The following is a 129,767-nucleotide window of genomic DNA, read 5'->3' on the forward strand; positions in this document are numbered from 1 at the left end:
TTGAGCTATAGCACAGTGGGTAGGGTGTTTGCCTTGCATGTGGTCAACCCGGGTTCGATTCCCAGAATCCCATATGAGCACCGCCAGGAATTAATTCTTGAGTGCACAAGCCAGGAGTAACCCCTGTGCATCACCAGGTGAGACCCAAAAAGCAAAAATAAATAAATAAATAAATAAATAAATAAAAGCATGCATTTAGTCTTTTGAGTTTTCTCCCTGACCCAATCTTAATTTTTTTTTTTTTTTGCTTTTTGGGTCACACCCGGCAATGCACAGGGGTCATTCCTGGCTCATGCACTCAGGAACTACCCCTGGCGGTGCTCAGGGGACCATATGGGATGCTGGGATCCGAACCCGGGTCGGCCCCGTGCAAGGCAAACGCCCTACCCGCTGTGCTATCACTCCAGCCCCCCAATCTTAATTTCAAGTGCATGGACAGGAGGGCAGTTAGAGTTAGTGAGCAGGAGAGAAAGGCAGAAAGGGACTTTAATAAGATGACTGAAATAAGGTGTGGGACAGGGCAGGCTATATAGTACAGCGGATAGGGCGTTTGCCTTGCATGCAGCCAACCTGGATTCAATTCCCAGCACCCTATATGGTTTCTCAAGACCACCAGGAGTAAGCTCAGAGCACTGCCAAATGTGACCCCAAAATGACAACAACAAAAAAGAATAAGGTAAGGAGGACCTGAATTATTCACAAGTAACACAAAATAAATTACTTAGGATCTGCCTTTGGAGCAGGCTTGGGTGGTAGTAGGAAAATTTGAAATAATGGTGGTGGGAAGATGTAATGGTGGTGGGATTGATGTTGGAATATTGAATGTAATAAATTATTGTGAACAATTTTATAAAAATAAAATTTAAAAAATAAGGGGGACCTGAGAATTAGTACAATGGGTAAGACCATTGCCTTGCATGCAGATGACCCAGATTTACTCCCTAGCTCCCCATATGGTCCACTGAGCACATCAGAATGATCCTTCAGCACAGAACTAGGAATAATCCCCAAGCACAGCTGAGCATAGTGATCCGAGTATAGCTTAAAGAATAAAAATAAAATAAAATGGTGGTAAAGAGAGCTTAGCTGGATAGTAACTTATTTGGTGTGTAGCATTGTAGCACTGTCATCCCATTGTTCATTGATTTGCACAAGCGGGCACCAGTAACATCTCCATTGTGACACTTGTTACTGTTTTTGGCATATTGAATATGCCACAGGGAGCTTGCCAGGGTCTGCCATGCGGGTGAGATACTCTTGGTAGTTCGCTGGGCTCTCCGAGAGGGACGGAGGAATTGAACCCAGGTTGATTGCATGCAAGGCAAACACCCTACCCGCTGTACTATTGCTTCAGCCCAACTTATTTGGTCTACTCCCTTTTTTTCAGGAAAAAAAAATCCTTCAGTGCCTCCTCCTATCCACCTTCTGGAAATCTACCCTCTTAAGTAGCAAACAGAAAGCAACCCTCAATGTCACCAAAGGCTGCTACAGCCCTGCCCGGATTGTCTTAACATCCAGGGTTGGGAGTGTTGGGGTTATTGAGTGTTTTAAAATCTATTCTATTGAATACTTGGAGGTATTTATTAAGTTTAGATTCTTGTTTTTGTGTGTGTGGGTGTTAGGGAGAGGAGCACAGCTGGAAGAGCTCAGGGGCCACATCTGGTGGTGCTTGGGGGACCATAAGCAGTGGTGGGATTTGAACCATTGTGGTAGCCCCAGCTGCCTGCAAGACAAATGATTTCACTTCTGCACTATCTCTCTGACCTAAAAGTTAGATTCTTGAGCCCCAACCCAGCTCTATAAAGTCACTCAATACTGGATACCAGTGTTCAAAAATGTTCTAGGGTCTTCCAATCGTCTGATTCTCCTTCCTCATCTCACCTGAGTAGTCCTCTCTATCCTCCTCTTTTTTTAATTTTATTTTGCTTTTTGGGTCACACCTGGCGATGCACAGGGGTTGCTCCTGGCTCTGCACTCAGGAATCACTCCTGGCGGTGCTCAGGGGACCATATAGGATGTTGGGAGTCGAACCCGGGTCGGCCGCATGCAAGGCAAATGCCCTACCTGTTGTGCTATTGCTCCAGCCTCTCTATCCTCCTCTTTGAAGAGAGCTATTTATCTCTTCCAGCATGCAGTTCAGGTCCGTAGTGCCTCCTAGCCCACCTAGAATGGCCTTCTGTGCCACTCATGCCAGGGCTCGGGCATGCTCACGGCATAGTGGCAGGCAGCTGCCTGGGCCAGACTTTTTTTCCTGACAAAAAGACAACAACTGGCTGGTTTATCATCCTCAGGATCAGGACCAAAATGTGTGGATCTGGACAAGGCCCCTTTGGACCTCAGTTTCTCTTTTCATAATATGAAGAACAATCAACTTTGTTTCTGTCTCTTCCTCCTTCCCAGGAAGTCTATGGGACACAAAGTAGATGTTATCAGTAAAAATTCTAGGCTCCAGAGAGAGGCACAAACAGAATGATCAACCCCCCCCCCCACCAAATCACAATAATCAGAATAATGAGGACAGAAGATTAATTTAGGAAAGTGGAAGAGGGACTCTGCTACAGGCTGTAAAGACTTTAGCTGTTGATGTTCATCTGCTTGTTTTGGGGTCACATGCAGCAGTGATCAAATCTTTTTTTATTTTGTTGAATCACCGTGAGATAGTTACAAGCTTTCATGTTTGGGTTACAATCACACAATGATCAAACACCCATCCCTCCACCACTGCACATTCCCCACCACCGATATCTCCAGTATACCCCCCCGCCTTTCCCACCCTCCCCCTGCCTCCATGGCAGAGAATATTCCCCATACCCTCTCTCTACTTTCTGGCATTATGGCTTGCAACACAGACACTGAGAGGTCATCAAGTTTGGTCCATTATCTACTTTCGGCATGCATCTCCCATCCTGACTGATTCCTCCAGCCAGCATTTTCTTAGTGATCCCTTCTCTATTCCATCTGCATTTTCCCCTCCGCTCATGAAGCAGTCTTCCAGCTATGGGACAATCCTCCTGGCCCTTGTATCTACTTTCCTTGCATGTCACAGTGCTCAAATCTTACTCCTGACTCTGTGCTCAGAGATCACTCCTAGTGGTGTTCAGGGGGCCATATGTGGTTACAAGGATAAAACCCAGATCAGCCTCTTGCAAAGAAAGTTCCCTGCCTGCTGTATCTGTATCTCTCTGGCCTGGGTTCATTGTTCACTAGAACCTCTGTGTGGTTTTAACTGCGATTCAGTTCTAGAATTCCTGACTGTCTTATTAATCACTTTGAGAATAGGCCTCTGTTTAACCAATGTGAATGTGGTCTCATCATTTGGGTCTCATATGCAAGTCTATTTACCATCTACCTTCCAATATGCATGTACACACATACGTGAGACTGGGAAAAGAAATTCACAGCAGTTTGAATTTTGACTTTTTATACTCTGTTGGCCCTTTTCCAGTCAATTTATTTCTCTGAGCATCTGCCTCAACATAAAACTGGGAAAACAGTAATTCCAGTCATTTCTACTAGCCCGATTTGGTGAGCATGCTATATACAATATCTGTTAAGTCCTGGCAAGATGCAGACACAGGTGTATGCCCAGGCATTCTTTGTGCAGGTTTGGATTCAAGGATGCTTTCAGACAACGCACGACTAGTCCAGGACAATCACTCGAGACCTCAACAGGCCACTCTTCTGGCTCAGAGCAGCTCCATCTCCCGCAAGCCTCATCAAACCTCACCTCAAATCCTCAAATTGCAGGGCAGTAGCCTCTTCTGGTTTGTTTTTTACTCACACCAAGCCCAGGGGACTTGCAAGGAGTACAATAAAAGCTTGGCCAATTTGGCACTGTGCCCCACTTCCCTTCCACATAAAGGCTGTCTAACCGCCAGGCATCTGGCCCAAAAGGCTGGGCCAGGACCTGCTCAGCATCTGCTGCTTTGCTTAAAAAACCTGCTAACAGGAAAGTGTCTGGTTCCTTTCCACCCCAAACAGGAAGTGCCTGCCACTGTCTGGAGCAAGGGGCAGCCTGGTCAGTTACCAGGCTCTGTCCCCCTCCTCCCCTTCCCTACCTCATAGGAGTCTGGGGGACTCTTTAAGGAGGCTTGCTCTCTAGGAAAGCTGGCATAGCAGGGTGCCAGGAACTCTTGGGATGGGTGCAGGTGATGATGGCCACTACTACCTGTCGCCTTGACATTCTTGCACTTACTCTAAGCCTCAAGCCTAGGAAAGTTCTAAATAGAACTTTGGCTCTTGCCTTTACAGAAAAGTGAGAAAGACAAGTCATGCTCTTTCCCCATTTATTTATTCATTCATTGTGTACTAGCTTCTTTTCAAGTGCTTCCTGTTCCAAGGCACTGTGGGGTGCATGAAGGGCTTATGAGTGAACTACGTGGGCTGGGAAATGACTCAAAGGGTTGCAGAGCATGTTTAGTTTGCTGGAATTCCAGGTTTTATCCCTGGAACCACGTGGTCTCTAAGTACTGCCAGGAACAATTCCTGGAGCACTGGGCAGAGAGTAGCCTCCAACTAGCAACCAACTGGGCTGTGTGGCTTTGAGAAAAGAAACAAAATAGGGAGTATAGAGTTAGGGTGCATGACCTTGATTTGATCCCAGGTACATGACCCCCTGAGCATCACAGCTGCTGTAGCTCTGGAGGCCTGGAGCACTGCTGTGTGTGGTCTTGGAGGTCTCAGACCATGCGGACCTCATGCAACGCTACATCCTCAGGTATGGTTGGCTGAGAATTGCAATATGTGGCCCTGGGGCTCCTTAAGTACCACTTGTGTCTACTCCCAAAACAAACACAAAAACAACACACACACACACACAAAAACCAACCCAATAAATGGCAGTGCTCCTACATTATAAAAACAAAACACAAAACAAAACAAAACAAAAATCAACAAAACCCAAACAGGGCCACAGTGATAGTACAGTGGGCAGGGCACTTGACTTGCACTGGCTGACCTGGGTTCATTCATTATGGTCCCCTGAGCATGCCAGGAATGACCCCTGCATACAGCCAGGAGTAAGCCCATGGCACCACTGGGTGTGGGCACCGTGCTCTCCCCCCCCCCCCGCAAAATAAAACCCAACCAGAGATGATTTATGCAACCCAGGTTGAGAGCAAATCAGCCTCTAATCAGATAGGCGAGTCTTGAATTATGGGGTCCAACTTCGAGGACCATGAGAATTCAAAAAGGGAGGTACCCTGACTTCTAGTTGACAACCTCTTCCTCTCCTGCCCCCTACAGGCCATTCTTGAGATGGCAGTCAGAGTAATCCTGGTGATGCAGGTGAGTGTGCTGGGCTTTGGCTCTGTTGACTCCCTCTAATGCTTTTCCTCTCACTCCATGGAAATTAGTTCAGTCCCCAGAGGCTCTTACAAGGCCATTAGAAAATAGGTGGAGGAATGGAAGCCAACCAGGGGTCAGAGGCAGCTGAGAGCAGCTGTACAAAGACTCTAGGTTGGAGGGCCTCTTGGAGCATAGGAGTTGGCATCACTGGTAGAGCCTGGAGCTCTGGATCACATAGCTACACCCCCTATTGCAAAGAGGAAGGTGGAGACATAACCCTTGCTGCTCCCTTTCCCCTTTCCTCTGATGGGGCTTCACTCTTGGATTGGTCCAGCTGGAAGCGGCTGCTGGAGGGAACTGCAGCCAGTGGGACTCAGTATGAGAAATGGGCCAGAGACCAATAAGCTGAGTACTGACACCTTCCAGATACATGATATGTCACAGGTTCTTGATGCCTTCCAGAAATATGGAGAGAGATCAAAGTACTGGACACACACGGAGCAGGGTCTTGTTGCATGCTCTATCATATTGAGATGAAGGTTAATATTGGTGGCAGATAAATGTCCTTAGGAAAAATCCTGGAGGCACGAGGATGCAAGAAGAAGTCCCTCTGTGAGTCAGTTTGTAGTAGGCTGAGACACTTGAAAGGGGCAGAGCAACACAGATCTGGGAGTCTTTTGTTTAGGAAAACCAACAGAAGACTGGTGTAAGCTCGGCTTCTGCCCCTAATTTGAGGTATTCTGGGTCACTCATAAATCCTTGGAAAATAATTTCACCTTCTGGGGTCAGAGAACTAGTACAGGGAATAGGGCATTTGCCTTCCATATGGCCAACCCAGGCTTAGTTCCTGGCATCCCATATGGCCTCCAAATACCGCCAGGAGCTCAACAGTAACCCCTGTTGAGCACAGAGCACAGAACACAGAGCCTACTGTGACCCCTGAGCATCGCTGAGTGTGGTCCCCAAACAAAAACAATTAAAAAAAAAGAATTTTACCTAGAGATAGTATAGCAAGTTGGGTGCGTACTTTGCACTCAGCTGGCCCAGGTTTGATCCCAAGCATCCAGTTGTCCCTAGCACTGCCAGGAGTAATATCCTGAGTTCAGAGGAAGGAGTAAGGAGTAACCTCTGAGCAAAGCTGTGTGTCGCCCCTAAATTAAAAAAAAAAAAATCCGGGCTAGAGCAATAGCACAGTGGGTAGGGCGTTTGCCTTGCACTCGGCCGACCCAGGTTCGATTCCCAGCATCCCATATGGTCCCCTGAGCACTGCCAGGGGTAATTCCTGAGTGCAAAGCCAGGAGTAACCCCTGTGCATCGCCGGGTGTGACTCAAAAAGAAAAAAAAATCCAAGAAAAGAATGTTGCCTTTCTGGGCTTCAGTGTTCTCATCTACAGAAAGCAGATAACATAGAGGGCTGTCCAAAAAATGAAGTTATGGAGACAGAAAATGAAAGTCATTCCTTTTATAAGCTTCCTTAGAAGTTCCCCATTGTTTTTCATTTACTATCTAAAACTCCTCCTTAAGGAACACAAGGCACTTCAAGATGTGGTTTCTGCCTACTTTTTTCACTCCAGAAACAGCCAATTACCCACCCCTGAAGTTCACAGAACAGCTAGACAGAACTATTTGAAAATGCCAGAATTTTGCTCTTCCTTTGTCTTTGTGAAGAAGACCCTTTCTGCCCAGCACACTTTGTTCCTGATATTGACACCCTGGTTACTATGTTTTTTTTTTTTTCTTTCAAGCTCAGTTTCCAAGATATCTCCTGCAGGAAGCCTTTAAGACTGCCCTATGCAGCCTTCCTGTGGGTGAGGTATTCTTCTTGTTTTCAGATTCCCTAGGTATCCTCCATTTGTTTTGGTCAGTGCTTGATTGGAACCCCAGGTTTGTACTCGCCCTATTAGGAAACCGTAGTTTCTGGAGCGCACACTTATTTCTCTATCAGTCCTTCCAGGATTTTATACCTAGATCTCAGATGTTAGTTGAGTGAAGAATGCCTGTCTACCTGAGTAAATAAATGGATGATGGTACAAACCAAAGAAGTCCATGATGAGCAATAAATCACTCCCATATCCAACAGAGGAAATGCTCTAAAACATAGAGAACCTGATTTATTTTAATAAAAACATTTTTTCCTTGGGGCTGGAGTGATAATACAGCTGGTAGGGGGTTTGCCTTGCACGGGGCCAATCTAGGTTCGGTCCCTGACATCCTATGTGTTCCCCCAGCACTGCCAGCTGTTAATTTGAGTGCAGAGCCAGGAGTAACCCTGGAGCATTGCTAAATGTGACAAAAAAAATCCCCCCCTTTCATTCTATTGTTTCTGCAATGATGGAGGACTGGATGGGGGAGGTCACATACACTTGATTGTGACTCTGGATCCCACATACCAGGGTTTGCACTCAAACATGGGATGGTGGAAGTTTGAATTACCACCCTCAGGCTTGCAAGGCAGGTGGCTTTGAGATGGGATATAAGAAACTATCCCAAAGCTCTGAGCAATATTTTTTATATTTTCATATTAAATTCTAATATTTGGGGGAGGTGTTTGAGTCACACCTGGAAGGCCAGGACTTACTCCTGGTTCTGTGGTCAGGAGTCACTCCTGGATATATTTATGGGGATACAAAGCACTGGAAATTGAACTGGGATCAGCTACATACAAGGCAAGTGACTTAACCCATGTGCTACTTTTCTAGCTTTCATCAATCCTAATTTTAAGAAAACAAAACAAAAAGCAATTTAGAAGTTTTCCCACCCTCCAAAGAATCCAGTTCCCTTCCTCTTTCCATTGCACAGGTCCATCTTCTCTGATTTACGTTTCTTTTTTTTTTTCTTTTTGGGTCACACCCGGCGATGCACAGGGGTTACTCCTGGCTCTGCACTCAGGAATTACCCCTGGCGGTGCTCAGGGGACCATGTGGGATGCTGGGAATTGAACCTGGGTCGGCCGCGTGCAAGGCAAACGCCCTACCCGCTGTGCTATCACTCCAGCTCCCTGATTTATGTTTCATAATAAATGTGTTGAATGGCTAAATCACTGTTAGTCATGAAATAAGTTTTTGGTTTGCTTTTGGGCCACACCTAGTGGTGCTTGGAAGCTACTCATGGCTTAGTGTTTGGGACTTAGTTAGTCCAGGTGGTGATCAGGGGACATGAGGTACCAGGAACCAAACCCAGAGGCTCATGTATATAAGACAATTGCTCTACCACTGAGCTTTATGAAAGTTTTTATTCCTTTTACTATGTTTGGATGTGTCTAAGGGCTGTCACCCTTTATGTAAAGACCTGAGGGCAATTATTGTACTATCTCTACCAGAACTGGCTATAGTCTGTATTCTATAACAGTGAATGACAACACGACCTGTCCACCTATGACTCAGAATTCACTCAAAATTCTCTGATTCTGCTAGTGCCTGCTACCCTAATAGCTCATCAGCTCTTGTTCAATCTACTCACTAAGTATCTCCATCTTCACAGATGCAACCAAGTTCATTTGCTTCCTCACCAGCATGATGGCGTTGGCTACCTAACTGGTTTCCTTGTTTTGTTGCCATGTCCGGCAGTGTTCAGAGGCTATTCCTGACTCTATGATCAGGAGTGACCATCACTGTAAGCGCTGGATGGAAATGGAATCCTTACACAAGCTCTGTGAATTATCTCCCACCCTGGCCTCCCGGCCTCCCTCTTTTTTTTTTTAATTTTAAAATATTTTCTTTATTATTAAGATTTCTTTTTTTAAAATTTTTTTTTATTAATGAGTCACCGTGAGGCTGCAGTTATAGAGTTTTGTGCCCATGTTACAGTCATACAATACTCGAGTACCCATCCCTCCACCAGTGCCTATTTTCCTCCATCTATGGCCCCAGGGGTCCTTCCCTCCCCACCCCCCACCCCGTACTGTCTGGGGCGGGGGGGGGGGGGCACCCGCCCGTGACAGGGAATTACTTAATGTTCTCTCTCTCCTTTTGGGTGTCATAGTTTGAATGGAGATACTTGGTAGCTATCATGTTCAATCTATAGTCTGCTTTCAACCCGCCTCTCCCATCCTGAGTGGATCCTCCACTGTACTTTGGTTGGTGTTCCCTTCTCTGTCTGAGCTGCTCTCTCCCCCTCTCCCCCAGCATGTGAGGTCAGCTTCCAAGCCGTGGAGCAGGCCTCCTGGTATTAATTGCTACTATTCTATGTTATGTTCCGCAAATGAGTGCGATTTTTCTGTGTCTGTCTCTTTCTTTCTGACTCATTTCACTTAGCATGATACTTTCCATGTTGATCCACTTACATGCAAAGTTCATGACTTCATCCTTTCTGACAGCTGCATAGTATTCCATTGTGTAGCTGTACCAAAGTTTCTTTAGCCAGTCATCTGTTCTCGGGCATTCAGGTTTTTTCCAAATTCTGTATTACTAAGATTTCTAAAGGATATTGTTTGTTACCACTTCCCAAACAGATAGTTAGCCAATCCATGGATGTTATAGGGAAAATACTAATTATTAACATTTGTGTTCATTATTTTTATTTATTTAATTTTTTATTTTATTAGTGAATCGTAAGACAAAGTTACAGACTTACAGGTTTTCATGCTTACGTTTCAGTCATACAATGATTTAGTGCCCATCCCTCCACCAGTGCCCATTCTCCACCACCAATGGTCCCAGCATCCCTCTCACCACCCCCACCCTGTCCCCTTCACTCCACCTGTCTCTGTGGCAGGGCATTCCCATTTGCTCACTCTCTCTTTTTGGGTCTTGTGGTTTGCTACAGAGGTATTAAGTAGGTATCTTGTTTGGTCTATAAGTCTATTTTCAGCCTGTATCTCCCATCCCTAGTGGGCCCGCCTAGCACCCTTTGCTTGGTGATCCCTTCTCTATCAGAGGTACTTCTTCATCTAGCATGTGAGGTCAGCTTCCAAGCTGTGGAGTACTCCTCTTGATACTTATCTCTACTACTCTTGGGTGTTAGTCTCCCATTCTGTTACTTTATATTCCACAAATGAGTGCAATCTTTCTATGTCTGGCCCTCTCTTTCTGACTTATTTCACTTAACACGATACTTTCCATGTTGATCCACCTATACGCAAATTTCATGACTTCATTTTTTCTAACAGCTGCATAGTATTCCATTGTGTAGCTGTACCAAAGTTTCTTTAGCCAGTTATCTGTTTTTCGGCACTCGGGTTTTTCCAGATTCTGGCTATTCTGAACAGTGCTGCAATGAACATATAGGTGCAGATGTCACTTTTACTATACTTTTTTGCATCTGTGGGATATATTCCCAGAAGTGGTATTGCTGGATCAAATGGGAGCTCAATTTCTAATTTTTTTTTTTTTTTTTTGCTTTTTGGGTCACACCCAGCGATGCACAAGGGTTACTCCTGGCTCTGCACTCAGGAATTACCCCTGGCAGTGCTCAGGGGACCATATGGGATGCTAGGATTCGATGCTGGGTCGGCTGCATGCAAGGCAAACACCCTACCTGCTGTGCTATCGCTCCAGCCCCTCAATTTCTAATTTTTTGAGAAGCGTCCATACGGTTTTCCAAAAGGGCTGAACCAGTCGGCATTCTCACCAGCAGTTAAGGAGAGTCCCTTTCTCCCCACACCCACACCGGTCATTTTTTTTTTTTTTTTTTTGCTTTTTGGGTCACACCTGGCAATGCACAGGGGTTACTCCTGGTTCTGCACTCAGGAATTACTCCTGGCAGTGCTCAGGGAACCATATGGGATGCTGGGAATTGAACCCAGGTCGGCTGCGTGCAAGGCAAACGCCCTACCTGCTGTGCTATTGCTCCAGCCCCCAACACCGGTCGCTTTTGTTCTTTTGGATGTGACTCCCTCCCTTAAGCTCCTCTCACCTCTATCCGTTCTTCATACTGCCGCTTGAAAACGCAAATGAGCTTTTTACATCTGTCCTTTTTTTTTTTTTCTTTTTGGGTCACACCTGGCGATGCACAGAGGTTACTCCTGGCTCTGCACTCAGGAACCACCCCTGGCGGTGCTCAGGGGACCATATGGGATGCTGGAATTTGAACCGGGGTCGGCCGCGTGCAAGGCAAACGCCCTACCTGCTGTGCTATCACTCCAGCCCCTTACATCTGTCCTTTAAAATCCTCTGGCCAAGGGCTTCCCACTCCTCCAGAAAAAACAAACAAAAAAACCAAAAACCAAAAACCACTCACAACTCCATTTAACAAGATCCCAACTATTTAGCTTCCCTAAATCTTTTTCCTCTGGCCAGCCCCTCTGGGGCCACCCCAGGCGGTGCTCAGGGCTTGACTCCCGGCGGGGCTCAGGGGACCGACCGTAAGTGATACCTACATGTAAGTGATACCTACATCGGACTTGGGGCCGGCCACGGGTAAGGCAACCGCCAAACCCGCGGTTCCCATCTCTGCAGCCCCTTACCTACTTTCCCGGCCTCATCGCCTACCATTCTCCCCCCAGGGGTAAATTCCAAGTAGATTGAATTACTTGTACAGCTCCTTAGCACTTTTCCCACTTCCGCTCATCAGCCCCGATTTAGCTCAGAAGTCACGTTGGCCTGGGGGAGGGGGAAATCCTTGCGTGTTCTCTGAGCTCACACAGCTTCGTCTCTTTCTCGAACCCCGCCTCCCACCTCCCCCCAATCCCCCACCGCTGGACAGCCGCAGCGGCGAGTTAATAAAATCCCAACGCAGGGGCGTCTGGTTACTAGGATACGAATTCCGCGTTGGCCACTGACGAGCAGCGCGACCTGTCTTCTGCTTTCTCGCCTGTACTATTTCATCAGAGCGCTGCGGTGAGAATTAATTGAGGTGATGTAAGGTGTCTGACCAGAAGGGTTAGCGTCGAGGAGAGCGCCGACCCTCTCGCCCGCCCGCGGGCTCAGAGGCTGTCAGTCCTGGGAGTTCAGTCTTCAGCCTTAGGTAGCCTCGGGAATCATCGTTTTTTTTGTTTTTCTTTTTAAATTTAAACTCGGCGAGTTAATTCGGTGCCGCGAGGCGATGGGATCTCCCCGCTCGTCACGACTTTCCTCTGCCGGAGCTCAGCGATTCCGAACGCCCCCAGGTGGCTCTGAGGCTTCAAGCCCGGAGCCCCGAGCGCCCTCGGGCGTACCATTCGGAACCTCAGGGGAACACAGGGCTCCCCTCAGCCCGCCGTGGGGGGGTCGGGCGCCAGGCCTCCGCTCTTCTGCTTTCCCACCTCGAATTCTAGCCAGGAAACGAGAAAGAAGAACTGCCCTTTGGACGGCGCCAGGGCACTTGCGGGTCGTGTCCTCCCCCCCACCCCGATCGCCGCCTTGGTACTTTCTCGCCTCAGTTCCCTCTCAATAATGGTACGGCTCGCAGAGGGGGGAACGGAGAGGGATTCCGGAATCTCCGCGCTGAGGCGGCCGCGGAGCGCCCGGAACCACCCCTTCCGGCGCGCGCTGTGGTACCGCCCCCTGCGCCCTGATTGGCTGCCGCGGCCCCGCAGTCGGGCTCAGCCCGCCGCGCCGCCCTCAGTACAAGCTCCGGCCGCCGCGCCGCCTGCATCGCGTAGTCCTTGTTCTTGGCGGGCCGTGGGGGCTCCGCGCCGCGGCCGTTAGTCATGTCGGGTAGGTGATTCTTTCAGCGCGCCGCGGCAGCAAGCGAGGAGACACCTGACGGGGTGGGGCCGTTTTCCCGCCCGCTAGCGGGTCCTGAGGGAAAGCCTCCGGCCCTGAGGGAGACTTGAGGTGGGGGGGCGGCCCCGGCCGCCGCCATGTTGGACCGGAGGGACGCACGCTCCCGGCTCCCCAACGCTCTCCGGCTGCCAATTCCGGCGGGAGCCCCTCGGGCCCCCAGTGTCTCAGCCCTGTCTTTGGAACCCGAGGAGGTGTGCCGCTCTGGGGGGGGGCAAGAGGGGATTGAAATTGGGGGGCGGAGGGGGGCACCCGGCTACGCCATCGCAGGGTCGCGGGAGGGAGCGAGTGGCCGAGGGTAGAGCACCCGCGGGAGAATCGGTCTCCTGGGTCTCTGCTCCGAATCTTCCAGCGAGGCTTCCGACCGGTCCGTCTTGGCCAGGCTTGTCCCTCAGTTTCCCGGCCGCGAAGTGCCGCCGGGCCGCCTCGCCCATTCATCAGGTGGGGGCCCGGACGAGCCCGTTTCAAAGGACGTTGCCTGCCCGCCCGCCCGCCCGCCTGCCTGCCGCGGAACACCGACGTAGCACAGTAGCCCCGGTTGGCGGGAATCACCTTGCCGGGGGCGGGGGGCGTTTGCATATGTCACCCCCGCTTCCCCTCGAGCCTTTGTCACGCTGCTTCTCTCCGCCGAGGGCGAGAGAGCGAGCCTTGTGCCATTGTTGCCGCGCACCTTACCCGACTGACACTCGTGCGTGGCGTCCTCAAGTTGGTAGCGGCCCGGTGGGGCGGAAGCTCTCGGAAAGGGCCCTTGACTTGGATGGTCAGCCCGCGGAGAGTCTGCAAAACCAGCCCAGAACGCCTGGAACCTGGCCACTGTCTTGGTTTAGCGGTCCAGACCCAGCACACGGGGTTCTCTTTTGTTACACCGCATCACCCGTGGCCGAAACCCGGCGGTCTGCTTGCGGGTTGGGCAGCGCTTTTCAGAGGTGGAAAAACGCAACGTTCCCCCCCCCCCCCAAAAAAAAAACAAAACATATGGTGGGTTCGAAGACGATTCTTGACCAAGATTTGCGTCGGGGGGAACCAGTTGGCTTTTAACAGTGTCTGTGTCTTCCCCCCCCCTCCCGTAATGTAGTGTTGGAAAAGGCTGGGGCTGTGGGGGACAAAAAGGGATGCATGCCCAAGGCAGCAGGGAAGACAGCAAGAAAAAGCAGCACACGAGATAAACATTCTCTCGATTGATTGATGGAGAATGATAGGGGAATGATAAGCATTCCTTAGATTAACACTAACGTTAAGCCAGAATATCAATCTTGTAGGGAGTTTTTCTTACCTGGTCTTAGTTAGACTAGGAATTGCATAGAATTTCTCTCTTAAAATTTTTCTGTAATCCTTTCTCTAGAATTTCTTAGCTCAAAGTAGACGTGCAGCATACCTGGTTTGGTGCGAAATTGGATTAAAGTATGAGAAAGCTCCATGAGAATACATAGAAGGTGTTATCGGGAGAATGTGGCACGGTTTTCCAGTTTAAAAAAAAAAATGACACAAGTACATTTCTCTTACTCATGAGAAGTTGATCGAGTTTCGAGGAAGACAGAACTTAAAAGTAAAGCCCTGGGGCGGGGAGAGCAGTGGGGGACTGAGGTCTGGAGCACGTGCTTTGCTTGATTCAGGTGTGAGTTTATCATCTGGACTACCCCCAGCGATAAATTGGTAGTGGCTCCCCCGACACTATTGGGAGGGACCCCAAAACAAAAAACACCCCAAACTTAAGGATCTGGTTCCTCAAGGGTTGGCATGTGTGCTTGCAGTTGCCCTTCCCACACGGCTTCTGTAGCATTGTGCTAGGAGTAGTCCCAGAAGCAACCCTTAAGAATACAAGTTAATGACCTGTTTCTGTATTTATTATAAATATTGGTATATTTATAGGACAAATAGCTTCTGTGGAAAAATTAATTTTAGATCTTTACTGTTTGTGAAATTTGAGATTTTTCATGTTTAGGTTTTTTTTTTTTTTCTAAATCTGGCACTGCATTTAGGGATATCCCTCTCCAGTGGGGCTTAGGGGACCACATGTGATGCCAGGGATCAAATCCAGGTGAGCAGCATGCAAGGCAAGCGCCCTACCCTCTGTACTATTGCACGAGTCCCATAACTACATTTATAAATTAATTTTTTTGTGTGTGTGTATTTTTGGGCCACACTCTGGTACCCAGGTGTTTCCTGGCTCTATGCTTAGGGGTCACTCGTGGTAGGCTTTTGGGACCATGGGATGCAGGTGATTCAACCCTGGTGGGCTGTGTGTAAAGCAACTGTACCCACTGTACTATAGCCCTGACCCCACATTTTTAAAATTAATCTATCAAATTGACTCAGTCAGTCCAGATGCCTTATAAAGATAATAGAATGAAAATACTAAGTAATATAGAAATTAATTATGAATATTGTTTCCTGCCTTCCTTCAGTTTTCTTTTCTTTTTTTTTTCCTGTATCCTGTAGTGCTCAAGGCTTAGTCCTCATTCTGCACCCAGGTATTAGTCCTGGCCTTGCTGAGGGAATTTACGGGATGCTGGGGATTAAACCCAGGTCTTTTATGTTGCAAGGCAAGCACTCTGTGTACTGTATTATTGCTCTGTCCAACAGCTTTCAATTTAGAATCACAAACCTAATATAAATTTACACATAAGAGCTAAGATATTTCTCATTGTTGCAAAATATTAGACTGAGGTAACTTAGGTATTAAACACTGAAAAATGCAAGAACATAAGAAAGGGCAAGCCTCAAATGAAGCAGAGCCTTGGGTTTGATTGAACAGCTGAAAGGAGGAAGATTTTGAAGTCTTGAGGCCTTTGTTTTTTTGTTTTTGGGCCACATCTCGCAATGCTCAGGGGGTTGCTTCTGGCTCTGTACTCAGTTACTCCTGGTAGTCCCGTCCTGTCCCATCCCATTCCCTCCTGCCTACCCCCCCCACCCCCCAATCATGGAATGCAGGGGTTGAATCTGGATCTACTGTATGCAAAAGCAGGTGCCCTTTGTGTTGTGCTGCATTACTCTGTCTCCAGTCTTGAGGCGAGACCTTCAGAGCCAATTATGGTTGCTCTGAATTACATAGGTCTGGATGTGTGAAGAATGCATCTTCAGTGTAAGTGATATAGAAAAAGCTTTTATACAAACTTGAGGGAATAAGGAAGCGGGGCCTTTTGAGTGAAGTCTCATACAATTTGAAGCCAGGGACATATACTTCATAAAATTTGGTATTTTGTTTAGGCTACTTCAAGGAGTTTAGGGAACCGAAATAGGCCCCCCAAAAATTAAAACTCTCTTATAGGTTGTGATAACCTTAGAGTTTTCTGTCAGAAATAAATGAAAATTCTTTCAAGCAGAAAATTTTACAACCTAGGTGGCAAGGAATCTGGGGGTGGAATGACACAAGCCTTGCAAAGATGAGTTTACAGTAAAATAAAGTAACTCTAGAACTTTTTACCCAGATATGAGCTAGTGACATGAGTTAGTCCAAGGGCCTTTGGCTATTGCTCAGTGATAGAGCACTTGCTATCCCTGTGAGGCATCGAATCCAATTCTTGGCTCTAAAACATACTCAGGGCTAGAGTGATAACACAGCAGGTAGGGCATTTACCTTACATGCGGCCAACTTGGGTTTGATTTCCAGCATCCCATATGGTCCCCCGAGCACTGCCAGGAGTAATTCCTGGATGCAGAGAAAAAAACATACTCAATAGATATAATATTTATCTTAAAGATGGTATCAGTTTTAATATTATGTTAGTTTTTTTGTTTTGTTTTTAAGCCACATCCAACTGTGTTGGTCTGTCTTCTGGTTCTGTTCTCAGGGATCACTCCTGGCGGGGTTCAGGGAACCATATTCAGTGTCGGGGATGGAACCAAATTTTCCTGTGTGCAAAGCAAAGACCTTGCTTGCTGTACTCTTATGACCTATGATGTTACTAATTTTTTAGTTTATTTTTGGGGCCACACCTGGGGTTCTCAGGACTTACTCTTGGCTGTGCATTCAGAGATCACTCCTGGTAAGACCATATATTTTGGGGGTGAGGGAGTTTGAACTTGGGTTGACCACATGTCTTGTATTCTGTATCCCTCAGGCCTCAAGATGATATATATTTTTTAAAAGACCATTGTTTTGAAAAGAATGTAACTTCTAGAAATGGAAAAAGTAGATACATTTTTTTTTTCAAATCCTGCATAGATTGGTATAAAATAGATTATGGGGCCACCTTGACTGGAATCCCTGGCATTACATGGTTCCCAAGCACCACCAGGGGTCATTCCTGTGCTCTGAGCCAGGAAAAGCAGCTGAGCAGCATTGGGGGTGGCCAGCCCACCCACTTCCACTCAAGGGAAAAAGAAAAATTTATCTCGAAAGAGGAGGCTGCAAAAGCAAAGTAGAAGAAGAAGCAAGCACGTAAATAAAAATAAAAAGCAAATACTAAGGAACATTGAAGATTAAAGTGTTTATGTTCAGAGATTTTAAAAAGATGGAAGGGACCTGGAGATGACTCAATGGTCAGTGGCACATTCCTGACACTAGCTCGAATTAATTTGAATCCTGGTGCCACATGGCCCCCCTGTCTCCCTCCTCCCACCCTCCCCCATTCCCCAGCACCATAGGGTTGCTCTGGAGTCACCCAGCTCTGCTGGCTCAGGCAGTTCTGCGACACCGAGATACAGCGTTGAACATTCAGTTGGTGTAACATAGCTGGGAGTGGCCCCTGTTCTCCCAGAGGTCAAGGTCTGCATTTCCCTCTCATTCTCCTTTCAGAAAAGTGGAAACAAAAGTAATAGGTGAATGCTGGATTTGCATTAGAATACTAAATTTCTATTTCCCATTGTTAGTGGGCCCCTCTGGCAGTGCTCAGAGGCTACTCCTGACTTTGCTGGGGTGGGGGTGGGGTCAATGAGCATTGCTGGGGATTGAACTTTGTATGCCTCCTGCATGCTCAATCTACTGAGCTACCTCTTTGATCCCAGAGGTGGTTTTTTTTTTTTTGCTTTTTGCTTTTTGGGTCACACCCGGCGGTGCACAGGGGTTACTCCTGGCTCTGCACTCAGGAACTACCTCTGGTGGTGCTCAAGGGACTATATGGGATGCTGGGAATTGAACCTGGGTTGGCTGTGTGCAAGGCAAATGCCCTACCTGCTGTGCTATTGCTCCAGCCCTATCTGATCCCAGAGTATTAAAGTTATTGTGGAGGTTGGAAATAATTTTGAGCTTTGTCAAGAATGCATATTAAAAATGAAATGGAAGGGCCAGAGAGATAGTACACTGGGAAGGGCTATTGCCTTGCATGTGACAGACTTGGGTTTGATCCCAGTCCCGGCATCCAGTGTGGTCTCTGAGTACTGCCAGGAGTGATTCCTGAACATACAGCCAGGAGTAAGCCCTGAGTACCGAAAGAGTAAGCATTGGGTATGATCTAAAGGCCATTAAAAACAAAAAAATGGAATAGAGGGGGTAGCACCTTACCTAATAAGGCCCCAAATGTGTACTTTCAATCGCCTGAAAGATAAATATCTATTTAAATATGTGTAACAATATAATCTCAATACAGAAAGCAAAATCTTGTAATTATAAGAAATTGACAAATCTGCAGTTAAACAAGATGTTTTTATTTTACAGTATTTTTGGGGAGGAACAATACCCAGTTTACTCCTGGCTCTGCTTAGGTATCACTCCTGGCAGTGCTCAGGGGATCAAACCAGGGTTGCCTGCATACAAGGCAAGTGCTTTCAAACCTGTACTATCTCATCTGTCTTGCCCTTGGGATTTTAAAAACCATTTTGCTATGTAATTAATAGGCAGACCAGCAATGAGAATATGAGTGATTTAACTAATATGCTTAATCTTTTTTTTAAATTTAATTTTATAAAGTTGTTCACAATAATTTATTGCATTCAGTTTTCCAGTACCAATCCGAAATGTAATCTATCATTATCCAAGTCTGTCCCAATTAATATGCTTAATCTTTGTGATGCTCAGAGGTTACTCCTGGGCTCTGCACTGGGATGCCGGGGATTGAACCCAGATTGGCTACATGCAAGGCAACTGCTCTACCCACTGTACTATTACCGTGGCCCAATTTGCTTAATCTTAACAGAAGTCATTGAACAGTTAGAAAATAGTTTTTTCAAGCACACAGGGTCATTTACACAAGTAGAAATATTTGTCAAGGGGGAGAAGCAAAAAACCCTAAGAAATAGCAGGAATAGTATAGAAATTCCACTTTCTGACTGCGGTGGAATGCAATTAGAAGACAAACACAATCTATACTTCACTTGGCAAGAAAAACCACTTCTAAATAATTTGTGGGTTTAGACACAAGACTCAAGTGTCAAGTACTGATAATAAACAGTTTGAAGTTCAGTAAAGAGGTTTTATAAAACAACTATATTCATTTTTTAAAAACAATATAAAATGTTTTATATCACTTAACATATTAAGGGTCACACTTTGGTCAGGATACTTTTTAGATCTTCTGGAAGTTTAAAGTTGACTAATGGGGTCAGAGTTAGAGTTTTGAAGTTCTGAAGCAACTATTAGGACTCTAATATTTAATAGATTCAAGGCAAGTTCACGTGATTTAGATGCTCAGTACTGAACATAATTTCATCTGAGATAAAGAAATATGCTCAGACCAAATCTGCCACTGCCACAGAATATAGTTTAAAGCTTCATGTATCCCCAGGATATCTTAAATTTCATCCCTGTATTTCATAACTTTACGAGTTCTGATTTGGGCGAAATTAGTTTTCTTTTGATTTGATAAGTGCATCTAATTTCTTCATGGTCCAATTAGAATATATTTGTATGATTTGGATGTTAGCTATAAATCTATAGTCATAATGTTTGGGGCAGTGATGATTAATTCTTTTCATTTCAGGTTTCTTTGTTTCTCACAATCAAGAAGTAGTTTATGTCAGGATTTCGTTAAATATTTTTATTTTTATTTTTATTTTTATTTTTTTTGCTTTTTGGGTCACACCCAGCGATGCTCAGGGGTTACTCCTGGCTTTGCACTCAGGAACTACTCCTGGCGGTGCTTGGGGGACCATATGGGATGCCGGGGATCGAACCCGGGTCGGCCGCGTGCAAGGCAAACGCCCTACCCGCTGTGCTATCGCTCCGGCCCCTCGTTAAATATTTTTAAAATTTTAAGACCTAAAACACCAATATGATCAGAGGAACTTTTATATTTATCAAAATTGGGAAAGTAATGTCAGCCTCTGATACAACCAGTGGCAATGTTGATGTGTTGCAGTTGTATATGAATTAATATGAAAGTAACTGATTATGTTTTTGGTTGGTTTTCAGAAATGTCTGATAGGAAATGTTTCTTCCAGCTTGGATAATCACCCTAATGGTTAACAGTTTGAGAAATGTCAGAAGTGGCTTTTCAAAGCACTTGTTTCTGTTTTCTAACTTACTAATAACATTAGGTCATTCATTTTACTCTGAGTAGAAAAACCCTGAATGATAGAACTTACATTTTTAATTTAATTTAAATTTAGTTTTTGTTTTTGGACTACACCTGGCTGTGCTTAGTGCTTATTCCTGGCTCTGTGCTCAGGGGTCACTCCTGGTGGTGCTTAGGGGGGATCATATGCAGTGCTAGGGATTGAATTGGGGTCTGCTGTGTATAAGGCAAGAGCCATACTATCTCTCAGGTCCCAAACTGTAAATTTTTGGTACAGCATTTTGAAGTATTAGGGGAAAAATCATGGTCCTTTTAAAAAATTATTTAATATATTTAATATATTTTTTAATGGAGGCTCTCCAACTCCTAGGGAACATGGGGAGGGGGGAGCATTCTTTTTTTTTTTTTTTTTTGCTTTTTTTGGTCACACCCGGTGATGCACAGGGGTCACTCCTGGCTTATGCACTCAGGAATTACTCCTGGCGGTGCTCTGGGGACCACATGGGATGCTGGGAATCAAACCGGGTCGGCCTCGTGCAAGGCAAACGCCCTACCCGCTGTGCTATCGCTCCAGCCCCAGACGGGGGAGCATTCTTGAATGTGGTTGACCTGGCACTTTAGGCGGATGGGTGGCTTGATTGATGTGACTGGAGGTCAGCTAGGGCTCCCTATTGTTGGGTTGGTCAGTTTTTGCCCGGATCTAGACATGTGCTCTACCACTTGAGCTGTCTCCCTGGCTCCCCAAAGTTTTCTTTGATGTATTTTCAGTTCATGGCTCTCTTGATTTTATTGGTAAAAAGAAATAGATATTGCTAAATTTATGTATTAGTTGACCAAGACTTACTGTGAAAGCTTAATATAAGAATGGGATTCTACAATTAACTTATCTTTTAAAAAACTTTTATAGCTCCTGGTCTCATGCATGTGAGGACATTTGCATTATTGCTGAGCCACCTCCCCAGCCCCAAACTTTTTTTTTCCTTTTTGGGTCACACCCAGTGATGCACAGGGGTCACTCCTAGCTCTGCACTCAGGAACCACCCCTGGTGATACTCAGGGGAATCATATGGGATGCTGGGAATCAACCTGGGTCGGCGGCGTGCAAGGCAAACGCCCTACCTGCTGTGCTATTGCTCTACCCCCCAAACTTTTCTTTTTTATCAAGTTTCTAGAGGCTTTTTTGTTGCTCTTTACAGCCAAAGCAATCCAGTAAGGGGAAGTGATGAGTCTTTGGCTGGCAAAGATAATGCAAGTAAATGTAATCCTGTGGATTTATCTTATGCCTGTAGTGTGTGTGGCTCTCCTTCTCTCCCTTCCTCTCTCTCTCCTCTCTCTCCCCGCTTTCTCTCTCCCTCCTTCTCTAGTCCTTCTCTCATCCTTCTCTCATCCTTCTCTCGTCCTTCTCTTGTCCTTCTCTCTCCCCCTCCCTCCCCCTTTCTTTCTCCCTCCCCTTTGCCCCTTCCCTTCCCATCCCTCTCAACTCCACCTCTCCTCCTTCCCTCCTCCCCCCTACTGATTGGTTCCTTTTTTGTTTTTGGTGTGTTTTTGTTTTTGGACCACACCTAGCAATGCTGAGGCTCTGCACTCAGGAACCGATATTTGACAGTGCTCAGGGGACCTTATGTGATACTGGGGATTGAATTCAGGCTGGCCATATGCAAAGCAAGCACCTTACTCCCTGTACTATCTGTCTGCCCCCCCATTAGTTCTTTTTGTTTATATATATTTTTTAATTTTTTTGCTTTTGATCCACATCCAGTGGTGCTCAGGTCTTACTCCTGGCTCTGCACTCGGGGATCACTCCAGGTGCAGAACCTTCCAGGCTGGGGGACCACATGGGAGTGCAGGGGATGGAATCTGGGTTAGCTGTGTGCAAAGCAAGCCCTTGTTTTACTATTCCTCCAGCTCAGATCTTGATTTGTTTAGCTTTTGCTTATAAAGATAGTACAGTTTGAGTTTTGAGTTACAGTTTCATTGCTCACTTTCAGAGAGGAGTTTTCAAAGACACTACTCTCTAGTGTTTGTCACTTTCTCTATGCACAGTATTTTTGACTTGTTTTTCTTTCTGTAGCTATTTTTAATGGTCTTTTTTTCCACATTTTATCTGTAAGAGCTAAAATCAGATTTTGAGAGAGCATAATTTAAATAGGATTTAAAATTCTTTTTATGTGTTTTAGATACTGGAAGTTACGGTCAGTCTGGGGGTGAGCAACAAAGGTAAAGTATATGTATATCTGGATAACCTAATCAAAGTAGAACTGATGAAAAGAGAGTTATTTTAGATTTTCCTCTTGAGATTTTATATCTGGGTGTGTTAAGAGTTAAATATTAACCTGCCAGAGAGGAATAGAATCAGCCCCTATACATAGGTGCTATAAAATACTTCTTCCTTTAGGAAAAAAAAAAAAAGGTTGTTTGAATCCATAAACGTATATTCTCCCTAGGGATTAAAATAAATTCCATAAGTATTGGAGATTGTTTTCTGTAAAAGAAACAATTATTAAAAGGATTTAAGCAATTGAATTATAAAAGGTATTTGAAAAAGGCATTTTACTTTTTGGTTGTATATAATATACTAATGTGTTTTTCTCAGCATAATTTCTTGAAGCTGTAAGTTTCAGGTATTCATCATTGAGAATAAATGTGAATGTACTGCATTTTGTTGACTGAAATTTAACTTTTGAAATTCCTGTGCTCATAATGAAGTGTTTTATTTTTATAATGAGGTGTTTTTAATCTTAATGTATACATGCATTCAACTTTCTTTATTAGAATTGCAGCCTTCACAATTTTATAAAAGTTGTGAAGTTTACTGTGAAATACAGCTCAGACTCTCCTTCCCTCTTCTCTCCTCTGCTTTACCCATTGTAGCTCAGGAATTGACTCCTGATTGGGTGCTAGGAACAGGGATTGAAATTCGGGTTGGCTGGCCTCAATGTAGTGCCTTTTCTCCTGGCCCTGCCATCAGCTTCATGAAAACAAAACTAACCTTGTTTTTCTCATAAGATAGTAATAATCCCATAGTAAGCATCTAGCAAATGTTTATTCAGTTGAATGTATTTTTAAAAGTTAAGAAATTATGTTAGGGACTAAGCTGAAAGAAATGGAGTTTGCACTCTGCCTTTGGAGCCTCTTGAGTTTGATCCATGGTACCTCATGGCTTCCCAGTACCATTGGGTAAAGATCCCTGGTAGCCCTCAGTACTTCTAGGTTCAAGAAGCATCACATTGCCAGGCCCGAACACTGAACTGTCAGGCTTATAGAGTAGGACTGAGGGTCAAGTATTGTTAGGCCTCCCTGTTCCCCATGCATGGGAGGCCCAGAAAACAAAATAGCATTTTACAACTCTAAAATACGAAAGTGATATATAGTAAGTGTTGGTATGGGGCCATATCCTACAGTATTGGATGTGGGCTGGACTGTATACCGGCCATCAAACCCAAGACCTTACACTTGGAAGGTATGTAGCGCTATCACTTAAGCCACAGTCCCTAGCCCCTCTACCAAGAAATTTTTTGCAGATACTTCTTTTGGTGTATGTTCAAAAACTTGGAACTTACAGGCTATAATTGCTAAAAGAAAATTCAGGTTTGAGGAAGATGCAACTTAAATTTTCATCCAGCCTGCCAGCTACATTCCAGGCTTTGCTAAGATATTAGTGATATGATTTTGTTCTGTGATACTACTTTGAAGATAATACATACATTTGATTGTTGAAGCATTAAACTGGTGCTATTGTTAGAGCACATGTCTTGCATTCTGAAGGCCCTAGGTGTTATCCTTTGCACAGCATGCTTCCCCCTGCCCCACACACACTGGGTGTGACCCCTTGAACACTGCTGGGAGTAGTTCCCACAGCATGGAAAAATTGGCCTTTCAGTGCCACATTGTGCATTTTCCAGAAAGAAAGACAGTTTGACAGATATAAGACAAAATATCTTAAGAAAGGAATGTTAAAATGTGGTGATGTCCATTAAAGTACTAACTTAAAAGCACATCATTTTTCTTCTTCAGGTATGGATCTGGTGTAGTTAGCCTTATTTGCCCTTTTCTCTTGCTCTTGCCCTTCCCCTGCACACCCTGTCTTTCTCCAAGGATAATTCTTGGACTTTTCTAGCTCTGGTGAAGTTTTATCTTTGGGGGATTGTCAAAGCAAACCATTATAGCAAAATTTTTATCTTTAACAGTCTATGGTTATCACCTTCCAATTTATACTCTTTAAAAAAAGTGTATTTTGACAATTAGAGAAGAAGCTTGTATTTGATTTGAAAGTTGATGATAGTTTCTTTTAAGAATGCTTTTAAATTCTAGCATGTTTCTTTCAAGTAGTACATTTTTCTTTTACAGTTATTCTTCCTATGGAAATCAAGGCAACCAAGGTTATGGACAAGCACAAGTAAGTTAAAATATAGATTGTGTTCTTAAATAATTTTATCTTTGTTCTTATTAAATTGTCATTTTTATCTTAAGTTGATGAAACTTGTTTCTACTTAAATTTCAGAACTATTCTGGCTATGGGCAAACAGCTGATTCCTCATATGGTCAGAACTATAGTGGCTACTCCAGTTATGGACAAAGCCAATCAGGTTGGACTGCTTTCTTGTATTTGCTGTCTTAGAAATTAAAATCATTGGAACCTTTACTAATGATATACCCATTCAATTTATTTAGGTTATTCACAGTCTTATAGTGGCTATGAGAATCAAAAACAGAGCTCATATGGCCAGCAGTCTTACAATAACCAGGGACAACAAAACACGGAATCATCAGGAGGGTAAGGAAAGAGAAAAGTACTGGGATTATGTTGGTCTTTATAATAATACTTTGTGTATAAAACCCGTTTCACCAACAAACTTATAGCTTTATTTACTTATTTTTAAAATATTTTATTTATTGCTTTTTGGGTCACACCTGGCGATGCACAGGGGTTACTCCTCGCTCTACACTCAGGAATTACTCCTGGCTGTGCTCGGGGGACCATATGGGATACTGGGAATTGAACCCGGGTCGGCCGCATGCAAGGCAAATGCCCTACCCGCTGTACTATTGCTCCAGTCCCCAAACTTACAGCTTTAATAGAACATTTTTCTGTCCAGAAAAGTATATGTGTATAATCTAAAAAATATATTTATTTCATATATATGTGAAATATATATATATAATCCTATATATATGCATATATATAGGCTTTTGGGGTCACATCTGGCAATGCTCAGGGTTAGTTCTGGTTCTGCACTTGAGAATCACTCCTAAAGGCGCTCAGGGACCATTTGGGATGCTGGGGATTGAATCTGGGTTGGCCACATGCAAGGCAAATGCCTTACCTGCTGTACTATCAGCTGTACTATCACTCTGGCCCCCTCAGAAAGGTTTTAAACTCAATATATTTGTTTCAGAAAATGTGGAAATTGACAACACTGTCTTATTTTTGGTCACACCCAGTGACTCTTAGGGGTTAATCCTAGCTCTGCACTCAGGTTTTACTTCTGGCAATGCTTGGGGCAGCTCCTGGCTCTGTACTCAGGAATTAACTCTTGGTGGTGCTCAGGGGATAAGAGATGCTGTGGCTTGAACGTGGGTTGGCTTCATGCAAATCAAATATCCTATCGGTCTAGCCTCCATCATGATTAAATAGTAAAAAAGAAAAATTTCGCTCTAGACCTGAAATTAGACTTAGTAGTAGAGTGTAATTCTGGCAACACTGCTCTTTGTGATCCTTGGTGGCTCAGTAAAGTGTGCCATCTCTGGAGCACCAAAACCAAGCCTGTGCGGGCACTGCAGCAAAAGTGTGTCACCCCTGGTGAGCACCATGACTAAATACTGGAACATTGCAACCAAGTGTGTGAGAGCCATAGTCATTGACAATAATAACAACAGGGAAGAGGGGATGGAAATTGCCCTATCTACAGGACGTGTCAACATTTTATTTATTTATTTATTTATTTATTTATTTATTTATTTATTTATTTATTTATTTATTGCTTTTTGGGTCACTCCTGGCAATGCACAGGGGTTCCTCCTGGCTCTGCACTCAGGAATTACCCCTGGCGGTGCTCAGGGGACCATATGGGATGCTGGGAATTGAACCCCGGGTCGGCCGCGTGCAAGGCAAACGCCCTACCCGCTGTGCTATCGCTCCAGCCCCACGTGTCAACATTTTTTATTTTACAGGTTTTTAGCGACACCCGGTTATGCTCAGGGGCTATTCCCTGCCCAGTGCACTGGTGGTCAGGGAACTTGGGGTACTGGTGATCAAATCTAGCTATAAATAGCTGTTTCTCAGCCTAGAAGAGGACCTTTTTATTGTTTTGGTGTCACACCCAGCAGTGCTTAGGGCTTCCTGGCTCTGCTCAGGGATCACTCTGGCAGAGCTTGTGGTCCTGTTGCCGGGGATCCAGCTTATGTGCAGAGCAGGTCCTCTATCTGCTGTACTATTGTTCTGACCCCACTGTTTTTTAAAAATGTATTTGTAGTTTTTGAGAGGATTTTGCATTTCCAAACTTACTGTTCAAACATGGTGGCATTACTTCATTTTCTAGGATAATTAAGTTTTATATTTATTTGTTAGGGTGTGTTAAGTTTGAGCTTTCCTTGACAGTTTCAGGGTTTACTTCTGGCTCTGCCCAGGAATCATTCCTGGTGGGACTCAGGGACCACATGTGCTGGTTGACTACTGAATGCAGGTTGCAAGGCAAACACTTTACCTTCATTGCTGTGTCTCTGGCCCTGAAATCCTGATTTTAATAGCAATAAAGATTGAGAGGCAAAAACTGTTAAGATTATTTATCCTTTCAAGTTACACAGGTAGAAAATGAGGTCACTAGTATTTCCTTGCCTTTTTCCCCTTTTTTTTTCATTCTCATTGTCCCCTCCCTTGTTGATGTTGAGATGAACAGGGATTGCACATATGTCAGGCTGTGAGATTTAAATGTTTCGGTTGTGTTTCTTGCTGGGGGTTGTGTGTCAGGTTTTGATGCTGTAACACTTGCCTCCAATGTTGGCTGAAGATTGCACTCCTTTAGTTGTACTTGCATACAAGGTCACCAGGGTCACACTGTAGTGATGGTGTTTGCCCAAGTTACTGCCATGTTTAGCCACTATGGCTGTGGTATTGACATGTGATATTTAATTGTGCCTACTAGGGGTTGTACCTTTGTCTTGGTGCTCACACATACAGCTGTTGTATGGCTGGAACAGCAGAAGTGTCAGAACCATGTATGACACCAGGGGCCAGGGTTTGAATGTGATAGTATGCTTGCAAGACAGACATTCTTAGGAACTAAGCTCTCAGCCTTTCACTAGTGCATTCTTTCTCCAGCAAAGGAAATTATTCTTGATGATATTCAATAAAATAAGAGCATGAGGAAAGGTTGGTGAGGTCAAATTATCAGTTTTAAAGATATGATAGTTAAAAAGTAGCAGGAAATAAAGGGAATAGTGATGAAAGCATGTTATATTAGAAGGAATGGCTTTCAAAGCCCTGCTTGGTTATTTTATTTTTGTGTGGTTTAGGGGCCATATCCATCAGTTCTCAGGGCTTACTCCTGGCTCTGTTCAGGGATCACTTCATCACATCTGATGTTGCTTGTGGGACTATGTGTGGTACTGGTAATGGAATCTGTTGTTTACTCACTGTGCTATTTCTCCTGACCCAATTTTGGCCTATCTTAAAAACAAAGAACTAGTTTTTTAAGGATGCATGTTTGTGGGTTTTATTTTTCCATTTGTTTTTGTTTTTTGTTTGGGGCACACTGATGGTCGGGGCTTACTGGTGCTGGGAATAAAACGAGCATTGACTCGGGCTAGAGCGATAGCACTGTGGGTAGGGCATTTGCCTTGCGCGGCCAGCCTGGGTTTGATTCCCAGCATCCCATATGGTCCCCTGAGCACCATGAGGGGTAATTCCTGAGTGCAGAGCCAGGAGTAACCCCTGTGCATTGGCAGGTGTGACCGGCCCCCTCCCCGCCCCCCAAAAAAAAGACAAACAAACAAGCGTTGACTATTTGCAGGGCAAGCGCATTTACCCCTTGTTCTGTTTCTCCAGCCCCCAAGATGCATCTTTGGAAGATTGACATAATAATGTAGGACAAGAAAAAGAAAGCATTACATTTTGTTTAATAACATTTTACTGCAAAATATTAGTGTTCTGACCATGTAGTGTTGTGCTTTCAGTAGGATTTTTTTTTTCTCTTTTTGGGTCACACCTGACGGTGCACTCAGGAATCACCCCTGGTGGTGCTCAGGGGACCATATGGGATGCTGGGAATCGAACCCGGGTCAGCCATGTGCAAGGCAAACGCCCTACCCGCTGTGCTATCGCTCCACCCCTCCCCCCCTTTTTTTTTTGCCAGTTGGAAATTTTAAATCTTTAAAATAAAAATAAATTTTAGGTGCCATTGAGATAGTACAGTGAGTATAAGATGCTTGCCTTGCATGTGGCTGGCCTGGGTTTGATCCCTGGCACCCCATATGGCCCCATGAACCTGTCATAAGTGATCCTTAAGTGTAGAACCAGGAGTAAGCTCTGAGCACTGCAGGGTGTGGCCCCAAACCAAAAAACAGCCCTCTCCCCCACAAATGGATTTCCAGGGAGGTTTTAGCACTTTTTTCTGAAAGGGGGATGATAACGCCAAATAAATTTGGGAACCTCTTGTTTAACTGTTCATGCCTCTTATTTAGTCTTATCACTACTGAGTGATAAATCTTACCTTTGTATAGAACTTTTTTTTTTTTTATTGAATCACCATGTGGCAACTTACAAAATTCTCAGGCTTATGTCTCAGTTATACAATGCTCAAACACCCGTCCCTTCACCAGTGCCCATATTCCACCACCAAAAACCCCAGTATACCTCCCACCCCCCACCCCCACCTGCATAACTGATAAATTTCACTTCATTTTCTCTTTACCTTGATTACATTCCATATTTCAACACAAAATTCACTATTGTTGTTGGAGTTTTCCCCCCAAAAAAAACAGCCCTACTGACCAGGAAGCATTTGATAATTAGTTTTCCATTGCTGAGAATGAAGAGATGTGAAGTCACCGCGGCGCTCGGTTTAGGATTTCTGTATTTTTGTAATTAAGTCTAGGGAGATTTATGTTTGTATAGAACTCTTATGTTCTTGATTTCTGTTTAGCCAAGGTGGAAGAGCGCCTTCATATGACCAATCAGATTATGGTCAGCAAGATTCATATAACCAGCAGTCAGGCTATGATCAGCATCAAGGCTCATATGATGATCAGTCAAATTATGACCAGCAGCATGATTCCTATAACCAAAACCAGCAATCCTACCATTCACAAAGGGATAATTATAGCCACCACACACAAGGTAAAGTATACTGACTTTTTCCCCCTCTTTTCTCATAGAATGTTTTACATATTATGTTTTGTTGTTTGCTTAATTTATGATTGGTGGCTCCAACCTGGTACTGTATTCCAACTGGGGTCAACTGCATGTGATAAAAGCCTTCTAACTCCTGTACTATCTTGACCCATGTTTCTTGTTTTGGAGTAAAAAGCCCACAGAGGATTGTAGCTGTAAAAATTTGAAGTGATGAGTTATTTTTGTGTGTTTGGAGGATGGGGCATGTCCCAAGTAGTATTTAGGGATTGGGGGACACACTCCTAGTGATTTATGGCTGCTCAAGCCTAGCAGTGCTGGGCGCCACCAGTTACCTAAGTGGGGCTTAGGGGAATCCCAAAATGCCAGGAATTGAACCTGGGACCTCTGCATGCCAGTCTGAAGCCGCAGCCCTTTAAACTATCTCACTGGCCCCTACATGAATTTCTTTAATTGTCTGAATCAGGCTTGCTCCTTCAAGTCCATGTTGTATCTTTCTGTCTCTTTGCTTGCTTGCAATTTCTAGTTTATCTTTCCTTAACACGTTTTCCTTTCTTTTCTTTCCCTGCTCGCGCCTCAATTCAAACTATCTTGCTTTAAAAAATTTGTCTAAATCAACTATGATCAAGGGCTGAGGATGTAGAGCCCTTGTATTTGGGAGACCCTGGGTTAGATCCCTAGTACTACCAAAAATTAAAAAAAAAAAAAACCACTTCTGATTATTTGATAATGCTGTTGCTACTGGTATAGTGATAATATACTTGGGTTGGAGAAATTAGGAACTTGTATAATAGCCTGTTAACCTTGGTTTAACCTTCGTTTGGTATAGTGATAATATACTTGGGTTGGAGAAATTAGGAACTTGTATAATAGCCTGTTAACCTTGTCTTGAGAAGGACTAGTTCGTCTTGCCTGTTGTTTCTTATAGCACTTTGTACATTCCACTGATAATTAGTAGTATTTCCGTGCTGTGAAAATGTATTAATTAAGAGCAAATGTTCTTTTTTTTTTTTTTTTTTTTGCTTTGAAGGTAAGCGTTCTTTTTTGGTTTGCTTTTGTACCATGGTAGTTGGAGCTTGGGCTATCCAGGCACTGTCTCTGCTGGGGGACCATGCCATGCTGGGGATTGTACCAGGTCTCCCTCATGCAAAGAATGCAGTCTGGCCTTTTGAGCTCTCTCCCCAGTTTCAATGTCCTGTCTTACGGATTTTCTTACCTTACTGATTTTTACAGGGTTTGGTTTCTGGTGGTCAGTAATACTTATTGAATAATGAATGGCTGCGTGAACAAGTAAAAGTAGAAGCTTATTTACTGAATATGTAAAATATTTCTCAGCTCGAAAATCTGCTTATTCCTTGTCAGTGCTTGGTTTATGTTAAAAACATTTTCTCTTTTTTAGGGACCACATTTGATAGTGTTTGGGGATTACTCTGGGCGTGGTGCTCAGGGAACTCCAGTTAAATATTTTTTTGTGCCAAAAGCTTTATTTCATTTTTGGTTTTGGACTATTCCTGGCTGTGCTTAGGGTCTATTCCTGGCTCTGTGCTCAGGGTACTGTATCTGGTGCAAAAGGTTGAACCCAGTTCTGCATACAAGGCAAGCACCTTGTACTGTTTCTCTGGTCCCTCTGAAGAAACTTTTTAAATTATAGTTATTTTTATCTCTTAAGTGTACTTGATCCTAATATATTTGAACTATTCTACAACACTGTCATATCAAATGCTAAACCCTTATTTTAACTACCAGAGTAGAATTTGACACAGATAAAGTTTTGAAACACATTTAATTCCAGATATCTTACGTATATATGTATCATTTTTTAAAGGACAAAATGTGTGACCTTGAGTGGTTTTAAGACTGTTACAGGAAATCTTTATATGTCAGAAATGACTGGTTGTGGTTTTCCTTTTTTTGTAGATGACCGTCGTGATGTGAGTAGGTATGGAGAAGATAATAGAGGATATGGCGGGTCACAGGGAGGAGGTAGAGGGCGTGGGGGATATGACAAGGATGGAAGAGGTCCTATGACAGGATCAAGGTAAGTATTTAGGTATAGATACCTTAATTTCTTCTTTCTCTTTTTTACTGTTACTTAGCTGTTTGGATATCAGCATTAGTTTAAAAGAGGCTTTTATAATTATATTAAGAGGAAAAATATTTTTTTAATAATTTCTTAAATTAGCTTAAGAAGAGAACAGATATCTCATAAATCACCTTAAAATAGCTATGTTAAGCATATTCGTGGTATATATCAAACGCCAATGGAGGAGACTTTCATACTATCCTTGTGGTTAAACCACTTAACTCTTCTACCAGAGCTTGTAGAATCTAAATTCCTTTAAAAGATGACTCTGGTAAATCAAGTGCTTGTAAAATAAACAAATAAATAAATAAACGGTAAGTTAACACTAAATTGAAGGGCAGAGTCTATTCCCAGATTTTGAATCCCTTTGGGAAGGAAACTGTTAGATAAAGATACGGGATTAAGGTGGGTTTGATGGTGAGTGAAAGCTTTTACGTAACTAAACTATTTGGTCTCCCTTCTTAAGTAAATAATTACTGAAGGTAACTAGTGAAACATCACATTGTAATTTGTTTAGATTAAACTGGAAAAGGAATGACTTTAATTCAGTTTTTCTTTTTCCCATTGTTAATGTTACTGGGTTTTGGTATTTTGAAAACTGATTTTAAAATTACTTTAAAATATATCAGTAGGGCCAGAGAGATACTATAGTGGTAAGGCACTTGCCTTGCATGCATCTGGCTCTGGTGTAATCTCTGACACCACATACTGTGCCCCGAACCCTGCTGGAATGATCCCCGAGTACAGTCAGGAGTACATCCTGAGCGCATTGTGACCCAATCCCGCCACTCCAAGAAACCCTCAAATAAGTAAAATGTATCCGTAAATTTACACTTGTTCTGAAAAACTAAGATTAAAAAGTAGTTTATTGTCCTCAGATGAGGCCTGTAGCTGACACATTATTGTGTAAAATATTCAAGCTTAAAGGACATTATTTCTTAGAAATAGAAATTGTCAGTGACCTGTTAATAACATTAATACTGATTCACTTATCTGCTGAGGTGACTCAAGAAACACAGTTGCATACAGCATTGTTTCAAGTGAGCCATATATTTGATCTCACCTAAGTTTAATAACATTAATACTGATTCACTTATCTGCTGAGGTGACTCAAGAAACACAGTTGCATACAGCATTGTTTCAAGTGAGCCATATATTTGATCTCACCTAAGTTTCTCTGTGTTTATAATGCTTTGATAATGTGTCAAAAGTAAAGTCTGGAACATATCTGAACTTCCATGAAGTCTTAATGTTAAAAGTTTTTGATAGCCCAGGTAAATTTTTTAAGGTCAAACAAAACATATTTTATTCATATTCACTATCAGAGATACCAGTCTATCATCATGGAGATGTAAATAAATGATTTGTAAAGTGACTTGTTGCTGACTTTTCACCTGATTCTACCTCAGAGTCCCAAATAAAGTATATCATTTTTCAGTCGATGTTTTTGATAACAATGCTTTAGAATGCTGTATTTTATTGAACATCTTACGTTTAATTTTTCCCCCCCTTTTTTGGGCCGTATATGTAGTACTCTGGGCTTACTCCTTGACTCTACGATTAAGAAACCACTCCTAGTGGTATAGGGGACCATATAAGGATTGAGCCCAGGTTGGCTACGTGTAAGGCCAGCGCCCCACTATTGTACTATTATTCAGGCCCCATGGTTTAATATTTTTTTTTGGGGGGGAGCACACCTGGCATTTGCCAGGAGTTAGTCCTGGCTCTGCATTCAGGAATTAATCCTGGCAGTGCTCCGGGCACCATTTGGGATGCTGGGGATAAGATTGGGCTGGCTGTGTTCAAGGCAAGCACTCTGCCTGCAGTATTATCTCTCTAGCCCCATGGTTTGATTTTTAAATTATAATTGTATTCTAATAGATTGTCAAACTGCAACAATTTAAGAATAGAATATTCCCATTTTTCAGGTGGAGGAGGAGGATTTGGAAATTTTCAAAAAGATTTTTTAATATTCAAGAGATGATTCATCTTAGAATTAGGAAGTTGAAAGGACCTCGAATGATCCTCCTGTTTTAAAAAACATAGTAGTGTTCCTGAGTCCCATATTTTGTGTTAACCTGTTAACAGATTTCCATATAAGTGACTCAAATGACAAATCGAACTAAATTTTTTATTTTTCTGTTTTAGTCTTTGAATCTTTTCAGACACATTCTTACACAGAAGCTCACAATCTATGAGATCAAAATGATGATGGTATGGTTCAGTCAGAGTAGGGGTAGGACTCTTAGCCAGTGGCTGTTTATGTCTAATCACTTTGGCACCCTCCCTGAAACCCAATAAATAGAATATTTCTGAAAGGGCATTTTTAGAAATTTATATGGATGATAATGATTACATTTTATATTGGCCTGGCAAAATGTGAAAGGGTACACAGTAACTAATTTGGGCTTTGGAAATCCTAGATTTCAAGCTTCAGTTGAAACTGTTCAGCTCTGCCTTTGAAGAGTCAAAGCATTCATAGACAAAATATAAATGAATTGTGGGAATTTGAAGTTTATGTAATTTTCATATGTTGAAATACCTTCCTCATGGTGTGCTTTTTAGCTTGTTAGGGATAAACTATCTTGTGTTTGAATATAAACATTTCAGAATTTTTCTTTCATTACTTGGTTTTGCATTTAAGCATCAAAATACCCAAACATTTTATGTTTGTCTTCATCAACACTCATATTTGTGTTTCTAATCATCTTTAAAAGACTGGGGTTTAAAATTCCCTTTGGGACTTTTTGAAGACTACATGGCAATAATTGATTTTATATATAAAGAAAAAAAGGGTATACTTTGTGAGTTGCCTGGTAAAAGATGGCATAATTTTAAACTTACAGGCTGTCTAATTGATAGAGGGAATAAATGAGACAAATAAAACTCAGCTTAATAAGAAAATATGAATATTGTACTGGAGTGATAATACGAGCAGGTAGGGTATTTGCCTTGCATGCGGCTGAACCATGTTTGAACACCAGCACATAAAATTTCTGGAGTCGGCCAGGAGTAATCCCTGAGCGCAGAGCCAAGAGTTTAGGCCTGAGCTGGATGTGATCCCCAAAATCAAAAAAGTAAAAGAGAATGTGAATTTTACAGGGACTATAGGAAACTTTCTTTGGAAAGTATTGGTAGCAAAGATCAATTACTTTTCTAATTATCATTTAAAATTAATCCCTGATCTTTTTAAACTTAATAAAAGACCATGAATTCTTAGTATTTTATATTGCAGCATTATGGTAACAACATTGAACAAATGCCATAACCTTATAGAAAGTATTTTGATTTTTAATCTGTCACTGTCACTGTTGTCCCATTGCTCATTGATTTGCTGAGTGGGCACCAGTAACATCTCCATTCGTCCCTGTCACATTCAGGGTAAGGGGAATGAAGCCCATTATTGTTAACTGTTTTTGGCATATCGAATATGCCACGGGTAGCTTGCCAGGCTCTGCTGGTAGTTGTAGACTGAGAGTTAGTATGGTGGGTAAGGCATTTATCTTCGTATGGTTGACCCTGTGTTTATTGCCTTTGATCACATATGGTCCCCTTTGCACCGCCAGGATTAATTCCTAAACACTGGCAGCACAAAATTAGCTTTTTTAGGCTTTACTATTTAAGTCTTAAAAAAAAAAATCATCTTGAATTTTGAATGTCTTATAAAACTTTGGAAGTTGCATATATGTTCTAGTGATAGCCAAGAACTGTGCTGTCTAGTGAATAAATAATGTAGGTCACAGATGTGAGCCATACATAATTAAAACTTTGTTAGAAAATAACAAACAGGTACAATTAATTTTACCTGTACATTTATAATACCATTTGTATACTTTAGTCTTACGTATCTGTCTAATCAGGATGAAATTCTTTGTGATAACTATATACTACTTTTTTTAATATTAAAATTTTGAAATACATTTTGTGTCTTACATTTAGAGTATTTCTCAGTGTAGATTATCCACATTTTAAGTGGTCAGCAGTCACTTGGCTAGTGAACTTTGTTTTGAACAGTCCAACTATGGAATGATAGCATCTTGACTCTTGAAAAGTTGGTAAATGTTAACTCTACCTTTAAAACCTTTTACCACACATATGAGATTTGGGAGGAAATGAAAGACAAATGCATCTGTTGTTGAGAATGGTATTTAAATCTATTAAATCATTTATGTTTTGGAATTAATGTTTTTTCACATCGAAAGAAGTATCTTCTAGATTTGCTACTATAAAATCTCAAACATAAGCACAATTAAAACTTAAAAAAGTACTACCTTTTTTTTTTTCCTGTGACGCCAAGGATTGCATCCCAAGTGTACAGCCAGCACATGTGCTTTATTATTGAGTTGCCGTCCCAACTACCCCATCCTATCCTGCTCATATTGGAAAAAAACCCTAAATTTTCCTTTTTCTTTTGTGTTTTGGTTTGGGGCCACACCTGATTTTTATTTTATTTTATTTTATTTTATTTTTTGCTTTTTGGGTCACACCCGGTGATGCACAGGGGTTGCTCCTGGCTTTGCACTCAGGAATTACTCCTGGCTGTGCTCAGGGGACCATATGGGATGCTGGGATTCGAACCCGGGTCGGCTGCGTGCAAGGCAAACACCCTACCCGCTATGCTATCGCTCCAGCCCCAATATTTTATATATATTTACTTTCTTGTAAAGTGTCTGAGATTAAATCTTTTTCTAAATAATGTACTGCTGTAGCAGTGAGAGACGCATTAGACTGCAATAGAATAGACTGCTTTCTGTGCTTTTGAACTTTGGACAACTATTTCTGTAGTTTAGTCAAGAATATACAGGGCTCGGGCACTTCCCTTGCACATGGCAAATCTGGGATTAGCTCCCTAGCACCACATAGATTCCCTGAGCTGGCCAGGAGAGATCCCTGAATGCATTTAGGAGTAAGCCCTGAGCACTGCCAATTGTTGTCCAAAAACTAAAATGAAAAGAAGAAAATACTTTGAACTGGTTTTCTTTTGCAGCGTATTTGCTTATGTTTTGTCTCCACTGTATTAAATATCTTAGTTAAAACGTCCTGTAGGAATTATTTTTGTGTGCAGGTATGCTTCTTCTAGGAGAAAAATTTGTGAGGTAACATTTCCGTTTGTTTTTGAGCCACACCTGTTTCACACCTGTGTTCAGGAAACTATAAGGGGTACCAGGGATTGAACCCAGGTTGGCAGCATGCAAGGCAAGTGCCCTACCTGCTATCCTGTCTCTTTCCAGCCCCTGTGGTAACATCTTAAGTGAGATATTCAGGAGTTCATGTCTCAATTTTCTAATGAGACACAGTATATGGAATGTGGACTGAAATTTGTTATTTTATTTTATTTTATTTTATTTTTTGCTTTTTGGGTCACACCTGGCAATGCACAGGGGCCACTCCTGGCTCTGTACTCAGGAACTACCTCTGGTGGTGCTCAGGGGACCATATGGGATGCTGGGAATCGAACCCTGGTCGGCCGCGTGCAAGGCAAAACACTCTACCTGCTGTGCTATTGCTCCAGCTCAGAGTGGGCTGAAATTTGTGTATTTGAAAGGAAGATTTTAAACTACAGAACCATCATCTGCTTTTGTTTATTTACTTATTTTTTATTTTTGTGCCTTGCCCAGAGGTGCTCTGGGTTATGCCTCCCCTTTGTTCCTGAGTGATCACTGGCAATACTCCAGAGACAATATGCAGTGTTGGAAATTGATTTGGGGTCAGTCACTTGCAGGGCAGGCATCTTAACGTTCTATCTCTGGCTCTTCTGTTAACTATACTAAAGACTGCTACTTGAGTTCAGTTACAGGGTATTATAGTACATCTATAGCAGTAATCATGTCCTAAGTTATAACAAATGCGATATATATATATAACAGTATTTTTCAGTAAGATTATAATGTATCTAAAATTGAATTTCCCAATAAGGCTAAAATATTAAAATTGAGCTTTAAAGAAAACTTCATAAAATTACAGGTCATTTAGACCAGAGGTTCTCAGATTGTTTTGGCCTGCTGCCCTATTTTCAAAACAGCAACAACAAAAACGATGTCACATCTTCTTGGAATCTTACTTCTTTAAGCAGACAAACAGCAGCCTCCTAGTTTTCACGAGTTTTTTGGATTGTTGCAGTGCCTTTTGGGGATCTGTATCTCCCACTTTGGGAAATACTGATGTGGACCAGAGATTCTCTGACCTGAATGTGCGTATGAATTCCCTGGGGATATTATTAAAATCCAGATTTTTTATTAAATATGGCTGAGGTGAGCCCTGAGAGACTTTTTTGAGTTGCTCTAGGGCAGAGTTGCTCTAGGGCTCTGTTTCACTATTTTAGGAACTATGTGATTTGTCCAAATTTTTAAAATAGATTAGTGATAGTGAAGACTGTACTAGGGGTTTTTTAGTTGGGAGGCTGATACTTTATTAGAATAGGGAAGTATGAACCTATTCAAATGTAGTTATTTTATATCTAATTTGCATTCCCATTTATGATGGTCAAAGTTATTAAAGGTTAGAAAAATATAGGAAGTAGCTGATATGTGAAATTTCCTTTTGTTTTTTTAATCGTTGCCAGATAAATTGTTTTGATAATTGAGATGGAAACAAAATAAGAGGTATCCCTTCTAGCAACTGTGAAAGTTCCTTAACAAAAGTTGGTAGGGCATTTGCCTTGGACACAGCTGACCCAATTCGATCCTCAGTGCCTCAGATGGTTCCCTGAGTACTGGCAGAAGTAATTCTTGAGAGCAGAGCCAGTAATAATCCCTGAATATTGCCAGGTGTGGCCTCCAAACATCCATTAAACAAAATAAAACAGCATTACTCTGGCAACTTTAACTGGTTGACATTTTGAAATATGGGTTTAATATTTTCTTCAGTTTTTTTTTTCATGTTTTTTGAATTCTAATTATCATTGCTGAACAAAAGCTTAAGATGCCTTAGTTCCTAGTAGATTTTTAACTTTTTAATTTTAAATTTCTTATCGCCCTTTAGAGTTAAATAGTGATATACTAGATCCTTTAGAGATGAGATTGTAGAGATAGTAATACAGGTAATGTGTTTGCCTTGCATGCTGCTAGTGTTCAATCCCTGGCACCCCATATAATCCCTGAGCATAGCCAGATGTGACCCCAAAACCAAAAGAAGTAGTAGTGTGATGGAGAGGAAGGGTTCTATGAAGGACCTGCAGTTTATTTTGTCTTTCTTGCCTTTTAAATAGTCCTTTTTCAAAATTATTAGGTTTCCTGGAAATAAAGATTAATAACTACTTAAGATGCATGTGACTAAGCTGGTTGCAAGGGAGAATATTTCATATCAAGGTAAAAGAATAAACCAAACTGAGAATGCTATCTTAAATAGGTATTTCCACTGGAACAATAGTCCAGTGGGGAGGGCGTTTGCCTTGCACTCAGCCAACCTGGATTTAATCCCCAGCATCCCATATGGTTCCTGAGTGCACTGCCAGGTGTGACCTCCCCCCCTCCAAGAAAAAAGAAAGAAAGAAAAATAAGTTTTAAATAGGTGTTTCTCAGGATGGATCAGAAAAGTCATTTAGAGGAGTAGTACAACTTTTTTACATCTGAGAAATAATATCTGTCGGAGCAATAGTGCAAGGAATAGGTGTTAATAATCATTCTAGCAAACCAGTGATTTTCTGTCTTTTTATGCCTCTGGTCTAGCGCTGTTCCTGGTTTAAAACCACTTTCTCAACTCTTTACACTGTAGCCCCTTTCCGACTTTGTTTCCTTCTTGTGTTGTCTGTCCCTCTGCCCTCCCCCACCCCCCACTCTCCCATTCTTAACCTGTTTTTCCTCTCAAATGTGTGGCCCATTGGAATATCTTAGAGGTTTAATGGGCCAGATACACCCCCACAGGCACTCCCATTGAGAAAACTGATATTGAAGTAAGGTAATCAGTAAAGCATAGGTTTTTAAGAAGTGAAAAAATTACTAGTATATTGAATTAGTTTGAATTTTAGTAGAAGATTGGCATTTAAAGGTTCTTGATGTACTGTGAAGTAACTCAAGGGCTAGAGCACAATTATTTTCTGAGTTATAGTAGAAGATTGGTATTTAATGTCTCTTGATGGATTGGAGCAGTAACTTAAGGGTAGAGCACAGGCCTGACATGTATGATCCTAAGTTTGACCCTCTCATGCCCAACATTGCCAGGTTTGGCTCTGAAGTGACCTGAAGTAACCCCTGTTTTAAAATGACTTCTAGATAAGAGAGATCTTAGGTTTCTTAAATAAACTTATATACATAAAGACCATGAATTTACCTGGCAGTGCAAGTTTGTCATTTTTGTAGGTAACTGCAGTAATAGACCATTTTGTGTTTTGTTTCTACTGATACAAAGCATTTGGCAGTGTGAATCCCTTGTGGTTCTGATGTGAACATATCTAGTTGTCTTGTAGTGGCTATGAAGCAGAAAGACAATTTGAAGTTCTGCTTTCTGCTGTTTATTTTTCTCAGCTTTCTGAATGATTTGGAATTCAAAACTAACGTCATTCAGGCTTATTTTTGTGTATATTTGTAATACATTTTTTTTCTTCATCTCATAAAACCTCTATTTGGTATCACAGTAGAAATTAGTACTCAAGGTTTTATCCTGTTGTGCTAACAGAACCTCAAGGTTGCTTTATATTCATATATTTTTTTTGTTTTTTTCTCATACTAAAGAAAATCCTGTTGGAGAGGTTTGCGGTAGCGAGATTTTTTTCATGCCTTCAGCTTTAAGTTAGCATTTGAATAGTATCTCTTTGGCTTGGGACTGGGAAGATTTTCAAATAAGTATGTTAGCTGTATTCTTTAATAAGCTTAAAAAGGCATCCTTGTGGAAGGTGGATCCTTGGGAAAACAGTTTTTGACGTCTGTGAAATGGAATTTACTGGAAAGTTAGAGGTGCTACTATTTTCCTAGGCGCTCTACTAGTGAGTTAAGTGTAGATTGAGCCCAGGGCTCAGCACTTTAGAGACTTAAGGAAGAAATCATTTCTTCAATTTTTCCTCTGCAGTGGTGGTGACCGCGGTGGCTTCAAAAATTTTGGTGGTAAGTGCTGAGTATCCCAAAATGTTTCAGTGGAAATGCTGTATAAATCTAAAAGCCACCAATGTTCCGCAGACACAGTCTAAGCCATTTCTTACTCTGTTGAGGCTGGTGTGTTGTGTGCGTTAAAAAGATTACAGATTTATTTGTATGTACATATATATACCATATAAAACATTAAAAGGCTAAAGTTGATTTCAAATAGTCCAATGGGTTTCTATGCAGTGAATTTGCATGAGTCTTTGGTGACCAATGAATGAGACCTTCACTGGATTTTGACAATAAACTTTAATAAAGGTAACTGACATAGTGTTTGAAAATTAATAGGATTTTCCAGTCAGCTTTTTCAGCCAGAGCTTATAAAAAGTGATACTAGAATAATACCAAAGTGGCAGGTGCCGTCTGGGACAAGTTTAAGGAAATATTGACATGCAACTTGATTCTTAAGCTTTTAATACAATTTAATTATATAATTTATAAATCTGTGATGATTGACTTTCAAGGATTTTTGGAAGTGTTGACTTTATATCTGGTTTCATTTTTAAATTATTTCTAGTTGCCTTAAATAGCTATTTTTCTTTCTCTTTACAGGTCACAGGGATTATGGACCCAGACCAGATGCTGGTAAGGTTTATGATAGTTTCTGATTTGATCATTAAGAGAATGTTAAGTTTTCCTTTTTTTTTTTTTTTCAAGGGAAAACTTATGTGCTTGGAAGAGTTAGTACAGGAACGAGATTTAAGTTGGGTAATGCTGCCAGAACTGGGAGTTTCATTTTGAAAAACATACTAGGAAAAAAAGTGGGGGATAATGACAAGTTTCCTATAGATGACTATTTTATACTTTCCCATGTCTATGTTTTCTTCTATAAAAAAGTACTTGATCTTGTACTAATAGCTTTATTATATGTCAGTTTAATGAGATCATTGGTATCTTTTGGGGAATTAGATGTAGAAAACTTTTAAGAAAATATTGGATTGGTAGTCTGCTTAGTGGATCTAAATAAAATACCATAATTCATATCTGAAATAATTGTCTTATTCTGGGTGGAGGTTACTAGAGCACTAATTTCCTGTCACTTTTTAAAATGCAGTTCAAGGCTGCATGGAGCCTTACAAAAGTTAGGACTTAGAGATTAAAGATCTATTTGAGACAAAAATTTTAATATATATTGAAATCAGAACTTTTGTTTTTATTAAGATGTCAAAGTATTCTATATGGATGGCAATTTCTGAATTATCCCTTGATGGACTGAATTTTTGTACATCTTTCTTACTTTGTTGTACTAATCCAAAAGTGTGCGTGTAAGGTAAGGTGTGTGTCAAGGTGCCTCTACCCTATGGTATATATACATATATATACACACAAAGCTTGTTGCAATGAATGGGAAACCAGCAGTTCTGCTTGGCTTTCTTGGAAGTCCAGAGTGTCAGGCTTGGGGAATTTTCTACTAGAGAGCCTTAAGAGTATTAATCATAAAGAATTAAGCTCTCCAAAGAAAGGAATGCTAATTTAACTATTAATGCTAGTTTTTAAACTTTTTTCATCTCTTCATGAGCGTTGGTCCTGTGAACCTATGTGAGATTCATAAGATCTCCCTTGATGTGAACTTGTTCCACTTTATCTGAAGTTTAATTGTAAGAAATGATCCACTACCAAATAACTATTGTGACCACTTTGCATGTTTATATATAATTTTTATTGGTCCTTTTTCATTTTGGCCATAGAAACAGTTGAACATTAATAATTCTTGATCTAAACAGGATGCAGTAAGATCAAGGAATATGTAAAATTAACTATACTTTTTTTTTCCCTCTTAGATTCAGAGTCTGATAATTCAGATAACAACACAATCTTTGTTCAAGGACTTGGGGAGGGTGTATCTACAGACCAAGTAGGGGAGTTCTTTAAACAAATAGGAATTATTAAGGTGAGTAAAAAAAATAGCTTACATGGAAAATCTCAAAGTATTTTGGTTAAAATATAGAATATATAATTACTGTATTCCATTAGAAAGTTACTAAAACTCCTCAATGGACATAAAACATTTTATTATATTCCTTGCTTATGTCTATTCATAGAATTTCATGGTTTTAGTTTTCAGTCTTAGGGTTCTAAAAGTAGACTGCCCAGCTTCTAAAATTTTAATAAATGAGATTTTGGGAACATTTGTAGTTTTGTAACTTGTATTCTATTTCATGGATTTTCATCTTAACTAGAAATCAGGACAGTGGAGAGGATTGTAGCATTTATCTGAAACCAGTTTACAGTAGTCCTTTTTTTTTAAATTATTTTTTTGTTTTTTTTTTGTTTTTGGGTCACACCCGGCGATGCACAGGGGTTACTCCTGGCTCTTCACTCAGGAATTACTCCTGGCGGTGCTCAGGGGACCATATGGGATGCTGGGATTAGAACCCGGGTTGGCCGCGTGCAAAGCAAACGCCCTACCCGCTGTGCTATTGCTCCAGCCCCTACAGTAGTCCTTATTTAGGTACCTGGAATTACATTTTCCATTGGGGGAGTTAAATTTTTATTTGGAATTTAATTACTCAAGCTGTGGAGCTAGCTCAGTATGCTAAATGCATGCTTTGCATGTTGGAGGCTCAGATTTGATCACTGGCAGCACATGGTTTCCCAAACAATGTCAGAAGTAGCCCTTGAACACTGCTCAGAATGAAAAATTAAATACATGTGAAATATTTTAAACACTCGTGTAGTTTTTTTATTGTTGTCTTTTGGATCACATCTGATGATACTCAGGTTTCTTCTGGCTCTGTACTTAGGAAATCACTCCTGGTGGTGCTTGAAAGACCATAAACGATGCTAGGTATTGAACCCAGGTCAACTGTGTACAAAACAAGCGTCTTGCCTGCTGTACTATTTTCCTGGTCTTTCATATATACTTCAAAAGTGAAATTTTTTTCTGGGCTGGAGAGATGATACAGCGGTTAAAGCTGTTGCTTTATATGTGACTGGTCCCATTTTGATCCTTAGCTGCACATTGAGAGTGCCCTGAATATACCACCAGGACCAACACCAGGAGCCAGGAGTAGCCTCCAGTGCTTATAGCCTCCACTGGTTGTGGCCAAAAAAGAAAATTTTTTCCTTTGTCTTATATTCCCATTCCAGCCAGTGTTACTTTACTTTAATTTGATTGTTTTACAGTTTTCAATCGCTTTTATAAAGTATTTTCCAGGGTATATATTTTCATCAAACATCTACTATTTGTTGTATTTTCAAAGAATAAAGTATGGGGCTGGATATTGTGTGTGCAGCTGACCTGGGTTTGATTCCTGACATCGATAAGATCTCCCAAGCCCGCCCAGGATTGATTCCTGTGTGCAGAGCCAGGATTAAGCCCTAGGCACTGCCTGGTTTGGCCCAAAAACTAGAAAGAAAGAAGAAAATAAAGTATGTCTAGGGCTGGAGCAATAGCACATCGGGGAGGGCATTTGCCTTGCACGAGGCTGACCCGGGTTCAATTCCCAGCATTCCATATGGTCCCCTGAGCACCGCCAAGAGTAATTCCTGAGTGCAGAGCCAGGAGCAACCCCTGTGCATCACCAGGTGTGACCCAAAAAGCAAAAAAGCAAAACCAAAAAAAAAGTATGTCTAATATTCTGAGGGGGTGGGCTACTCTCAGCGGTCCTTGACTTCTATACCAAACTCTGTGCTTGGGGTTGTTCTGGTGGTGCTGGGGGCACATGTTAGAGAATGAACCCAAGTCTCCTGCACGGGAAGCATGATTAACTCACCCTATCATTGGACTGTATCTTTGACCCTGTGTATTTATAGCTTGATTTTCACTTAACATATCTTGTTTTGTGTTTTCAGAAATTACAGATAACATTTTTTATTAGGTGCATGTGATTCTATGGTTTTGATGTGTAACTTCCTTTTAAAAAATAATTCTTCAGGGCCAGAGCAGTAAAACAGTGGGTAGATGCTTTTGCCTTGCACATAGCCGACCTGGGTTTGGTCCCTGACTTCCCATATGGTCCGCTGAGAACTACTAGGACTGATTGCTGAATGCAGAACCAGGAATAACCCCTGAGCATTGCCAGGTTTGGCCCAAATATAAAAACATAAAAGAATAAAAATTAAAAATAGATCTTCTGGGATTGGAGATAATAGTACAGCAGTCAGGATGCTTGCTTTGCACATGACGATCCTGGGTTTAATTCCTGGCACCCCTTATTGGTTCCCAGGCCAGGCCCAGCCAGGCCAGGCATGATCCTAGCACAGGCCAGAACCCTGAGCACTGTAGGTGTGGTCCCCAAACAAAATGATCCTTGAACTGGGGAGATAACTCTTTGAAAGGGCTAGAGCCACATCCCTGACAGGTGGATGCCTCAGCTCTGCTATAACCCAAGTACTGCTAGCTATAGTCTTGATGATCCTGTTGTCCCCCAGCACTCACTTTGCCAGAGTACTGACCTTCTGACCTGTACAGATGGATTGAATTTTTTTGTTTGTTTTATGCACAGGGGTTATTCCTGGCTCATGCACACAGGAATTACTCCCGGTGATGCTTGGGGGACCATAGGGGATGCTGGGAATCAAACCGGGGTCGGCCACATGCAAGTCAAATGCCCTACCCGCTGTGCTATCGCTCCAGTCCCTAGATGGATTGAGATTTGCCAGGAGTGGCTCCCAGGTCCCCTGAGCATTGTGTGTGAGGCCCCCACCCCTCCACTGCCCCAGTGAAAAGTGTTATCTCCTTATATCTTCCCCTTCTAAGAAGCAGAGATTTTAATTTATGTTTCATGATTATTTTTTCTTAAAATTCTAACACCAGTTGTTTGTTCCTCAGACAAATAAGAAGACTGGAAAACCAATGATAAATCTGTATACAGACAAGGACACTGGGAAGCCCAAAGGGGAAGCCACAGTGTCATTTGATGACCCTCCTTCAGCTAAGGCAGCCATTGACTGGTTTGATGGTATACCTCATTTTCTTTGAACATGCAGCTTGGATAAATGCTTTCTAGTTTTGATATCAATAGATGTTTTTGTATACTGGTTATTTTCCCGACTTCTTGCAGCTGTTATCATTTGCGGCTAGAGTTATTGCATATCTTTAGAAATGATATGCACTTTTTAATTACTTTTCAAGAATACTTCCTGCCTCATGCTTTATGTTGGAGACCACTCTGATAGAAAGGAAGGTTGACTATTAATCTTTTTAACATTTATCTAAAGTTAATATATGTCTAAAAGAAATAGTTAGGCTTCGTTTTCTCTGAGCATCAGAAAACGTAAAAGGTAGGAGAAAGAAGATAGAAGAAAGAAGATAGATGAAGCAGGACTTAAACTTTTTCCACTTGTGACACTTGTTTGTCTGAGAAGTGTAACACTGCTGAGCACTACTAGAAACAGCTTGGATCATTATGTATTTGAGTTTGTTGATTTTTGTTCCTTGTACCTCCAGAAACCTTTGACTGTTGCCAGATTCTTTTGTAGCCCCTTCCACCAAAAACTATTTTTGCATTTCTTCTAAAAAGATGAGGCTGTACTATTCATCATCTACTTAATGTTCACTTTGTTTACCTCCTGTAATCTTTCAGGTCCTATCAGTTTGCTCCTGACGGCTATTATTATTTGGGTTTTTTCATAGTTTTTGTGAGTCTCAAAGCAGTTTCTTTCCATCGTCTCATTGCTGGGGATCAATCTCAGGGTTTCACACATGCCATGCCCTGGTATAACTCCTGGTTGACTCAAGGGACCACATAGGGTGCTGGGAAATCTAATTCAGATCAGCCAGCCTGCAAGGCAAATGCCCTACCCACTGTACTATAGTTCTGGCTTCTGTTGTGCCTTTTATTTTTTTTATTTTTTATTTTGGGTTATATCTGGCTGTGCTCAGGGTTTATTCATTCTGCCCTCAGGGATCAAACCCAGGTCGGCCATGTACAGGGCAGGTGCCCTGCTGCTCTCCTAGCGTTTTGGCTCCTATTGTACCTTTAAACTTAATCTTCATTGTAACAGTTCTTTCTAGCTTTTAAAATACTGGTTATGTGTTGCTGCCTTTGTCTTATGCTTGTGTTCTGCAGGCTATCTGATATTACCAGAATTACCTGTCAAAGATTAATTCCTGTCTCTAAGACCCAGAAGTGGCAGAACATTTACGTGTGTTTGTAAATAATCATGTGTACACTTTTCCCCTCTCCTTCCCTTCCCTTTTGTTGTTACTTGACCAAATGTTGCACATGGTTATGGTGCTTATGAGGAGTCATACCTCTGGTACCAGCACATTTGGCAGTGTTTATGCAAACATACTTGTGCCTATACTTGTTTCCTTGCACATGCATGCTCAGATACACTCATTAACTTTATTTTTTTATTTTAAATTTTTTAAATTATTATTATTTTGGCTTCGGGCCGTATTCACTTACAGTCAAAACTTACTCCTGGCTCTGCATTCAGGGGTCATTTTGGGTGAGGCTTGGGTGACCATATGGGATGCCGGGGATCAAACTCAGATCAGCTGTGTGTATGGCAAGCTCTTGACCCACTCTACTAGCTCTCCAGCCCCATAGATTCAAATTAAAAAACACATAGTAGGGTGATAAAACTCAGCAGCACAGCATGAACACATACTTTACATGTAGAATGCCCGAATTCACTCCTTGGTACTACCCGTTTCCCCCAAGGTGAATTCCAAATAGTAACATAAAGCTCACTTTTTTCAGCACCTACTCCCCCACCGCCCAAAAAATGTTAGATGTGTTTCCCCCCATCCCACTTGGTAGGAAGTGCTTATCTTCTAGTGAACTGCTATATTCAATGCTTTGTTAATTTTAGTACTTTACCTTGACTGTTTGGAATAGCATGTTTGAATGCCTGTGAAAAACATGTCAGAAACCCTGACAGCAAAATTTGAATAAAAGTAGAGTAGCATTTATTTATTGTCATTTTTTTCTCCTTAGGAAAAGAATTCCATGGCAATATCATTAAAGTGTCCTTTGCCACCAGAAGACCTGAATTCATGAGAGGAGGTGGAAGTGGAGGAGGACGGCGAGGTAGGAGATTCATTCACAGGCCTGGATAATTATACTAAGGGTTTCAGTTTGAATTCATGTTTTCCTCTATTCTGTGAATTTGTTCCTACTGTCTTTTCTTCCTAGGTTTTGTCACCTTTCTAAAAGTGAGGGTTGGGTACAGAATCATTTGGTAAATTAAGGTGTTGTGATGGATTTAAGGAAAGTAATAGGAGAAAGTTCTAGAAATCTCTTTGGAGACGCTTATAGAAGAGTTTTCTTGGTTATTTGAGAATTGGAAGTAATTGTTTAAATGATTCTTTTTAAAAATTTTGTTTTATAAAGCAGTTCACAATATCGCATTACATTTAATATTCAAACACCAATCCCACACCCATTACACCTTTCCACCACCATATTTCGGATGTTTCCATCCCGAACCCCAACCCTTGCCCCAAAGCAGAACTGACATAATATATTTGTATTGTTTGTTATGAAAGACCACTGAAAATGCTACAAAAAAGTATCCTTAGAGGAAAGAGTGTGGAGATTGTTGTATTTCACCCAGGGGCCACTAAGCCCTTCTATAAGAGATCACCAACATGTTAATGATGGAGCCTTGTGTGCTTTTTATATATATCTGTTAAAAAAATGTATATTTTCTTCTAAGATTGGTTATTTCCTCCTTTGAACCCTATCAAATGTGGTACGGTAATCTTGGAGTATGAGTAGGGTGTGTGGTTGGAAGTATGGCCTGGCCTCAAGGCCCAGAAACAGATTCACTCGTGGGTGGTGCTCTGCCCGAGCATGTGGAGAGTGGTCGTGCACATGGTGATGACTGAGTCCTGGGGTTTTTCAGCTGCCAGGGCTGGGTCCCTTGGGGTGGGGAGGGGGTCTCTCCTGCCCCTCTCCGGGGCACCCCCCAGTGAAACAGCCTGGTGCAGGGTCCAGTGTCATGGTTATGGCGAGCGTCATGTTATTCTCCCTTCTGGGAGAGAAGTACATACGGTCTGGATGGTGGCCAATGATGAGATTATCTGGCGCCAGCCAGAGGTGGCTTATGGGCGTGTCTGCTGAGTTGCCAAAATGATTCTTAATAAGGTCATCTGACCAATTTTATAAGTTCCTGTACCTAGTTATTGTCAGCTTGTACTTTACTGTTAGGTCAGATTTTAAATGTGGAATATCTTCTTAGCCTTTTTTTACTGAGTTTCTCAAACTAAGACGATTATATAGTGATTTTGAACTTTATTACTGCATTGTTTTTACTATAACATGGGGTCTTTTTGCACATTTTTTAAGACTTGATAGAGACCCAAACCAAAAGATTGCATGAGATTAACTAGTGGGAGAGAAATGGCTGCCTGGTTATGCTGGATACTTGCTTTTAGTTCTTACATTTGGTTCTTCTGTTTTTTTTTTTTTTTTTCGTGGGGGGGCACACCTTTTGATGCTCAGGTTTTATTCTTGGCTTTATACTCAGAATTAGTCCTGGAGGTGCTCAGGACCATATGGAGTACTGGGTAAAGAACCCTGGTTGACCACGTGCAAGGCAAATGCCTTACTCACTGTACTATTGCTCCAGCTTGTTTTTTCTGCTTTTTTTTTTTTTCTTGGCTTTTTGGGTCACACCTGGCGATGCACAGGGGTTACTCCTGCTTTTGCACTCAGGAATTACTCCTGGCAGTGCTCAGGGGACCATATGGGATGCTGGGAATCGAACCCGGGTTGGCTGAGTACAACGCAAATGTCCTGTCTGCTGTACTATCGCTCTAGCCCCTTGTCTGCTTTTTTTTTTTTTTTAAGGAAATAAAGGTTTTTATTCATATAATATATAGCAATGCAGATAAATTCAGAATAATGCATTGTTTTATAAAAATTTCTCAAGTTTTTTTATTTAGACTTGTCTGCTTTTTTAATGGCTTTTTAAAAATTTCTCCTCTTCCCTAGGCCGTGGAGGATATAGAGGAAGAGGAGGCTTTCCTGGGAGAGGTGGAGACCCTAAAAGTGGGGACTGGGTTTGCCCTAATCCGTAAGTATCCCATTTTGCTGGGTAAGGAAGGGTGGAAGGGTGTCTGAATCTATTAGAGACCGTTGATGAGCATTTCATTTTCTTTCTCAGGTCATGTGGAAATATGAACTTTGCTCGAAGGAATTCCTGCAATCAGTGCAATGAGCCCAGACCAGAGGATTCTCGTCCTATGGGAGGAGGTAGGCCAGCCTTTGGGTTCACTTGAAGCAACATTTAGATGTTATATATTCTGCTGGCCTGATGGTTTGTATTTCTACCTTTCAGATTTCCGGGGAAGAGGCTACGGTGGAGAGAGGGGCTACAGAGGTCGCGGGGGTAGAGGTGGAGACCGAGGCGGCTATGGCGGAGATCGAAGTGGGGGTGGCTATGGTGGAGACAGAAGTGGCGGTGGTGGCTATGGAGGAGATAGAAGTGGAGGTGGTTATGGTGGGGACAGAAGTGGGGGTGGCTATGGTGGGGACAGAAGTGGGGGTGGCTATGGTGGGGACCGAGGAGGCGGCTATGGTGGGGACCGAGGAGGCGGCTATGGAGGAGACAGAGGCGGCGGCTATGGAGGAGACAGAGGAGGCGGCTATGGAGGAGACCGAGGTAGTGGCTATGGAGGCGACCGCGGAGGCTATGGTGGAGATCGAGGAGGCTATGGAGGAGACCGTGGAGGCTATGGTGGAGACCGAGGTGGCTATGGTGGAGACCGAGGTGGCTATGGAGGAGACCGAAGTGGGGGGGGCTACGGAGGAGACCGTGGTGGCGGTGGCTACGGTGGAGACAGAAGTGGAGGCTACGGGGGAGACAGGAGTGGTTATGGAGGAGACCGAGGCGGGGGCTACGGAGGAGACCGAGGTGGCTATGGAGGCAAGATGGGAGGAAGGTGAGTATTAGAGTGTATTTGTGAAATGCTTTATTTTACTGCTCTTCTACCATTTAGGATCTGAGACCTTATATCACATTTTTGTGTTCTTTTTTTAATTTGAATTTCCTGTTGGCAACACTGTCTTAACAGGTTGGAAAAGATTAATTTTTCCTGTTGAGCAGTTTCTGAAATTACTGGTTTTGCCATTTCTTACTCATAAATTTAAAGTGTATGCAGTATATTTTCTTACAGCTAAGGCTAATTGAGAGCTACTTTGAAATAATTGAATCAGTCATACTTAATCTAAATGGAGAGGGGAGAGAAAGTGCATCTTTCTTTAGGAGTAGTCTTGTTCAAATCCATGTGCTAGTATGCGTTTTTTTTTTCTGTGGAGATTCTGGAAATTCTTTCTAGTTGAAAATCATAGATGGGAGGGGTGAAGAGAGTGTAGGGGTCAAGGTCTTTGCCTTTCTGATCCCCAGCACTGCATAGTGTCGTAAGATCACCAGGAATGACTCCCTAATCATAGAGGCAGGAGTAGCCCCTAGCACTGCTGGATGTGGCCCAAACCTTTCCAAACCTCAAAATAATAATTTTTTAAAAACAACAAAAATCACAAATGAGGGGCCGGAGTGATAGTACAGCGGGTAGGATGTTTGCCTTGCACATGGCCGACTTGGGTTCAATCCCCGGCATCCCATGTGGTCCCCCGAGCACCTCCAGGAGTGATTCCTGAGTGCAGAGCCAGAAGTAACCCTTGAACATCGCCAGGTGTGACCCAAAAAGCACCCCCCCAAAAAAAATCACAAGTAATATTTAATGGAAATCTATTGCACATATCAGTGCCACAGAGGTAGAAAGGTTGAAGATAAATGTCAAACAACTTCACCAATTACAGTGAGTATACTAGAGGCAGTATAGGGTTGTGAGAATTAGTATAGCATGTGTTGTTGAGACAAAACTGAAGACCCTGGTGGTGACTCATTGGTAGAGCACAGCACTTGCCTTGTATGTGTGAGACCTTGGGTTTGATCCCATACATTACACATACATTAAGAAATTGTTTTCCATTCTTTTGTTTTGAGGCTAAACCCAGCTGTGCTCAGGACTCTTGGGTCTGTGCTCAACACCATCACTCCTGGTGGTGGTCAAGGGACCGTAAATAGTGCTGAGGATGGAACCAGGGTTTTCTTTTTTTTAATTAAGTTTAATTTTTTAAATAACGTTGACAGTAATTTGTTATGTTCAGTATTCCAACACCAGTCCTACCACCATTATATCTTCCCACCACCATATTTTGAATCCCCCACTCCCACCCCATGCCTGCCCCCAAAGCAGGACCTTATTTTATTTTGTATTGCTTGTTATGAATAATATGCTAAAAATAATCAAAAATGTTCCCTTAGAGGAAAGTGCGTGAAGATTGTTGTATCTCACCTTGGAGCCATTAAGCCCTTGTACAAGGGATTACTAACATGTTGTTATAGGTTGAGCCTTTACAGCATGAGACTTGTATGCTTTTTTAATTGAGATTGGTTGCCTTCTACTTTACACCCCATCAGATGTTCTGTGCTACTCTTGTACTCTTGGTACATCGGGGTGTAGAGTATGAGATGTTGCTCCAGGAATCCTACAATTTTAAGTAGGGTGATAGAGCTGGGATTAATTTTTTAACTGAATGGTGACTTTGGGGGTCTGGAGGCATCTCTGCAACTTGTTACTCTGTTCCAAGATTATTTGTGAGTCTCTGGATCATGGCCATTAATAGGCTTATTGGCACCAGAGTCAGTTTGTGGGCATGACTGCCAGGCTCCCGGAAGAACTGGGAGGTGGGGGCAGGTCGCTCATTCCCAACTGCATGTGAGCCTGAAGATGTTGGTCACAAAACCCTCATACCTGAGTTTTCAGCAGATTCATTCATGCGTGAGGCTTGTCTAAGCCTGTGGAGATTGGCCGTGAATTCTGGAGGTTTTCGGTTGCTGGGGCTCTGTTAGGGCGGGGAGAGAGTCATCTGCCCCCCTCCAAGTTGCCATGGATGAGACAGCCTTTAGAACCAGGGTTTCTTGTGTACCAGGCAAGCACTGTATTTGCTGAACTGAAAAGAAATTGTTTTTTAAAAAGCACAGTTTGTAGACAGACTGGGTTTTACATAGTTTCACCACATACTTTCTTTTTTACTTAACCATTTGGAGCATGATTTTTTTTTTTCTTTTTGGGTCACACCTGGCAGTGCACAGAGGTTACTCCTGGCTCATGCAATCACGAATTACTCCTGGCAGTGCTCGGGATACTGGGAATCGAACCTGGGTCAGCCGCATGCAAGGCAAACGCCCTTCCACTGTGCTATCGCTTCAGTCCCGCTTGATAATTTTTTATTTGGTTTGGTTTTGGTCCAGAATCAGAGTGTCAGAATTTTTAAAAAAATTTTTTTAAATATAAGTTTTTTTGTTTGGTTTAAATTTGGCAATGCTCAGGTCACATTCCTGACTGTGCACTCAGGGATCACTTCTGGCATGCTTGGGGAACTATATGGGATACCAGAGATTGAACCTGAGTCGGGTACAAGGCAAATGCCCTGACTGCTGTACTATTGCTCTGGTTCCACGTAAAAATTGTCATGCTTTTGTTCTGCTATGCCATTCCTTTGTTTTATATAGTGGTAGAGTTGGCACAGTGTCTGAGCTCCTGAAATGCTAAATGGTCTAGTTTCTATTCTTGGTGGAAAATTTTTAAAAGCAAGGCTTCTAGGAGCTCTCCCCTCTTTCCCTCCTCCTCCCCTCCTCCCCTGCCCCACAATGCATGCCCAGGACTCACTCCTAGCTCTGAGATTAAGGATTACTCCTTAGAGGGACTGGGTACCTAGGAATTGAACCTGGGTTGCCTTACACAAAGTCGGTGCTTTATTGGCTGTACTATCCTTCTGACCTCATTTTGTGAGTCTTACAGCACCTTTTAAGACACATAGGACATAGTGTCCTTAAATTGTCAAGGGGGGGGGCTAGAACAATAGCACAGCAGGTAGGGCATTTGCCTTGCACAGGGCCGACACCTGGGTTTGATCCTGGGCATTCCATATCATCCCCCGAGCACTGCCAGGAATAATTTCTGAGTGCAGAGCCAGGAGTAACCCCCTGAGCATTGCCAGGTGTGACCCAAAATGCAAAAAAAAAAAAAAATCGTGTCAACTGGGATAGTCATCAGCACCCTAAAGAAGTATCTTGTGTCCTTTCATAGACAGTTAGAATTTACTCTTACTCTATTTTTTTTTTAATTTATTTATTTTTAATTAGAGAATCACCGTGAGGGTACAGTTACAGATTTATACACTTTTGTGCTTATACTTCCCTCATACAAAGTTCGGGAACCCATCCCTTCACCAGTGCCCATTCTCCACCACCCATAAACCCGGCGTCCCTCCCACCCTCCCCAATCCCATCTCCCCCCCACCCCACCCTGCCACTGTGGCAGGGCATTCCCTTCTGTTCTCTCTCTCTAATTAGCTGTTGTGGTTTGCAATAAAGGTGTTGAGTGGCCGCTGTGCTCAGTCTCTAGCCCTCATTCAGCCCGCAACTCCCTTCCCCCACATGGCCTTCAACTACAATGTAGTTGGTGATCGCTTCTCTGAGTTGCCCTTTCCCCGGAACGTGTCTTACTCTATTTTTTATTCCTAGAAATGACTACAGAAATGATCAGCGCAACCGACCATACTGATGACTGTTTTGGATGTTCCTTTGTCTCTGGCAAGATCCATAGTGAGATTGCCAGAGTTTCGCCTGCTGCTTTCCTCGTGGCCTCTTCTTGGGTAGTGAAATTAAGTGACATTGGATTTTTATTTGGCTTGGGAGGGCTGGGTCTGTTTTTCTTTTTAAAATGTCCACTGTAATTTCCCACTTCAGTTTCTAACCACGTTTTCCCCCAATCCTTGAAACTTAAGTGCGTTGTAAAATATTGCCAAAATGGAAAGTGTTTTGTAATACTGCAATAAAGGCTGCTCGTTTTGTGGATTTTTGTACATTAATGTATTGTTCTGTCATATTCAGTTTGATTATAGCAGACTCTAATCATATTTTACCATTTTTGTTGAAGTACTGAGATCTACTGTACTGTTGATTATACTTTTCATGCATACGTCATTTTTTTTTTAATCACTGTGAGATACAGTTACAAAATTTCATGTTTTGAGTTTCAATCATACAATGATTGAACACCCATCTCTCCACTAGTGCACATTTTCCACCACCAATGTCCCCAGTATTAACCCTTTGAATCTCCCCTCTGCCTCTGTGGTAGACAATTTTCCCCATACTCTGGCTCTACCTTTGGGCATTATGGTTTGCAATGTAGGTACTGAGAGGCTATCACATTTGATCCTTAATCTACTTTCAGCACACACCTCCCATCCCAAACGATTCCTCTATCTGTCATTGACTTAGTGATCCCCTCTCTATTCCAGCTGCCTACTTCCCCAGCTCTTGAGACAGGCTTCCAACTTTGGAGTAATATTCCTGGCCCTTGTATCTACTGTCCTTGGGTGTCAGTCTTATGTTATTTTATATTCCACAAATGAGTGCAGTCCTTCTGTCTCTCTCTGACTCATTTTGTTCAGCATGATACTCTCCATGACATCCACTTATAAGCAAATTTCATAACTTCATCTTTCCTGACAGCTGCACAGTATTCCATTCTGTAGATGTACCAGAGTTTCTTTAATCATTCATCTGTTCTCAGGCACTCGGGTTGTTTCCAGTTTCTGGCTATTGTGAACAGTGCTGCAATGAACATACAGGTGCAGACGTCATTTCTACTGTGCGTTTTTGCACCCTTGGGATATATTTCCAAAAGTGGTATTGTGGGGCCATATGGAAGCCCAATTTCTAGTCTTTGAAGGAATGTCCAGATTGTTTTCCAAAAAGGCTGGACCAGTTGGCATTCCCACCAATAGTAAAAGAGTGTCCCTCCCTACATCCATGCCAACACTGGTTGCTTTTGTTCTTTTTGAATGTATGCCAGTCTTTGTAGTGTGAGATGATATCTCATTGTTGTTTTGATTTGCATCTCCCTGATGGATTAGCTATGTAGAGCATTTTTTAATGCTCTACATGGCATGCCTTTTGGCCATTTGTATTTCTATTTCTTTTTTTTTTTTCTTTTTGGGTCAGACCCGGCAGTGCTCAGGGGTTACTCCTGGCTCTGCACTCAGGAATTACTCGTGGCGGTGCTCAGGGGACCATATGGGATGCTGGGGATCGAACCTAGATTGGCTGCAAGGCAAACACCCTCTCCACTGTGAGGAAGCTTCTGTTCATTTCTTCTCGTTTTTTGATGGGGTTGGAGGTTTTTTCTTGTACAAGTCTGCTAATGTCTTGTTGTACATCATTTGAACACTCACCACCAGACTGCCCACTTCACCATTGTCCCAAGGACCTCCCCAGACAATTCCCTCCCCCATGTAAGTTCAGTTCTATAGACAAAATCCCCATTTCTGATGACTTTTTGGGTATTTGTTGGACCCTTGCCATTTGGTTATATCCCACATGAGAGATCTTTTTTGTTGTTGTTGTGGAGGTGGGGACACCTGTGTATGTAAATGATTAATCTGAAATTCCATGAAATTCTAAATGTAAATTGAAAAGTTTTTTTTTTTAAAGGTGTCTTTCAAAACTTATTTTTTTTCTTTTTGTAGGTATATGAATTTTAAAGATCAGTGTGAATTCTATGCTAATACTGCTTGTTTTGTTTTTGGGTCACACCTGGTGGTGCTCAGGGATTACTGCTGGTGATTTTGGTTCATTCCAGTCTACAGTTGAGAACCCAAGTTTATTTAAGGTAGTGTTTTAGCAGCAATTTTATTCTTTCAGTTTTTAGACCATACCTGACCGTGCTAAGGGGTTACTTCTGAGGCTGCACTCAGATATCACTCCTGGCTGTGCTCGGAGGGCCGTATGGGATGTTGGGATCAAACCAAGGTTAGCTGCATGTAATGCAAGCAAGCACCCTACTTGCTGTCCTATCACCCTGTAAATTTTACTTTTTAACCATATTGTTTTTGTTTTTGTTTTTGTGGTGGGGGCCATGCTTTGTCTCACACATGCTTGGCAAGTATTCTATCACTGAGCTACGCATCCTTTTCCAGATGTATCACTGCAGCAGATAACAATTGCTCACCAAGCAGACAGACAATATACAGTCTTTTTAGTCTTAGAGATCAGTACAAGGTGTTTTGAGGACTGACTAAAAGGGCACTTAGGAAATGAGTCAGAAAGAGAGGGACAGATATAAAAAGATTGCACTCATCTGTGGAATATAAAGTAACAGAATGGGAGAATAACACCCAAGAATAGTAGAGATAAGTACCAGGAGGATTGCTCCACGGCTTGGAAGCCAGCCTCATGCTGGAGGAAAAGGCAGCTCATATAGAGAAGAGAATACCAAGTAAAGGGTGTTTGGAGGACCCGCTCGGGATGGGAGATGTGTGCTGAAAGACTATAGACCAAGCATGATGGCCACTCAGTACCTCTATATTGCAAGCCACAGCACCCAAAAGGAGAAAGAGAACAAAAGGGAATTCCCTGCCACAGAGATGGGAGAGTGGTGGTGGGGGATATGATATAAGGGGGGTGGGAGGGATACGGGGATCATTGGTGAAGAATGGACACTGGTGGAGGGATGGGTACCCGATCATTTTGTGACTGGAATGCAAGCACGGAAGTTTATAAAAGCTCTGTAATTGTACCTCACAATGATTCACTAATAAAAAATTAAAAAAAATAAAAGGGCACTTAGTCCAGTCAAGAGTTGAGTCTTTTGGGAAAGAGTAGTTTAGTTACTAGACAAGAAGCTGAGATTAGGAAATGGTATTCTCAGAACAAGACAAATGACATGAAAAATAAGACAAATGCCATGAACAAATCAGGGGTTAAAAGAAAAGAGTAAAGGGGCCAGAGAGGTAGCAACTATCTCTTAAATATGATAGACCTGAGTTCAATCCCCAGCATCTCATTTGGTCCCTAGAACACTACCAGAAATGATCCCTGAGCACTGACCCTTTGAGTATCTGGTTTATTTAACCTCATTGGATATTACTATATTAATTATAATTATATAATTGGTCATAATTTTGTTTGGGGACCACACCATCCAACACTTGGGGCTTAGTCCTGGCTCTGTACTCAGGAATCAATCTTGGCAGTGCTTAGTATGTGGTACTGGGGATTGAATCCAGGATTGACCACATGCAAGGCCAATACCCTAACACTTATATTCTCTCATCCTTGTTTTTAGCAGGACTTATTTTGGTGATGTATGATGGGGAGTGGAGTACCTGCATTTGTCCAGAGGACCACAATTGGGCATGTATTCCAGTCCCCAGCCACCTGAGATGAGTTTTTCTGCTATCGTATCTTTAAACTTATCCACATGAAACAAGGTTAAGTCCTACTTCTTGGAAATGTGGATCTTTTGACAGCCAGGAAACTTGAAATTAGCTTGTGGTGCCTGAGTCACTTGCTCTGCAGCTTGTTACAAGTGGACATCATGACCAATGTGAACCCTCTCTACTCACTGCACCTTGGGCTTTTCCAAAGGCACCACACAGCTGCTTAGAGCCTAAGGTTGGAGACAACACACGGGCAGATAGGAATATTGACTTCAAAGGGCTGTCTCCAAGGTCCCCTGATGGTAACTATTTGAGCAAACAGTCTGCAGACACTTCCAAGGCAGCTGTTGCTCACAGCATTGGACCTCACAGGAATGGTATTGATTGTAATGGCCCTTACTTTGGTAGTTTTGCATACTTCAAAAAAATTCATTTTTATAAAATAGTTCACAATATTTGATTACATTTAATATTCAGATACCAATCCTACCACCATATTTTGTATGTTTCCATCCCGGACCCCAACCTCTTCCCCAAAGCAGAACCAAAATAATTTATTTTGTATTGTTTGTTATGAATAATCTGCTGAAAATGATCCAAAAAAGCTTTCTTAGAGGAAAGTGTGTGAAGATTGTTGTATTTCACCCAGGAGCCATTAAAGCCTTCTATTAGAGATTACTAACATGTTGTTAAAGGTTATTTTTATTTTTTTTTTTTGCTTTTTGGGTCACATCAGCGATGCTCAGGGGTTACTCCTGACTTTGCACTCAGGAATTACTCCTGGCGGTGCTTGGGGGACCATATGGGATGCCAGGAATCGAACCGGGTCGGCCGAGTGCAAGGCAAACGCCCTACCCACTGTGCTATCGCTCTGGCCCCAAAGGTTAATTCTTGTTTGCTTTTATATGTGTGTGTGTGTGTGTGTGTGTGTGTGTGTGTGTATCTGTAAAAATATATTTCTCCCTAAGATTGGTTGCCTTCTGCTTTAAATCCCATCAAATGTGGTGTGCTACTCTTGGAACATTAGTGGTGTGAGGTATGAGATGTTGCATTTGCGGCTGCACAATCCAGGAATAGGTTCACTCATGGGTGAGGCTTGACCCGAGCGTGTGGAAAGTGGCTGTGAGCATGGTGGCGGTTAAGTTCTGGGGGTTTTTGGCTGCCAGGGCTGGCTCTGTTGGGGCGGGGAGGGGCTTCACCTGCCCCACTCCGGGTTGCCCCGAATGAAAGCCTGGCGTGGGCTCTGGAGGCATGGCTGCTCTCTTCCGAGAGATTTATAATGAGAATCTATGATTCTCTTCAGATATTTCTCAGAGTCCTTTCTCTTTCAAGAGGTAGAGAATGTATAAGGCTCAGGAAATTCTGTGGTCTGCCCTTCATACTAGATGGGATAGACACGATGCTTTTTCATTGACTGCCCAATGGGCCTGTCTGCTTGCTATATAGTCTGTGAATGACACTGGGTCAAATCCTCCCTTACTGACACTCTTGCTCTTATTCCAGGTCTTAGATCTTGTACCTAAAATGCTGCCTCTCTGTCACTTTCACATCATATCACGTCATTAGACAATGTGCAACAAAAGAAGACTCTAGAACAGAATCCTGAAAAAATACTGAAGATGTAAGAGACAATAGAATAGGATCATAATAAGCCAGAAATGGCCAATAATAGGTTCAGGGAAGAGTATTTTTTATTGTTTGCTTTGGGGTGTGCCACACCCAGCAGTGCTCAGGACTTACTCCTAGCTCTTTGCTCAGGTATCACTCCTGGTGGGACTTGGAGGACCATATGAGACATTGGGAATTAAACCCAGGTCAGCTGTGTACAAAGCAAATGGCTTACCTGCTGTACTCTCTCTGGCTCAGGGATGAGTAGATTACTGAGGGCAAAACTAATGGCATCAAAGAGCTCAAGACAGGTCAAGTACTATCAAGACAGCATAATTGTATTTGGCAAAATGGAGGCTGTAGTTATCTTAGGACAATGTTTTAAAGCCTGGATACTATGTTGGATAATTCTGTGTTGATGGTGTGTGTGCTCTGCATTAGAGAGTGTTTAGTAGCATTCATGACCATGAGATGCCAAGCAGCACCCCCTAGTGTGACAACCAAAAAATGTTTCTCCTGGTAATGCCAGATGGTTTGTGAGAGGTGGGTACCAGTCGTTGCCTTGGTAGAGAATTGAAATGGAGTAGTGAAGTAAACAGAAATTGTAAAAATGGATATGGTAGCAACTGGTTTAGAATCTTGATTATGAAGGGTGGTTAGAGGTTGGATAAGGTAATTAAACAGGCATCTGGGTTTGTGAAAGTTCCTTTTTTAAAAAATTTATTTTATTGAATCACCATGTGGAAGGTTACAAAGTTCTCAGACTTATGTCTCAGTTATACAATACTCAAACACCCTTCCCTTCAGTGCCCATATTCCACCACCAAAAACTCCAGTATACCTCCCGCCCCCCCGGCGCCCCTGCCCGCGTAACTGATAAATTTCACTTAGTTTTCTCTTTACCTTGATTACATTCCATATTTCAACACAAAACTCACTATTGTTGTTGGAGTTTCCCCCAAAAAAGACGGTCCTACTGCCAAGGAAGCATTTGATAATTAGTTTTCCATTGCTGAGAATGAAGAGATATTAAGTCCCGCTGTTACAAGTACATAACTTTTTTTTCCCCCCTTCCCGCGCCACCGAGTTCGTGCCTGCTTAGTAATCCTCATAATATGATTGACGCCACGCCACCCGACAAAGGGAAAAAAAACCGAGAAAGAGGGATATTTCCTGTCCTCAGCTGGCGTGGGGCTATGGCTTAGTTGACAGTCTAGCAGCATGTCTGTAAGCAGTTTCTGGGACCAAAAGTAGTCTAGTTGGTTTCTGAATTCTGTTAGATCAACAGCTAAGTGGCCGCACAAAAGTGTGGCTACCTGGGTGGAATTTCAGTGTAGCGTGCTCTGGTATCGGCCCCGGCCCGAGACTGCCCAAGTGTCCCACTGTTCCAAGTACATAATTTTTCCCATTCCCGCGCCACCAAGTTTGTGCCTGCTTAATAGACACCATAATATGGCTGATGCCACGCCGCGTTTCTACCCGAGAAAGGAAGAGATCTGAGAAAGAAGGATATTTCCTCAACTCGGCCGGCGTGGGGTTATGGCTTAGTTCACAGACTAGAGAAACGGCTGCTACTTTGATTACCTTCAATATTTCAATAAAAGACCATTATTGTTTGGATTTTTCCCCCAAAGTCCGACCTGCTAAAAAAGAACCATTTCATATTGCTGACAATTAGGAGATATTAGGTTTTGGATTTCTGTATAAAGTCCAGGGAAAATTCTGCCAGAAATTACATCACTGCAAGTTTTTACTCCCCTTTGTGGTGATGGAAAAGCCTGGAGAGAGAAACCCTTCCCCGCTGTCGCAGCCTGGGGTAGAGGCTCGTTCCCAGTCTGGAGGCATTTCAGTGGGCTGCTGGTGTCCAAAATAGTTCATTTGGCCTCCTCGATCCTGCTCGTGCGGCAGCAGCGGCGGAAAGGTTTGTGGAAAGTTCTTAATAAGCTGAATAATATCTGGAGAGATAGCCCACAGTAGGTATTTGCCTTGTATATGGCCAATTTGGATTTGATCCCTGGCATCCCATATGGTCTTCCAGGAGTAATTCTGGAGAACAGAGCCAGGAGTAACCCCTGAATGTTGCCAGTAATGGATAAGAATTGAGCATGTTTATTTACTGGTTAAGAAATGGGGATGGAGGGACCAGAGGTAGGATGCTTGCCTTGTATGTGGTTGACATGGATTCAGTTCTTGGCACTACACATGGTTTCCCAAGCCCTGCCAGGAGTGATCCCTGATCTCAGAGCTAAAAGTGAACCTTAAGTACTGCAGATGTGATCCTAAGCAAAACAAAAGGTTAAAAAAAAAATGAAACGTGGAACTAATCTTGAATAGATGTTGCCTCTGAGTTGTCCATGGTGACCCAGTTTCCAGGCTGAGATCTCTGGAGCCTTCTAAGGATGGGGGAAGGCTGAGTCTCCACCTTGCCAAGAGACCGAGCACCCCACCCACACCTAACCCTCCAGCATGAAAGCGGCCTAGCTTCACAATTCGATTAATCTCCGAAGAGATGCCAAACTGCTAAATGATCCCAGTTCCACAGCTCCTGGAGTGTGAGACTGTAACATCTCCAAACTTCACAGTACTGACTGGAGCCCAGAAGATTAGATGGAAAAGTTGTGCAGAATGCCCAGTAAGCTCAGTGACTGAAAGTGGTACCACGTATGACTCAGCTAGCACTAAACAGCTTACTAAACAGTAAATACAAAATTTGACTTTAGTAACACCATTGTGAGATAATATTTTATAACAAGCAATATAAAGTCAATTATTTTGTGCCTGCTCAGGGAGCAGACTTGGGGGGATAAGTGGGGAACTGGGGACATTGGTGAAGGAAAGGTGGTGGAATTGGTATTGGGACATTGAATACTTGAAACAACTGTATTATGAACAACTTTGTAAATTGTGCTATTTAAAGTTTCAACAACAAAAAGGAATAAATGCTATTGTAACCATAGTACCTTAGCTACAATTTTTTTTTTTTAAATTCTGAGTGTCTGAAGATAGTACAGCCTGACATGCTCCCCAGCCTGTGTTTGAATTCTAGCAGAGTCCTCTAAGTGTTACCAAAGACATGAGGATGAGGGGAAGGAGCACATACCTATGAATGAGGAGACAGAGACGCCTCAGCGGATTAGCTAGTGTGGCACTCATTTATTCACACAAGTATAGATTGTTGTCTCAGTGGGGCCTGAGAAAGCCACCTCCGGGAGAAAATGTAGGCAAAGTACCAAACTTTCTGGAAGTTCAGCAAGGTCCAGAGCTATCTGGTGGTCTTTGGCTCCCAGGTTGTGGTGGCCGATGTTGACTTTTGTCTTGGAGTCATAACACCATTAAATGAGGAGGTTGAGAAGTCGAAGGTAGATTCTTTCTCGACACTCAGCCTTTCCTGTTGGTCCTCTGTGGCACTGGACTTGGCAATAAAGATGGGATTCAGCTTTGCATGTGTTAACTTGATGATAATTGACTCCTCCAGCAACTTGGTCTCATCTAGGATCTTTTGCCTCCTGTGATGTCCATATACTTTGGGCTTAGGTGTCACGTCATGTTCAAAGAAAACCTTGTTTTTCAGCTTGTTTTGGACCCAGGGATCAACGGAGGCCAACAGAATTAATGTTTCTTGTAGCTGCATTGAAATAAAGGGCCTGTGACAGGCTCACTCCAACCAAGGCTGAGAGATGAGGGGGCCCTCAGAGAAGGGGAGTTTTAGCTACAGTCCACTATGTCTCCAAGGATTAAGCCAAAGAACACTCCTCCCTCCTGACAGGGAGCAAGTGGTGAGGGTAGGCGGGGAGCGGTTGGGACTTGGAGGAAGGGTGGAGGAGAGGAAGAGGGGGAGGCCTTACATGCTTCTTCACGGTTTGGTTTGTTTCCGTATCTAACAGGTCCAGAAGCAAGTAGAAGACATGCTGACTGCGGATCCCCAGGACACCCTGGCAGAGGCAGAGAGAGAGTTCCCGAGTAGCCACAGCCTAGAAAGAGGCTCTGTCCGGCGCATTCTCACGTGGTGCCCGCTAGCCTAACGAGAGGGGAGATAGGACTTCCTAGCTGAGATACCCCTTTCCTTTACCTTTTGAGGTCATTGCATGAAATGCCCATAAACAGGATTCACCAGCAAGAGGCAAGACAGTTTCTCTGCTATCTTTTGTGTTTGTTTTTTGTTTGGGCCACACCCAGCAGTGCTCAGATCACTCCTGGTGTGGCTGAGACCATATGGGTACTTTACCAGCTGTACTACCTCTTGGTCCCAGTTTCTGTGCTGTCTTAAACGACCTCTATTTACCCATCTGTCCTTTAGCCCTTTCCTGTATAATCTGATGTTAAAGGTTGCTTTGAATTCTTGGACTGGAATTCTAAAATAAGCAAACAAAATGTATCCCCAAACTTTACAGTTGTTTTTCTTCCCTCCTGTTTCTCTTTCCTACAGTCGTTCCTCCTTTCTGTAGCACTTCCTTCTCCTTCCACCAGTTCCATCTGGTGAGGGAAGCAGAGCTGACCTTACCAAAGAGATGATTGCTTCCAAGCGGATAGCAGGGTCTTTGTTCTGCAGTTGCCTGAGGAGAGGAGAGTGTGTAGTGGTTCAGTGAAGGGGGAGGTAAAGGATGGCTGATGTTTTCTTAGCAGCTCAGTGAATTTCTTAGCTGATGTCTGGTGCTAACACTTTATTCATTTCCCTGCCTGGCTTTTAGTCTGCAAAGGGACTTGGAGGTACCCATTGATGATTGTCTCTCCCAAACTTTCATCAGTCCCTTCCATGGCTCATTTTTTTTTGGGGGGGGGACTGGGAGGGTGGGTGGCACACCTGGTGTTGCTCAGAGGTTACTCCTGGCTGTACTCAGAAGTCACTCCTGGTGTTGTTCAGGGGACTACTATTGCTCTGGCCTCTCACAGCTCATCTTAAATTGAACTTCAGAGCAACCTTGAGAGGTAGGTAATATGAACTCCTTTTTATGAATAAAGAAAAGCCTGGGTTTTTTTCTTTGCCCCCCCCCGCACACACACACACACATATACACTATATATACACACACACACATGTGCTTGTGTACTCGGGAGACCATATGGGATGGATGCTGGGGATCAAACCTGGGTCAGCTGCATGCAAGGCAAATGCTGTAGACCCACCGTACTATTGTTCCAGGCCCCCATGTACCCGTACTCTTAAGATTTGAGTTTGGGGGAGAGTGGGGGTTGGAGGTTACATTTGGCAATACTTGGGACTTACTCCTGGTTGTGCTCAGGGATAACTCTTGGTAGGTTCAGAGGACAATATTGGGTGCTGGGGATTGAACCCCGGGCAGGTTGTATGCAAGGTGAGCACCCTACCCTATCTTGAGCCCCTGGCCCTGCCGAGGATCAGAAAGCTGGGAACTCCAAGGCACTCACGGCTCCATCAAGTTCAGCATTGCTGGCCTCATCTTTAAGTCTTGTGCTGTTTCAGCTGCAGTTTGTCTCATAATCTAAAGAGAGAACAAGGTGTGAACATAGGAATGTTGGGATGCCTCCTTAAGTGCTTCATCTTTACCGAGTATTTATGAGAGGTACATAAGTTCATTGCCTTGAGAACTCATGGTTTGGTAGGGGGGTACACAAGGGAATAAGCCACAGAACTTTGCTAAGTTGCCCAGAAAGTCAGTGTGGGTGCACATGGGAGAGGTACCTGGACCATGGCCTGGAGGAAATGATGCCACTTATGAAATCTAAGATGTTAGGTGAGGCTGACCTAGCAGAGGGCTGGGGGTGGTGGTGGGGGAACTGTATCATAGTCTGGAAGCAAAAGAGGCCAGAAAGACTGGGCAGCAGAGTTCTGTTTTGCTTGGTGATCAAAATGGCACTCTTGCAAGTGGGGCCCTGAGTGATTACCAGGGACATGTGTCAGTCAGGACAGGCTTGTGTTAAGCACAGCTGGTGGGGGCTCAGGAGGGGAGTGGGGAGAGATGAAGTCAGAGAGGTGAGGAATGGACCTTGTGAGGCCTTGGGGGCACCTCTGTAAAGTTTTACACAGAGTCCTTGGAGAGATACAACGTGTTTGTCATAGAAAAATATCTCTGGTTAAGGAAAATATCGGTGGCTAGTTCTGTGACAAACTATAATACAGAACAAAGTAGTGGGGCACAGGAATTTGTGCTGCATTGTACTTTCAGTGATTTGGGAAAGCTCCTCATAGAAGGTGTTCTTTGGACTGGTCTCGAGGGTGCAGTGACGTTTCTCGTTGTGGTTGTTTGCCATGTGGGCAATTGATCTCAGCTCCTGGAGCACTCTGCCATGGAGCCATCATGCTTGATCGACTGGAGAAGGGGAAGCTACTTAGGGGCTGTTTTCCCCTGCAGAGATGGGAACAGCATCGAGAGACCTTTTGGTGCCAAGGCAAAGGGAGCTAAAAAATACTGGCTGCCTGGGGCTGGAGGATAGCACAGTGGGTAGAGTGTTTGCCTTGCACGCGGCCGACCCGGGTTCAATTTCTAGCATCCTTTATGGTCCCCTGAGCACCGCCAAGGGTAATTCCTGAGTACAGAACCAGGAGTAACCTCTGTGTATTGCCGGGTGTGACCCAAAAAGCAAAAACAAAAACAAAACCAGGAAAAACCCGGCTGCGTGAGGGGAATAGAAAATGGGTTAGGGTGAAGGTGGTACTTTGGGAGACAGGGTGTGGGGAGCCATGTCAGGGAGGTCCTCTGACAGGGAGAGGAATTTGGAATTTCTGGGCTATCACTTACCAGAAATGGTTCATCATGTGTCTTCTTCAAGAGCATGTTAAATGTGAGTCTTTCTAGGCCCTGGGCCTGGATCTGTTCCAGCCCAATTGTCTTGAGCATGTGGGCAGCTTCGATGCGGTGCTGAGGACCAGAGAGGTGAGCCCTGGAAGGTAGACTTGTCTTTCTCATCCCCCAGTCTACCCCAGTGCTGGAGAATGTAGCCCTAGAACATACCTTGAGGACAGCAGAATGGTTCATCTGGTCTAGGATGGCCCTGGTGACCACTTCTGACTTCACCTTCAGTCTCTGCACCAGCATCTGGAGTGCCTGTGGGGGCAGGTCAGCAGGCAGGGAGTCCACGACTGAGAGACAGTGCATGTCCAGGCCAACCTGAGGGCCAAACTTAGCTTTCCTAGGCACTAGGCGGAGACCTTCCTTCTGCCTCTCGGTCTGCACGTGAGAGCACGGGTTCATATTTGCACATTGGTGCACCCAGACCAATCTCATTCCCAGACTAATGTCTTCTCAGTGTCCACATGACCTCAGGCATCTGTATCCTCATGAGCACTCAGGGCCCCTCAGTACTCCCCGAGGATGCTGCTGCTCTCAGGGAGGAGAAAAACAGGTCCAGACCCCACCCGCATCAGCCCTGGCCTTTGCTTCCCCTTTTCTCCACAGGGACCCGTTTCCCAGTCTGCCCACCTTCATCTTGGTCTTGGGGTCCTGCTGTAGACACTCCAGCAGGAACTCTCGCACCCGGCTGCTGCAGGGCCTCAAGAACCCCAGGCACAAGCCGGCCTCCAAGGCTTCCTCGCCTGAAAGCTTCTTGACCAACTTCTGTAGCACAGACACCAGCTTGTCTTCATTCCACACTTGTTGCCTCTGGGAGGAGTTGGGAGAAGAAACTGCTGGGGAATAATCTTGAGTGGAGCTTGGTGGGGCAATTCATGGCTGCTTCCAGACTCCTCATGCCAAATTATTCCAGTTCCTCTTATTTTTGCTGCCACTTTGACTTTCTCCTATTCATATCCCCTTATTTCTCTGAATTTATTTTTTGGACAGGTTATTGTCACTCGAGCACTACTGATATTTATTATTATTATTATTATTATTATTACTACTACTATTATTATTTTGGTAAAGTCATTTATTTGAATTCATGATTTTACAAAGGTAATTTTCCCTCATACTGTATTAATATCATATTGCTATAGTTAACTCAGATTTTCATAGGGAAAGTTGTTTAAACATATAGTATATGACTTTAAAGTACTGTAAAGATACCCACCTCCCCCCTAAAAAGTAACCTATCATTCTAACTTTCTCCCATCGTTCCTGGATTCAGATTTGTCTTACTGCTCAAACTGATGTGTGAAATATGTCTCAAGGGACTGAGGAAGATCATATAGCCAAGAGATAAAAACACACCCAAAGGGCAAGGGAGGTAGCTTAAAGGGCTAGTGCCTGTTCTTTTCATGCATAAAGCCTAATTGGAATCCTAGAACTATATGATCCCCAGAACTTTGCTAGGAGCAACCTCTAAGCAACAAAGTGGGAATATCCCCTCGTACCCCCATGTGTGGCATAAAAACAAAACACCTGTCAGAAGCAATGTCTTCCAGGTATTTATTTGAAAGAACAAAAATGGCTCTAGGCAAGCTGAGTGATGCTCCTCAGTGGAGAGATTTTGGGCCTACCTATGGTCCCTACCTGTGATGAAAGGAATTTACCAGCCATCCATTCTTTTTTCCCATGAAAGGCATCATGTCAATCGTTGTTTCCACTAGTGCCACAGCCTTAGTTGCCACAAATAAAATGCTCAATAATGACAGCTCCACTGCTATGCCTTCCTTCCCAGTCACACCAAAATATTTCCCTCTCTCAGTTGTACCAGATGAATTCACAACCCGATCTTCCTACAGACATTCAGATACAGTGCCTGATAATGTGAATGCCTCCAGAATCCTGGGTAAAAAGCAAATGGGGCTGAAGGCTTACATGCATCGCCCTATCTTGGTGCTTAGCCCGAGGGCTATTAGAAAACTGTTCTAAATGTTGATTCCAGTTCTTGGTGACCTCTTGGGAAGGAGATATAGAGTTGTGAGCAATGACCTGTACCAGATTGTTGTAGTTAGCTCAGACTTTTATAGGGAGAGCTGTTTAAAAGTATAGAATATGACTTAGAAGTACTATAAAGATACCACAAAAATACACGTTCCCTCAAAAAAAAGGTGTTTTCTCCATTCTAGGAATCCCTGTATGGGTTTCTTTCTTTCTTTTCTTTTTTCTTTTTTTCGCTTTTTGGGTCACATCCAGTAATGCTCAGGGGTTACTTCTGGCTCTGCACTCAGGAATCACTCCTGGCGGTGCTCAGGGGACCATATGGGATGCTGGGAACTCCGGTTGGCTGTGCAAGGCAAATGCCCTACCCTCTGTGCTATCACTCCAGCCCCTCCCTGTATGTTTGAAGGATAGGAGCCTGCCTATTTTCTTTAGCAGACAATCTTTCCAAGTTAGTCTTGTCCAAAGGCTGTTGGCTCTTACCTCCAAGAGGTTTCATGTGTCTCTCAACACGCTGACAGTTATTTTTCTGTCAAAAAAGGAAGCCATTTCCTTTTCCAGGAAGAATCCTCTTCCTCCTCTTGGTTCAGTGAGCAAGAACTTTCCAAATCACGAATGAATGGATAAGCCAGTGAGGCTTGACTCTCTCCATCAGAGACTAAGGTGTCAGGCAATGCAGATGGTAGTCAAAACTGGGTTCCTGTTCTATGACAGCCAGCCTGGAAGCAGTGAGAAAGTCCAACTTCCTGGGTGTCTGCAGGGATTGAAGTGGCCAAAGGGGGTGTAATGCAGTCATCCTCCGTGACCTGGACGGTCTAGTAGGTGACATCTTCTTTAGACTCTCAGTCTGATTCTCTGTAAGAGGCGAAACACTTCTCTTGTCACCACTACTTGTCTTTCCTGGATTTCCTGCAACGTGAAGAAGGAAGCGATGCTGGTCTGCCGAATACCTGCAGGTGGAGTTTTCCTTTGAGTAAAAGGAATTTTAGTTTTCCTTTCCAGCAGAGTGTTAGCAGTTTGGTGTTGTGATGAAATGCATCTGCACTTTCTGCCTCTTTAGCGCTGCTGTGCCCAGCCACAATCCTCCAGACCTCCTCCTCATGGTCTCTTATGTTTTGTGGCTTCTGAGGGGCCCGAGCCAGCTACATACAGGTGAGCGCACCTGGCACCTCAGGTAAAGGCCACAGCGCCAGCACCAATGTTCATTCCTACTATTTTAACCCCTGTCATTAAAAATACATGGGACCAGATTAAAAATACATAGGGCCAAATTGAAAAAATATAGGCTCGGTGTGACCTACAGAAGGAAAAAGTAAAAAAGTTCCAGACTAATAACTGATAGTCTCTGGCTTTCACCCAAGATTCCTTTTTATTTGTTGCTGTTTCTATGTTATCTGTGCTTTGTTTTTATTTGTTCTGGGTCCACACCCAGTAGTACTTAGAGCTTAAGGATCACTCCTGGGGGTGCTCAGGGAACCATATGTGGTGCCAGGGATTGAACCTGGGTCAGCTGCATGGAAGGCAAGCAACCTGTCTCCCTACTTGCAGGTTTGTGTGGCTCTTCCTGCTCTCTTCAATACGGTTTTCCTAACCACTAGATTCTTGCTCCTCAGTACAGAAACATGTTGTTGTTGTTGTTTTTTCTCTAGAATCTACCCATGATGCCAAATATAATCCTTTACAGCAAAACCTGGGAATTGCACATACTGACCAGTTCTAATTTTTTGCTCAGTCAAAGGAGGGGCCAGAGCATAATACAGTAGGTAGGGCACTTGCCTTGCACACAGTCAACCTGGGTTTGATTGTTGTACCCCATATGGTCCCCAGATGCCACCAGGATTGATCCCTGAATGCAGAGCCAGGATTAAGTTCTGAGCACTGCTGGGTGTGGCCCCAAAACAAAAACAGACAAATGACAGTCAAAGGTTTCACATTGTTAAGTCCATATATCAATTTCAGTCCTTGATTGTCTTCTTAAGTATTACTTCTCCATAGCACTGTAACACTGTAGCACTGTCATCCCGTTGTTCATCAATTTGCTTGAGCGGGCACTAGTAATGTCTCCATTGTGACACTTCTTGTTACTGTTTTTGGCATATCGAATACACCACAGGTAGCTTGCCAGGCTCTGTTGTCCTGGTGGGATACCCTCGGTAGTTTGCCGGGTTCACCGAGAGGGACAGAGGAATCGAACCCAGGTTGGCCGTGTGCAAGGCAAACACCCTACCCGCTGGTGCTATTGCTCCAGTCCTACTTCTCCACATTTATAGGTTATTTCTCTTCTCCCTGACCTCTGGATATTGGGATGTCCCAAGTCTTGATTCTTGGTTCCTAGTGTTCTCATCCAGTTCAATGACACTAAATTCTCTCTCTATGCTGAATCTCATACATTTATATGTACATTTATAGTCCATACTTCTAAATCCCAAATTGTATGTTCTACCACTTGTTTGTTTTTTTTTTTTTTGCTTTTTGGGTCACACCCAGCGATGCTCAGGGGTTACTCCTGGCTTTGCACTCAGGAATTGCTCCTGGCAGAGCTTGGGGGACCATATGGGATGCTGGGGATCGAACCCGGGTCGGCCGCATGCAAGGCAAACGCCCTACCCGCTGTGCTATCGCTCCGGCCCCAGTTCTACCACTTGTTTGTTGACTCTCTTAGAGGTCTAGTAGAAATCTCCAATAGAACTTGTTTAAAAGTTGGACTTCCAAACTTGTTCCACCTGCAGCTCCTTCCTCTTCCTTGACAACCTTTTCAGTTGTCAAGTATCATCCTTTTCAGCTACTAGACAAGAAACCGGGACTACCGTGAGAGCTGGAGTGAAAGTACAGCAGGAAGTGTGTTTGCCTTGCATGTGGTCCCAGATGATCTTCCAAGCACCGACAGGAATGATTCCTGAGTACAGAGCCAGGAATCAGCCCTGAGCACTGCTGGGTATGACTACATAAAACAAAACAAAACAACCCTTGATTTTAGGACTAAGGATATGGCTTAAAGGGCTGGAACATATGCGTTGTCTGAAAGGTCCGAGAATTCAATACCTTGCATCACATGGTCCCAAGCATTTCCAGGTGCGGCCTGGGTGGCCCCCAGTACCACCAGTCCAAGTAACACTGCATCACCAGGTCTTAGCATTAAACCATCCAGCCCAGAGAGCCAGGCATCGTACTGCCAGGAGTGGCCTCTAGACTCTCAGGCACTGCTTTAGAGGCAAAAACAAATAAAAAAAACTCCAAACTGAGAAGACTTGGATTCATCGTCTTTCCTCTCTTTTATAGCTCACGTTCAGCTGATCAGAATCTTACTGTGCAAATATTCCCAGTTGGAGAAAGAGTTCAGGGGTTAAGGTGCTTGTCCTGCACATGGCTGACCCAGTTCTATTCCCTATTCCCAAGGAACTTGGACAGTGTCAGGCCCCTGTCTGACACTGCCCAAGATGTTTCTACTGGTTGAAGACATGAACACATAAGGGCATCTTCATGTAGGACAGTGGTGGGGTCAACATAAAAAGACCCTAAAAGGAATGGAACTCCAAAAGCAATGTCAGCACACTCAGTTCTGGTCCCCTCTTAACAAGCATATTTTAGGGCTGTTAATGTTCCCATTTGCAGAGCAGGGGTACAAGCCGGGTACCAGGGGTGCATGATATTTGACCTCTGCCATGCTCTGTGATCATTATTTCCTTTGTACAGAGGGTCAGACTGCCACTCTAACAGCTGTCTTTCCTGCACTCATTTGTGGAGTATAAAATAACATCACATGAGGCTGACACCCAAGGACAGTAGATACAAGGGCCAGGAGGATTGCCCCATAGCTGGAAGACTGCTTCATGAGTGGAGGGGAGAAGGCAGATGGAATAGAGAAGGGATCACTAAGAAAATGATGGCTGGAGGAACCAGTTGGGATGGGAGATGCATGCCGAAAGTAGATAACGGACCAAACGTGATGACCTCTCAGTGTCTGTGTTGCAAGCTATAATGCCCAAAAGTAGAGAGAGAGTATGGGGAATACTGGCTGCCATAGAGGCAGGGGGAGGGTGGGAAAGGGGGTTATACCCGGCATATTGGTGGTGGGGAATGTGCACTGGTGGAGGGATGGGTGTTTAATCATTGTGAGATTGTAACCCAAACATGAAAGCTTGTAACTATCTCACGGTGATTCAATAAAATTAAAAAAATTAAAAAAAATAACAGCTGTCTTTCAGAGCTGGCTGACAGTAAGTGGCAGCAAAAGTGTTGCTTCTACTTAGGGCTACCCCCTCCCCCAAGGGACCCTCAGATCTTTCTCCATCAAGGCTGAGAGCTTTGGTTACCTTGGTCCTGACCTAACATGCCCCCACTCATCCCACACACACTGTCAGTTCTTCATCCTCGAATGCCCCAATTCCTGACTCCAAATTACCTTGTCTTTGGGGACAGCGCTCCAGAAGTTGAGTGCCACGCGTAACCCTCTGAGTGTGTCCAGCCTTCGCAACTCATTTTGCCCTTTGAGCTGCTTGATGAGCATGTGGACCACAGTCTCATTCAGGCAACCTGGATGGAGAAAGCGCTCTAGTTAGAGCAGAACTGCTGGAACCACTTTTCTCTGCCAGATCCACTGTGCCCAGCTGTGTCCACAAGAAACAAGTCCCAAGGAGCCAGAGATATAGGACCGATTAGGGCAGGTGGCCGGCATACAGTCAAGCCAACTTTGATCCTTGGAAACTGAGTATAGTCCCCAGGACATTGCCAAGGGTCACTCCCGGAATGAAGCCAGGAATAGCCCTTGAGCACTCCAAGATATGGCCCAACTTCTCCCTTAGCCCCTCCCCCTCCAAAGGTACCAATTCCTAGGTTCCAAGTGTGTGGCCCAACGTTCCAGGACCCCAGAGCAGTCCCAGCAGCTCTGCTCTAAGCCAGGTTCTCCATCCAGGTTGCCTGAGTGAGACTGCCCACACGCTCATCAAGCTGCTCAAAGACAAAATGAGTTGCAAAGGCTGTACACACTCAGAGGGTTACGTGTGGAGTAGAGCGTGGCCACTGTTTTTGGGAATGTTTCTCTATGTCCTTCTGCCCTTTGCTCCTTTCCCATCTCTCCTTCCTGTCTCTGCCTAAAGATGACTGAGATCTCTGCAGGAGGATGCTCTGCTCCTCGGTCCTTCCTCTTCCCCATCCTAGGTAGAGGATGAACTTACCCAGGATGGCCAGGCTTCGACATGACTCGAACTTCACTCTCTCTGGGCCGATGTGGGCCTGAGATATGAGTAGATGGTGGAATAAGGTCAAAACATGAAGGATGGTCAGTGCGTTCAGAAACAGCTCAGCATGACTTTTTGTTTTACAAAGAGGAAACAAGGGCCTAGTGAGGACTGGCCTGTGCTCAAACACGGGAGACAGGCAGACGCTGAGTGAAGGAACAGCAGTGAGAGTCAGACTTTGACTCAAGCCCTGGGGTAAGTCTTCTCTTGAGAAGCAGACACCCATACCTAGTCCCCGTTGTGAGATTGAGTTGGAATGTGCCTGGCGTGGACGTGTGTGGATTAGGTCATGGATTTGGAGACTGTAGGGCAGGAATTATAGGACCTCCTCTTTATTACTGGCTTTCAGCCCAGTGTATTCCCAGTGTATTTCTTTTTCTTTCTTTCTCTCTCTCTCTCTTTTTTTTTTGGCTTTTTGGGTCACACCCGGCAGTGCACAAGGGTTACTCCTGGCTCATGCACTCAGGAATTACTCCTGGCGGTGCTCAGGGGACCATATGAGATGCTGGGAATCAAACCCAGGTTGGCCGCGTGCAAGGCAAATGCACTACCGGCTGTGCTATTGCTCCAGCCCCAAAGCCCAGTGTATTTCTTAAGCCACAGATATCTTTAGATTTTTGTTTTGGGCCACACCCGATGGTGCTCAGGCTTACTCCTGGCTCTGAGTTCAGGGATCACTCCTGGAAGTGCTTGGGGGACCATATAGGATGCCAAGGATTGAACTCAGGTAGGCCCCATGGAAGGCAAGTGCCCTACCCGCTATACTATAGCTCCAACACCAGGCCACAGATATCTTTAGGTTCTCTCTTCCCTACCCTTTGGATCCGGTGGTCTTTTTCTGGTTGTGTTTATTTGGGAGCTTGTTCCCTGCAGTGCTCAGGGGCTATTCCTGAACACCGTATGTGGGATTGAATTAACATGGGCAGCAATGCAAGGCAAGTGTCTTAACCCCTGTACAATCTCACTAGTCTGGATTCAGCAGCCCTCTAAAAGGTGCCAAGGGTCTGAAAAGGGATTCTCTTCTCACTGGATCTGATCCTTTGTCCTTGAACCCCAGGGACCTGTGTGGGCCCAGGTGCCAGGCTCTCCACCCCTCTAATCCTATTCTCTCTTGGACTCTGGGCTGCCCAGACTCACCGCCCAAAGCAGAGCCTCTATGATGAACTGGTCTCTGATGCCCAGGCACCCCAGAGCCTGTAGGAACGGAGGGGGTGGGAGGTGGGGAGAGAGAAGAAGGGAGAGACTGCTTACTCCTGCCAGGAGTGACCCTCTGGGGACAGTGGGGGTGGAATTCTCCCCTCCTGCAGCCCAGCTCCCTCACCTGCCCTCACTCCTCACCTGGGCTGCATAGTACTGCTCATCCTCAAGGGGTGAGGTCAGGCTTTGGGTGAGTTCCTGCCCAGGAGGCAGCCAGCAGGAGGGAAGAAAGGGGACAAAGTAGTTGGGGAACAATCAGGAAGGAGCTTCCCTCATTCCCTCTCATTCCCCATGGCAGGCAGGGGCAGAGATGGGCTATGGCAGGCCGAAGTATCACAGGAACAGACTCCCCCGACCCTCCCTGCACCCCTGACAATGTTTAGGGGTTACTCCTGGATCCGCACTCAGCAATTACTCCTGCTCAGGGGACCATATGGGATGCCGGGGGTTGAACCTGGGCCAGCCGTGTGTAAGGCAAATGCCCTCCCGCTGTCCTATTGCTCCAGCCCCTGACCTTTAATCTTTTCTGCTTCAGGGAATCCTCAGCTCCTGAGAGCCTGTATCTCATGACGGGCAACTTTCTATGTGGAGATAAAATTTATAGGAGGGGGGAATCCTCTGTGAGGAACCTGTATGAGAAATGACATGGGCAGCCTTAATCCCCTTGTCCCCTTCCCTCCTCATTCCACAAACTCTCCCCTGTCCCTGGTTCTCCACCCAACTCAGAGAAGGGAGCAGAGAAAAACAGATGAGGGTTCAGAAGTATTTTCTCTGCCTCCCCCCTCCCACCTCCCAGTTGTACCCCCTTGGGCCCAGGGTCCCCTCTGAGATCCATAGCTGACAGGTTCCCCTCAACCTTTTCCCCTTCCTCTCTGCCAGGGCACAGAAGAATGGTTGGGGCACAGAGCACACCTGGGGTAATCTCTCATTTTCCAAAGCATCTTGCTGGCCTTTTGGTCCTTGGCGTACATATTGTACCAATCGATGTAGCGCTCCTGTGTGTGGGCATAGCAGTGAGGCACCGCTCCAGGCATGTTGGGGAGTTTCCGCCAGCGCTCAGGACTTGGGGGGAACTCTTCCATTTTCGGCTGTTGGGGGTGTGAGAGGCTACAGTCAGTACTATCAGAAAAAGGACTGGGGTGAAGGGGCCATGTGATTGCAGAAGAGAGGCCCTTTGTCTTCTCATCTGGGCTCTGTTCCCGCTCCCTGTCATCCCCTGCATGGCCTGGCCTGGGTGTGGGAGTCACTCGCACATATGGAAAAGATAATGGCCCTTTGTCTTTACTCCTGCCAAGGTGGCTGTAAGGAACCAACTCCATGAAGTACTTGGTGATCTGTAAGTGGATCTGAGTTCACTTTGGTGGGTGGATCTCAAAGCCCTTTGAAAATGTCCTCTAGGCATCTGAAGGAGATGTAAGATCAGGGGTAAGGCCACTGGCAATACTCACCAACTCCCCCAGCAATGCAGAGGCAAGTATGGAAATGTTCATTCAATCCAGCCTTCTATAGGTACACAGAGGGTACCTATTATGTCCTAAGCACCATGCTAGGTACTGTGGATGCTGTTATGGCCCTGCTCTTTGGAACTGAAGAGGTTTTGTTGGATAACTCTTTTTCAAGTAACCTTTTATTTATTTATAATTAATTTCGGGGGGAGTCACTCCTGGCAGTACTCAGGGCTTACTCCTGTCTTTGCACTCTTTGTGATGCCTGGGGGACCACATGTGGTGCCAGGGATTGAACCCTGGTTGGTGATGCACAAGAAAAATGCCCTACCTGCTGTATTTGCACTCTCCTCCAAGTAACCTTTTATTTTTAAAAAATTATTTAATTTATTATTATTAATATATATTTTTTGTTTTGGGGTCACCCACCTGGCAATACTCAGAGGTTATTTCTGGCTCTATACTTAGGAATTCCTCTTGGCAGTGCTTGGGGGGCACCTTACGGGATGTCTGGGATTGAACCTGGGTTGACCACATGCAATGTAAGTGCCCTACCAGCTGTAGGATCTCTTCAGCTGAAGCAATCATTTAAATCTTAAACTTTTTCCACTCACGGTCCCTTTTTGTTCAAGAAAATTTTATATAATTTCAAGTCTATAAAAATAGGAATCCAACTCAAACATTTACTGATAATCAGACATTTATTTTCAAACAGATTATAGCCCACAGTTGAAGCAGCTTCAATAATTGTAAAACTGAAGCTCTGACTAGTAGAGAGGGCCAGGGGCTCTCATTAAAGATCTTACTTGGCATTTGCCCTGTCTTTTCAGTCCAGCCATCCTCTATTTACACATTTTTCTCTGGGCCACAAGAAAGAGGCACTTAGGGACAGGAGAGATAGTATAGCAAGTAGTTCATTTGACTTGTATACAGTCGATCCCAGTTCAATCCTGAGACCACATACTGTCCCCCAACTATAGCCAGAAGTGACCCTTGAGCACAGTGACAGGAATAAGTCCTGAACACTACCAGGTATGGCCCAATACATTCCCCTCCAACCCCCTCCGAAAAAAAAGAGGCACTTTAAACTGTGATCCCTAAGTCGGTGACTGAGAAGGTCATCACAAGAATTTTCAAGTGATTATCATGATTTCAGGAAACAGAGCACAGACTTACAATGAGTAGGACCATCAGATATGGCCCACAACAAACAAAAATTAGGATGTCCAGTTAAATGTAGATAGCAGACAATAAATGTAATGTTTGAGATGTATGTATATTAAAATAATTCATCATTGGAAATTCAGATTTAACTAGGCAGCCTGTATGTTATGTGACAATTTTCACTATTGGAGCCCCGTACCAAAGCAAAATAATGGTTCTCATTATTGGGCACCGCCAGCCCAGCCAAGGTCTGCCTAGTGTTAGAGTCATGCGGGGCAGGGTTGGCTGTGGCACTGGAAACTCCCGAGACTCAGAAAGGGCAAGTTCATTTTTGTCTTGCATCTGGCCAACCCAAGTTCAATCCTCGGCATCCCATATGATCCAACAAGCATTGCCAGGAGTAAACCTGAGTGGAGATCCAGGAGTAACCCCTGAGCATCGCTGGGTGTGACCCAAAAAGAAAAAAAAAGGAGGGGGCAAGTGGCTTGTCTAGGTCACACAGCCTTTTTTTGGGGGGGGGATTCTTTTTTTTTTCCCTCTAACTTGTTAATTTGTTCTTTTTTTTAAAATTTTATTCTTTTATTGAATCACCATGTGGAAAGTTACAAAGCTTTCAGGTTTAAGTCTCAGTTATACAATACTTGAACACCCATCCCTTCACCAGTGCACATATTCTACCACCAAGAATCACGGTATACCTCCCCCCTTCCCTCCACCTCCCCAGCCCCCCACCCCGCATGTATAACTGGTAAATTTCACTTTACTTTCACTTTACTTTGATTACATTCAATATTTCAACAAAAAATTCACTATTATTGATTTGGAGTTTCTCCCCCCTAAAGTCGACCTGCTGAAAAGAAAGCATTTGGTAATTTGTTTTCCATTGCTGAGAATGAAGAGATATGAGGTCAGGAGGCCACACTAGCAGCCGCACAGTTTTGGATTTCTGTATCTTAGTATTTTAGTAACTAAGTCCAGAGAAATATCTGCCAGAAATCGCAACATTGTAAGCTTGTACCTCTCAGCTACTTTATATTCCACATATGAAAGCAATCTTTCTATGTCTGTCTCTTTCTTTCTGACTCATTTCACTCAGCACCAGGTCACACAGTCTTAATGGTGACCCCAGGGGTAGGGGGGGGCATGTAAGGATTCTTAATGCAGCAGGGTGGTTTGTGGCCCCCCTTCCTTTAACAGATCTCCCAGGGCGACCAAAGTCAGGGATCTTACCTGGTAGTGGGAACAGTGTAGGTGAACTGGCGCCATGGCTTTCCTGAGCTCTGCAGTACAAAGGAAACAAAGGTCGGACAGGAGGCTTGAAGGATCATGCATGCTGGCTTTTATTTGTTCAGCATTTATTGAAGCCTTGTCCTGGGGGCTAAGGAAAGCCTCACTCCATGGAATAGGGAGAGGTCTGTGGCGTCCTGGTCTGGGGCACAGCAGCAGTGCCAGAGCCTGGGAGAGTCTCAGAAATGCAGGCTCTCAGGTGCCACCCGGGAACTCCTGAGTTGGGGTCTTCATTAGAAGACTTGTGTTATGCAGACTGAAGTTTGAGAAACACGCTCTCACAGAGTTTGCTTCCGAACCACGGCTGCATATTAGGATGATTTGGGAGGAGATTTTGGTATGCCGAGGTCCTTCATTAGACGAATGGAATCGGATTATTCAGGGTCTAGGCTTTAAAAAAACACTCCCAAGAGGTTGCTAATATGCAGCTTCTGGTGAAAACTGTGGGTCAAGCTCGGTGCTTCTAAAACGTGCACCTTCAGCTTCAAATTCCTCGGAGAACCTGTTAAAGCGTTCATTTCCTAACAGGCATGGGAAACAGATGGCTGTTAGGCAGAGATGGGACAGACGAGGGACCCTATCGTGGTTGGAGGCTCAGGGAAGACTTCCTGGGGCAGACGGTGTCCAGTGGGGGGATGGCTGGAGGAATAGCACAGCGGGTAGGGCATTTGCCTTGCACGCGGCCGACCCGGGTTCGATTCCCAGCATCCCATATGGTCCCCTGAGCACCGCCAGGGGTGATTCCTGAGTGCAGAGCCAGGAGTAACCCCTGTGCATCGCCGGGTGTGACCCAAAAAGCAAAAAAAAAAAAAAAAAAAAATCCAGCAGGGAAACGGGCACTGGGCCCTATGGCAGAGCCAGGCGCCTCGCGGGAGCAGAGGCAGGGGCGTTATGCCTAAGTCGCACCCTAGAGGGCGCTGGAGACTTACTTTGAGGGGCCGTGGCCAGCCGCGGAGGGTCACGTGGCGGCCCTGCCCTGTCACGGACTTACTGATCGCGCTTTTCTGGGACCAGGAATCTTGTAGCTTTCCTTTTTGACCCCTCCCTGTCCATTCCCGCCTCACCTTTAGTCCTTTCTGGGTAGTCCAGCCACGGATAATCGACCATTGACCTGGAGAAGTCAAAAGCCCCAACTCTTGTTTCAAACGCCATGGTCGGGAACCAGGGAGAGAGCACAGGGGTGCAGGGGTGCGGGGGCGGCCCTGGGGGCTACCTTTCCTGGGCAGTACAGGTGGAACCAGACGCCCCGAAGCGCGGAGCAACCAGATCTCCTAGGAAACAGAACCCCTCAGTCCCAGCCTGCACCGGGGTCAGGCCTCTGTGAGCCTGTGGTCTTTCATAGTTTTATTTTGGGGGGAACCTCCAAAAGTGGTGGTCACGGGGCCGGATAGTGCAATGGGTAAGGCATTGCACACAGCTGACCTGGGTTCGATCTTTGGCATCCTCTCTGATCCGCCTTCTGGGCACCCCTGAGTGCAGAGCCAGGGGTAACCCCTGAACATCCCCCCCAGGGTGTGGCCCCAAACTAAAAGAAGTGGTGGTCAGGAAGTCCCCTGGTGCCACTCCTGGTGATACTCAACCAGCTGAATTGTCCCTTAGGTTCTTGGGCTCTGCAGGGCAGGGCCATCGCGTGAAACTGAGGAACCTCCAGGGCTGGGACCAGGTGCGGCTGTGGCCGTTAATGAGTCACTTTCTCTTTATGAGCTTGAGTGTCTTTATGGGAAAGTCCTGCCCGCCCAAGCCTTGTTCTACCAGAGTGGATAAGCCACTTGCTGGGGAGGCTAAATTAGTAAAGAAAATTAAGCCTTAGATAAAGAAGTGGTTTTCAGGATTCCTCAGGAAAATGATTTATCAGTCGGGAAAGTCTCTTTAATGTGAAAGACTGACCAGGGCAAAACAATTCCTGGGTGGGAAGAAACTGCCCTGCGGACCTACTGTGGCAGACACGGACAAGTCTTTCCTTTAATACAGGTTTCTCAATTTCTTTTTTTCCGGGGCTATACCTAATGGTTCTCAGGACTTACTCCTGGGTCTGTACTCAGGATCATTCTTGTTCAGGGGACCATATGTGTTATGGGGGAATGAATCTAGGTCGGCTACATGCAAGGCAAGTGCCTTACCCACTGTTATATTTCTCTGGCTCCTTTCTAATTTTTCAAACATCTTTTAAAAGTTATCTTTGGGATCTAGAGAGAGTACAGCGGGTAAGGCTTTTGCCTTGCATGAAACTCACTTGGGTTTAAAGGTTTGGGGTGTACGAAGTGGTATCACATGGTCAACGTATTCAAGTGCAGGAAAAAATATGCCAAACGTATGTACACACATGTACATGCATGGGCACATAAAACAAATGCGGTGAAATGTTAACTTTATTATTGTTGGGGTTTTTTTGGCCACACCTGGCTGTGTTCAGGACCTACTCTTGATTATGTTTCTAGGATCACTCCTGGCAAGGCTCTGGGGACCAGATGTAGTTCTGGGGATCGAGCCCAGGTTGGCTGTGTGCAATGCAAATTCCCTGCTTGCTGTGCATCTCTGTGGCCCCAAATGTTGACTATTTGAATCTAAATGAAGGGTATCATTGTATCTGTATCACTGTCATCCCATTGCTCATTGATTTGCTCAAGTGGGCACCAGTAATGTCTCCATTGTGAGACTTGTTACTGTTTTTGGCATATTGAATACGCCATGGGTAGCTTGCCAGGCTCTGCTGTCCCGGTGGGATACACTCAGTAGCTTGCTGGGCTCTCTGAGAGGGATGGAGGAATCAAACCCTGGTCAGCCACGTGCAAAGCAAATGCCCTACCCGCTGTGCTTTCGATCCAGCCCAGGTGAAGGGTAATAGACTATTTTCAAATAGTCTTTGAAAATTTGCAAATAAATGCCGTGTGTGTGTATGTGTGTGAAGACTTTGAATCTGGTGGATCTGAATCTTAATTGTCAACTGTACCCTCTGCCTTCCCCAACTTTTTTTTCCCCCCACCCGGCAGTGCTCAGTGCTTACTCCTGGCTCTGAACTCAGGGATCACTCCTGGAGGGCTCAAAACACCATATGTGATGCTAGAGAGTGAACCAGGCTTGGATGAATGCAAGGCAAGCACTCCACCTGCTGCACTCTCTCTGACCCTTCCCCAACTTCTTTTCTATAGGATTTTGGGAAAACTGTTTTTCACTTTTGCCAAGGGTTTCCCAATTGTAAGTGGGGTTAAAAATACTACCTATAGGATGTACTCAAGAGTAAAGTGCATGCCTTATTGCCTGTGACCTGGATTTAAGCCCTGGCACTGCAAAAAAAAAAAATAAAAATAAAAACAGAACCTAATATTCCTCCTAAGCATGTGAGGATGAAGGATGATGAGTGTAGAGTTATGGCAAGTGCTCAGTTAATGCTAGTTAGTTATGACCAATTATATATCGCCATGCAGGGACATATAGATGGAAAAGTTGGAATGTTTCCACTTCAGGGATGCTGGGACTTGAAGCTGGAGTGATAGTACAGTGGGCAGGCACTTGCCTTGCATGTGCTTACCTGGGTTCAATTCCTGATATCCCGTAGGTCCCCCTACATCTAGGAGTAATTCCTGAGTGCAGAGCCAGGAGAACCCCCTGAGCATAGTTAGGTGTGACCCAAAAACTGAAAAATAAAAACATTTAAAAAAGAATGCTGGGGTAGTCCTGGAAAACCACAAAAGGGCCGGCAGGAAAGGTACTTATCCTGCATGTGGTCAACCCAGGTTCATTCCCTCACACTCCATATGATCCCCTGAGCCCCACAAGGAGTGATCCCTGAGAACAGAGCCAGGAATAATCCCTGAACACCATCGGGTGTGGCCCTCAAAACAAAAAACAAAGCGAAACAAGAAAATATTTCTGAAGCTCTATTGTCAACAACTTTGTAAATCATGGAATCTAAATAAAAAAGGAAAGATCTTGTTCTGTTGGAAAGAACTAAGATCATTTGGGGATTGTCATAAAAATCCCACTTCAGTGATATTGAAGAAACCTGTGAAAATACAGAACAGTGTATTTATGTGTTTGCGGGTGATTACAAAGTGGGTAGAAGGGCCCTTGAAGGTCTGAGGAAGCAGTGGGTGGTGCTGTGGCAGGGAGAGAGAAACTTTTGGGGCCTTGGGGTGGGGTGACTTGTCCCCCAGAGCGGATAATCTACCTGCCTCCTTGCCTGCTCTGTCCTGCCCTGGCCCCTTCTCAGAGCCCCTCCCTACAGCTGTGCTCATGTGTGTCAGTGGCTGCCCAGGCTTGGGTGGGCGCCGGTGAGGTGCAAGCTCTGGCCCTGTGAGTTTAATGCTTGTGCAGGAGGAGGGGGCTTCATCACACCAGGAGCCAGCACGGTAATTAATTGTGTTGAATTTTATTGGCAAGCAAGTGCTCACATTTTCCAATCAGCCTTGACCAACCAGCGAGGGTTCCCAGTGAGAGCTTTGGTTCTACTGCTTTAACATAATGGCCCAGTTTTCTCTCTTTGCCTCAAGAGGCAAGAGATATGCTGAGGGCAGGGTCTAGGCCACGTAGAGGGCCTGGAGCCAGGGTCTTATATTCACAGGCAGAGCATGGGGCCTCCTAGAGCGTTTCCTAGCTGCTGCTTAGGGTGAAAGCTGCGCCCATCAGGAAGAAGTATTGCTGGTGGGGTGGTGGTGGTGGTTGCTGCTGCTGCAGGGGAAGCCTCTCAAACTCTTCAGGAGAAAGAAGCATGGAAAGATGCGTCCAAGTTCAGGTTCCTGGCTTCCTTTGTCCTAGTTCATCTCCATAGAGTTGATGTACTTCTTCACCCATCTGTCCTCTGGGTTGGCACACACCTGGCGTTTCTTTCGCGTGACAAAGCTATGGGAGAAGAGTAGCGGGTGAGCATTGGGACAGATATGGGGAGGTTTTATGGGGAAATGGTGAGGGTGTTTTGGGGAGCTCTAAGGATTGTATTTGTGCCTCTTAAGGGAAGGATTCAGGGAAAGGACGAATGGAGAGGTTACTGAGCCCGCTCGAGAAATCGATGACTAACGGGATTTCGTGATTCGTGATTCGTGAAGGGAAGGATGCTGCCTCTTCTGGAGGACCCAAGGGCTCTGAACCAGAACAGACTTGTGTGCACTTCAAGAAACACATGAAACTTGGGGAATGGAGAGAAGATGGACCTGAAAGTCCCAAGAGCCTGGTGATCCCCAGGAGCACAGGGTGGAGCAGGTCAACGCTTAGCTTTTATCAGCCCTTGTATTCCAGACCCTGTGCTCACCATGCAGAGAACAGGAGGTGTCATTCAAGAACTGAGTCACGACTAAGAGGGAGACAGAAGTGGCCACACAGACACAAGGAAATGTGACTTCAGGTCACACAGTGCCTAGTGCAGAGTGTACCAGCCAGAGGGTACATATTCAGCATGTGCGGGTCAACTTGAGTCTTATTTTTTGTACCACACTGGTGGTGCTCGGGGCTTACTCCTGATTCTGTGCTCCAAGTCCCTCCTGGAGAGGCTCAGAATAAGATGGGATCAAACTTGGGTCAACTGTGTGCAAGACAAGTGCCCTACTCACTGTACTATCTCCCCAACCCTGGAACTTGAGTTTTTATTCCACCACTGAACCCCCCGTTGAATCACGTGAGTTTCTGAGCATATTGGCTGAGTGCTCAAACGTGGGTGGAAATAAGGCTACAAGTATTTTGAGCTTCAAATGAGAGCCTCTCTGGGTGGTAGTTTGGAAAAATAGAGCTGTGGGTGGCTATTGGGATGTGGTAGCCCTTCTACTTTAGGGTGGACCAGAACAACTTTAGACCCAAGACTCTGGTAGTAGATGCCATGGCTTAGAGAGCTTGAGAGTCCTCAGAACCTGGCAATACCAAGACACTTTTTCCATGAACTGGTGAGAGTGAGAGGTCCTCATCTCAAGCTGTTGACTGTGAAAGTTGGGACTGTAAAAGATTGGGGCTGCTGGGCTCAGCCCAGCTGCCTTCCTCACCTGTGTGTGAAGACTGATTCTCTCTGGAGGAGGCCTTGGCCTGGAGAGCAACATTGCCAGCTCTCTCATGGGTAAGCTCTGTCCTCATTTCAAATATTTTTAAAAGTCAATTAATTAATTTATTTTAATTGAATCACAGTGAGATGCACAATTACAAATTGGTTTATGATTGGGTTTCATTCATAAAATGTTCCAACACATGACCCTTCACCAGTGTACATTTCCCACCAGCAATTTCCCCAGTTTTCTCATTTTGTCCTTTTGGGGGGTGGGGGAGGTGGGGACACCCAGCATTTTTCTGGCTCTGCACTCAGGAGTGACTCCTGGACATTTTGGGGAATTGTAAGTGGTTCTGGAGTTCAAATCAGACTATCTCTCTGATCTCCCTTACTTGACTTTTTTAACCCCAGACTTTTCGCACAATGTGAAGGCTTCATTTGGTGAAGATGGGGATTTCTTTGTCCTCTTTAGAGATTTATCAGGAATAACTATTCCTCGGCCCCTCTTTCTTTCTTTCTTTCTCTCTTTCTTTCTTTCTCTCTTTCTTTCTTTCTTTCTTTCTTTCTTTCTTTCTTTCTTTCTTTCTTTCTTTCTTTCTTTCTTTCTTTCTTTCTTTCTTTCTTTCTTTCTTCTTCTCTCTCTCTCTCTCTTTCTTTCTTTCTTTCTTTCTTTCTCTCTCTTTCTTTCTCTTTCTTTCTTTCTTTCTTTCTTTCTTTCTTTCTTTCTTTCTTTCTTTCTTTCTTTCTTTCTTTCTTTCTTCTTTCTTTCTTTCTTTCTTTCTCTCTCTCTCTTTTTTCTTTCTTTTTTTTGTGCCACACATGGCAGTGCTCAGGGCTTAATTCTGGTTCTGAACTCAGGGATCACTCCTGGTGGGACTCTGAAGACCATATGTGGTGCCAGGGAACCTGGGTTAGCTGCATTCAAGGCCAATGCCCTTCCCACACTACTATTGCCAGGAGCCCTCCTATGGGTAATGGTCACTTGCAGGAAGTTGCAGCCTTTTCTGAGCCTCACCCTGAGCCACTAGACATTTCTCTTCCACTTGCAGATGAGTCTTCTGAAGTTAGTTTCAAAGCTAGCCTTCCTCTGTTCACAAAACAAACACAGGAAATCCTGCGACTCTCACTATTCTCTCTCCCTGCTGGTGGCCAGGAAGTGAAAAGGTCAGGAAACTGACATTGGGATGCGGTTGCTCAGTCCAGCCCCACTTCTGCATCCCTGCAGAAGGCAATGCCGTAAAATGGCCCCACCTTGCTAAGTCATCTCTTCCTTCCAGCGCTTTGTAGACCCTCTCCTGACTTATTCTGCTCAGGGTCATGAGGAACATACCCCAAGAAAGCACATGCGTCAAAACTTGCTGGGGTTTTCCTCTGACTTCCCTGTGGTCTGGGCTCCTGTGGGCACACAGTGGGCACTTAACTGATGCTTACTGAATGCATTGCATCCACGCAGCAAGTTTTACTTGTCACTTTTGGCGGAGGGTTTGGGTCACACTCAGCAGTGTCCAGGGGCTTGTGCTCAGGGCCCACTCCAGGCAGTGCTTAGGGACTATACGTAGTGCTGGGGATCACATCAAAGTCAGCTACATACAAGGCAAATGCCTGACCCTCTTGTGCCATCTTTGCCCCATCACTTGTCCTGGCAAGGTCCCTGTCCAGCTCATGCCACACTTCACAGCACCATGTCACAGCACTAATATTTCCCCTTCCTTGCACTCACTCCAGCCTCCCAGTGCCTTCTTGCTTTGAGACACATTTAAAGCAGAGGCCCGGGAAAGAAAAAAGGAAAAAAAAAAGAAAAAGAAAAAATAAAGCAGAGGCCTGGGGCCACAGAGGTCTCGCACAGGGTTAAGGTGCAGCCTGGTTTGTGGACGATCCTTGTTTGATCTCTGGTATCACATGACACCCCCATGAACTACTGTGCTGACTCGACCCTCCCTGGCCTGTAACCCTGAGCACTGTTGGATGCGATCCCAAAACACAACAAAATGAAAAACAAGAGGCTTCAAGGCCACACTCCCTCTGCCCAGAGTGCCATTCCCTTGGGCTCCTCTGCCCGCGCGTCCATCTCAGTGGCCTTCCACAGCACACACTTCCCCAAGGTCCTTTCATCTGCCCCTGAAGCTGCATGAACTCCCTTTCCTTTTGCAATTTCTTTTTATGGTGGTGGAGTGGGGGTTGGTGGTAACCTGGGACCCACCAGGGCTCTGTTTATTGGTGTTCAGGAGGCTGTGTGGTATCAAGGGGCAAACTCAGGGCACCTTGCATGTCAGGCATTGCTTCTGTCTCTCTTAGAAAAGTTGTGGGCCAAACTGGAGGTGTTCTCACATGACAGGGTAAGGTCAGTACTGCCTTTCCGACCTGCTCCTGGCCCCTGCTAGCCCGGCTCCGTCAGAGCCAAAAGGCCACTCTGAATACTTCTGACTTTGCCAGGGTCACAGGGAGTTTGGGATTAAATTGCCACTTTATGGAGAATCTTAAGTGATGATTCCTTTTTTGTTCTCTGACACTCTGGCCTTATCTTTCTCCAGCTTCACTCACCATGAGTGTCACTTTTGCAGAACAAAGGGTTCCAGAGACAGTCTCTATCCTTCACTTACTGGGCAGCCTTGGGCAGATGAAGACCCTCGGGCAGATCTAAGTTCTCGGGGCTCAGCTGCAGAATCTGAACCTCGTAGGGACTCCTGTGTGGCCACTGAGCCGTAAGGTGTGGCCCGGAGACCCTGATGCACAGAGGCCTCCCAGAGAGGTGCAGCGGGGCTAGATTTCCCCCGGGGTTCTGGCTTTCCTCTTTGAAGGAGAATCTTATTCCCATGCCTCATCATTGATAGTGTTTTTGTTTCTGCACCTACCCGACCTCAACCTGAATCCCAACTTCTTTTGCCTGTTCCCAGTTCTGAGGTTGTAAGGGGATTTCAGTGGGGGCCGAGGGACCTGGGGGCACTCTTGGGTTTGTTACTGAAAAGGGAGGACCGAATTCATGTTTCCTATGACAGATGACATTCAAGTGAAAACAAAACCAAACCACAAACCTGTAGGACCAGAGAGATAGTATAGGGGGGAAGGTGCTTTCCTTGTGTGCAGGTTCAATGCCCAGTGCTCCAGATGGTCTCCTGAGTGCACCAGGTTCTATCTCTGAGCATAGAACCAGTAAGTCCTGAGCCCTGCCAAAGGTGTCCCTCGCCCCAACCAAATAAACCCCCCTCAAGAACCAACGAAAAACTACAACACACTTGTGAAGGTCTGAGACCTGCTCTGGCCCAGTCAGGGTGGAGAGAGTTAAAGCACACGCCTTTGACATGTGCCTAGCGGACGGGAAGCAGGGTAGGACCTGACAGGAGGAGCCCAGCTAAGGGCACAGGTGGAGGGAGGGTGGGGCACGGCACCCCCCTCCAGAGGGTCCCTCAACTGAGACTCACACGACTGCCGGCATGGAGCACTTGCTGCTGGTGTAGAAATAATCCTGGATGTGGGCCCGTGGCACGGAGCGGCCGATGTAGCCGAAGCAGCAGGGCGTGGTGTCCGAGGCGTCTGGGAGAAGAACGAAGGGAAATGATTTCACTGCCCGTGCACACTGAGTCTCACACCGAGCGTGTTCTAGCACTTTCCTCCCTTGGCCCAAACCCAGACTCACTGGTAACATCACAATACTGAGGCAGGCTGGGGGGAAGTAGGGGGGGGGCAGCCAACACTCCCATCCTGGGGTGCAATTAATTCCCTTCCCCCTCTAATCCCCAGGGCTCAGGTTCTCAGGGCGTGCTTGGTCTCCTCCCGGGTTGTCCCAGGGCCTTTTCCTTATTGGTGCCCTCCTGGGATCCTCGGTGGATTCAGAAACTTGGTTTCTTTGAGCCCTGTGGCAGTTGTGGGGACATTCGCCACACCCAGAACTCTGGAAGGGGTCTGCAGAGGCCGTGGGCATTCAGGAACCCTTGGGAGGAAGCTTGAAGAGAAGTTTCCAGACAGAGGAGCACTGAGTCAGTCACCTTGTTTAAGATGACTGTGGGAATGTCCTGTTTCCAATAGAGTGCTTCAGAACAAGCAGAACACCAGCTTCCCGCAGGCCTAGCTCTGTACCCTTCATCCAGACCCGGTATCTCTGGGCCTCTGTTTCCCCCAGCTCAGTGCTCTAAGTTGGATGACTATTACTATTAGTTTTGGGGAGGGGGGACACCCTGCAGTACTCAGGCATCATACCCTGATTTGTGCCCGGGGCCACACCTGGTGGTGCTCTGGGGATCATATGGGGTGGCGGGATTCCAAGGGGGACCTCAGCTGCAGCTCACGCCAGGAGCACCTTAACCTTTGTACTCCCTTCTGGCATCCAAAGTTGTGACTATTCTTTCTTTCTTTCTTTCTTTCTTTCTTTCTTTCTTTCTTTCTTTCTTTCTTTCTTTCTTTCTTTCTTTCTTTCTTTCTTTCTTAATTGAATCATCGTGAGCTACAGTTACAAAGTTTTAGTGTTTGAGTTTCAGTTATCAATGATCCAATATCCATCCTTACACCAATGCACATTTTCCACCACCAATGTCCCCAGTATCCCTCCCCCCATCCCGTCCCATCCCTCCCCCGACACTATGGCAGACAACCTCCCTCTTACTCTCTCTCTCTACTTATGGGCATTATGGTTTGCAATATAGATTACAGATAATGAGAGTTCATTATGTTTGGTCCTTTATCTACTTTCAGCTCACATCTCCCATCCTGAGTTATCCCTCCAACCATCATTGACTTGGTGATCCCTTCTCTATCCCATCTGCCTTCTCTCCCATGAGGCAGGCCTCGAACCATGGAGTAATTTTCCTGGCCCTTGTCTCTACTGTCCTTGGATATTAGTCTCATATTACTATACTTTACATTCCACAAATGAGAGCAGTCACTTGTCTGTCCCTCTCTTTCTGACTCATTTCACTTAGCATGATACTCTCCATGGCCATCCACTTATAAGCAAATTTCATGACTTCATCTTTCCTAACAGCTGCATGGTGTCCCATTGTATAGATATACCAAAGTTTCTTTAACCAGTCATCTGTTCTCGGGCACTCAAGTTGTTTCCAGATTCTGGCTGCTGTGAACAGTGCTGCAATGAACATACAGGTGCAGATGTCATTTTTACTGTGCTTTTTGCACCCTTGGGATATATTCCCAGGAGTGGTATTGCTGGGAAGTTGTGATTATTCTTTTCTTTTTGGGAGGGGTCACACCCAGCGATGGTCAGGGGTTACTCCAGGCTATGCACTCAGGAATTACTTCTGGAGGTGCTTGGGGGACCGTATGGGATGCTGGGGATTGAACCCTGGTCAGCTGCATGCAAGGCAAATGCCCTACCCGCTGTACTATCACTTAAGCCCTATTCTTAAGATGATGAGTGTAGAAGAAACAATTGGCACCATACCATACCAAATCCATCTAGGCAGTTAATAAATTTGATTATCCTTTCTCAAAACCCATTTACTTTTTTTCTAGTGTATGAAATAGGGGAGTCTATGTCTGCCTCTGTCTGTCCTAGGAGTTTTCCTTTGAGCTGCTTAGAGGTATCTTGGAAACCTCCCAGCCATAGGTAGGAGCTGCCTTGCATACTTAGCATAGATGTGCATTTGATGAGCCCCATGGGGCTTTGGATGGAGCTTAAAGGCACAGGAAGTTGATTTGTAACCCTACCAAGTGGTAGTTTAGAGATCTCGGGGGGCGGGGGCTGGGGGGGTGAAGGGGACACCTACACATCTGGGTCAACAATATATAGGAATGTAAACCGGGGTCTAAGAGATAGTCTAGCAGGTGAGGAACTTACCTTGCATCTGACCAACCTCAGTTTGCCTCCCGGCACCACGTAGAATCCCCTCGGTACCACTGGGAATAATCCCTGAGCACAGAGCCAGGCATAAGCCCTGACCACTGCCAGATGTGTCTCTCCCCTCCACCCCCGCAAAACGAAAGAAAGAAAGAGAGAAAGGAAGAAAGAGATAGAGAGGGAGAGAGAAAGAAAGAAAGAAAGGAAGAAAGAAAGAAAGAAAGAAAGAAAGAAAGAAAGAAAGAAAGAAAGAAAGAAAGAAAGAAAGAAAGGAAGGAAGGAAGGAAGGAAGGAAGGAGGAAAGAGAGAAAGAGAAAGAAAGAGAGAGAGAAAGAAAGAAAGGAAGAAAGAAAGAAAGAAAGAAAGAAAGAAAGAAAGAAAGAAAGAAAGAAAGAAAGAAAGAAAGAAAGAAGGAAAGAAAGAAAGAAAGAAAGAGAGAGAGAAAGAGAGAAAAATTAAGTAGGGGCTGGGATTAGCTCAGAGATCAGGACTCCAGGCTTTGCATGCACCAGGACTGAGTTTGGACCTTGATACCACATAGCTCCCTGAGCCATCCAGGGTGTGACCCTGCTGGTCCCTGTCACTTCAGGGCCCGAGAAGCTCTGTATTCCGGGGTCTTTGCATTGGACTTCCTGGCCTGTTTGGCAGAGTGTCACTGAGAATAGTTCCCATGCTCCCTGAGCCTGTATGGGTGATCCCCATCCCCACCAAAAATAGAATGGAAAAGGGCTGGAGTGTTAGTACAGCGTGTAGGGCATTTGTCTTGCACACGGCCGACCCGGGTTCAATCCCCAGTATCCCATGTGGTCCCCCAGCACCGCTAGGCGTAGTTCCTAAGTGCAGAGCCAGGAGCAACTCCTGAGCATCGCTGGGTATGACCCAAAAAGAAGAAGAAAAAGAAAGAATGGAAGTCACAGGATCCAGAGAGTGTGAGTGCTAGAGTTGGAAGGAGGGTAGGACTGGCCACACTGAGAGGCTGGTGGCCAGAACCTGCACTTACGTGGGGAGGCCGATGCAGGTGTGCACAGGGCTGCAGTGGCCAGCATGAGAGCGAGGGCAGCGGTGGACCCCTGCATGGCACTTGGGCTTCTGAGCCTGGCACGTTCACTTGCTGTCTCAGGTTTTCCTCCAGGTTTCACTGCAGCTCTGGCCCTTTATAGGGGACCAGGCCAGCAGAGGGGGTGCTTCCCCCGGCTGGGGGAGTTTCCAGCCGGGCTGCTACACATTGGCTCTTCTCAGCGTGAAGTCACAGCAATTAAAATATTAAAATAAAACCGAAATCATGCCCAGAAATATCCTACTCCCCAATCTCTGGAGGAAGCATTCTTCTCTCCTGACACACTCAGCCTTGCACCCCGGGGGGAGGGGCTCCTCCCGAGCTCCCTTGCTCTCCTGGGGCGGTTAGGGCAGCGCTAGAAACATCTTGGTGGGGTTTAAGTGATGCAGTATGATCTGTGCCTCCTCTTTCTTCTCCATGAACGGATGCTGGTGGAAGGTGATTCCCTGTGGGGGTCGGGGTTCCCCTGACATGTGCCCTACAGGAGGAGAGAGCAGCTCCTCGAGACACAGCAAGATCTGAGCCTCAGTGACAGTGTGAGCAGATAGGCTTGGGGTGTGTGCGTGTGTGTGTGTGTGTGTGTGTGTGTGTGCGCGCAGGCGCGCGCGCGAGTGTGTGTGTGTGTGTTGGGGAAGGTGTTCTTACTTTTAGCAGCATAAAGGGATTCTCCCCAACTCCAGTCAACTTGGTGCATGATCCTTGGGGTACAGGCTTGTTGAGTGAGGAGAGGGGGACTTTGGACCACACAGGGCTATTAGTAGTTGTCTATTGATGATTCATACAATATCAGTCATTATTGTGCTATTCTTTTTTTTTTCTTGCTTTTTGGGTCACACCCGGCAATGCACAGGGGTTTACTCCTGCTCTGCACTCAGGAATCACTCCTGGCAGTTCTCAAGGGGACTATATGGGATGTGGGGAATCGAACATGGGTTGGCTGTGTGCAAGGAAAAATGCCCTACCTGCTGGACTATCGCTCCAGCCCCACTTTGTCCTATTCTTAGGCCCATTCTCTCTCTCTCTCTCTCTCTCTCTTCTCGTCTCTCTCTCTCTCTCTCTCTCGTCCTCTGCTTTTGGACCACACCTAGCAGTAGTCAGGGCTTACTACTGGTTTTTGTGCTAAGGGATCACTCCTGGCAGGGCACAGGGGTTTATATAGGGTGCTGGGGATCAAACCAAGGTCAGCCACATGCAAAGTGCTTTAACTCATGTACTCTCTTCCCAAGCCCGGCAAGCTACCGAGAGTACCCCGCCTGCATGGCAGAGCCTGGCAAGCTACCCATGGTGTATTTGATATGCCAAAAACAGTGACCACAAGTTTCACAGTGGAGATATTACTCGAGCAAATCTATGAGCAACGGGATGACAGTGACAGTGACAGTGACTCTCTTCCCATTCCTGTATGTTAGTGTTCAATATGCTTTTGTTTAATATGTACATGAATAATACATCCAGAGTTATAGAGGTTTATATACATGTATATATGTCTTTTCCTTTCTTCTTTTTTTTCCATACCCAGAGATATTCAGGGTTCTCTTGGCCCTGCACTTGGGGACCATTCTGGCTGTGCTTGGGGGACCACATGGGGTGCCAGAGATGGAATCTGGGCTGGCCCCATGTAAGGCAAGCACTCTACCCACTATACTATCTCTCCAGCTCCCAATTTTCTTCTATCTGAGGAAACTTAGTTAATACTGGGGTGTCACCTTATCTCTTAGGTCCACCTGAGCACAAAAGCAACAGGCAAATGAAAGGGCTTTGGGCATCTTTTGTCTACAGTCGTCAGTCTCAAGAGAGGAAATGGAGACCCAGAGCGTGGAAATGACTCAGGAACACTCAGTGAATACATGATGAGGACCAACACCTGGGACTCTGGCTTTTACGCAAGTGCTCACTGTCAGTGAGGTTATGGCAGGACATCTTTGAGTTCATGGGGTGGGTGGTGTAGACGAGAGCCAGGGTCCTGACTTATCTCTAAGGTCCACCTGAGCACAAAAGCAACAGGCAAATGAAAGAGCTTTGGGCATCTTTTGTCTACGGTCGTCAGTCTCAAGAGAGGAAATGGAGACCCAGAGCGTGGAAATGACTCAGGAACACTCAGTGAATACATGATGAAGACCAACACCTGGGACTCTGGCTTTTACGCAAGTGCTCACTGTCAGTGAGGTCATGGCAGGACATCTTTGAGTTCATGGGGTGGGTGGTGTAGACGAGAGCCAGGGTCCTGACTCTATGCCCCAGAACTAGATATGCAAGTCTTCATTGATTCCTACTAGGGATTCAAAACTAGCCATCACATAGTCTGGGCTGAACTGAACCAACTTAGGAATGATTGGAAGTGTGGGGCCTGGGAGAGGGCTTCGAGGACTGGAGTCATGTTCACATGCAGGAGCCCTGGTTTGCTCCCCTGAGTGTTGCTGTAAGTGCTTCTGACTTCCTCACAGAAGGAAAGTGTCGCCTGACAAATGAAATAATAATCAAGAAAAAAAGTAACTAAAAAAAAACCAAGTATATTCTTGATAATATTTCAGTATCAATATTGCAAACCACAAGGCCCAAAAGGGGAGAGAGAGAGAGAGAGAGAGAGAGAGAGAGAGAGAGAGAGAGAGAGAGAGAGAGAGAGAGAGAGAGAGAGAGAGTGAGAAGAAAAGCTCTTGCCAAAGAGGCAGGCAAGGGGTGTGGGGGGTGGAGGATTGATGGTAGGGAACCTGGGGATACCGGTGCTGGGAAATGTACACTGGTGGAGGGAAGAGTGTTGGAACACTGTATGACTGAAATTAAATCATGAATAGCTTTATAATGATCTAAAAAATAATTTAAAAAGTCAATCTTCTCCCTCCCTCCCTCCCTCCCTCCCTCCCTCCCTCCCTTCCTTACTTCCATCCTTCCTTCCTTCCTTCCTTCCTTCCTTCCTTCCTTCCTTCCTTCCTTCCTTCCTTCCTTCCTTCCTTCCTTCCTTCCTTCCTTCCTTCCTTCCTCTCTTTCTTTTCTCTTGTTTTTGGGTCTCACCTGGCAGTGCTCAGGGCTTTCTCCTGGCTCCATGCTTAGGAATCACTCCTGGTGAAGCTTAATGGACCATATGTGGTGCTGGGGGTTGAACTCGAGTTGGATTTGTTTAAGTAAGCACCCTACCCACTATAGTATACAGGTCCAGGCCCCAAGGATGTTTTCTTTTTATGCTAGTACCTGTTTCCTAGGTAACATGGTGACTGAGGGGACGGAACTGACCAGGGCAGGAAGCTATTTTAGTCATTTCTGCCTCTCTTAGTTGTTTCTGCCTCACAATGATGCTGAAACATGGTGATCATTTTCCCCCTTTGAGAGTAATTCTGTCAAAGGATCTGGGCCCCTAAGAATCTGAGGGTCTGAGCAGAGGCATTTGCCCATTCATGAGCCAGGTGACCTTAGACAAGGTACTTACTCTCGATGCTCTCAGCTTTCTCCTCTGGAAGTCAGGGTTAGTACAGGGGGTGGAGGGCTTACCTGCATCACCACTGATATGGGTTTGATTCCCGGTGGCACCACATATGATGCCCTGAGCCCTACAAAGAGTGAGCCTTGAGCACAGCTGGGTGTGGCAAACACCTCACCTTCTGTACCATCTCTCCAACCAGATAACATTATTATTATTATGAGTAAGAAAATGAGCCGGGGAAATGTCTCAAAGGGTTAATGTGCATGTTTTGTATGCTGGAGGTTGGGGTTTGAGCCTGGATACCACCGGTGATCCCCTGACCATCACCAGGAGTAACAACACCGACCATCACCTGGGCACTGTCGGGTGAGGCCCAAAAACCAAAGAAAAAAGAAAATGGCAGTCTCTTTATGGATATTCTGTATTTTCAAAGGATATTCAATTGATATAGGTTACTGAAATTTGTTACCAAAAGTATTATTATTATTGTCCATAGCACTGTCACTGTCATCCTGTTGTTCATCGATTTGCTTGAGAGGGCACCAATAATGTCTCCATTGTGAGACTTGTTGTTACTGTTTTTGGCATATCGAATATGTCATGGGGAGCTTGCCAGGCTCTGCTGTGTGGGTGGGATACTCTCGGTAGCTTGCCGGGCTCTCTGAGAGGGACAGAGGAATCGAACCTGGGTTGGCTGCATGCCAAGCAGACGCCCTACCCACTGTGCTATCGCTCAGTCCATTATTATTATTAATTTTAGTTTTGGGGCCATATCTGACTTACTTCTGGTTCTGGACTCAGGAACCATTCCTGTGGGGTGCTTGGGGGACCAGCTACAGTGCTGGGGGTCAAATGTAAAGTGCCTAACCTCTCAGCAGCTCAGAGAACTTGGGGGGCCTTGCTTCAGTGAGGGCACGTGATCTGTAGTGGCAGAACTGAACCCGAGCCCGGTGTGTCTGGGTTCATAGACTCTCCATCACACTATGTGGTTTCTAGAGAAGTCCCAAAACTTTGGCCACAGTTCAGTTTTTCCACATGAGCTCTGTTTGTTTCCATTTCCTTGATTCCAGTTTCAGTTTCGGTCTTCAAGGAAGAAAGGATTTTGCTGGAGGCCAGAACTGCTAAAGATAGAGGTGGGGAACTCACATGAAGGTCATTTTTATAACCTGGTATGTGTGTGTGTGTGTGTGTGTGTGTGTGTGGTGTAGTGTGTGTGTATGTGTGTGATGTGGTGTGTGTGTATGTGTGTGTGGTGTGGTATGGGTGTGTATGTGTGTGGTGTGGTGTGGGGAGTGTGCGTGTTTGTGTGTGTGGGGTGTGTGTGTGGTGTGTGTGTGTGTGGTGTATGGTGTGTGTGTGGGGTGTGGTGTGTGGGGTGTGTGTGTGTGTGGTATGGGGTGTGTGTGGGGTGGGGTGTGTGTATGGGGGGTGGTGTGGGGTGTGTGTGTTTGTGTGGTATGTGTGGGGTGTCTGTGTGATGTGTGGGGTGTGTGTGGTGTGGGGGGTGTGTGTGTGGTGTATGTTGTGTGTGGGGTGTGGGGTGTGTGTGTGGTGTGTGGTGTGGGGTGTGTGTGTGGGGGGGTGGGGTGGGGTGTGTGTGTTTGTGTGTGTGTGGTGTGTGTGTGTGGTATGGGGTGTGGGTGTGTGGGGGTGGGGTGGGGTGTGTGTGTGTTTGTGTGTGTGTGGTGTGTGGGATGTGTGTGTGTGTGCATGCTAGATTATAAAGAACAGGAATCATACTCTTTTATTATGAGCCTCTGTTTCACTGCTCTTGCCTAACCGCTCTGAGCTTTTCTTTAATCCTTTCTTCTCCTTTACACTTTGTGCTCCACACTCCAACTAAGTGTCTCGGATGGGCTGGCTCCGAATTAGTAACTTCTTAAAGCATCCTGATGGAGTTCGGAAGCTCCTAAGTTCAAAACCCAGCTGGAGGGCCTGGGTTTGATCCCCTGCATCCCAGATGGTCTCCTGAACACTTCCAGGAGTGGTTCCTGAGTGCAGAGCCAGGGGTAACCCCTGAGCATGGCTGGATGTGGCCCCCAAACAAACAAACAAACAAACAAACAAACAAACAAACAAACAAACAAACAAACAGCAAAAGCTCAGGTTGAGGTTCTGGGCAGATAGAAGAGGGGTAAGGCACTTGCCTTGCATGAGGCCAGTGCTCGCTGTATCCCCAGCACCATAATGGTCCTCGCCTTCTCCAGCAGCTCCAGGAGTGATTCTCGAGCGCTGAGTCAGGAGTAAGCTCTGACTACAAAACAAAACCCAAAAGCCAGCTCAAGACCCCAGGATGTGGTTCTGTAGGAAGGGAGTGTAGGCCTTGCTTGAGACCTGGGGTGCTCTCAGACACCTCAAAACTAAAAGCAGACAAAGGAAACCCACAATCTATTAGTAATTAATGTTGACCTTGGGCGAGCCATTTTTTCTATAAGCCTCTTCCTCTGTAGAGTGGGGCTGTGGTTCCAGCCTGGTGGGGAACTGAGCCCTTTAGAATCCACTCAAGCTAAGAACGCGTGGCACAGAGTTAGGACACTACTCAGGCACTGTGAAATCTTTTTTTTTTTTTTTTTGGAGGGGGGAGATGTCATACTTGGCAGTGCTCAGAACTTACTCCTGGTTTTGTGCTCAAGGATCACTCCTGGTGGGGCTGGGGGACCATATGGGATGTCAGGGATGGAACCCGGGTCAGCTGCGTGCCAGGCAAATGCCCTCCCCGTGGTGCTATGGCTCTGGTCTGGCCTGGTGGACTCTGGTCCATGAGAGGTGCACAGAGCCAGCAGGCCCATGGCGGCGTCTCTGGGTTACAGGCAGATTCTCACCCACCCTCCCAGCATCTCCTTCTCTCCCCCTTTTCCTCCTGTTTGCAGTCTCTGGAGTCTCTTTGTCGTTATAGGGAGATCTCGATCCGCGCCCTAACACTCCGAGTCCTGTTTCTCCCTTCATTCTCTCGGAGCTAAGCTGCTTGCCCCGCGTCTCACTGTCGCAAGAGCCAAAGAATTCCCTCTCCGTTCCAGACCCTGACTCCGTCGTCCCAGAGTTTCCCCTACTAATCTATAAGGGAGCAGCTCTGAACTTTCTGGGAGCTTGAAAAAAGAAACCCAGTGTGGCTTTCAGGCGCAAATGCTTTTCTTTTCCACCCGGGGGTGGGGGTGGGGGTGCTGCAATTCCGACAGCCTCCTAGAGGTGGCGCGCCTCCCCTTCTCCGTCCTTGGTCAAGGTGGACAAAGTCCAGCCCAAGCCAGAGTCTGTGTTCTTGGTGGGGTCAGCAGGGTGGACTCCTGGGAGGAGGCAGGCGGGAGATGGATCTTTGTCCAGGTCTTTCTGCTCAAGCCTTCAAGCCTGGCCTTTGTGTGTGTGTGTGTGTGTGTGTGTGTGTGTGTGTGTGTGTGTGTGTGTGTGTGTGTGTGTGTGTGTAGATTTGGGGCCACACCCGGCAGTGCTCAGGGCTTACTCTGGCTGTGTGCCCAGGAATCACTCCGCAAGGTGAAGACCATACGGGGTTCCAGATATCCAACCTGGTTCTCCACATGCGAGGCAAATACTCTACCTGCTGTACCATCGCTCTGGCCCCAAATCTGGCCTTTCTGGACCTGTTCTGGTTGGTTCTCTCCAGATAGGTCTGTTCTGTGCCTCCTCCCACTCTTGTTGTCGTCTTGTGTATATGTGTCTGTATGTGTGTGTCTCTGTGTGTGTGTGCCTGTGTGTATGTATGTGTGTATCTCTGTGTGTCTGTGTCTCAGTGTGTGTGCCTGTGCTTCTGTGTGTGTCTCTGTGTCTTCATGTGTGTGCATGCCTGTGTGTGCATGCGTGTGTGTCTCTGTGTGTGCCTCTCTCTGTGTGTGCCTGTGTGTCTCTGTGTGTCTGTGTGTGTGTCCGTATGTGTCTGTGTGTGTGCGCCTGTGTGTATGTGTGTGTCTGTGTGGTATCTGTGTGCCTGTGTGTATCTATGTGTGTGTCTGTGTGTCTGTGTGTGTGCCTGTGTATATGTGTGTGTCTGTGTGGTGTCTGTGTGTCTGTGTGTCTGTGTCTGTGTGCCAACTCTCCTCCTTCCACCCACACTCAGACCAGGGGGCTGCGGCTTGCCGCCTCCATCACTTTATACCTTCACGGCAGGCTGGGCGGGCGGAAGGGCACAGAGACTGGTGGGGTGCCTGCGGCCAGCTGTTCTAGCCAGAATGCGCCTGTGGGTTGTTGGTGGTTGTTGATTCCTGGAAGAGGCCCCCCAGGGCGGCTAAAGGGAAGGAAGCTCTGACAGACCTTCCAGGCTGCGCCACAGGCTCTGCTCCATGCAATGTTTGTTCCCCCCTTTCTCTTTCCCTCTGCCTGGTTGCCAGAACTTCTGTCTTGGGGTAGATTCCCAGAGCAAAACAGCGCCCCCTCCTTTCTTCCCTCTGGACCCCAGGAGCTGGGTGGGGGGAGCTGAACACTTAGGGCTAGTCAGGCTCATCCTCTTCTCCCCGGGAGTCTGTGGGCCTGCAATTAGCACCCCCACACCTCCACCTCTGTTTTCTTTCTGGAAACCTAACAGGCCCTGTGCCCCTTAGGTTTGAGGTGATGGGTAAAAGGTGCATAATTCGGGGGCCGGAGTGATAGTACAGTGGGTAGAGCATTTGCCTTGCATGCGGCCGACCTGGGTTCGATCTCCGGCATCCCATATGGTTCCCCAGGCACAGCCAGGTAATTCCTGAATGCAAAGCCAGGAATAACCTCTGAGCATCACTGGGTGTGAACCAAAAAGCCAAAAAAAAAAAAAAGTGCGTAACTCAGAGGAGAGCTGCCTTACTCTCCCCTCCCCTCCAGCTGCCCCTCCTCCCCACCCCCCTGCCCCAGCAGAGGTCTTTGCTCACCTGCACTCTGGGTAAAAGGGGTCACACAGAGATTTTTCATGTACTCTGGGGCACCAGGCTTGACCTTCCAGGCCCCTGTCTGTCCTCAAAAGGACAGACAGAGGAAACGGCATGACTCAGCTCTCCCTTCCTCTGAGCAGCCCACTCTAAGTCAGAAGCCTATTTTGTTCTAACTTTTGGCCATGGTGGCTTTGTTTTTTGTTTTATTTATTATTATTATTTTTTTTGCTTTTTGGGTCACACCCGGCAATGCACATGGGGTTAGTCCTGGCTTTGCACTCAGGAATTATTCCTGGCAGTGCTCGGGGGACCATATGATATTCTGGGAATCAAATCTGGGTTGGTCGCGTGCAAAGCAAATGCCCTACCCGCTGTACTATCACTCCAGTCCCCCTCACCTTTTTTTCTTTCTTTTTTTTTTTTTTTGCAACCGTTGGCCACGGTGAGCCACAGTCCCCATGATGCAGCCAGCACAAAGAAGCCTCTCCAAAATGAGTGAGATGAGTGAGAGGGGCCGGAGAGAAGCAGATAGGAAGCTGGCCTTGCTCACAGGCAAACCAGGTTTGAACCCACATACTTCAGGACCGCCAAACGTAGCCCCTAACGCCAAACCAAAACCAAGATCCAAAGCGTTTCAGGGACAGGCTTATGTAGAAAGTGAGATTTCTGCACCGTACAGCATTTGGTGGCTGTGGTCTGGCTTGAAGCTCCTGACTGGGCAGCCCAGCGAGAGGGAGCTCTTGTTGGCTTCTTGCCCATTGTCTCTGTTGTCGGGGTTCCCAGGACCTGCTTCTCTGAGGCCTTCCTCTCCTCTCCTCTTCAGCACCGCGGCCTGCAGAGCTTTCATGCTATCACAGCGGCCCCAGCAGTTCCAGAGGCACTTGCCATTTGGGGGGGTGTTTGGGACTCGGGGCCACTCGCTATGACATAGTTTGACTGCGGGGTTTGATGGCTCGGGCCTTGGGCCCAGTGATGTGATATTGTTGGGCACCCAGAAGTGCTGGGTGACACTGGGGCCAACCCCCGCAGTGCTGGGGGAGGGTGTGCAGAGCAAGGTACTTGCCCAGCGGTTTGACCCATCTCCTGGGCTTTCCCGATTTTTGAGGCCCTCCAGCCGGGGTGAGGAAGTCACTTTGGGGGGATTTATTTGGGTATCTGTGCCTTAGTCACCCCTCAGAGAGGCAGCTGTGGGTGGGGGGAGAAGCAATGAGCTGAGGATCCGGAGACTGGGACTTACAGTCCTGGTCAGTTCCAAACCCTGCTTGTGCGACTTTGGGTTTGTGAAGTTCAGGAAACAGCTTGTTCTACGTAAGCCTCAGTTTCCTCACCGGGAAACGGACTCCCTGACAACACTGTTCCAGAGCCCTTCTGTGGAGAGCCTCCTCAGGACGTGCTTCATAAACAACACCTGTTCTTGTTAATTTCACCGTGCTTTGAAAAACAGGATGTCCTGTCACGCCCACAAGGTGTAAGAAAACAGGATGTCCTGTCACGCCCACAAGGTGTAACTAACCTATCAGATGCAGACACGTGGGCGTAAGCAGGCAGCGAGAGGTATATAAGGGAGGAGGTCACCTAGCTAGTCGGTTCTCCCTCATGCGTCCCTTTTTCCGCCTTGCTCCACGTCCCCTTTCCTGATTTCTTCTCCAACGCATGAGCAAGTTCCTAAATAAATCGCAGCCAAAAGGATCTCCGAGTTGCGTGTTTCTTCGCTGGACGGAAGCGGCGCGCGACAGCTGGTGGCCCGTACGGGGAACCCGACCTCCAGTAACCCCCCGGTGGATTCAGAATTTGCTGCGATTTATTCAGGACTAAGGTTCACGAGAAATCGTGACGATCAGGTTCCTGTGTAAAGTCAGGACGAAGGTTCACGAGAAGTCGTGACGATGAGGTTCCTGTGGTAAGTCAGGACTAAGGTTCACGAGAAGTCGTGATGATCAAGTTCCTGTGGTGAGTCAGGACAATAATATCCATGGATGCGTATGTTTTGTTTGTTGGTTGGATGTTTGTTTGTCTTTCCCTTTGTTTTTTCGTTTTTGCTTTCTGTGGCTGTATTGAGGAGCTGTGCCTCCCTTTCGCGTTTAGTAAGTTCGTTAGAAGTTGGTTGGAGGATCAGAAGTGCGATAAAGCCGTACAACCAGGACAAGTAGCGTTAGGAGAGACAAAGAAGGAACTGTTGAACAGAGGCAGCCGTTATGGCATTGTAGCCTCTGAGCGAGAGGAGGGTTCGGACGTGGAAAGCGAGGCCTCTAGGGGAACCCCGCTGATGGAGGGACGCGCCCCAAAAAAGAAAGGAAGGCCCCGAGAACCATCCATGACCCGTCCATCTCTTTATCCCTCGATACCCATGATGCAATTAATAGTAGTAGGAAAAAGGATCATGGGACTCCTTGACACTGGAGCAGACCATAGCATAATAGCCACTAAGGATTGGCTTTCTGCCTGGCCCACACAGGCTTCTGCTCAGCAGTTGCAGGGCCTGGGGTACCTCAGTACCCCAGAAGTGAGTGCATGTCGCCTCACCTGGAAGGATGACGAGGGACACCGGGATACCTTCCAGCCTTTTATACTGAATTTGCCTTTTTCCCTTTGGGGACGTGTAAATCGCGTTGTCGCGGTTTCCCTTCGCCAGCAAAGAGAGACGACACCGGTTGAGGGTCCTTCTGCAGCAAGTTTATTGGAGATCTCCACACGTACACCAGTGGGGGAGGAAGGCCCCGACCCTCAGAGCGATACCCTTTTTATAGAGAAGACCCCTCACTTCTGACGTGTTGCTCGCCAGTTGGCTGCCCTCCAATCACCCCATGGGGGGCGATGCCGGGGCCCGCGCTCTGGAGGTTATTTATTACCTAGGGCAGCCGGACGTCGGCGCCATCTTTGCTCCACGTGCTCTGGCTCCCTACAACTCCCCCTTATCTCTTTACTAAGGAGCCGGTCTCTGCGAGAAAGGGGGCGACGGACACCACTGCCTGTAAAAATACCAGGGACTGAGGTGGCCTCAACGGGTCCCTCTTCAGGATCCGACGAGGCTCCTCCTGTCCCGCCGTCCGCTTTTCCAGGCAGGGCAAAATTTCGACGGCGGCCCTATGCAAGCGGCTCGTCGCCCTGGTTCAGGGAGGAGAGAGACCCAGTGCAGTACCATCTAGTCTGACACCCTTCCCTGAGACCATTGCCGGTGCACCCAAACTCGTGCAATGGATCCACAGATCCCGAGTGTGCAGGGGCTACACTCAGCATAAAAAAAGGCACGGAGCATCTTGATTTAAAGCGGCGATGCCTCCGGCGGGGGGACAGACCACCTAGGCTGAGCAACCATTGGGACTAAACGATCTAAAAAGACTAGGCATCATCACCTACGCCAACTTACACTCTGCCAAGATTCAATCAAAAACAAGGCACGGTATTATACGCAATCAAAAACAAGGCACGGTATTATACGCAATCAAAAACAAGGCACGGTATTATACGGAGGTGCAGAACAGAATGTTGTACAAGTATCATTCAGAGTCTTCCCCTGGGTAGGCTTGCACCAGGCGGTGATAGTACACTTCCACCTTACGTGAGGTCACGGCATTCACCTGATCTTTAATAAACTGAGTTAGGCGTTGGAATGCCCAAGGACCAAAGGAGATCAGTAATAATGCTCCAACAAGGGGCCCCAAAAGGGGGAGGAGATAGGGCAACACACCCCCCCACGCCGACCAAAACGGGCGCTCATAAAACTCATGTCTCCTTTTTTCTAATTCTTCTTGGTGTTTTCTAACCCGGTCCCTCACTATACCCGACTTGTTGGCATAAAAACAGCATTTCTCCTGAAGTGTCAGGCAAATTCCCCCTTATTTATAAAAGTAGGCTTGGGCACGCACTGCCAAAACTGGGTTAGTCCGCCCCGAGCACTGGGCCGAGTGACGAGATATATAGTAAGAGTCCCACAGTCCACGGTTTTCGTGTAGCTCGTTGGGGTCACCGAAGATTGTCCTCCCTGACAGTTGCACGGGGTCCCATACAGCTGTTGTAGGAGGCGTGTAGGGTGAGCCGGCCGGCCCAATCCGGCCTCCGTGGGTTGCACAGTCAGCAGCAGGATCATCATTGCAAACCCGCAGGGTCGGCACCGGAAGACGAGCCGCATGTTCTCTGTAAGAAGAAAAGAGAGAATCCCTCTCAGGGGTTCCCCCTGGAGCATTCTGCGGACTCGGAAATCTTTAAAAACTCTCACTCCTTATGACCCTGAGCTAAGTAGCTTAAATTTTTTTTTTTTTTTTTTTTTTTTTTTTTTTTTTTTTTAGTAACAGACTTTATTTAGAAGGTCTTAGGGAAGGAGGAAGAGATAAGTGGAAAAGGAGAAAGCAGTAGGAGTAACGTGCTCAAGAAAGAACGCGGGCTCCTCCAAAGATAGAGAGAGCCTTGAATGGACTATTGGGCTGTTTTTTATAGGTTCTTTACAGCCTGCCCCCACCCACATGCGGTTTCTTTTCAAGTATACCAGGGAGGTTGAGAGTGGTGATAGCCTTCTTTGGGGAACCTCCTGGGGAGGGGTCTACTATCCTCAGAGTCTGTTGAAGGTCTTATCAGGTGCGGTTTCACAGGGGGGAGGGGTCTCAGGATTCTCCTCCCTGGAGACTTTGATGATCTAAGTTTCATTGCCAGGGGCCTTTCCCTATCTACCTGCCTAAATCATATTCCCCCCTAGAGATTTCACCACCTTAAATCTTTAAGGGGAAAATGGCTGAAGGTCCATCTTCTGGAGCTGCTTCATGCTGACAAAGGGGCGCTGGCCCTGCCTGCACAAGGGGTGAAACCTCATGCTACCTTAGTTTTAGTGGGCCCCAGGCAATGAACTGGTTGGGATCCTGAAGTTATCTGAAAGAAAAGATCAGATCAATTAGACTGAGGAATGTCACTTTGAAACGATTGGACCTTGGAGTAGAATATTGCCTCTGATCTAGCAAGAGCAGAGTGATCTACAGTTTTAGATAACATTCTGCCTGGGATGGTGAGACAGAAATTAAAGCAGCAGAAACCAACACAACATAATCCTACACCTATTTCTGTCATAAAAACAATGGAAAGGAATAACTGCTTCACCCATTGGTTGATAGAAAATGACTTCCTATGTTCAGATTTTTCTAGTGGCCTAGAAGCACCACACCGCTTCTCAGGTTGGAAAAGCTACCCATCCACTGAAGCTGTCATTTGGAAGCAGTAGATGTTTGTATCTTGAATATGAGCGTTTGATCATTTGCATGTCAATCTGCCAATCCTTTCCTCGGCAAGTTCCTTGAAGTTACAAGTGTTAGGAAAGGAGGCCCACAATTCATTAATGAAACAGAAAGTACAGTTCTGAGTTCCTTTCCATGAAAGATGGCTTTCACTAGTGTTGGAAGCTTAGTGTAACCCTTTATCAATTTCCTTTTGAAAACCTTGTTCCAATGCCTATTGTTCCTCTTTTGCAGAATATCTTAGATGAGTATTCTCTGGATGGGGTATTAATCCCTTGATGGAACGAGAATTAAGAGCTGTTAAAATTCTAGTTCTCTCCAAATGACTGTGTTCATAGAACTAAAAGTGAATACTTAGAACCAGTTTAAACTTGGCACTGTAGCCAATTGACAGGTTGGGGGAAAGCATTAATTCTGCACTTTGAGCTGAGGTTCCCCCCACTAAAGCTCTGGCTTCCAATACCCTGGTCAGACTAGTGACAGCATGTTCAACATTGGGTCCCAAAGACTAGGCTGCTTACTTTACAGTCAGCAAAACACATTATACCTGAATTACCCAAAAGGGATACCTTTTAGATCCAAATTAGAATACATTTACTAGATTACTCTGTAGAATTTGAATCTGATTCTTTAAAAAGCAAGTTACAGAAACATGGTTTTCTCTCCACCTTCATTTTAAAATTTGCCTGATGGCTTAACAAATCTGACTTGTTCTTTTGCATAAATACAGCAAGATTGGAGAACTCTCCATTTGGGATACCCCATTACTTACTGAGAGGTCCTGGGGGTTGGGCTAAAGACAGAAGGCATACCAATAACGGCATTAATTCTGTGTGGCACGTCAGAGTTACCCAGGCCTGGCCATAAATGTCCCACGATGAACTGGATGGTCTCAAGCCTTCAGGTTGAACTGGAGGTGGCCTTTTGCGTAGATGCATCCTGGCAGAAAGGAGTCCATCCCCTCCCTTTTTCAGGGCTGAGAGAGATCCTGGTTTCCAGGGTTTTTCTTGATGCTGAGTAGGCCCAGATTGTGTCAGTCACACAGATTCCCGGATTTCTCATTTTCCATAGCAGTGATGATTTCCATTCTTTCCTTGAGCCAGCCGGCCTCTAGGGTCCCCCTGAGGTTTGTAGGGTACTTGAAACAGTACCTGTTAAATACCTGCTCCTGTCATTTAGACCAATCCCTTGACTCTTTCCCTGAAAGAGGGCTTTGGGGTCCCATAAGTGATTTTCCTGTCTGCATGAGGGGTAGACCCTATTACAGAGAGGAAAGACTTTTATCTGGATTTATGCAAACCAACATAGTGCCATGAAGCATCAAAAACATACTGAAGGTACAAAAGAAGAGAAAAGCAAACATTTCACTTTACTCACAGTGAGATGCAACACACCCATTTGTTGTAGGTCCTAGTCAAAGGAGCTAAAATCTGTAGAGGAAAAGTGTACAATTTAACATCGTATTTAACCCATTCAATTCCATGTTGAAAACCTTGACTTCCCATTAATAAGAGCACTGTACTGGGAGTCCAGTGTACAGTTAAACATGTCTAATTCATTTAATCCCATTAAAAAAAAAACACTTGATTTTCCACAACTTTTGAAGAATTCAATAATCTAAGAGCACTGTAACAGGAGTTCCAGACAATCCATCCAATATCTTTTCCATAGATCCTACCAAAAACATACTAGAACAATTCTGCATGTGATTTAAAGAGTTTCTTAAAACAGTGATCAGTTTCTTTCCTTTTTCCAACTGATGATATCTGCATCCATTATCTTTCTGACTTAAGACATACATCTATATTCTTTATAGTCCCACAAGTTTAAACTCTTATTTTTACTGAACTTAGTACAACATGATCTTCCAAGTTTGGGCACAAATTACCAATCATTTCATTTAACATGACAAAACTACTTTCAGTGTTATTTCAAAAGCATTAGGTCAGTTCTATAGATATTCAACAACTTTAAAGATGCTCACAACTAAAGTTCTTACAACATATTCATTGGGCAAAGGTTCACTCCACATAGAAATTAACCAGGAGACATCTTAGAATTCTGATTTCTAGGAAAACACAAATATAAAGATTAAAACATTCATAGATTACCATAAAACATTAAGGATCTCACACTTGCATACAAACTTCTATGTGATGGTCAGAGCTAGATATGATATCTGGTGACAAAGCTTTGCAATGAATAAAGTTATCAGAATAATAACATGCATTTTCATGTACTAGACAGACTGATTTTACACAGTAAAATTTCCCACATTTTCCATGAAATACTCCATTCTTATCTCAAACTTTAACCAAGGCACAATGCTATGGCTTCAGACTATCAGGCTGACACCTGAGATTAATCTATTATAATTCTTTGCTAAGTATCTCTAGAAATTTTAGTTACCAAAAGTCTCAGAGATCACATAAAATACCAGTAGGATAAGATTTGCAACCAAATTCATAACTCTAGAAACTCATGTCTTAACTAAACTATTACTCTTTGAACCTGCTTTTCCACAATTATTTCAGCTCACATTCTAATAATCCAATGCAGATGCATATGTACACTGACACAACAGCATAAGACCTTTAAACCATCAATTTTTATAAAACATGAGTAAACCTTCTTTGGCTTAAATCCAATAGTTTTTGTATCTTAGTTATTTCAAATCATGAGCTCTCTAACAATTCCACTATACAAACATGCTTTCGGACACAAAAAGAGTTCCTTTTTTTTTTTTTGACTAACCTTTGATAATAACATAGAAAAGACACTTGGACTGTCAATGTTTATGGAAACATAAGAAAACTATTTTGATGGCTTCTGTACCTCTGTTTGTAAACTGGCTAAATTCCTCATTAAGATTGGCTGAATCTTGTAAAATAAAGCCTTGCATCCTCTGAACGCTTTATTTCACTTTAGTTTTAGGCGCTACTTCTGCAGCTCTTCCTAGATAGTAGAGACTCTGAACTTCAGAAGAATTACAACTGTTAATAGCCATTAATGTTCTTACAATAAGAAATCTAGATTGAGAATTTTGCATTTTCCATAGGCTCAACATAGGCTCAACATTCTGATAAGAAATCTCTGTTTAACAGAGGTTAATCTCTGTTTAACTTGGTCTAACAAGTTCCAAAAAACACCTCAACCCTTTAAATTGCTTGACTACATACCACTTTGATCTCTTGTAGTGATCCTGCTTTCCCTGGTCTAATTTTTACTGCTGATTTTCACTCTGACTCCAACACTCAAGTTCAAGTGTTCCACATAGAGACAGACAGACAGACAGACAGACAATGAACTTACTAACAAAAAACACCACTACATGTGCACATGTATGCATTTGATCGATCGATCTGACCCTTCAAAAAATGGCAGGGAGAGAACTGACAGACTGAGAAAGGAAGGAGAAGTCCCCAGGGCAAAGTTAAGCCCTGTCGGCCGATTGGGAACATTACTCCCCGTTTCTCTGCCTGACCAGCCAGTTTCCTGCTTGTTAAAAACGGGTCAAGAAAGCGCTTTTGTTGATACAAGCCGGCAAAACTATGACCAAGTTGTTGAAACTTAAGGTTGCCAGATGTTACTATTTTAAGATCAAGACTACTTCTGAGGTGGATAGACCACCTTAGCGACACTCTTTTTCATTCCTGATATTATTAAACACTCAACCACATGATCTTGCATTTTCCTGACTTCTCTGCTGATAATAATAAGCATAACTAAGAGAAATATAATAAGACAAATATACACACACACTAAAGGCACTGGCACAAATCACACTCCTGCACTCATTCGGACCGGTCCTCTTTCATTCCGGTGCGCACCCAACACAGCACATTCACACAGAAATTCTTAAACCTGCCCTACGGGAGTCCACATTACCTTTGGTCTTGTCCCCCTGACAATGGGGTTGCTACAATGTACATCCGGCTCTTTCTAATAAGAAGCTAGCAATCTAGAGGCAAAAGGGGGGGGTCATCCTATCCCGGGCCAGTCTTTCAAGTAGGGAAATGGTATAATTGGCATTTGCCCCATATTTTCTGACCGCTTCTGCCAACTCTTTAATCTGATTGAATTCTACCTGAGCATGAACTCTTCCATTCCCATCTCCCTCAAAGACAGGAAAGGCTAGTCTCATCTGCTTATGTAGTTCAGCAGAAAGTAACGATGTTTGGGATGCATGGGCTCCTTCCGTTCCCCGTGCGTATGGCGGGGGCGGGGGAGCCGAGGGCATAGGGCGCGGTAAGTGCGTTCTGCAGCTTCGGTTTCGATTACAGAGGTCAGGGGGGCGATAGCGTGCCGCTTCGTAGCGGTGTGCCGCTCCCTGGTCTAGAATTTGCTCTTCTTCAGAGCTCGAAAGGGAGTCTTCTGAAGAGCTCTCCTTGGGTTTCAGGCTGGCTGCAGCCATATCCCCCCAAGGATAGATTTTCCTTGGCCCACCCGGCCTAGAGCAAGTTGTGTAAACTGTGGGGGGAGGTGTGGCCTCCTCCTCTCCCGCTTCATTCTCGCCCCCTCCGGGCGGTCCTTTTTCCTTGGTTGCGAGTGCGCGGGGTGAGAACTCTCCCCTCCCCCTTCCCTCGCCCTTGCCTCCATCATCGGGCAATCTTTTTTTCTTAATCCCGGGTTTCATGCGCGCTTAATCTTTCCGACCGCTCGGTTTCTGACAGACTATCCTGGACCTTTTCTAAAATTTGCCGAGTCTCACTGACGACCAGGGAACAAGCCTCATCCTCTAGACAGTTTTTGACCATCTTCCATATAGCCTTAGTGCCATTTCTTAACGTGCCCTTCTTATGTTCTGCATCTAGGTCCTTCCCTAGCTTGTTCCAACAACGGAGGGTAAGGGACCCGGAGACCGCATACCATGGAGCAACACGGTCTACTTCCTTAACAAAACTGTGCAGTGTCCGGCGGGCAATACGAATGTCCCTTTGACGGAGGAGATCGTTAAGCGTCTCCTGCACAGATTGCACGGTCCCCATGATGGTTGGGACCGTATTCCCGAGCCCTCAGTCCGCCAAGCACGGCTGCTTATCTACGTCAGGCTGACGTGCGGTGGCAGCGTCCCAACAGCAGAAGCAGAACAAAAGCACAATACTCAGAAAGAGGACAAAGAATGCTGCCACCCCCTAGGTCTCAGGCATACCTCTGGCAACGAAATCAGGCCGTAGTCTGCCTCTCCGAGCCACCCCTCGGTTTCTGACAGACTATAGTCTGCCTCTCCGAGCCATCCGGTCCTGCAGTTCTGAACCCTCCCTTCGGAACAAAGGGGCCTTCCCCAGGGTGCGAATGAAACTTACCCGGCGTCCCGGGTTTCGGCACCAGTTGTAAATCGCGTTGTCGCGGTTTCCCTTCGCCAGCAAAGAGAGACGACACCGGTTGAGGGTCCTTCTGCAGCAAGTTTATTGGAGATCTCCACACGTACACCAGTGGGGGAGGAAGGCCCCGACCCTCAGAGCGATACCCTTTTTATAGAGAAGACCCCTCACTTCTGACGTGTTGCTCGCCAGTTGGCTGCCCTCCAATCACCCCATGGGGGGCGATGCCGGGGCCCGCGCTCTGGAGGTTATTTATTACCTAGGGCAGCCGGACGTCGGCGCCATCTTTGCTCCACGTGCTCTGGCTCCCTACAGGGACGAGATGTTCTGGCTAAGATGGAAGTTAGGCTTTGCACTTCTTCGCGCCCTATTGCTGTTTCTGCTGACCAAAATTTATTATAGGGGCCGCTGTGGAAATCATCCCCCTAACATGGTTAACAGAGGACCCGGTGTGGGTTCCACAGTGGCCTTTATCCTCTGAAAAATTAGATGCAGCTGAAGCCTTAGTTAATCAACAATTGTCAGCTGGACACTTACGTCCTTCTGTATCCCCTTGGAATACTCCTATTTTCGTAGTTAAAAAGAAATCCGGTAAATGGCGTTTGTTGCATGATCTTCGATCTGTTAATGCTCAAATGCGCGTGATGGGGCCTGTACAACGTGGCCTGCCTTTATTAACCACTTTACCAAAAGATTGGCATGTAATTGCCATTAACATACAAGATTGCTTTTTCTCTATCCCGTTACATCCACAGGATATTCCCCGTTTTGCGTTTACATTACCCTCTAAGAACCATGAGCAACCAGATAAGCGATATGAATGGGTAGTCCTCCCACAAGGGATGACAAATAGCCCCACTCTTTGCCAGCTATACGTAGGTTCCATCATAGCTCCTTTGTGAAAGTGTTTCCCGAAAGTACAATGTGTGCATTATATGGATGATATCCTGCTGGCAGCAAAATCCGAAAACGCTCTTAATAATGCCCTACTCAAATTAACCTCGCCCTTACAAAGTGCCAATTTAATTATTGCCCCTGAAAAAATTCAGAAAGGAACAGTTGTCCAATATCTAGGCGCTAGGATAACCCCCAAAGCAGTACATCCCCAAAAAATTATGCTTGACCACTTACACACACTTAATGATTTCCAACGTTTGTTGGAAGACATTAATTGGATAAGGGGATACCTTAAATTACCTAACTATGGCTTAAAACCTTTGTTCAATATGCTTCAAGGTGGTCCTTCTCTTTCTTCCCCACGGACTATCACACCCGAAGCTAGAGAAGCCCTTTGCAAAATTGAGCAAGCTCTTACTGCTGCTGGCAATACACGCGTGCAGCCTGAATTTCCTAATAAAACAAAAAGGGGGAGTTGGCCTGGGTTGGCCCCCTCGAGAACTCTAAATTTTTTTATTATTAATGATAAGGGCACTTCCTCTGCAGACAGGCATTCTTCAAAGATTCCTGTGTGCCAAGGATATGTTAAATGGAAGGATATCCTTTCTGGTGAATGGCACGGCCCGGACCCCGTGTTAACCTGGGCCAGGGGTTCTGTTTGTGTTCTTCCACAGAACAGGGCAGAACCAGTGTGGATTTCTGAACGTCTGACACGGAAGACCGCGCCTCCAGTAGACCAAGAGGTGGAAACTGGTGCTCCTGTTCAGCCTGGTTCCAGTGATGATACAAGCTGAAGAAGCAGCTTTTTGGGCCATTGCTATACCATGGCCTGCTTTAATCCCTTCCTTACCCACCTTAATAATAAGACCAGAGTAGAAGTCCCCTCTATTTTATAAAAGAGTGGGTGGAGTGGGAGTAGTACTATCCTTATTGCTTCTCGCTGCTTGGGTTTTTTGCCTAGTGTCTATACAAAATGCATCAAGAACAACTATTTACAAAGGCATGATATTTACAGGCATTCGTGGCCCTGGAAGCACAGCAATCCCCACAGCGTTGGCTTAATCTCGCTTAGAACAATCAGGTCTAGCCAGACGTAGCAATAGGTATTATGCAGCTGAGAGCCCTTAACTGCAGGGGACCTCCTGTAGTTGAGGAGTTTGAAAGGGTGCACTATACCCCACCTGACCCTTGGACCAACCTAAGACAGGGACCTACAAGCGAGAGGGCTCCCAATGATGGGTAAGGCCAAGGGGGCTGAGGTCGCTACACAGACTTGATGTTCTAAAACAAAAAGGGGGAACTGTGGAGAGCCTCCACAGGACGTGCTTCATAAACAACACCTGTTCTTGTTAATTTCACCGTGCTTTGAAAAACAGGATGTCCTGTCACGCCCACAAGGTGTAAGAAAACAGGATGTCCTGTCACGCCCACAAGGTGTAACTAACCTATCAGATGCAGACACGTGGGCGTAAGCAGGCAGCGAGAGGTATATAAGGGAGGAGGTCACCTAGCTAGTCGGTTCTCCCTCATGCGTCCCTTTTTCCGCCTTGCTCCACGTCCCCTTTCCTGATTTCTTCTCCAACGCATGAGCAAGTTCCTAAATAAATCGCAGCCAAAAGGATCTCCGAGTTGCGTGTTTCTTCGCTGGACGAAGCGGCGCGCGACACCCTTCCTCCGACACAAAACTCAATAGTTGCATGCCCTAGAGGAGAGGTGGGGGTAAGTGTCCTGTCGTCCCAAGAATCAGCACGTTACCACCTCCTCCAGCACAGGAGAGAGGCCCTTTCTGCACCCCATCTGTGGCACAGGGAGATAGACCTGGGGGTAGAGCACACGCTGGTGTGTGTGAAACTCCGAGTTCCATTCCAGGATTCTCACGGCTATCAGCTGGTATTTACAAAATAACATTAGGAAAAAAAGATTATCTACATGACTTAATGGATGGTTTCCACTTGGGAGTGAGGGACTGCTCAGGACTTTCTTAACCCTGCAGTGTAGGAAGCCAGCACGGTCAAGGGGAGAATTTGACCTTCCTACAGCTTGCAGTGAAGAGGCAACTGGTTGACCTTGGGCATGTGAGGGGAGTTTTCTGGACCTGTTTCCTCCAAGGCGGGGGTGTTACAGCTGCAGAGTGTGACCCAATCATTTACTGCATCCTCCAACCGGTGTTTCTCAAGTTTTCTCTTACTGTGGCCCTTTCCTGACCTCATTCCTTTCCTGTGACCACCACTGAGTCCGTACCTGCTGCCTGCTGGTTGATTTCTAGTCTCCTGTTGTGGCCCCTCTGTTTTGGTAATTTGCACCTGTGGCCCCTTGGGATGTCCAGTGGGCCTACAGGAGGGCCATATGGCTCCTGGTTCAGAAAGGTTGATCGAAGTAACGAGATTCGCTAGGCTTTTGACACATGGTAAATACTCAGGGCAAACAACTGCTCAGCCACAAAGAGTAGGCACCCCTGACCAGGTCAATGACCTTTGTTTGGGGAGGGGGAAGTCTACAGGTGGTGGTGCTCAGGAACTACTCCTGCTGGGTGCTTGGGGACCCATTTGGGGACGAAGCCCAGGGTTCTTACATGCAAATGGGCTCCAGCCCTTTGAGTCACCTTTCAGTCCTTCTGGGGATCATTCTTTTTTTTTTTTTAAGTTATGTTTTTATTATTGAGTCACTATGATGTACAAAGTTATTTAATCAAGATTCAAGCATACAATGCACCAACAGCAGTCCATGCCCACTTCCCTCCACCAATGCTCCCAGTTCCCCCCCCCCCAACCCCCCATCCTGTCTCTAAGGCAGATGTCTTTTTTCCTTTTAAGCACTGTGGTTTACAATACTGTTACTGATAGGGTAGCATACATATGAACATTTTAACACCTTCTGCACCCCTCCTCTTCCACAGTGGCCACTTCCTTCCACCATTTTCATAGTGTTCCTGGGGGTCATTCTTTTTTGGGTCACATCCGGTGATGCTTAGGGGTTACTCTTGGTCTGCCCTCAGGAATTAGTCATGGCATTGCTCAGGGGACCATATGGGATACCAGGGATCGAACCCTGGTTGGCCACATGCAAGGCAAATGCTCTACCTACTGTACTATCACTCTGGCACCTGGGGGTCATTCTTTGTGTGTGTGTGTGTGTGTGTGTGTGTGTGTGTGTGTGTGTGTGTGTGTTTTAATAAATTTTTTTAATTGAATCACCGTGAGAACAGTTACAAAGCTTTCAGGTTTAGGTCTTAGCCATACAGTGATCAAACATCCATTCATTCACCAGTGCACATGTTCCACCACCAAGAACTCCAGTATTCCCCCCATCCCACCCCCAACCCTGCCTGTGTGGCAGATGATTTTCACTTTACTCTCTCTTTACTTTGATTACATTAAATTTTTCCACAGAAGACACACTGTTATTATTTAGAATTTCCCCCTAATAATCAGACTTGCCTAAAAGGCATCATTAGATAATTTGTTTTTTATTGCTGATAATGAAGAGCATATGAAGTCTGGTATTTTAGTAATTAAATTCAGAGGGATTTCTGCCAGAAGTCATTGGGTTCCAAGATTGGTTTGTGTGCCTCTGGGATCATGGCCGTTCAGGAGCAGAGGAATCATTCATGGGCGGCCGCTCGGGGTCTCGTCTGGGCAGGGAGCAGGGCCTGTTTCCCCCCGCCCCCAATCTTGAGGTTTCAACCCTGGGGTTCATTCTTGACATCTTTATCCCACTCTTTTCCTAGGGTCAGAGCCTCTCTAGAGGCAGACCAAGAGATGGGGATTTGAGTACAAATTGTTTTATTTGTGTGTGTGTGTGTGTGTGTGTGTGTGTTGGGGGGTGACCCCAGGAAGTTTCAGGAGGAAACAAAAAGTGGAGAAGGAAGCACCCCACTTCCTTGGCAATGGGAATGAGCTTCTCCTCTGGAGACTGATGCTCAGAGGTGCCCCAGAGGGGTCCCCTGCCCCCAGGCATGAGAAGCGGGCTGATTTGCTCACCAAGGTTAGTGACGCACCCACCAAGGGTTACTTCTCGGTAAATTCCTCCACAGTCCCATCTGGTGGCCTGGGACTATCTCAGGTGGAGTCTCAACAAAGACACTGGTTATTGAGGTATGTAGCAACAGGAATAGAATGAGTTGGGGACGGGAGATGATGCAAGCAGTAGGGCACAGGCCAGCACATCTGAGTTAGGATAGAGAAAGGACCAGTATGATAATAATAGTTAGAAATGACCACTCTGAACAAGAACTGAGTGCTGAAAGTAGGTAAAGGGATATATCTGTATTGCAATCCCAGATAATGCCCACAAGGGGGTGGGGGTGGGGGGGGGAGAGAGAGAGAGAGAGAGAGAGAGAGAGAGAGAGAGAGAGAGAGAGAGAGAGAGAGAGAGAGAGAGAGAGAGAGAGAGAGAGAGAGAGAGAGAGAGAGAGGGGAGAGAGAGAGAGAGAGAGAGAGAAAGGGGAGAGAGAGAGAGAGAAAGGGGAGAGAGAGAGAAAGGGGAGAGAGAGGGGGGAGAGAGAGGAGAGAGAAGAAGAAGGGTCTTTTTGGACTCAGAATTTCTCTACCTTCACACATCTAGGCAGGCCTGGCCTGGGAGGACTAGGTAGTCCTAGGTAGTCTCCGAGCAGGGAACTCAGTAGGGGATTTCGGGAGCTTGGGTGGAGAGGAAAAGCCACTTCCTTGGGCTGACAGAGACTCTATCCTGAGGTCAGGCAGGCAGGAGGGGCTGCAGGCTGGGAGCCCCAAGGGAAGCTGGACCCAGGTCAGATGGGCCCTGGGGAACCCCAGCGGGAATTTCCCTTCTGACTCCTCCCTCCCCCGAGGCTGTCCAGGGACAGTAGGTAACAAAAAGGGTGAGCACAAGTGATGCAAGCCGAAGGCCAGTGGATAAATGGGACAAAAGTGCCCAGGGCTGGGACTGACTCAAACAGCGAAGCTGGACTCCCTGTCTGGGGACTTGAGGGAAGAGTGCCAGGGTTCCAGGCCCTCCCAGAACTTGATTGCACATTTGCTGGTTTTTTGGGTTTTTTTTTTTGGTGCTACAACTGGTGATGTTTAGGGGTTACTCCTAGCTCTGTACTCAGGAATTCTCCCGGCCAGGCTCAGGGGACCATATAGGATGCTGGGGATTGAGCCTGGGTCAGTTGTGTGCAAAGCAAACGCCCTCCCTACTGTACTACCGTCCCAGCCCCTGTGCATCTTGTTTTCACCCTGTCCCTGACTGGCTGGTGGGAAATGTAAGTCGCAGCGTTTCTGGGTATGTCTAGGTGTTTCGGGGACCCACCTGTTCAAACCCACCTGTGACTGCGGAGCTGAGATTAGTCTGGCCTGGAGGTGCTATGGGTCTGGCCACTGGTATTTGGGGTCACATTGAGGATACAGAAACCTCAGGACTGCTCTGTACAGCTTGGGGGTGTCCCTGGCAGACCTTCCCCTTTGGTGTCTTTGATCCCCGGCAGTGATGCTGGATGCGCAGGTGAAACCTGGCTCCACCCCTCACCAGCATTCTATTTTGTTTGTTTTGTTTTGGGGCCACACCTGGTAGTGCCCAGGACTTACTCCTGGCTCTGTGCTCAGGCCTCACTCCTGGAAGCTCAGGGGATGTGGGGGATTGAATGCAGGTCAGCCACCTACAAGACAAGTGCCCTCCCCACCTGACTGTCTCTTCGGCCCAGGATTCTTACTTGACTTGGAAGAAATCTGCACACTAATTTTTCTGCGAAAGCAGAGATGTATACTATATATGTATCTGGAGTTGTCTATTTCTCTTTCTGCTGGGGTCCTGGATTAAAAAAACCAATATATATATATATATATATATATATATATATATATAGTATATTAAAGCACCATGACTTCCAATGTTATTCATAGTTGAGATTAATCTATAATTTTTTTAGCTTTTTTTTTGGACGGCACACCTGGAGATGCTCAGGGGTTGCTCCTGGCTCTGCATCCAGGAATCGCTCCTGTTAGTGCTCTGTGGACCATATGGCATGCCAGGAATCAAACTCAGGTTGGCTGCATGCAAGGCAAGTGCCCTCCCCACCGTGATCTCGACCCTCAAAATTGAGTTTTCTACATATAATGTTCCAGTACTTATCCCACCACCAATGTAGCTTCCCTCCACCAGTTTCCCTCTCACCACCACCCCCCTGCCCCCAGCCTGCATCTTAACAGGCACCTTGTTAAGTTGAGTCTCGTGATTTCAGCGTGGTTGACTCTGGCGAGGCTATTCAGCTACACTCTGCCTTTATACCACCCAAGTACCTGAATCCCTGTGACCCCTGTGGGGACTTGGGGGCTTGAGAACAATCTTTCTGAGCCCGGAGACTCAGAGTTTTGCCCTTGCCTGCCTCCTCTCTGTACAGGCCGTGGCAGAGAAGCTGCAGGGTCCTGCTTGAACGAGCGAAGAGCAGAAGGGATCAAAATGGCCCAGTAATGCACTGGGAGGAGAACGTGGAGCTGCCTTCCAAGAGCACCTCCTCCCAATGGCAGCTTCCGGGAGAAGTGTCTTGTCCTGTATTTCCCTGTGGCCGCCTGGGGGGTGCATCTGAGTCCTTTAGAGGGAACCCTCTGCATACAGGGGAATTTCTCCACCTTCTCAATCCCCACCTGCCCCTTAAGTAAGACCAGCAGCGCCAAAGAGATTTTACAGCAGGTAAGGCACTTGCAGACAGCCAGGATGGGTTTGATCCCTGGCCCCCCACATGGTTCCCCAGCTCACCAGGAGTGATTTCTGAGTGTTGAGTCAGAAGTAAGCCCTGAGCACTGCTGGGATCTGTGGATCCCCCTAAACGATGTTTCTCTCAACTTTGTAGAGTGAATATCACCAAGTTTGTGGATTGAATATTTGAAACCTGTGATTGTTTAGACTCTCCTTGAAGTTCATGTAAATAGACATAGAAAGCATGTACTCTTTTTTTTTGGTGGTGCTCAGAGCTTACTCTGTCTATACAGTCAGAGATCACTCCTGGTAGGGTTTGGGGACTATATGCGACGTCGGGGATCAAACCCAGGTCAACCACATGTGAAGCAAACACTCTACCTGCTGTACTATTGCTCTGACCCAACAGCCTATACTCTTATGAATCTGGAATCATATCTGTAAAATTCATTCATATTGGTAGCTGCCCCTTTTCAGAGCTGTGTAATATTCCATCGCATCACGAAAGTGGAATGTAAGTTTCTCTGAGATCGGGTCTGCCTGCAACATCTTTTTTGTTTGTTTTGTTTGGGGGCTACACCCAGTGGTTCTCAGTTCCTATTCCTGGCCCTGTGCTTAGGGACCACTCTTGGCAGTGCTGGGGATGAGGACTGGACACCATGCAGTGCTGAGGAGCTAATTTGTTTGCCTGCAAGGAAAGCATGTACTCAGCCCTCTGAGTTGTCTCCCCTGTCCTCCTATTGACATCTTTGACCTGAATGGAGGCTTTCATGACCCCTGGTTCCCACTTCTCTGTGTCTCTGGCCCCTCCCCTGACCACAGCATAGGCTGGACTTCCAATGTACCACCAGATTTGCATCCATATTCCTCCTTGCCGATGAGGCATTACCCTGGCTTCTTCCTTGGAACCCTCTCCAAAGGGGCATAGGATAAACCAGTCTACTGAGACTTTTGCTTGGGCAAAGTGATCTCTGTGTTGAGTTGGGGGATGTGTGTCTTGGTTAGAGAAGGAGAAAACAAGGCAAAGAAAGGGAAGGCGATCCCAGGAGGGGCTCTGCTCCCATGGCATGGGGACGGTGCCACTTAGGCTTGCCAGAGGCTGGTGACCTACAGTGGAGTCTTGCTGTCATGTGAGGCTATCCAACGACAGGAGTCATCTGGATTCAGAGCCCCGTTCAAAGCAGGGCGGTGGACTTGGTTTGGAAAGGACTGGCCACACGGAATGCAGAAAAGGACTGTGACCGCTGCATGGACCAGGGGAGCCTTGTCCCAGGAGTGTCTGGGAGCAGGATGGCCACTGGGGGCGCCAGAGAGCTCCCAGAGGGCCAGACACAGCTGACACCTGCTTCCTCCTGGTCCCTCCTTCAGGAGGGTGGGATGGGTCCTCCTGGTAGCTACAGCAACAGCAGGGAGGACTGAGTCTGTCTGCAGAGTCAGGATGAGAACTGCATGGTGGTGGGTCTGATGCCTCTTCTTCCCAAAGCTTTCTGCTTCCGCGGACCCTCAATGAAGCGCCCCCGTTAGCTGGGCCTCTCGGTGCACCGTAGCCCAGAGCTGTCTCTGTTGTCAAAACCTTCCATCCCTGGGGATGGTGTGATGGAGCAAACGTACTCGCTTCCTAAACATGCTAGCACTGAAGCGCAGGATTCTTGGCCCTCAAGTTGATGTCCCAACAGATGGACTGAGGGTAGGTGACATGTTGGTGTGACTGGTGAGGGAGGCAGTGGGGGAAGGGGAGGAACACTCCTTGTCAGTATAATGGCCTTCCTTCCTTCCTTCCTTCCTTCCTTCCTTCCTTCCTTCCTTCCTTCCTTCCTTCCTTCCTTCCTTCCTTCCTTCCTTCCTTCCTTCCTTCCTTCCTTCCTTCCTTCCTATGCTCAGAGGTGCTCAGGACATACTCCTCTCTCAGTTGCTTCCAGAAGTATTTGGAGAACCATGCAGTGCTGGGGATTAAACCTGGGTCTGCTGCTTGCAAGACACATGCTCTCTGTTCCCATGACTGCAGGTTTCTCCATGCCTGCTTCATTGTAGACAGTCCCCGCCACCCTGTTAGCTCAGAAACACTAAACTGAAATCCAGCTCACTTGTTGCCTGCTGTCAGTCTTATCAATCCCTTAGTTAAGCTTGTTTCCTTCTTTTATTTGGGGGAGGAGGGAACCTTTCTGAGCATAGGAAGGAAGGAAGGAAGGAAGGAAGGAAGGAAGGAAGGAAGGAAGGAAGGAAGGAGGGAAGGAAGGAAGGAAGAAGGCTGTGCTCAGGGAGCACTCCTGGCAGGGCCCAGAGAATTATATGTGATGTGGGGATGGAGTTGGAGTTGGCCGCTTGCAGGGCAAGCACCTTAACCTGTTCTCTCTCTCTCTCTCTGGCCCCAGGCTTGTCCCTTTCCAATATTTTGGGGTGTATTTCGAACAAGAAGTTTATTCTGTGCCTGCTCTGTGTCACCTCCAGCTGTATCTCTGTCCACTCAGCGGTGAGGGGACCCCAGGCGTGGCTGGGGTGATGCTGAGTCTTTCATGACAGCATCCTGCTTTCACTTTGGCCCTGGGGAAAGGTGAGTAACTGTTTAGCCAAAAGCAGTGGTGACCTAATGCAAGAACTGCGTCAGCAAGGAGACCCAGTGACTTGGAAAATGTAAGCGGTGTCAGGATTCAGGCCTGGCAGGGGCTTAGATACTGTCACCAGGTGGTTCCTGGTTTCCACCTTTCAGCTCTGCTCCTTTGATGTGTTGCCCACTTTTTTTCCTCCTACAGATGGGCTTCCTGTATGCAGGTGGGAGACAGAGACCAACCCACAGGTTGTTCAAGCCTTTTAACTGCCAGTTCTGTCAAGCCCAGGAGAGGCCCAGGGACTTTCTCCCAGCGTCAATCACCCATCTGGGCAGATGTGGTCTGACTGTGTGGGTTCCCATCTCTTGTACCAATTTTTTTTAATATATATTTTTTTGCCTTGTGGGTCACACCCAGCAATGCTCAGGTTTATGCCTGGCTCTGCGGTCAGGAATTACTCCTGGTGGTGCTCAGGAGACCATATGGGATGCCGAGGATTGAACCCAGTTTGCTGTATGCAAGGCAAATTCCCTGCCCATTGTACTATTGCTTTGGCTCACTTGCACTAATTTGAAATCTCTTGGAGTCAGACAATTCTATGAGGTCCCTGTGGGGGACAGACATGGCACTGGGCACATCGACAGGGAGGGGTGGGTCATTGACAATGTGGGGGACACACTGTATCTTCCTACCCTGACCCTTCCCCAAGGCACTACCAGCAAGGAGGGGGATTAATGAGACTCTGAAAGTTCTGGGGTCATGTTGATGACCCAAACTGCAGCCAGGAGAAGTCTAGAATGATGCTCTGGGCAGCCCTGGCCTTAGCTGCCCTCTGGCCTCTCTGTCACCTGGGATTTTACTCTGCTAATCAGTCTCTCTCACATGATCTGGTCTTCTCATTCCCCACCTTCTCTCCCTCTTTTCTGCCGTCCTCTCTCTCAACTTCCTGGCCACTTTGGAGATAACAGGGTTTAATTTTCCTTCCCTTTCTCCACCCTTGATTGCCCATGTTCTAACATCTTCCATCCCTTCCTTAATGGACCTTTTCAAGCATTTTCATTCTTAGTTTGGTGTTTGGGCACTCCTGGAAGTATTCAGGGCTTACTCCTGGCCCTCTGCTCAGAGATCACTCCTGACAGCTCGAGGGACCATGTATGGTGCTGGGGATCAAACCCAGGTTGTCCGAGGGCAAGGCGAGCACCCTACCCACTGTAATATCTTTCCAGCCCTCAAGTATTTTCTTAAAAAGACTTTTCTTTATCAAGAGAAACCCTGGTGTCAGCTGTTGGGGAAACTGGAATTTTTAGCTTTCCTGATCGCAATTTGATGAGGTCAGCCCTTGACCTGAAAAGGGAGTTTTGTGAGCAATCTTCCTGGGATTCGGGCCAATCTGCCAGGGATCAGGGTCTGACTACGTGTTACTTTGGTAACAAGTGCGGCTCCCAACAGGGGGACTGGCCGAGTTTCAAGAGGCTTGGGAAGAGTTTGCTCGGCTAGGACTTTGTCTGCGCTGCCTTTGCCACTGCATAGAATCGGGAGCCTGCGCAGGCCCAGCGGTTCCAGGAAGGAGAGGAGGAACACAAGAGAGTAAAGGTCAGCTCAGACTCTGAGAAAGACAAGGCAGGTGAGGCACAAGCCTATGAAGCTGCTGCTGCTGCTGGAGGCCACGGCCACCCCTTTTTCCTTTCCAAGGACTTTCCCATCTAACTTCCACTCTTTTTTTTTTAATGGATGCATGTGTGAGGCATGGGGGACACATCTGGTGGGACTCAGGGCTTACTCCTGGCTCTGTGCTCAGGGATTACTCCTGAAGGGGTTTAGAGGACCACATGCAATGCCAGGGATCAAACACGGCTCGGCTGCATGCAAGGCAAGTGCCCTGCCCACTGTACCACCTTTCTAGCTCCTAGGTCCATTCTTGAACAGAGGAAGATGGGCTAAGTCAACTTCATCAGTGAAAGCCCAAAGCTGACCTCATCCTGCTTTCTCTTCCACTGTACTGGTTTTATTGTGTCTGCCATCCTTTCTTGCAGTAGGCTGAGTAACCCTAGCTTTGCTGGACTGTGGGTGTGCTTCTGGTAGTGTATATATCTACTGGGCATTAGAGAGGTAGAATAGCAGAGCTGAGTCGTTTCAGCCAGGGTTAGTCTAGATGACCCCACCTCTGTCACCCAAATCAATAATACTTAAATTATATATATATATATATTTCATAAGTTTCTGGCTATACCTTGTGGTGCTCAGGAGCTACTCCTGGCTCTGATGCTCAAGGATCTCTCCCAGTGGTGCTCTGGAGACCACACACAGTGCCACGAAGTCAAACTGGGGCCAACCTGACTGGCTCCTGTATGTATTTTAATGTCATTCAATAAGCAACTTGCACAATTTCATTTTAACAAGCTAATTAATTTAGACTCAAGCAGCAAACTTTCATGTTTGCAGTGGATGACAACTTGGGTCTTGGTGCAGTTCTTAAGGTTTTGACCGCAAGTTGCTTTCAATTTCTCCAAATATGTATGGTTCAAGAGTCAGGGGTCAGGACTAGAAACGTGATAAAGTTTGTCAGAATTTAGAATTTCCTTTTGCCCTTTTTCTTTCTTTCTGGAATTTCCCCTCACTCTCCAGATGTCACTGCTGCCTCAGGCTCCCTCCCCTGCCAATGAATTATTTATCGATTTTTGGGTCACTCCTGGAAGTACTTGGGGGACAATACGGGGTGCCAGGGATCAAACCCAGGTCGGCTGCGTGAGAGGCAAGTGCCTTCCTCACTGAACTATCACTCCAATCCCCTTTAGCAGCATTTTAGATTCCTCTGCAGCATTTGCAGTAAATACAGCCCACAAAAAGTAGAAACTCACCCCATTGCTGGCTGCTTGATCAGACTTTCCCGGCCCCTCTAGAGCCTGTTTGCTTTGATGTAGCCTATTGAGCTTTTAGCTGTATTGAAAACATTTTCCCTTAGAGTTTACAGCTTCTACTTGCTGAACAATTTGTATGCTAGCTCTCTTGGGCTCTCTGCTTTCCAGGTTAGCTGTAGATTTGTCACCTAAGGTGACAAACTATTGTCATTGGTGGGTTTTTGTTTTGTTCTTTATGGTTTTGGGCCACACCTGGTGATATGTGGCTCTGAATATGGTTAGAAATACCTAGCCATAAGGTATTGAGGATCAAATCCAGGCTTCTGGCATATAAAGTCTCCCACTAGACCTCTGAGCTATCTCCCTAGCCCTAGATTTCATTATTTTAATTGTTATTTGTTTATGTATCTATTTAGATTTTAGGTTTCCCAGCCACATCTGCAAGAGCTCAGGACTGAGCACTATGCTCAGGGAACACGCCTGGTGGGCTTGATGACCATACGGGGTGCCGGGGATTGAACCTGGGCTGACCGTGTGCAAGGCAAGTGCCCTCCCCACTGTACTATCGCTTTGACCCTAGACTTTGTTATTTATGGAACATATCACTACTAGATGTGTATACTTGGTGTCATTTATCTCTTTCCCACAGAAATGAAAGCTTAAGAGAGCAGCTCTTCGTCTCTTCGTTCTGGATGTGAACTGAAAGCCTCGCTTAACTCCGTGCAAAATGGGAGAAATCAGGTAGGGATGAGAAGGTCTGGACACCAGAACCATCTCAACATCCGGGCATTGCGGTCATTTCGGGCATCGTGCATAAATGCAAGCTAGGGGTCATTTCTTAGACACCCACACAAGTGCTTTAAGGAACACAGAAGAGTTATTCTGGAGTTCGACCACTGGGTGGCGCTGCTGACCAACGCGTCCTACGAGCAAGTTAGACCCAGCGCCTTTTCTGTGGCTGCAAAGCCTCATTTTCCAAGATTCAGCTTAAAATGACTCTTCTGGAGTGACCCTTCCATGCCTTCGCCTCTGGCAGCTAGAACGGGTCCGTTGCATGGGTGTCCAGTCTTTTCTTTTTAGTTTTTGTGGATGGGGCTCGAGCCTGTGAAACTGCCTTGGCTCAGCGGATGCTTTCTAAACCTCTTCAGCACCTCCCTGCCCACTTCCTGGAATTATTCTCTTCTCTTGACTCCTAAGGTTACCTCCAACTGCTAATGGGGGGTGGGGTGGGGGGTGCTTTCTCACTGTCATGCCTCCCCCTCATCCTGCTCTGTTCCACCGCTGAGTGCAGGGAGGGGTGGTGGGTGGTGATGGGGTGCCTTACCCGAGACCCTTCACTCACTCCACACTATAAACCCCAGGTGGTCTCAGGGCTTTAGAACTGCACCCGGACCTTCTCCTGGCACCCGGACAGCCTTAACCAACTCCAGACTGTATGTGACCACATGGATACGGAACACACATGTCAGTGTTTTACGTGGCCATGCAGAAACTCCTGCTCCCACCGCCTGGTTTGTTCCCCACCCCTGCATGTCTCTCCTTTTGTGAATTGTGCCATCATCCTTCTGTTGCTCAAGCTCCTGCTCGTCCCACGAGCTCATCCCTTTCTCAGTCTGTCTTTTCTGCTTCTAGCTTCCTTCTCTGCCTCCAGCCCCCCCCCCCAATCCCAATCAGGTGGGGTCCCATCAGCCACGCCTGGATACTGCAGGCTCTTCAATGGTCTCCCTTGAGAACCCCAGAGACCCAGGACTCGACAGCACTCAGTATAGGTTTTGTTGTTGTTGATTTATGGTTTTTGGTGGGGTTGTTGGCACGCAATGCTCAGGGCCCTGGGATCACTCCACTCACTCCAGCAACACTTAACCGACAGGGCTCGGTGGTTCTGTGCTTAGCCGAGTGATGTAATGCTGCTCAGGCCCAGCGGTGCTGGAGGATGTGGGTGGGGGTGGGTCAGGCCCTGCTAGGCCTGGGGCCTCACACACATGTAGCATGTGCTCCTGAGCCATCTACCTGGGCCTTCAGTGCTTCTTTATGGTTTTGCTTCTTTTAAACATTTATTTGTGTTTCCAGTTTTTTTTGTTTTTTGTTTTTAAATGATCAGCTACTTAAAGAACATCCCCAGGACCTCCCTAAAAATAACACGCACCCTCCTTGCTCTGGCGGGTGGTGACAGTGAGCTGGGTCTGTCCCTCGCTGTTCACATGACTCTCCGGGCCTTTGCATGTTCCGCTGCCATCCTCAACAAGGAAAGGCCTGTCCCCGGGCCCTCCCCGGCCTAGGGCAGGACTTCACTTAGCTCTCAGCTCTCCTTCGGCTCCTCACTGTGCTTTCCTCCCCCCACCCCCACCACCGCCCTCACACAGCCTCCAGTCACGTCCCTGAGTCTCCTTCCCTGATCAGTTTAACTATGAAGGGGATCCAAAGCTAGCCCTCCCCCTGTGACCCCCCCCTCACCCCCACACACCCAAGGACTTCCCATTGTTTAGTTTTAATTCTTCCTTATGGAATTTTGGGGTGCTGGTCCTGGTTCCCATCTGTTATTCTCTCCCTTCCTCCCCCTCCCCCCCTCTTCCTCATGTGCAAGTGCACCCACGAGCACTCTACTAAGCCACTCCTATAAATTATTCTGGGAGCTGAATAATTGTTGGAGCTTTCCCAGGGAGGAAGCCCCATGTTCCTGGCAGCCCACAGCTTCCTCCCTGGCTCCTCACTCCCCTCCCCGGCCTCAGAGGTGAGCACTCCTGCTTCCTGACCCTCCTCTGCTCTCTCAGACCCAGGACGGAGCTGTGCCCTGGAGCAGCTCACTTGGACCTTTTCGCACCTGTGGACCAGCGCCTGGCCTGCACGCAGTCCAAAGACCGGCAGTTAGAACCAAGGCGGCGGGCAGGGGTGTCCACTCTTCCTCCTTCTTTCCCCCCGCAGAGGGAAGGTTGGAGACCACCGTCCTGGAATATGTTCCTGTCTCCCTCGCAGTGACTGACGCTGCTCAGGGGGGTATTCCTGACTCTGTGCTCAGGAGTGACCCCTGGTTGTCCTTGCAGGACCCTGTGTGGTGCTTGTGCATTTGAGCTTACATGTGGCAGCTGAGTGTAAGGTGAGCATCCTAGGGCCAGTAATGCCGCTCGGGCCTGGGCAGCCAATGCTTTTAAATGATCCTCTCAATGATGCCCCCTAATTTGGGTCCAAGCTGCTACTGACCTCAGTGGCTGTTTGCGTATCTGTGATGGGGACCCCAAGAAGATCCTGCTGAAAGCTGGGTGGGGTCCCTGACAGGCCTGGGCACAGCTGCAGGGTGTGTTAGATGAGAGGTTCTCAGAGGACATTGCTCACTGGAATCACTCCATAGACATAAAACTCCAGGGAGCCCCTCAAATCATTCCAATGTCTTGGTTATGGTGGTGGTCTGGCTCTCGGCCACTATACTAGGAATATGAGAAAGACATTAGGAATTTTAATTAGGGTTTTTGGACGATGGGGGGTGGGGCTACATGAGGCAGTGTTCAAAGTTTATTCCTCCTTTCTCTGTGCTTAGAGATAGATCAGCCCTGGAGGGCTCTGGTGTCGAGGATTGAATCTGGGTTGGCTGTGTGCAAGGCAATCACCCTTACTCTCTACTATTGTTTTGGCCCTGACAGTAGGACTTTTTTTTAATTTTATTTTATTTATTTATTTATTTATTTTTGCTTTTTGGGTCACACCCAGCGATGCTCAGGGGTTACTCCTGGCTCTGCACTCAGGAATTACTCCTGGCAGTGCTTGAGGGACCATATGGGATGCCGGGGATTGAACCTGGGTCGGCCGCGTGCAAGGCAAATGCCCTACCCGCTGTGCTATCGCTCCGGCCCCATGACAGTAGGACTTTTAAAAGCTCTCCAGGTGATTCAAATCAGAAGAAAAGTTCGAGAAGTTCTGGATTGGCTATCTGGGCAGAGCTGGGAAAGTGCCCGTTGTTCTGAGCTCTTGCTCACTCTCCCCTTCCCTGCACTGCCTCCCTGGCTGGCCCAAGTACTGTGTGTTGCTTGCACCACCTTGAATCACTTCTTCCTCTGGCACCGGGGCAGCATCCCCACTAATTTAGCCCTTCTTGCTGGCCCCTCGCCAGCTCTTGGGGATGACAGTGGTATAAGTGGTTTAGGGTAGTGTACATGAGGGGGCGAAGGCTTTAGGATGATCCGGGCTGAGAGATTCCACATGTCAGAACAAAGGGCTGTTTTCTGTGTTTGTGTGTGTGCATGTGTCAGGCCTTTACTTGGAAGAGAGTTAGAATCTACTGTAAAAAAAAAAATAGAGTTGTGTATGCAGAAACCATCAACAGTATTGTACATCACAAAATATCTATCAGTTAAAAGATAGAAAAAAAAATCCAAAACAATTGTATAGGGACAGAGGCAGCACAGGCAAGGCATTTGCATTGCATGTAGCCAATCCCAGTTTTATATCCAACACCACATATAATTTCCCAAGCTTCGCCAGAAGTGATCCTTGAGTACAGAGCCAGGAATAAGTCCTGAGCACAGCTGGGTGTAGCCCCCAGGTCATTGCCCTCCAAAAAAAAAAAAACTTAACAACGAATTTGGGACTGGAACAATAGTACAGTGGGTAGGGCACTTACCTTGCACATAGCTGACCTAGATTTGATCTCTAGTGCCCCATATGGTCCCCTGAACTCGCCCAGGATGATCTCTGAGTGCTGAGCCAGGAGTAAGCCCTGAGCAGTGCCGTGTATGGCCTAAAAACAAAAATACAACCAAAAAATCCAAAAAGAAACAAAAAAGAAAGAAAGAGAAGAACTTGAATTCACAGAAGAAAAGTCCTTCTAATTTGGAAGCATGAGGAATGTCTAATAAACTTTATAGTATCTGTGGAGACACAGGTTCGACCTTGTATCTACACTTTGAATTAGATTTTCTAACACACATCTCAATCCTGAACTCCTCTGAAGAATCTCTCCTCCAAAAACAAACAAACAAACAAACAAACAAACAAACAAACAAACAAACAAGACAGAATCCAGCATCCTGGCTGGCCATTTCTGTCTCAGTCCTGTCCTGACCTTGTAACCTTTGGACGCTTGGCCCTGGGGCTGGTTCAGGATTTTGAAACTTCCCTGATACCATCAGTTGATAAACTGAGCTTGGTGTGACGTGTGTGTCAGTTCATGCCCTGCCCACCCACCCTGTCCACTCTGGTCTCTGCAGGCAATGGGCTCAGGCCCACTTACTTGTATGTGGGAGCGAATGGCCAGGCCCGAGCTCCTGCAGGGACGAGTTGGAGCAAGAGCAGCCGGAAGCCAGTTGAATCGGCTGGTAAGGAAGTGGAGACTCAGATCAAGAAGCAGGCACACACGAATGACACTCACAGTCTGACTCCGAGGCTTAGTAGGCAGGAGGCTGGGGTTGGAAGCCCACCTCCATAAAGGCCTCTGCCAGGAATACAAATGCTCCTGGTACAGCTAACGAACGCCAGGATCCACTCGCCCTGGCTAATGTAGCCAAGAACGGGATGCCTATAAGCGCAGTGATGGATATGGACATGTGGGTCAACAACACGCGGCCAATGCATGTGATAAAATGTCATTCAAATGCTTCCAACAGCCGTGGAGCCCGGACATACTAGATCATGCAACAATATTGAAGATATTATGCTAAGCGGCATAAACTAGTTACCCTGAGTTCTGTTTAGAGGAGCGACTACTCCTGCCCACAGTGCTTGGACCCCCCCCACTCCTCTCAATAGACAAGTTCACAGAGGCAGGAAGTTGAAGGGTAGATTCTCAGGCTGGGAAAGGGAGTGAGAAGATATTGCTGAACGGGCTTAGTGGCTCCGTTTCCAACGATGGAAATTTCTGGAGCTGGAGCGTGGTGCTGGCTCAGTGCCACTGACTCTACCCGAGAAGTGGTACAGAGGCTGTGCCCAGTTTCACAGCCCTGTGGCCACCCCCACACACCTACACCAGCAAAGAGAAGACACTATCACCACAATCCCTCAGGAACTTGAACACAGTGGGAGACAGGACAGAGAACTGTGGCTTGTTATGGTTTTGTTTCTTTGTTAACTGCACTCAGTGGTGCACAAGGCTTATTCCTGGCTCTGTACTCAGGGATTACTCCTGGCTGTGCTCGGGGACCAGATGGGGTGCTGGGGTTTGAACCCGGTTGACTTTGTGCAAGGCAAGCGCCCTCCCTGCTGTATTACCTCTCTAACCCCTGGGCCATGTTTTAGAACAAAAGTGGAGCCAAAGCCCGTGCCTGGAGGAGGGCAGGGAGCAGGCAGCTGGGGTGCAGCCTTCATCATCTCTCTTTGGGGTGTTGCCAGACCCTCACTCCCTCTCCCACCACCACCGTGTGTGTTTCTCTGGAGCCAAGTCTCAGGGAGAGTCAGGCCCCTGGGGCAGGCGGGTGGCCAGCCTGGGCAGAATCCACTGCTAGGGGCAGGGGTGTGGCCAGTGGATGTGACCTCTGGGGACTGTGTGGGCTCCTGCTCCA

The 129,767-nt window shown here is 45.8% G+C and overlaps 3 protein-coding genes across 3 annotated transcripts; 1 reads left to right on the forward strand and 2 right to left on the reverse strand.

Annotated features, from left to right (window-relative positions):
• The first annotated feature begins 12,744 nt into the window (after nucleotides 1–12,744).
• TAF15 (TATA-box binding protein associated factor 15) lies at nucleotides 12,745–54,501 on the forward strand. The gene is made up of 16 exons (XM_055130816.1): nucleotides 12,745–12,860; nucleotides 22,495–22,534; nucleotides 24,665–24,713; nucleotides 24,819–24,903; nucleotides 24,989–25,091; nucleotides 29,458–29,651; nucleotides 31,581–31,701; nucleotides 40,750–40,784; nucleotides 41,373–41,405; nucleotides 42,602–42,711; nucleotides 45,595–45,724; nucleotides 47,711–47,803; nucleotides 49,712–49,793; nucleotides 49,884–49,972; nucleotides 50,058–50,661; nucleotides 54,315–54,501. The coding sequence occupies exons 1-16, from the start codon at nucleotides 12,854–12,856 to the stop codon at nucleotides 54,352–54,354; spliced, it is 1,815 nt and encodes a 604-aa protein (XP_054986791.1). The 5' UTR covers nucleotides 12,745–12,853; the 3' UTR covers nucleotides 54,355–54,501.
• A 4,469-nt stretch (nucleotides 54,502–58,970) lies between these two features.
• Nucleotides 58,971–79,864, reverse strand: HEATR9 (HEAT repeat containing 9). The gene is made up of 15 exons (XM_055132225.1): nucleotides 79,777–79,864; nucleotides 78,656–78,705; nucleotides 75,729–75,904; nucleotides 75,331–75,397; nucleotides 74,958–75,014; nucleotides 74,757–74,813; nucleotides 73,557–73,614; nucleotides 72,785–72,915; nucleotides 67,024–67,203; nucleotides 66,556–66,648; nucleotides 66,343–66,462; nucleotides 65,012–65,085; nucleotides 64,128–64,179; nucleotides 63,472–63,558; nucleotides 58,971–63,251 (listed from the first exon to the last, which is right to left on the reverse strand). The coding sequence occupies exons 1-15, from the start codon at nucleotides 79,862–79,864 to the stop codon at nucleotides 62,889–62,891; spliced, it is 1,653 nt and encodes a 550-aa protein (XP_054988200.1). The 3' UTR covers nucleotides 58,971–62,888.
• Nucleotides 79,865–82,902: 3,038 nt separating this feature from the next.
• On the reverse strand, nucleotides 82,903–91,592 carry CCL5 (C-C motif chemokine ligand 5). Its single transcript, XM_004608589.2, has 3 exons — nucleotides 91,466–91,592; nucleotides 88,097–88,208; nucleotides 82,903–83,551 (listed from the first exon to the last, which is right to left on the reverse strand). The coding sequence occupies exons 1-3, from the start codon at nucleotides 91,539–91,541 to the stop codon at nucleotides 83,464–83,466; spliced, it is 276 nt and encodes a 91-aa protein (XP_004608646.1). The 5' UTR covers nucleotides 91,542–91,592; the 3' UTR covers nucleotides 82,903–83,463.
• Nucleotides 91,593–129,767: the final 38,175 nt, after the last annotated feature.

Source organism: Sorex araneus, chromosome 3 (genome assembly GCF_027595985.1).
Source record: "Sorex araneus isolate mSorAra2 chromosome 3, mSorAra2.pri, whole genome shotgun sequence".
Classification (NCBI taxonomy): domain Eukaryota; kingdom Metazoa; phylum Chordata; class Mammalia; order Eulipotyphla; family Soricidae; genus Sorex; species Sorex araneus.

Coding starts and splice junctions, on each gene's coding strand:
- TAF15 (XM_055130816.1), top strand. Junction 25,092..29,457: donor AACACGGAATCATCAGGAGG/GTAAGGAAAGAG, acceptor ATTTCTGTTTAG/CCAAGGTGGAAGAGCGCCTT. Junction 41,406..42,601: donor TGGACCCAGACCAGATGCTG/GTAAGGTTTATG, acceptor TTTCCCTCTTAG/ATTCAGAGTCTGATAATTCA.
- HEATR9 (XM_055132225.1), bottom strand. CDS start 79,864: ATGGCGTTTGAAACAAGAGTTGGGGCTTTTGACTTCTCCAGGTCAATG. Junction 75,398..75,728: donor AAAATGAGAGATTACCCCAG/GTGTGCTCTGTG, acceptor ATCTCCACATAG/AAAGTTGCCCGTCATGAGAT. Junction 73,615..74,756: donor TAGAGGCTCTGCTTTGGGCG/GTGAGTCTGGGC, acceptor CTCATATCTCAG/GCCCACATCGGCCCAGAGAG.
- CCL5 (XM_004608589.2), bottom strand. CDS start 91,541: ATGCAGGGGTCCACCGCTGCCCTCGCTCTCATGCTGGCCACTGCAGCC. Junction 88,209..91,465: donor ACCTGCATCGGCCTCCCCAC/GTAAGTGCAGGT, acceptor TTCTTCTCCCAG/ACGCCTCGGACACCACGCCC. Junction 83,552..88,096: donor TGCTCCATGCCGGCAGTCGT/GTGAGTCTCAGT, acceptor CTTCTCCCATAG/CTTTGTCACGCGAAAGAAAC.